Source organism: Marmota monax, unplaced genomic scaffold, assembly GCF_021218885.2.
Source record: "Marmota monax isolate L192 unplaced genomic scaffold, Marmota_monax_Labrador192_F-V1.1 WCK01_AAM20220418_F8-fsc00040, whole genome shotgun sequence".
Classification (NCBI taxonomy): domain Eukaryota; kingdom Metazoa; phylum Chordata; class Mammalia; order Rodentia; family Sciuridae; genus Marmota; species Marmota monax.
The window spans coordinates 10993430-11134598 of record NW_026692782.1 but is presented as its reverse complement, the minus strand read 5'-3'; the positions used below and the strand labels follow the sequence as shown (position 1 = coordinate 11134598).

At 51.8% G+C, this 141169-nt stretch overlaps 1 protein-coding gene across 2 annotated transcripts; it reads left to right on the top strand.

Moving 5' to 3' along the window:
• The first annotated feature begins 32055 nt into the window (after positions 1-32055).
• On the top strand, positions 32056-120659 carry Gfra2 (GDNF family receptor alpha 2). Of its 2 annotated transcripts, XM_046447890.2 has the most exons (9): positions 32056-32825; positions 37811-38125; positions 47337-47420; positions 69093-69447; positions 107611-107720; positions 108398-108538; positions 110430-110602; positions 118442-118495; positions 119353-120659. In XM_046447890.2, the coding sequence occupies exons 1-9, from the start codon at positions 32786-32788 to the stop codon at positions 119473-119475; spliced, it is 1395 nt and encodes a 464-aa protein (XP_046303846.1). In that variant the 5' UTR covers positions 32056-32785; the 3' UTR covers positions 119476-120659. The 2 variants fall into 2 exon arrangements, with proteins under 2 accessions (XP_046303846.1, XP_058436394.1); XM_058580411.1 differs by lacking the exon at positions 32056-32825 and having other exon boundaries at positions 37281-38125.
• Positions 120660-141169: the final 20510 nt, after the last annotated feature.

The window sequence follows — 141169 nt, the reverse complement described above, 5'->3', positions numbered from 1 at the left end:
GATCTCGGTGGCCCTCATTCCATTGCTGCCCCCTCCCCACTTGGCTACTGCCTGCAGGAGCCAGGCTGGTCCTGCCTCTCCTGTGAGGCCCAAGGGCGAGTGGACCAGGGAGGTGACCAGGGGGACACAGGGGTTGGTCCCTCTGGGGACGGGAGGGGTGTAACGTCCTGGCTGGAGTCTTCCCACTCTAGCTGTGCCACACGTCACATTCCCGAGGAGCCCCAAGCCCCTTCCCCTTCCTCAGAATGCTTAGAGCCGAGCAATCACATGCAGCCCCGGCCACAGGGAGAGAGGACTGAGGTGGGGGTCAGATGCCCACACAGCACACGCCTACTGGGAGTTTGTTGGAGGGCGGCTTCTGTCATGCACGTGGCCATTCAGTCCTCACCGATCTGCGAGGAAGGGGTTGTCTGTGTTTTCAGGTGGGAAACTGAGGCCCAGAGACATCGAGAGGCTCAAGCAGCTGGTAAGTGACAGAGTCCATGCCCAGAGTCTTGGCCCAAGCCTCTCCTTCTCCACTGGCTCTCGGGGAGGGTGTGGTCAGGAAGGGTCCCTGGAAGAGGGGTCAGGGAGGGCTTTAGGTGGCTGGAGCGAACTTTAGAAAGGAATGGGGACATTGAGAGGGGCAGGGAGAGGAGGCTGCCACCAGGGCACACTGAGGGACATGGGAAATGCGGAGCTCACAGCAGAGTCTGGTCCTAATTCAGTAGAGGGGACCGCTGCAGGAGAATGACCAGGAGACGCGTACAGTGGGATGACTTCAGCTAGGCTGAAGTCCTGACCCCCAGTGCCTGGGAATGTGACCTTATTTGGAAATGGGGTCTTTGCAGATGGAATGATGAATTTCAAGATGAGCTCCTACTGGATTCAGGGTGGGCCCTGAATCCGTGACTGATACCTTTATATGAAAAAGGAGAGGGAGAACTGAGGTGGGGGAGAAGACAGCCTCGTGGAATGGTGGCAGTGATTGGGTGATGCAGCCCAAGGAATGCTGGGAGCTACCTGAAGCAGGAAGGGTCAAGGAAGGATGGTCTCCTGGAGTCTCTGGAGGGCACTCAGCCCAACCCACATCTTGATGTCAGACCTCCGGCCTCCACAACTGAGGAAGAACACATTCCTGTTGTTCTAAGCCATCGAGTTGGGGATGATTTGTTATGGCAGCCACAGGGAACTCATACATGCAGGAATTCATGTGTTCAGCCCAGGGAAAGTGAGAGCAGGGAGGCCAGGGGGCAGCTGCTATCTCAAGGGAAGCCTGGGCTCCACTCTCTGAAGACCCCAGTGCCTCCTGGGCTTCCACACACACGACTCATGGCAGAACGACTGGCCAGGGAGAATTCATTCTCTTGCTCTTTGCCATTGGCCAGGGAGGATGTGTGAATCCCAGAGTGAGGGTCCCGAGTATCCGTGGGAGCCATTTTTAGGCCAAAGAGAAAGCAGACCCTATTTCATTGTGTGGAGCAGATATATGGGACACACCACCCCTGAAGAACAGACCCTGCTAGAAATATGCTATGGTTTGGATAAGTCCTGAGTGTGTCCCCCAGAGTTTCACTGTTGGAAGTTTGGTCTCCAGTGTGGTGATGTGAAGAGGTAGGACCTAGCAGGAGGACATTGGGAGATCTGCCTTCGGAAGGGAGCGATGAAATTTTCCTTGCGAAACCCCAGTCTTTTGACTTTCTATGTCATGCAATCTCTACATTTTACACATTCTCCCATCACTGTGATGCCATCTGCCATGAAGTTCTCACTAGAGCTGAGCTCAGGCTGACACTGCCATTTGAACCTTCAGAACCGTGAGCTAAATAAACCTCTTTTCTTTACAAAGTACCCAACCTCTGATATTTTGTTATAGTAATAGAAAAGGGACTAACACAAAACATAAACCTGTTCCATTTGGGACTTTGCTGATTTGGTGGATGGTGGCTCCATGACACAATATTAAAGGGAAGGAAGGCTGTTTCAGGATGAAAGCATGGGAAGACAATTTCCTTTCTCCCGGTAGTCATCCTGGGAGACCACTTCCTAAATGTAAAACCTATGCTTTGAATAAAGTAGGGTTTTGCTCCAGCTGAGAGATTTTCAGGCCCTGATAGAATAATCAATCCAGGGCGGCTGTTCTGTAATAATTGGTTGACTTCCTAGTCTCACCGCCTCTCCACTGGCCCCAAATGACAAATGGGACTCATGTCTGCAAGTATCAAGACGAGTGTCCCTGAGGGAAGTCATTTCCAGCTTGAACCTAAAGAGCAGAATTAAACCAGGTAAGTGTGGGTTCTGTTTCAAGAGTTCATGGCGGATTGCGAGATCTTGGTGAACATGGACGACAGGGCGCGAGGCCTGGACGTGTCTGGGAGTTAAGGGAAATTTCCTTAAAACAAGGGTCAGGAGTGCAGAGCTCTAGGGCTGAGTTATTCTCCAAGCCTCCTCCTCTGGAGGCTGGGCGTGCAGGCAGGGGGAGGGGAAGTGGAAACGTATACCAAGGCCGGGAGGAAGGGAGCGGGGAGGCGTTCACTTGACCACAGGCCTCCATGCCCGGAAGGTTCCTCTGTCCTCCCTGCTGGTCCCAGCTCTGTTTGCCGGTGGCTTTTTCCTCAGCCATCCTCTGTTACCACAGCCTCTCCCTGCCGGTCCCTCCCTGCCGGTCCCTCCCTGCAGGTCCCTCCCTGCCAGCCAGTTAGAGGGAGGCAGACAATTGCCAGGGCCTGAGGCCTCTTCTTGCTCCCCGTGAGTTCTTCAAGGAAATACGGCACTGAGAGCAGCCACTGTCGCTCATTTTCTTCTTGGTGGCTCTTTCTCCTTGCTGAGCTCCTTCATCTTCAGCTGGGACACACCCAAAGCTGACTGTGTGTGTGTGTGTGTGTGCGCATATGCACATGTGTGCACAGGTGTGTCCATGCACTCACGAGCCGTGGGCTCCCTTTGCAAGGCCATGGTCCTTCCTCTTGCCACGTGCTCTTACCAAGCTTTCATAGCCGTGAGGCCACAGCAGGGGCTGAGCCCCACCAACACCCTCTCTTGCTCCTTCAGCCCCCTCCCCAAGGCCTATCCTAGGCCTAATCTCTTATTGCTGCTTCTTCAAGAGTTGGTATTACTGGAAGGACCTGGAAGGATCTGGCCCAGCCCTGGAGGAGGGCAGTGAGGCTGAGGACACAGCAGTTCAAGGTCGCAGTCAGTGCTTGGCAGCACTGGGGGCAGGCATATGTTGGTGCCCCTCTGTTAAATACCTGTTCCATACTCTTTGAGCGGCTCCCCAGGGGAGTGTTGGGGGTTATAGCCAAGCCCTGTCTATTCTGGTAGGAGCAGGGACCAAGTTACTAAAGAAGCTGCCTGCAGAGATGTGGGTCAGGACCTTGTTACTTATTTGTTGCATGTTTTGGGGCCCCATTTAGATTTGTGCCCAGGTGACCTTCCCCTTAATGTGGCATGATGGTCCAGGGGCCCAGGTCCTGGCCTCACCTTTCCGGGGTCGTTCCCTTAAGCCCCCGCATCTCACTCAGCACTCTGGCCCACTGTGTGTTGTGAGGGTCCTGCTCTCCAGGAGATGTCACGGTGACTCTGTGCTTACTGCAAGCCTCCTTCCTAGTCTCTGTCTCCTGGTTTTCCTTCTTGTCCGGCTCCGCTCTGCTCAGGCTCTTTGGGGCCCTCTGCCTCTCAGGGGCTCTGGCCCAGCATCGTCTGGCACTTTTCCTCCTCGGTGTATCCCTGAGGCTCATTGCTCCCACCTGTCCATACTCAGAGCCCTGACAGGTGCATGCAGGTCTCAGTCCCCGCTGTACTTCCTGTTCCCAGTGCTGACTCTCTGGGCCTGTCACTGCCAGTCCCCACACCCAGCCTTGAGTGAACAGAACGTGAGGCTACTGGATTTCCACTCAGGTCCTCTGTCCACCCAGGGTGTCTCATTCAAGGCTCATTTCTTTGGCTTAAATGCAAATACCCCTGGGAGTGGTCCCATGCAAAGCCATGATCAGTGGTGGTGTCTGGAAGAACACAGAGGAAATTAGCTAGATTTACCCACCTACAACGTATGCACATTTCACAACACTAGGCTGCATGTATCCCATAAGTGCATACATTTTTAATTTGTCAATTAAAAAATAACAAATAGGCAAAAAAAAGAAGGGCTTTGTAGGTGAAAATGAGAGGCGTTTAAGTTGCTGCTTGAGTTTAGAATTAGGAAAGTGAGGAGTGACTCTTGAGGAATCTGTGGCAAGCGGGTTGGTCCAGGGTAGAGTGCAGCAAAATTTTCTAAAAAGCCAGACAGTGAGTGGACCATCAGCAGTAAAAGATGATCTGTATTGGTCTTTGTGGACCATGTGGTCTCCGTCACAATCATTCAATTCTATCGCTGGACTGCAAAAGCATATACAATGGACTGAGTTGTGTCACCCCAAATTTATACGCTGCAGTCCTGATCCTCAGAATCTCAGAGTGTGCCTCTATGTGGAGACAGGGCCTTTAATGAGTAATTAAGTTTAAATGAGGTCACTATGCTGGACCCTAATCCAATGTGACTTGTGTCCTTACGAGAAGAGAAGATCAGGACAGGAACACACACAGAGGTAAGGCTCCATGAGGACACAGGGAGAAGATGGCCACCTACAAGCCAAGGACAGAGGCCGCAGAAGAAACCAGCTTGGCCAGTGTCTTGATCCTGGACATTCAGCCTCCAGAACCGTGAGAGAATACGTTCTGTTGTTTAAGTTGCCCTGTCTGTGGCATTTTGTTATGGCAGCCCAAAGACATTAAAAAGAAAGAAAGAAAAGAAAGAAAGAAAGAAAGAAAGACAACAAGAAAAAACCAGGTGGCTGAGTTCCAATCAAACTTTACTTATGAACGCTGAAGTTTGAATTTTGCATTGTTTTCACATGTCACACAATATTATTATTTTTTTGACCATTTAAAAATTCAAAAAGCCATCTTTAGCTTGTGGGCGGCCAGAGACACTTGGCCTGTGGGCTGTAGCCTCTGACCTGGCCTGGGACATGGGTGTGGCTGGGGAAGGGGAGAGGGAGGGGGGGGGAAGGAAGGGAAAGAAAGCCTCACAGCTCCTGGGACAGGCGCAAACCCCCCCCCCCCCCCCCCGCAGACTCTAGAAAAGGCTCTGGGTGGGGTGGGGTGGGATGGGGGTGGCCAGGAGGAACCCCAGCTTTGGATGGCAAGGAACCGGTCATACCCTGGCAGTGCAAGCGTCTGAGGGCCTGAGGGGACCAGGGGAGGGCGGGAGAGGGAGGACCCCCGTTCTGCTTTCCTCCTGGTATTTCTCCCAGCGGTGGTGAGTGGAGCCCCAGGGGCAGAGGGGTGGTGGCAGGGGTGGCTGTTGATGCCTTTGGTGACAGGAGATAAATGAATCTATCCCAGAGAGCAGCTCCTTTTCTAGTACTGTAACAGCTCAGCTCTTGACTTCACTGCCTTGGGGTTTTAATTAAATGTCAAATATAATTTAGGGCTGCAGCACTGATGGGTGTGTGAACACCGAGTCCGATGCCTCATCTTCATGGGTCTCCCTGGGACCTACCTAATTTGGGGGTGTTTAGTTGATCGCTCTTTATTTGAAGGCCATATGAGAAAATATTTGGTTTCCCCTCTCTTCTCATCCTTGTTTTTTTTAAAAACACCCCAAAACTTGTGCATATATGTTATATATAAAGACAGATCCAGATTGGGACCTGGATAATCTGGGACCTTAGAAATAGCATACATTTTGGTCTGCAGTCTTTCTTCCCGAGTCAGGCTTAGGGTGGCTAATGGCCACCCTTATGGCCACAGGATGGCTAGTCCAGCTCTGGGCATCATAGTTGCATAGAACCCATGTTCTCTGCTCAGCGTTTTGGGGCGGAGGGCCTTGATCAAGCCGTCCCTGCAGCATCTCCTGCACATTTCTGGGAGTGAGGAGGAGGGAGCGCAGGACAAGTCTCCTGGGTGTCAGAGGGTCAGTCACAGATAATGTTCCACATTGTCATGGCTCACGCTGAAGACAGAGAAGGTCACTTCCTCATGAATCCCAGTTTATGGCTGAGCATGAAACACCCCCAACATTTCTGAATGGCAGTTGATGAAGCCCAGCAGATCATGTGAAAATAATTAGGGTAACTTTGTTTCAATTCAAGCCAACAAGTCTTTCAGGGCAGCTCGATTGGAAGCTACAGATGCTACGGAACAACATTGGGCCCTATTCACCATATGTCATCTGTGTCTTTAATGGGATCTTTCCTTTATATCATGGATACCATTATTTTCCAAACACAAATACGATCATCTTACTCCCTTGTTGAAAGCTCTGCAAACCTCTCCTCTGAACTTTTCACGATGGAGTGGCCTTCTCTATTCTGTTCTCAGCCTGATGCCTACTGTCCCCTCTGCCACATGGAGCCTCTCGCTGTCCAAGGTACAATTTAGGGCATGAACGTCCTTCTGCCTGGATGGACTCTCCCTGGTGGGTTGGTAAGGAATGTGTTGGGCTGCAAGGAGAGGACACTGCAGTCAGCAGAGCTTAAACCCCTAGGGCCTCCCGTACCTCGTGTGATGGGAAGGCAAGCAGCCACCAGGCGTGGCTTGGCTGTTCAGGAATGGGCCAGAATTCCAGATTCTCTGCACCCGATTCCACCCGCTCTGCTGAGCTTAGCTTGTTGGCTTCCTGTTCTTGGGGTCCACCCCTAATGGCCACAGGATGGCTAGTCCAGCTCTGGGCATCATAGCTGCCCTCAAACAGGAGTAAAGGGAGGACAGTAGCAAATCCACCTGCTCGTCTGCTCAGGGAGCAAATGCTGCTCCGGAGCCCTGCCTTCAGCACGTGTCCTCTTACTCCCCTGGGTGGGTCCTGCCCGCTGTCAGGCACAGGAGAGGCGGGGAAACCTGCGTGGCGGTGCGTGGGCATAGGGTTTCATAACTGGCACAGACCAGTCCTGCAGGATCACCTGGCTGAGCACGGGGTAGAAGTGACCTGAATGGTCAGCAGAGAAGAGAGGGGTGATGCGGGTCATGGGAGGCAAGGGACAGTCTCCAGTGTATTTCCTGTCCATCCTAAAACTCCTGCTTGGCCTTCAGCATCTGGCCCAAATTTGGCCACACCTAGGGAGCATTTTGGGGCCTCCTAGGTAGCTGGGCTGACCTCCCCTATGCCCCAGGACACTCTGTTGCTTGTTCAATTGGGACCTCCTTACCTTGGCATGGGAAGGTCAGGGACAGCCCCTGGTGGCCGAGGCTGAGTCAGTAGCTCTCTGTCCTGTTCCCTCAGACCTGACCCTCACTGAAAAATGTGCTCTGGAGCTTCGCTGCCACCTTTTGCATCTCTGTCCCTGAGGGATTTTCTGGAAGTTTCTCTGCCTTCATGAGCCAGTGCAGCAGGCTGGGAGGGCAGAGGATGAATCCCTCAGGATCAGCCTCCCCCAGTGCTGATGGGAGCCGGTTCATAAGCCCCTCAGCTCCCCAACCCTGAGGTGGAGCTCATTTTGCGGTGTGCTTTATCCTACTCCCCAGAGTGGCTCTGTGGATTCAGCATCCTCGGACGATAGCTAGTTTGACAAAGCACACCTCCTGGGCCCTTGCCTGTCTGCCATGCTGGCGTTCCCTGTAGCCCCGTGCACTCTGGCTCTGAGGAACTGCTTCTAGGGACATCCAACCTGGGGCAGGGCCTCCCTGGAGTGGTGGTGCCAGTCTCAGGCTGACCATCATCTCGGAAAGGGGAAAGGTAAGTGAGGGGTTAGAATATGAGCAGGGAGGGGTGGAGCTGGGAACGGCAGGCTTGGGTACCAGAAGTTCCTGCAAAACGGAAAGGTTGCTCTGCCTCATGCTCCTTTGAAAACAGCAGCCGTGGGGTCTTTGCATATCCTGTGGGGGCTGCATGATCACTGTTGGGTCAATGGTGGGCTCTAGAGATCAGACGGTCCTTGCAGGCCACCGGAACTCCTGTGGAAGGACCAGTGGAGAGGCGAGGTTCATGCTCAGAGTCAGGCAGAGATAAGTACAAGGCCGTGCTGTGGTGGAGATGCTTACTTCTCGCCAAACAGCAAGACGAGCCTCTGCGGTTGCCATCCTCCTTGCAGTTAGTGGCCGCTATGTGACCGGGCTGACCACCTTGAAGTGCCATATGTCATCCATGCGTGCACGCAGCAGGGAGTGCAACATGGTGCAAGTAGTGCAGATTTCTGATCCACTGCATGGAGGACAGAAGCCCTGGAGAGTCATCAGACCCACAGCAGACGTAAGAAGTAAACCACTGGGGAGCCAGGGAGAGTTTGATTTCTCTTTTGTTATTGCACAAATAACAAAATTTGATTTTTCTTTTGTTATTGTAGCCTAATCCGCACCACCCGTTCATCAATACTTACATTTAATTTTTTTTTTTGTCGTAGTAAATGGATAGCATACCTTTATTTTATTCATTTATTTTTTGTGGTGCTAAGGATCAAACTCAGTGCCTCACACATGCTAGGCAAGTGCCACTGAGCTATAGCCTCAACCTAATACTTAATTAAAAAAATTTTTTTTTGTAGTTGTCGATGGACAGCATGCCTTTATTTTATTGGTTTCATTTTTATGTGGTGCTAAGGATCGAACCCAGTGCCTCACACATAGTAGGCCAGCACTCTGCCTCTGAGATACAGCCCCAGCCCCAATACTTACTTTTGAACGCTTGCTATTTGGTTCCATGTGCCAGGGACAGAGGTTTGCAGAGAAGCCCAGGCCCTGCCCTTGTCCACTTACTGACTCCTTTCCCCTGCCAAATTGTGGGTGTTCTGACAAGGTGTCTTCAACTCCAGCTTTCTCCCACCGGCCTCTCTTTGGTGGAGACACTAGGCAGTTTATAGGTTCATGGTACTGTTTGAGACAGAGGCACTAATATGCAGTGTTTTCCAACTCAGTTAGGAATATGTTTTATATCCCATCAGTATGCAACACATGGATATGTATATGTGCTGCTTAGAATCAATATTTATCACTGGTGATATATTCCAATATTTTATATTCCATTTTGTTAAAGAATGTTCATCATGACCCACCAAATTGATTTCCGTGACCTTCTCGTGATATACAACCTGAAGTTTGAAAACGACCCACGTGGACAAGAGGGACATTCAGGAATTAGAGAGCAGAAGTAAATATCATGGGCTTTAGATGGTCTAAGGAGGCTTCCAGGAGGAAAAGGCTCTTGAACACCCTCCTGGAGGAGGGGGAGGGGCTGGATCAGTAAAGGAAAGTCATGGAGAGAAGACTATGGGCAAGGCTGTGGAGGACAAGCCTAGAGGTTGAGGGGTACGGTCAGCCTCTCTGTCGGGAGAACAAGTGGGGGATTTGATGGGGAATGTGGAAACAGGCTGGGAACGGCATGGACTCTGACCAATCAGAACATGCACCCTGCTCCCAGGAGCGATGCTACCAGTATCAGGCTGACCATCATCTTGGAAAGGGTAAAGGTAAGTGGAGGGGTTTGAATATGAGCAGGGAGGGGTGGAGCTGGGAGTGGCAGGCTTGGGTACCAGAAGTTTCTGCAAAACGGAAAGATTGCTCTGCCTCATGCTCCTTTGAAAAGAGCAGCTGTGAGATCTTTGCATATCCCGTGGGGGCTGCATAATCACTTCTGGGTCAATGGAGGGCTGCATATAGGACGCCGATGGTCTGGTAAGGTTATAATAGAGCTGAAAACTTGTTATCTAGAGGCACCACTGCTGCCACATCTCTGCTGCACGGTGCGTGACTCTTGTTCTAGTGGTGACGCTGGTGCCAACAAACCTGGGCTGCCAGTCCTATAGGAGGACGGCAATCACGATTAGACACAGTGCATGTATTTGATAATGATAATGAATGACTATATGACTGGCTTGTGTATTTACTACTCTATGTTTTTATGGTTATTCGGAGTGTACGCCTACTTATTAAAAAAAAAACTTTACTGTAAGATAATGTCATGTGACGCCAGCAGCAGCCTCATGGGTCTCCTGTTTATCACATCTTGTGATTGCATCAGTAGAGCGACTGACTCGGGCACGTGGGTTTGTGGGAGCACACTCTACGTTGCTCACACGGGGATGAAATGGCCTAACGACGCACTCGTCAGACGTGTCCCTTTTGGTAAGCCACGCGTCGCTGTAATTCCACCCCCCCAAGACTCTATGCAGCTCATGCCCAGGGTCCTGCAGGCTGAAGCCCGGGAGAGTGGCAGGACTCAGCACAGAGACCCACTGTGCAGGAGGGGTTGGTCAGGCAGACGACAGCCTGCCCAGCCATCTATGCCCAACGCAATCAGACCAGGGTCGAGAGGGGCATCGGTCCAGCTCCACAACCTGCCTGTACCAGGAGTTTCAGAATCAAATAAAGGAGGAATCACAACATCTACCACCCTGGGGATTCAACTGTGAGCATATGCTGAGGAGCAGGAGCAATGGCCCTGGACATGGAGAGTGTTTTATGGGCATAAGCACAGTCTTGGGGGGCTATTGGGAGCACTTTCCTCCCAATTTTCCTGAGAAAGGATTTTGTTGTTGTTTAAATAACACAAATGTAATAGAAATGTCCAAAGTCGTGATTTCAGCAATGAAATTTGTAGAACTTAACTCGGGTTTTCTTAGTTTTACGACAGTATAAAAATAATACATTTTTCATCAAGAGAGAAATAAAAACAATAATAAAAATCTAACATTTATTGTATGCTGATTATATACCAGAAGCTGTACTAGGTACTTTGCATCTCATTTAATTCTCACAATCAGCCCGTGTAGTGCATCCTATTATCATCCTCTTTTGCAAAGAAAAACAATGAGGGAAGTTGGTATAACTCAACTGACAATGACATTCCAATTGTTCTACCACATGGAGAGAGCTACCACTACAGCATATAAGAAAGCAATGCCACTCCTCCTCACAAACACTGCCGTGCTATTCCCAAGTCCACAAAGGCAAGGCATTATGAGACTAGCCCTTCTTCTTCCCCGGTATTATCAGCTTTTCATTACTATAATGAAATACCTGATACAGGATACTTATGAAGAAAAGAGGTTTATGTAGCTTACAATTTTGGATATTCAAAGTTCAAGATCTGAGCTGGGCACTGTGGGATACATTTGTAATCCTAGCTGCCTGGGAGGCTGAGGTGGGAGGATCACTGGAGCCCAGGAGTTTGAGATCAACCTGTGCAGCACAGCAAGGTCACATCTCAAAAAAAAAAAAAAAAGGAAAATAAAAAGTTCAAGATGGACTTCTGGTGAGGATGGTGAGGGTGGTGGGTATGGGCATACCTTAAACTAGGAAGCAGAGGGAAGAAGAGAGGCCAGACTTGCTTCTTCTTCTTCTTTTTTTTTTTTGACATTGGGGTCGGACCCAGGGTCTGGCGCATGCTAGACAAGTTTACTACTAAGCCCAGACTGGCCTTGAACTTGCAATCCTCCTATCTCAGCCTCCCAAACCATGGGATTCTAGGTGTGTAACCCTGTGTATAGAAAGTCTTGCTTCTTTGATAGCCACTCTTTCTTGAGCACTAACAAGAGAATTACCTTAATCTGTTTTTGGGGGGTTCATAGCCCCAATGACCCAAGGGTCTTCCACTAAGCCCCACCTCTTAAAGTTTCTACCACTTCTCAATACTGCCACTCTGGGGACCAAGCCTTTAACACATAGTCCCTTGGGGGACATTCAAGCCATATCCATACCATAGCAACCCTATTGCCACCTTGCGTAGGGCTGAGTCTTTTCTGCTAGTATGGCCATCTTCTTCTCCTTGTGCACATTTCCTGTACCTTGATTTGTTGCTGCCAAAGCCTTTTGTCTTTTCAAGAGCTGAGTAAGAATGTGGGGTATGGAGCTAGTGCTCAGAAGCAAAATAATCCTGTGACTTTCTGTCTTGGTTCATCTTCCATTGCTATAACAGGACACCCAACACTAGGATATTTATAAAAAAAAAAAAAGGCTTATTTTGGCTCGCTGTTCTGAAGGCTGGGAAGTCCAACAGTCTGGTGCCAGTGTGTGCTCAGTTCTGGTGAAGGCCTCCTGTGCTTCATCTCATGGCAGAAAGTGGAAGGGCCAGTGGGACCTGGCTCTGGGACAGTTTGGCTGAACTTGAGCAAGTTACTCCTGTTTTTGGAGTCTCAGTTTCCTCCTGCGTGGAATTGACAGACAGTTCTGGATGGCAGTGAGTCCTCCCAGTTCCAATATTGTCTCTGACCTAGTCCCCAGTCTCATAAGTCCTGGAGGAAATGCTTCCCTGCTGGAGACCAACCCTGTGGGGCTCAACTTAAAATTCCAAGAGCTGGATTTCCAAGATGCCTGCCTTCCCAGGGGTCTCCTATTTGTGGCTAGGGAAGGATGAGCCCTGGGCTGCCTGAGGCCTGGCATGGACAGGAGAGAGGGGCAGGAAGGAAAGAGGGAAGGCCCCTTTCGGGGGAGGGCTGGAGCCAGTCGTCAGCCCAGAGATGATGGGTTGGGAGGAGCCCAGTCATGTGGCTCTCCTCAGCTTAATTACTGTGATTCCGAGAAGACCCATGTCTAAGCCTGGGAGTCCTCTGTGGAAGATGGTGTCTCTGGAGTGTCCGCAGACAGGGACATTAGTAAGCTGGCAGTCAGCGCTCCGTCACTTGCCATGTAGGGAGGGCTGCACTGACAGATGGAGGTGAGCTGGCCGCACAGGTCAGAGCTGGCCAACACCCTGCCCACGTGCCGGGCTCCCCTTGTCCTGCAGACCGAGCATAGTCACAGGGACAGAGCCATGAAGATGTCTGTTACCTCTAGGGAGAGGGTGGAGTGGTGGGGAGAGAGGGGACACCAATTCTGAGAGAGGCAAAAAAGGATGGGAAAGAGCCAGGGACGGTGCCTTTGGCTGTCCTTGTGCTGGGTAGCGCATCCGTGTTAGAGGGGCTTCTGAGGGCCCTCTCTGGGGGTGCCAGGGTATGTGTGTGTGTGAGATTATGATGGTGAGTAAGAGGACAGCTGGCAGGGCCTAGGGAAGCCTGCCCTCCACTTAAGACTCTTGCCCACACATCACTGCTAGCTTGGTACCACCCCGAGTCTGGAAGTGATTACCCAGGAACTTCTGTGTTGATTCTTGGCAAAGTGCCAACACAGATGACTGAAACTGATGATTTGCGAGTTCTTAGAAAAGAAAGGTGATTGCTAGAAGCCAGCATGAGTTCACTTAGAACAAAGCAGATCAACCGACCCCCCTTTTGTCTTTTTGATAACTCTTTGATTGGTAAATCAGTGTAACTGGGCACTTCTGCTCAGCAGGGCTGCTGGGGGTGGTGACCCTTCTCCTGCTATGATTCACCTGCATGTGGGAATCAGGCACCACGGGGCAGCGTGGCTGAGCATCCCTTCCTAAGGTCTCTGTTTTTATTCTAGACTTGCACAGGAGAAGGGGGTCCCGTGAGTCTAGGGACTGGTCCCCATCCTCACGTTCATTCATAACTGCACTGGATGACTGCAGCAGAGGCCACAGGCAGGAAAGGACAGCATGCTCCTTACTGCGGAGAAGGGGAGTCATCACAAGGGCCAGGCCAGTAGGGGTGCCACCCAGTTCTAGGTGTTAGCCACCTAGCCTTAGGGGAAATGTTATAAACTTCTATTTCTTTTTCTTTTTTTGGCCACACCCTTAGCCCTTTTTTGTATTTTATTTAGAGACAAGGTCTTGCTGAGTTGCTGAGGCTGCCTTTGAACTCTCAAACCTCTTGCCTCAAACTCTGAGCTGCTGGGATAACAGGTATATGCCACTGTGCCCAGCAAAAAAAAAAAAATTTTTTTGGTACCGGGGACTGAACCCAGGAGCATGTAAACACTGAACCACATCCCCAGCCCTTTTGTAATATTTTATCTAGAGACAAGGTCTCAACTGAGTGGCTGAGTACCTCACTAAGTTGCTGAGGCTGGCTTCAAACTCGCAATCCTCCTGCCTGAGCCTCTGCAGCTGCTGGGATTACACGCATGTGCCACTGTGCCCGGGTGCTACAAACTTTTGATTAAAGGGCAAGCACTCTGTGGCAAGGCCCATCAGCAAAGCTAGCTTTGAGTTTCTGCTTCCTTTGCAGGTAGTAACCAGCCAGCTCCAGGGAGGGTTGAAGTTTAAATGAGTGAGTACAATCTCTGGATTCTTAGGGATATCTGGGAATTAGATTCTTAGTGAAGTGCGTGGGGACTCAAAGCCACTGTAGCTTGGATACGAGGAAAGGTGACCTCTTTATACTTAGAGGCTGATGAGACCTGGTGATTGGGGTTGGCCAGTCATGAGCAGGCAGTGTAAAATCACTCTTGGCAGCCTTGTGAATAAATGGAAAAATGAAGTCCAGCTGGCAGTGTACCCGGGTGGACTAAGAACCACTGAATTGTTCTCTCTAAAGTGGGGAACTCACCTCCCACCCCTCAGTTGTTACCATTGAGAAGGAACCCCCATAGCGTGCCACAGAACTCTGTCCTAACCCTGTTCAGCAATTTCATCCATGACGTGGATGAAGACACAGAGAGCAGGATTATTAAATTTTAAGATGACAGTTAGAAGGGATAATTGAGGTCCAGAGAGATAGCTGAGGGTTCGAAAACATCCTGACAAGCTGAGATGATGCCTATAACAAACAAGATGAAATTTAACAGGGACCAATATTAAGCCCTATATTTAGGTAATAAAAATGAATTATGTAGGTTCAGGATGGGGGAAACATGACTTGGAAGAATTTCAAATTAAAATGCTGCATCGGGTTGCGTTGAGCCTAGACTGCCTGATGGGGGAAGCAGAGAGCAGACTGCTTTATCTGATGCAGGAGGGCAGTGGGCCAGGCAGGTGGGCAGCAGTGGTCTTGGGGTCTGAACGAGACAGTGAAGAGCTCAGGGGGCCCAAAATGGGCAGATGAGGACTGAGTCATGGCACATGCCAGGTATGTGGGTTGTCTGCATCCATGGGAGGCTGGGCTCCCTGTATCCCGGGTCACTCTGTCCCAGGCTGCTTGCTTTGGTCATTTCTCAGCTGGCATCTGCCTAGTCTGTAAGCTGGTTCTTAAGGGCCAAAGCTCAGTGGGTCAGAGACCAGAAATAACAGCATGATAGAGGTGGGAAACAGATGAGTGACAGTTAGGGGTAAAGGATGGTGAAGAGGTGGTGGGGGCCCTTTGTGGTGATAGAGCCGTTTGGGATCTTGATTTCAGTGGAGGTTACATGAGTCTGTACAGGCGGAAATGGCTGAACTACATACCCATGTGTAACATGGATTTCCTGTTTTCTACTATAGTAGAGTTACATAAATTGTAACTATTCAGGGAATCTGATCAAAGGGTCTATGAGGCGCTCTGGGCTATTTTTATAACTTCCTTTGAATCTGTATATATTTTAAAGTTTAATTAAAAACAAAACAAAGCTAAGGCCTCCTCTGCAATGAGTGTGGTGTGGGGGCAGATCTCTTTTTACTTCTGGGGAACACCAGCTGTTAGGACAGCCTGGGGGAGGGAGAGGGAGAGGATTTGTAGGCAGGAGGGCCCTAGGGTCCCAGGCTTTTGAAGAGCATGTGACAAAAGGTCTAAGACATTGGGAACTATGAAGATTAAGCAAGAGGGTTGGGGTGGTGACTCAGTGGTGGAGCACTTGCCTGGCATATGTGAGGCACTGCGTTCGATTCTTGGCACTGCATATTAAAAAGAAAAAAAAGATTAAGCAAGAGGAAGACAAGAGCTCTTCCCAAGTTGACCTTGAGGACCCCCAGTGGAGGAAGAACAGGGACACACACATTCACCAGCTTGAATCCTGGGAGGTCACCTGATGCAGCCTGGGAAAACCCTCCCAATTTTCTCTAAGAGCTGGTAAAGCAAACTCTTAAGATCTCTTGGTTTGGGAACTTAGCAAGAAGACCCTCCCCCCACTCTAAGCATGACTTCATGCAGCATGCAGATAGGACCAGCCTTGTGCCTCACAGGGAGGCCAGTTCTTGCTTCTTTTCAGAGGGAGGCGTGAGGCTGAAAGCACTGAGGGACACTGCCAGATGGGCCCCTAGGGGGGCCCTGTTGCACTCCAAGGGGGTGGCTGTGCCCGCCTGCCATGCTCTGGCTCAGCCAGTAGTGCTCTTCTCTCTGCAGGCCGTCCCCATTTCCTGGGTTCCCCAGAGACCAGCCATGGGCCTGTTTTCAAAACCAGTGCAATTTGAGACTGGATTTTGTGGACAGCACAGAAGGGTCAAGTACTTTCACAAGGCGATGGGGAGGCGGTTCCTTTCCAGTTGTGTGGACTGGAAGGCAGCCAGTTTTCCAAGTTTCTTTTCTCTCAGGGTTGCAGGAGGTCTTGGCCAGGTCCCCTCAGCCCTGGCTTCAGGACATGTGATTCACTTGTGCCTCAGTACACCTCTCGTCTCATTCCCAGGGGCTCCCTTTCCTGAAGCTCCCTCCTCCTCTTTCAGAGTCCCTGAGAACTCAAGCTGTGCATCTGACATCCTTGCATTAGCCACTGGCTTGGTCAAGTGGCACAGCTTACCTTAGCTGCTGCCTCCAACCTGCTCAGAACAGGTCTCTGAGTGATGGCTCCTTTGACACCTTCATTTCCTCCATCCTAGTTGGGACCTGCCATGTTCCTGCTCTCCTAGGGACCAGTTCTTTTGCACCCTGGGCAGGACAAGCAGCTGGTGCCAAGTGGTTGTAGAGTTTGATATAATCTGGAAGCAAATATGCAGGAAGGGAGCCGAAGGACTTGAAGAGATTGGGGAGTCGTAGGGAGCTCGAGCCTCAATTAGGGAGGAGGGGGTGGACCACGCCCCAGCTGGAGACTTGGCAGGGAGGGAGGGGAGGAGGATTATATGTCGTGGGTCATTTCTCCTCCCCACATACAGCGATGTGGATGTGTCTGGATGTGTCTGGCTTTGGGACACCTGTGTTCATCAGAGTACAGCATAGAAATGAGGCAGTGGTGGTACAGATGTGGGAGGGGTGGGAACCATCACGAATTCTCATTGCATCAATCTGGTGAGAAACTGTGACTTGTTTGTTCTGCAGCCTATTTCTGATCCTACTGGGGGATGATCAGATAGGGTAACAGATGTGGCCCAGTTGTGCCCAGGACTCAGGGGAAGCAGCACCCTGTGCCCTTGTGCAAAGTGAAGCTGCTGGCTGAGGAATGCAGGAGGGCCACATTTGCTGGTCCTTTCTCTCTCCCATCGGTGTCTCTGGACTTCCCTAGAAGACACTGCAAAGCAGCTGTTCACAGGGATGAAAGGCTCAAGAGCCATTTGTGACCAGAAAGCCATGTCAACATCTGGGTAACCAACTGGGAAATGAAGAAGGGGGCATGGTAGGCCCACTCGGGGAGTGCGTGCCTCACTTGAAATCATTGATTAAAATTGTTCAAAATATCATTGTCTGCTGAAGGAGGCACAGCTGCAATGGAAATGGTATTTCTTTTCCTCCTGCTCTCAGAAGGGGTCTTTCCTGGCTCAGTTCCTCAGGGTACCTCCCCCCCCCCCGCCCACTGAATCTGGAAACAAAGAGGAGAGAGTGTGGAGTGGAGGACGCTGAGCACCCTTGCCCCATGCTGGACAGGTGCTGGATCTTTCTCTCTTCCTTTACTCATCTGCCAAATGGGTATAAGGTTCTCCTTATCTACATTGCCCTGAGGGTGAAGTGAGATAGTGTATTCTTACAATTCACACCCGGCTTCATTCCACAGTGTATTTGAGGCAGGTTCTAAAAATAAATAGATAAAAATAAATACTATGTGAAATGATTTTGCAATTGTACTCTAGGAACATTTTTCTTATTGTCACTCATAAAGGTGTGGAAGTATATTTCCAGACGTATCTTCATTTTAATCTTGGCCTTCCGGGCCCTAACTGAACAGCTGACCTGGTAGGGGATGTCTGGACCTGAGGTTGGCCCTTCCCTGGGCCCTGGGGCTGGTTTTGCCTCAGAGGATTTGGGTGGCTCAGTGCGGGTCAGTCCTGACTCTCAGGCTGCTCTGGGTAGAGGCTCTGGATTCTCCATGATAAGTAATGTCCAACTTCTTGGTGACCGTGTCCTCTCTGCCTGGCCCATGCTGAATGAAGAAAACCACCGAGTCTCTCCTACAGGGGCTCCCAAGGAAGGTCCTAGGAGGGTAAGACCTGTATTTGGTTAGCTTGACTTGGAGAGTTAACTAACTCCTTCTTATTTCGATTCTTGGTCCGTAAGCTGGACATCAAGACACCTCCTCTTCCTCCCTCACAGCAATGCTGAGAGGATAAAATGAGACTGTGCTCTGATAGGAAAAATTGCTATGCAAATGCAAGAAATCATCATCTCTATTCAGTGCAGCTCGAAAGTGATTTCAAAAATAACAGAGCCATTAGGATTGGGAAGCAGATATGACCAAGAGGGTTTGCCTTAAATACTCCACAGAGTTTTTCAGGGGTCTATGCAGAACTGGAAGCCCAGGCCACCAAAAGGATCCATTCTCACAGAGGAAATGGAATGCTTGTCAACTCCAGAGCATTTATTGACTATGAAATATGTGCCCAGCACAGAGATCGGCGTTGTAGGGTGAAAGGTTGCTGTGGGTTGAATCACATACCTCAGATTCACAGGATTTAAACTAGGTATGTCAAGATGTGACCCACTATATTTGGAGATAAGGTCTTTAAAGAAGTGATTCAGTTAAAATTAAATGGTTAGGGTGGACCCTAATTCAATGTGACTGGTGTCCTTATAAGAAGAGGAAATTTGGACACACACAGACACCAGGGATACACATGCAGACGAAAGACCGTGTGAGGACACAACGAAGAGGCAGCATCTGCTAGCCAAGGAAAGAGGCCTCAGGAGACACCAATGCAGCTGACACCCTGATCTCAGACTTCCAGACTGTGAGAAAATAAATTTCTGTTGTTTAAGCCATCAGGCTTGTGATATTTTGTTACGGCAGCTTGCGCAAACTCATACAAATTTATATAGAGAGGTAGAGTTATTCCTTAATTCCATTTATAAATACTTATGAGCTAGGCACTATGTTAGTATAGGAGACTCGAGGTAAACGACAAAAATGTAGTTTCTGCTCTCAGGAAGCTTAAAGTCTGATGGGGACAGCTGCCTTTGTGATGGGGAGATGGGACCAACACTCCGAGAAAATAGGGTGGCATCTCATTATGTGTCATACATAATATGAGATAACTTCATATTAAATTGACTAGTGCTGACTTCAATTGGTGGGAGGTCAGAGAAAAATGAAAATAGGAGGAAACGAAAGAGACCGGTTTGAAGAGTGGAATAGATCAGAGGGGATGAAGATCCGGGCTGCAGGGCAGTTTAGGTCCAGCACGAAGAGAGGGCTGCATGGAAGGTGCCCATTCCCTGGGGACCCAGCTGTGCTCCAGGGGACCAGCCTTGACAGGCTTCCCCTCATAGGGAGCTGCCACCCTCTCGCTCTTGCTCTAGAGCCACTGGGGCTTGGCCGGCCCTTCTGCGGTTATTTGCTGCCATTTCTCCAGGCAGATGGGGACTGCTGGCTGTTCATCAAGTTAGCAATTAACAAGTAATTCATTAGGCGCCTAATGAACAAATTATTAACCTGGCAAGCCATGTCCAGCCACCGACTGGAGGGAGAAATGGCTATTAATAAGGTCTTGGAGTGGCAGCTGTGGTTTAGTGGTTAAGGTGTTGGGCAGAGTGACAGGAGATGTGGGCTCTGGACTTGCGGGCCGAGTTGCTTTCCCTCTCCAGGCCTTATTTCACTACTCATGAAGTGGGGGTAATAAAACCCAATTAGTGGGCAAATTAAGTGTCAGAAACCGTCTGCATGAATGTAGGGCATTGGATTATATAAACCCTAAGGCTGCTTGGTCCTAACTTTCACGACTGCTCCTCAAGCCACTGTGTGCTGTGCCGACACTGCCACCATAATGCCCTAATTGGTCAGTACAGTCGACCCTCTGAATCCACAGGTTCTGCGTCTGCAGCGTCACCCAACCCAGAAAAAAAATTATTTGAAAAAACCCATTGTGTCTGTGAATTTGTGCAGACGTTTTTCTTGTCATTATTCCTTAGCAATACAGTGTCACAACTCCTTACACGGCATTTGCATGGCATTAGGCGTTGTAAGTCATCTAGAGCTGACTTCAAGCATGCGGGGAGGGAGCTGTGTAGGTTCTAGGCAAACACGCCATATTCTATAAGGCCCTTGAGCATCCTTGGACTTTTGGTATCCACAGGGGTCCTGGACCCAATTCTTTTCAGATATCGAGGGACAACTGTACGCACTGCGTATCTCAGGTACACCTGGATCCTGTGCAGTGCGGGGAAGATGTGGTAATGTGTCCCCTGCTCTCATGGAACTTATGATTTGGTTGAGGATATCAGATGTTCACGCACAGCAAACTAACTAGAGCGCACAGCAATTTAGAGTAGGGCTGAGAACTATAAAATTTCACGGGAGAAAGAGAAATAAAACGTCTACTGGGATAAAGGGGAGGGGTCTCATAGGAAGGCAGGGACTTACAGCATGACTTCATTGTGTTTTTCTGACTATAAAAATAACACGTGCTCCTTCCCCCAGATCTGCAAGCAGAGGGAATTGGGAAGAAGAAGGGAAAGCTAATCCGTCATCTCATCACCCTCAGATAGCTGCTGTTGGCATTTTCATGTGCATCTGGAGGGGTTTTGACAGGCAGAGAGAGGGCGGAGGCTGTTCCAGGTGGAAGAAAAGCCATAGGTGAAGGGTCTGTGGGGGGAGGGGAGGATGTGTGACGGGTGCTCTGGGGACAGATGCGTGGACTGGGAAGACTGGAGCCAGGCTCCCTGAGCATAATGGATGGAGGCTGGCAGAGAGGGGAAAGGGCTGGGGGGGGGAAGCCGAGGCTAGACTGCAGGAGTGGAAGGGGGTGGAGGGAGGGCTGAGCCCCAGAGTCCAGCCAGCAAGCCAGACCCTCCACTCTTCAGTAACACCCGAGACACAACGGAACGTCCTGCTGTAGATGTCCCACTTAGGAGAGACACTGCAGAAGCCTCCGCAGGAAAAAGGAACGCGAGGCTGTGTCAGAGTTCCCAAAGAGAGCGTGGCAACAGAGGAGGCCAAGAGGGCCCCTTCTAGTTGTTGGCGGGGACCATGTCAGGTGTGTTAGCAAGACCTCAGGTGACCAGGGATCGTGTCCTGTTTTGTCCCTCAACCAGCAGGTGTGACCTCCCTTCAGACCCTTGTCTCATCCCTGGGGAGTGTTGGATCCACAACTATATTTTTGGTCATATAATAGCAGAGGAGTTTTAGCTGACCAAAGCTCTGTTGTGTAGGATCATGAAAGGAGAGAATAGGTATTTCTATGATCTGTGTCTTAGAGATGAGAAGTTGAGGTTCAGGGAGTCGAAGTGACAAAGTAAGGCTGAGAATACAGATCTTGGGACTGTAAATTGTGTGTGTGTGTCTGTGTGTGTGTGTCTGTGTGTATGTGTGTGAGAGAGATGTGTGTGTGTGTGTGTATGTGTGTGTGTGTATGTGTGTGTGTGTGTGTGTGTGTGTGAGAGAGAGAGAGAGAGAGAGAGAGAGAGAGAGAGAGAGAGAGAGAGAAGAGAGAGAGATTGATTGATTAGTGGGCCCATTCCCCCGTGGGAAGCAGTATAGCTTGGTGGTAAAGTGAATGGTTTTTTGGAGATGGGGTAAGTTGTATGTTCAATCTTCTGCTCTACTATTTTACTTATTGAAGAATATGAAAAACCATTGCACCTTTTCTTTATTTTCTTCTTATGTCAAATGGGCTAATAATACCATTTATCTCCCTGGGCTATTGCAAGGTTTAAATGAGATATTATGGGTGGTGTGGGTCTAGTACATAGTCCATGTTCAGTTAATGTTGATTATTATTATTTTTGTGTTAATTCTATGCTCATTGGAGTCTCAGAAATAACTTGAGTCTTGTGGTTTTTCTCAGTTCTCTTCCATGGCCAGTGACTTTGGAGTTAGGAAGAATGTATGTCCAGTCCTGGGCTCCAGAGTGTGCTTGATCTTGAGGGAGCCAGGTGCAGAGTTCCCTAATGGACCCTCTAATTAGTCAAACACCCAAGTTTTTCAGGATGCAGAGTTCTTCTTTGGTCCCTGTGACAGAGAAGTTGAGACTTACCAGACAGTCCATCTGTTTCCCCACATCGGCCAGTCCTGGTGTTTTTAGACAGGACCTTGTGATTGGTTCACACCAATGGGTTGTGGGTGAAGAGGACCCATATCACTTTTGGCCAATCTCTGTCTTCCAGCTTTCTCTCTTTTTGGTTCAACAACTGAGGAGGCCTGTGTTCCAGGTGCAGGAGCTTCAAGATGCTGCTGCACAAGTCAGCCTTGATCCCTGAGTGCCTATATGGATCAGAGGCCCCTGCCAATTACACTGAACATGGTGCATGAAGAAGAAAAATAAGTTTGCAGAATTTATCCTCTGAGACTTTGCAGTTGTTTGTTGCTGCAGCAAGAAACCCAACTTAGCCTAGCTTAACTAACACAACCCATTTTTGTTGGCCAAAGTCTAACATTTTACATGAATACCTTGCATTGCATAGCTTGCCACAGCTTAGCATAGAGTAGGTTCACAATCCTCACCTTTTTTCATCCTTAGAGAATTATGTATATGGAAATGGCCCCTGATAAATGGACTTGGGCCAGTGTTCTTTCTTTATGAAATGACTTCTCTCAAATCCCCATTTCTACATCTACCCATTATATAGTCAGTCCCTCTCCTCCACCACACCCTAATTCAATCACGGTAGCTTACAAACTCCATTGCACTTATTTGCTCGTGTAGTTGTGTCCCCTGTCAAGCTGTAGCACCTCCCTCCTATCTTACTGAAGACAGAGGCAATGTCTCGTAGGTGTTGTGTCTCTATTTCAGAGCCTAGACCATAGTAAGTGTTCAATACACTGATCCTTTAAACAAAGGGAAGGAGGGGAAGGACAGGGAAGAAGGGAAGGAAGGTTTAACTTGAACTCTGAAAGGATGGGACTATGAAGGGGGATCCTGGGGTGGGAACCTCCCAGAACTCCTATCAGCAAGCACAGCATCAGCGTGCTCTCCTGCTCCCCACTCCTGGCTGACCCTGGGGGCTGGGTGGGAGACTTTTCTCCTTCTCTGGGTCTGAGGTGGATGGGATGGAGTATCTGCTGTGGAAGGCGTGGCAAGGGCAGTGAGTGACATCTTGGAAAGAAAAGCCTGCTTTTCTCTCACAGAAGCAGAGATCCCAGACCTGGAGGGGACTTGGGATTCATGGTACCAGCACTTGGAAATGGATTAGATGAACTTGCATGCCCACTCCAAGAGATTGGCTGTGGCTGCCTGGGGCTCATCACTGAGAGGTCCTAGCTGCGATCAATGAGCAATCTGTGCCTTGGGTAAGGGAGGGAGTGGCACGTGAGTGCCAGAGATGAGGCTTCTCAGACCTCATTTGAATCCCTTTCTCCTGGTGCCTGATTTCTCCAGTTAGGAAACCATTACCTTGCATTAAGGCCCATCTCTCTTTAAAACGCGGATGTGTCAGAGAGAAGTAATAAGAAGGTACTGAAGAATTCAATAATTGATTGGGATTGATTACCAAAAAGAGACCATTATCAGTTTTTCTGGTTCTGGAGTACACAGTGCACTGGCAAGTCAAAATAGATTATTATTTCACTCAGGGTCTGTTTGCCAGACCGTTTTCCAAGGCTGCAGCTGACCCAGAGGAGACGGGAGAGCGAGCCATGTGGTGGAAGTCCAGTGGGAAACTTGAGGTAGCCTCCCCCAACCACCAAAGTGTCCCCTGCCATGGGAACTCTGGGGGACCAGGAAGTATGGAGGTGCTGACCTCTGTGATGGGCACCAGATCAGCTCTACTCCTTCCTCTGTTTGTAAACAGCCCTCAGTCCCCGCCTCTGTCCAGTGCTGTGGTCATTCTGTCCGTAGAGAAGGGCGGCTCCTTGTTGGGGTGGGAGGGCCCCATGTTCTCACACTGTGGCCAGTTATCCATGGGCTGTCCCTCCCTCACCCACTTCATCGGGTGGCCTGGGGGTAGAACTGAGCTTGATGCTCCTTTGTTGCCTCTTCAGACTAAAATATTATTGGGGTCACTGGGCCATAGTGGGGTGGGGGTCGGGGATTACACTGCTAACAAGTAAGAACGAGGCAGTTCATTGTGTCAATCAGGAATTCTAAAGAGTCTGACTCCCATTAATGTGCTAAATCTTTATAGAATTAGACTTTAAAGTTAAGAGCATAAGCCAATCTAGTTTGAATTAAAAGAACTTAAATGGCAAAAAAAAAAAAATCCTCTGGTCAGATTTATCAGTTTTTCCTAAGAGGAATAGAATGGGCGAAGGTTAAAACTATTTATTATAAGGGTCAGTAGGACCCCAGGAAGTCCAGGAGCAGGGGATGAGTAATGGGAACTAGGCCAGGGGTCCCGGGCCCACATCCCTCTGCTAATGTCATATTGGGTGAGAGGCATGGCTTGCTTTATTCACTCATCGAACACTTCCTGAGCACTTAGGTAGCAGCCTCCAAGTACATGATGATGATGAAGATGTGGGTTCCATCTTCTAGAGCTTTGGGTTGAGTGAGGGGTATGGGATATGAGGAGTGCTAAGGGGTCTCACCCATGAAGAGGGAATATTCCATGTTCCTATTTACCATGCAGCTGCAAGTCACTAGGGCAGCTATGCCAAGTAGTTTAGTGAGCCCGGGGCACTCATTCCTAAAACAGATGGTGAGGGGTGGTCTCCAGAACTCACCCTGAGCTATGGGCTGCCTAAGAAATCCACAACAGTCATTGGCACAGTGGGGAATCTCAGACACTTCAAAGTGCTGTCATGTTCAGTATCTCATTTGATCACCCTGCTCCGGGGTGAGGTTGGAAGGGTAGAGAATTACTCTCTCGGAGACCTAAGGTCACATGGTTGGCTGGTGGCGGAGCTGGCAGCTAGAACCCAAGTATACTTTCCTGGCTCATTCCGTGGAATGAATTGGATGGAAGATGAATCGCAGGAGTTTGGATGGAGCACAGAGGACAGAGATTCCAATAGTACACATCTCTTTCTCCCTCCCTGCTCTTTCCCTCCCCGCCACCTCTTCTTGCAACTGGGAAATCCTTACTAAGGGCAGATCATGGCACTGTGCTACCCCCAAACAGTACCAAGCTCTTCCCTGGGTTGGTAGCAAGCCCAGAGCAAAGCTGGAACTCAAACCCTAGTCTGGGCCTCTCGCCACAATGCCACACTTGCTGGTCGGGGTGTTGTCTTAGGAGCCAGGCAGCGAGAATATAAAAGGATGGAATCACTTCAGAGCAAATGCTCATTTTCTTGGGGTAGCTGGGAGGACAGCAGAATGAGGAGTGCAGAAACCCCTTCCCTCATAGGGAGAGGAGACTCCCCCATTTTGGAGTAGGGAGCAGCAGGTGCCTTTCCCCCATGGATGCCCACCTGGGGCCTACCATGTGAATACAGTGACTTGGACTGGGAGTGGGAGGGGATAGGAGCAGGCCTCTGTCTGCCCTGCCGAAAGCAGATGGCATCCACACCCGGCCAGCACCTGGGGAGGTTGGCGGATAGCTGTCTGCCCCAGGGTGCATGCAATCTGAGGAAATTCTGGGATACTCACCCCCTGTGACAGATTTTTGGAGTTGTTTGTTATTGTCTCCATGGAAGATTCCTTCCAACCCTAAGAGTCTAGTGCAGATGATGGTCAAAATTCTACCATTAGTGATTCATTCTTTTGGGTTAAACTTTGCCCCTCCCCCGGATTTCCTACTCTGATGAGAGTGACAAGACAGCAGGAAAGCATTAGGACCCAGAGACCGCAGGGTAAGGAGAGAAAGTTCTGAATGATGGGAAAAGAAGATTCCAGAGGAAGAGGTCAGGGTGATGGGGGCAGGCATTGCAGGTAAATGTGCTCATTTGGCCAAACTCCACCTCGGGCCCAGGGAAGGCACATCCGTTTAGAGACACTGGTCCCTTTTTCTGTTCAAAACCCCTCATGAGCAGCCTTCCAGGCCTGGAGATGGACAGTCCATCTCAGACCAGGCACTGATACTCCACCCACCTTCCAGGGCCGGCTAAATAAAGACATGGCCTCAGTGGGGGGCTGCTGGGCCTGAGAGCTCTCCTGGGAGGTGCCAGGCAGCGGAAGCCTTCTCCCTGCAGCTTGGCAGAAGCAGTCCCTGCCCCTCTCCCTTGGTTCTTCTTGACCTTGAGTAATCTGGCAGATGGCCAGTGCCAAGAGCTGGGGAGGGTGTGTGTGCTCAGGAGAGAGGCTGTGGGGTTGTACCAGGCAGCTGGGGGCTGCCAAGCACACACTGGCACCAGGACAAGGCTGGGCGTGGTCAGAACGGTGCCAACCACAGATGGAGCAATGTGGTCAGGCAGTGGGGGAGGCTAGGCCATGAGCTGAGCTAGTGTAGGCTTACAATAGTGTGACAGAAGGGCCATTTAGCAGCTCAACCCTGCTGCTGTGGGGAGGTGTGAAGGGACAGGTGAGGTCTGGGATTGTGGTCCTCTCCAGAAGTCTGGGATGTCTGGTGAAAGAGAGATTCAGAGCCATACCTCTTCCCATGCCCCAAACAACCTTGGGTGCCTCTCCCTGCCCACCACAGTTCCCTGGTGTGGGCACTGCAGCGGGGTGGATGCTTCCTGCCCTCTTCATCTTCCCTTTCCACCTCCAGGAGGGGTGCAGGAAGCTCAATGGCCCAGTGAGGATCCTTTTTGAGTCCTGGCTCTGCCACTTGCTGGTCCTAACACGGCCATGGCCATCTTTGAGCCTGAGTTTGTTCACTTAGAAGGGAAGCTACTGTGGTCACAACTTCCTTCCAGGGATATTGCGAGGACACGAGACGGTGAATGTGAGCTTTGTGCAGCTATGGGGTGCTGTACTCACCTCAGGTGGTATTGATGGCTTTCTGTCCAGCTGCTTCCCATCTGTATCCCTCTCCTCCCCTCTAAGCTGCTTCCTCCTCTTCTAATGGGCTACCCTGGAGCTTGGGGGCTCCCCAGGATGGGTGGGGCTGCAGAGATGTCTCTGGGGCCCTGGGGAGAGGCTTAGTAAAGCCAGATACTCCACCTCCTGCCTGTGCCTCCATCTAAAGGGGATGCTGCAGCACTGAGAACATTGACCAAAATCAATTAGAGAAATCAATGCCCCTGAGTGCCGCGTGCATTTCTTCCCTTCTCACCCTGTCTCACCCCCCACCCCCCACCCCAGCAGCTCTGTTCACTCTTTGGGAATCAGATAGTTAAATCCTTGCTGATCTCCATTCCCACACTAGCTTGCTCTTTCTGAACTGGGCCTCAAGGATTAAAAGTGGCCCTGTGACAAGGAAATGATGGCAAGAGAGCCATTAGAGGGAGACAGGAGCCTGGAAATGGGCTGGGAAAGTCCAGGATGCTGCAGGCCTGGGCTGCAGAGCTGGGCAATGTGAAGCTGGGCCCTGCACACAGGACCCCTTCTGGTCTCCAGACTTGAACTCCAAGGATGAGGCCAGCAAAAGCCAAGAGGACAGAGAAAGAAAGGAATTTTGATTCTCAGGAGGTTTTCACACCGTTGCTAGACAGGGCGGGAAGGCAGGGGTCATCTCAGATGTTCTTAATGGACAGGCCTGGAGAGCTGTCACTTTGCTTATTTACATGTAGTGTGGAACTGACCAACGCGGGAGGTTCGATCTCGACTGCCTGAGTTTGAATCCTAATTTGACTGTTTAGAATGTGACCTTAGGTGAGTTAAATCACTTCTCTTGACTCTGTTTTCTCATGTATAAAATGGGTATATCATACCTAGTTCCCATCTTGTTATAAGAATTAAAGGAGGATCTACATGTATTTTGGCTATTTATTTTTCCCAGTGGCAAAGCCTCAACTGTCAGGGCTGGTCTTTCTATCCTGGCCTGGTCCTTATATGAATGGAAGGTCGTTCTCCTCCCCTCTTCTCCGTGTTCAGTCGTTACCGACACCCTGCTGGTTCATCTTTCAATGCAGTGCCTCTAACAGCCATCTCTTCCTGTCCATACCCATTGCTACCTCCTGTTTGGGGGCCTCATTACCTCAGGCTCGGACTGTTCCCATCAACTCCCAACTGATGTCTGGTCTCCATCCTTCACAAGGCTGCCAGACTCATCTTGGTAAAACCATTTCACTCGTCTGCTCAAAGCACCTTCCTTGGCTCCTGGTGGCCCAAGTCCGAAGCCTGTAGTGCTTGGTTCCCCACTGTGCATCTCAGTTGGACCTTCCAGATGTTCTCCCACTAGGCTTTTCCTACATGTGCCCTTGGCGCCTCCCAACTATGGGATGTTCCTCAAACCTTCCTCCCCACGGTTGTCTTGGTGAGGCAGTACCCTTGCCTGGAATGTCCTCATGCTCTGCTGAATTCCACTCATGCTTCCAGGTGCAGAGTGAACTCACTTCCCACAGCAGCAAGTTTTGGGTTGCTCACTTTCTCTTCGTGGGTGCATGATTTAACTCCATCAGTAGATGCTTCCATGGCAAGGGCACCCTGTCCCTATTCCCTACAGCCTTTGGCGTCATGCTGAGCACAGAGAAGACGTTCAATAAATTTGTGCTAGTTGACTGGTGGTGGGATGCCCTGGATCAGGCTGCTGTCCCATGGCTATGGACACCTCTCCCTTACCAGCTTTGTGGTTCCTGATGGCTTCTGAGGATGGTAAGACACTGTTTTCTTTTCATTCTTGAATTTTATCTCTGGGGCAAGGGAACTCATAGCCTTCTTCTTTCCAATAAAGTAAATACAGTGATGAGATTCTGGTCACTGAGCAGGTGGCTAAACTGTAAGGCCAACACATGTCTGCACATGTGTGGATGTTCAGGGGTGGGCTATACCCTTTTCCCCGAGTGGAGCGGCTGGGCTGGGCTTATACATGCTGAAGGAGGGATGCAGGTAAGGAGGGTGTGTGAGGTATCCTCAGGGCTTATGTTGTCATCTCCTGAGGAACAGTGTCCTTCCCCCATGACTCCTTCTTGTAAGAGCTGCTTCTATCTTCTAGAAACTTCCTTTTTAAAAATTTCTCTTGAACCCTGGCTGTTTTTTTTTTAATCTCTGCTTCTCATTTGCCACTTAGGTTTTATTGACTGTCAAAGGTCCCTCATTCTCCCAGACCCCCTGAAGAAAGGGTGAATGAACGTCTGTGAAGAATTCTACTAGCTGCTTGGTGTTCAGTGTCTCTTCTGATTTCTACAAGGTTGGTGTTCTTTTTAAAAAAATATTTATTTTTTAGTTGTAGTTGGACACAATACCTTTATTCTATTTATTTATTTTTTTATGTGGTGCTGAGGATCAAACCCAGGGCCTCGCACGTGCTAGGCGATCTCTCTACCACTGACCCACAACCCCAGCCCGAGGTTGTTGTTTTTAAAAACCCCATTTTGTAGATGAGATAACTGAGGTTCAGAGAGGTTCAGGAGGTGGCTCTCACACATAGTGGATGCTCAGGAAATAATGGTGTGATACATGGACTATACCATATCTAAAAGCAGCTCAGGTTGAGGACTGGGGTTGGCAGAGGGTGTGAGACCCCTGAGCAGACAGAAGGGAGGAGGGGGTCCAAGGTCAGAGTGCCACAGACAGAGTGGTCTTGAGTTCCTGAAGGGTCCCAGCTGCTACCCTCTGCTACCAGAGTCCCCCTGTGTCTGACCCCATAGGAACTCAGGACGCCACCCCTGGGTGTCCATTGCTGCTGTCTCAGCCCTCTTCACTGGAAGTGGGGAATGGAACCCTCATGTCCTTCAGAGTTTTCCTTCTTATACTTAGCTGGGAGACACATAAACGCATGCACACACATACATACAAACACATACACACATATGTGTAGATGATTTTACTTTCTTTTAAATATATAGTTTTCCCCCATCCAGGGGGAAACAGAGAAGGGTATGCTGAACTGTAATTTTGGAGTCAGGAGGGTGTCTAAGAAATGCCGGTGTGGCATACAAATGGATGTTGGAGGCAGTGACTGGAACTCCAGAAGGCCTCTGAAAGTAAGGGTGGGAGGAAGTACTTTTTAGGTCCTGGCTCCCAGCCTCTGGTCCAAGGCTCCCTGGCTGTGTGACTCCTCCCACTTTTCGTCATTTTACCTGCACTTGTCTGAAGCCAGTTCCTTAAGTTCCCTGATGTTTTGGAAGGAAGCTAGGAGACCTTGTCAGTGCTAAGTCATTTCCTAGAACTTGAGGAGCTCGAGGATCCACGGGGAATCTTTAAGGGGCTCCAGTTCCCGAGGCCCTCTGCCTGTACCCTCCACTACCCGGCTAGAGAGGGGTCTCTAGGAGACACTACTCACTGGCAAGGGAGAGGATGCAATGGTCGAGGGCCACTGCCCCACAATAGGCCAAATGAAAGGGGCATTCGGAAGAGACCAGCACCCTGCGCTCTGAGCGAGGGCTCGAGGAAGCCGCATTCCCGCCTAAATCCACAAGATGGAAGTTGCTCCCTCTAGCTTTCCCACTAGCTAAGGCTGCTGCTTTCGTGAGTGACCCCTCCCTTCGCGCAAAGTCGAGTCTAGCATTATTTTTTTTTTAATATGCCTTAACTGGCACTCCCAAATACACCTTAGATGCAGTCCAGATCCGGTTTTGGGCAGCGCAGAAAGTTTACGAGGCACTACACATACCCCACCCCAGCATCTCGCTTCTGCGCGCACGGAGCTGCTAGCAAGGAATGTGCGCGCGGAAGCCCAGGGACTCGGGGCAGCTCTAACACAGCTGAGGGTGTGTCAGGAGGGAGTGTGAAACTGGGGTGCCCGGTGTGCGTGGGTGTGTGCTCCCGTGCGCGCCGCGGCGTGTGCACCGTGTGTCTGCAGCCCTGCCGCCTCTCCCCGTCTGGTCTTGCCGGAACGTGTCAGCAGCCTCACTTCTTCAACCCTTTCCCAGCCAGACGCTTTCTTTTCGGTGCTTCTGGGCGTTTACTGTAAATTCCGTGACTAAAACACGCCGGTGAGCCCGGTCCACCGACAGATGGATTAATCAGTTGGCCCCTTCCCGGCTGGGGGATGCGGTCCCCACCCGGAGCCTCGGGAGCCGGGAGCTGCCAGCCGTTTCGGGACCAGCTCCCGGGAGTCCGGCGGGCCGCCGAGTGCCGGGGGCGGTGGCTGCGGAACCTGGAGCGGAGCCCCTGCCGGGGTTGGTCTCCGGGCGCTCCCGCTGCGGTGGGATGCGAATCCCCGCCCGATTCTTTCGGCGCCGTTTGGGCAGGTTCTCAGGCCTCGGTGGAGGCGGCCAGGGCGCCCAGGCACCGCAGCCTTTTCCCGGTTCCGGGGGAGGGGGACCAACGGGGAAAGGAACGTCTCAAAGGGCTGCGAAGCTGGGGCGTGCGGGGTACAAGCGCGCCGCGGTGTGCGGGGAAAGTTCTCGAGCTCCGCGTGGAAAGCACACGTGTATGGGCGCGCGGGGCTAGGCTGGGCAGGCACGCTGCACCGGGGCTCCCCGGCTTGGGGCGCTGGCGCCGGAGGGCGTCCTTCGGTTCCTTTGCACCACCTGGTAGACGCTCCGCTTTGGCTGCCCGCATAGAGGGACACATCAGCCCGCGGAGGGAGGAGCCCCCTTCCCGACCCAGACCGCTTGGCCGGGGTTTTTCTGGCGCCCTGCCCCCAGGCCTCCGGGATGGCTCGGCGCCCCGGACCCGCGCCCTCCCACTTCGCTCAGCCTCCACAGGCCTCCGCGACCCGGCGGCCGAGGGTCCGGGGACAGTGGCAGTGGCAGTGGCAGTGGGGGTTGGAAGGCGAGCCCGCCCGCGGCGGGAGGGGGCTCTGCGGGTAGAGGAGGAGGGCTTGGAGCTTCGGTGGGTTTGAGCAGGAGCTGTCGCCCAGGGAGCCGGCCAGTTTCCGGCCGAGGCAGCAGGTCAGTCCGGGGAAGGGCGGGCGGCTGAGCAAAGGGAGACAGCGGCGGAGCTCTCCCCTCGGCCAGCGTTCCTCGGCGCCAACGCCACCGCCGTGTCGCCGCCGCCGCTGCAGAGTGTCGCTGCTCCGCCGCGCTCCCGCGCCCAGCGCCGCCAGCCGCCTGGGAGCCCAAGCGCCGAGCCCCGGGCGGAGGAGAGGGGCGCGGGCGCGAGAGCCGCGGCGAGGGAGCCGCGAAGGGGGAGGGGGCGGGCGGAGGGAGGAGCAGGGAGAGAGGGAGAAGGGAGGGAGAGAGGAGAGCGAGGGAGAGCTGGAGAGAGCGAGAGCAAAGAGCGAGAGCGAGGGAGAGGAGAGGAGAGGGAGGGAAAGGAAAGACACACGCACGCAGAGACACACGGCCACTGGAATTCCATTAGAAAAAAAGTGAGCCAAGAAAGGGGTAGCGGGAGAAGATTTTTTTGAATCTTTTCTTCGTCTTGGTGCGAAAGAAGCGACTCGGCTCTTCTGTCCTCGAAGCTCCGACTGGATCGTTCCTGGGCACTCACACCCGTCGGTGGATTTCTTTCCTATTTGCATTTATTCTGACTCCCTCCCTCGCCGCTTCCTTCCAGCCCTCCACTCGCGAATCGCCTCGCCCCCACCTCTCCAGTCCCCTCTTGGGAAGCGCAGGGGAATTGGACCCGCGGGGACTCGCGCCTTCCCGGATGAGCGGAGGGGAGGGCTGACCTCAGGACCGGGCTGTTGGCTTATAAAGCGGCCAGACTCATTGCTACGTGTGTGTTTGATTTTGGTGGGCAAAGGGGGCGTCAAGAGGCAGCCCACCGCCCGCCTCCCACCCCACCCCCTCCAGCCAGAGGCGAGAATCGCAAGACTCTGGGTCCTCATCGGGCGGACTAGCTGGGATCTCCGCATTGGATTTGGGGCTGATTATTACTGCTTGGCTAGTATTATTGTTATTTTATTTCATTTTTGTTTTTTTTTTTCCACCCAAGGGAGAAAGACCAAAAAAAAAAAAAAAAAAACTGTGGGATTTATTTAACATGATCTTGGCAAACGCCTTCTGCCTCTTCTTCTTTTTAGGTGAGTACCTGCGGGCGGCGAGCCTGGGGGGCAGCGCGGGGCCGCGCGTTCGGGCGCCGGAGAGAAGCCGGGGAGGGGGGCGGGCGAGCGGGGCGCCTCGGGAGACTGGCGGAGAGAGCGCGCCGCGGGGCGAGCCCGGCCCGGGCACCAGCGAACCGGCAGGCTGGGCGGCGTGGACGCGGGCGGAGGGACCCTAGCCACCGCCGACTGCACCGGGGGATTGGGAAGGAGACTTAGAACATCCAAACCATCCCCATCCACACACTCACTTGCATGCCGTGATGGCACTCATTCCCCTCACAATAATGGGTTCAAATTGCAGCAACTTAAGAAAAAAAAATAATTCCAACTCTTGATCTGCAAGAGAGCAGGGAGAGGAGAGGCTGGTGGCTGAGAGGAAGAGACAGAAATGCCAGTTTCACCTTTCCAGATCTGCTCCCGAAGTGGAGGGCCAGGGTTTCTGCTGGAGCTCCCAGTTGGACATCTATGGGGAGCCCTGGCAGTCACTCCCCACCTGCCAATCAAGCTCTTCAAACGCACCCTACCTCCTCAGCTCTGAAACACTTTGCAAGTTTCTCCTTTTCCTTTGCCCAGACCCCAGTCAGAAGGGTGGGCGGGAGCAGAGGATAGTGAGAGCCCTAAGGCCTCCCCTGCTGCACCTCTGGGGCTCAGGGCCCAGTGGCTGGGGAGAGAGGGAGGGAGGGAGGAGGCCAAAGTTTGCTTCTTCAGATGAAGAAGGTAAGGGGTGGGGTGTGGGGGAGGGAAGAAAAGGCATCTGAACAAAGACCACTGTTTATTTTGTAAGCCCCATCCCTCCAGGACAGGAGGACAGACTGCCTGTGATCCCCACCCCAATCCCAGCAGTTTCTTTCCCACATCTCTGCCCCTTTTATGCCATGTGAAATCTCAGCTGCTGGGGTGACTGGTCTAAAGAAGGCCATTTCTGGGGGCAGTGGAGGAAAAGAAGGTGTTTGCAAGGCCAAGTGCTCATCAGGAGTCCTAGGCAGGGCTGTGGTCGGGGATGTGTGCTCCATAGAGAGCCTAGTGTGTGTGTGTGTGTGTGTGTGTGTGTGTGTGAGAGAGAGAGAGAGAGAGAGAGGGAGAGGAGAAGAGAGAGAGTGAGTGTGGACATAGGGGCACATTTCAGCCTCAGTGTGTCGTTCCAGCCACGCTGCCTGCTGTGTGGGAGTGTGAGCCAGGCTGCCTTAGTGGGGTCATGGGTGTGCCCTTTCCCTCCAGCACGAGGGCTCTGGGAAGGCCCAGATCGGAAGGTAGATGCTGGTTACAGAGAGATGTGTGAGGCCCAAGAAGTGCCTTATAAATTGGGATTGGGCTTTGGAGTCAATGGGAGTAATGTTGGCTGGGTCAAGGTAGGAGTTCCCCAGGGGGCCTGGCACTGCCCTGGGGTGTGGCCCTCACTGTCTGCCTCCCTAAGCCTGTGGTGACTTCTCTCTGGGGTGGGGGGGGGCAGAGCAAAGAAGTGGGGAAGGTGCTCGGGCCCATTGCCATCCTGCAGCCCTTCCTGGCAATCCTTTGGAAGTGGACTCTCATTCTGAAGGCACTGTTATAAAACCTGACCTTTTCTCCCATTGCTGGTTTGAAAACCCAGCTTTCTGGGGCTTGGAATGATCAGGGCGAAGAAGAAAAGAAAATTGTATTTTGGTCAAAAAAGCCAGATTGTCTGCTGCTGAGCTGTGCACTCCCAGGCCACAGAGCTCCCAGGTGTGGGCACCTTCTGAGGGCTGGTGGTGGAGGAGAGCAACGCTCTCCGGGCCCAAACCCCTATGTGTGTCCCCAGCTGAGGAAGTGGAAGAGCCAGCTCTCGTCTCCTTCCCAGAAGTGGCATTAGGGATCCTGCTCACAGTGGGTGTGTGTGTGTGTGAAGGTGTGTGTGGTTTATCGGCAGAGGTGCCCAGCAGGTGTCTGCAACCTAGGCACTGAGTGGGAGGGTTCAAGACCAGGAGGGGACAAGGTGGTCACCATCTCCCTGGGTCACAGCCCTTCAGTTTTCTATCCCTTGAGGAGTCCTCTTCCAAAGCTGGGCTGAGGGCTTAGCTGAGTAGCCTCAGGATATTGAGGGGCTCCCAAAAGGATGAGCTGGGGTGGTGGTAAGGACACTTTAGCCCTAGGGTCCTTTTCCTGGCAAGAAGAGTGTAGTTGGGGATTGGTTGGGAACTGTGCTCAGGGCAGAGGGTTTTCAGAAACTTGACTTAGTAGGCAGTTTAGGCTGAGGATGTGGTGAAGGGTGCTCCTGGAGCAAGGGCCCTGGGATCCTTCCCAAGGATCTGTGTGAGGTCTGGGGCAGAGGCCTGTGTTGGAGAGAGAGGCCTTTTTTGCCCAGCCATGCTGACCTCCTGTGCTGGTGTAGAGGGAGACACTGTGATAAGGAGAGTGGTTGGGGAGGGGTGGCCAGAGGCTCACTCCTGAGTGGCATTCAGCACATATCTGGCTCTTTTGGGGGACATTGAATTTAGGAGGTCAGATGTGTGGTCTCTTGATCCCCCCATGTTTCTGGAAGCTGCTCCACATATCTCTTGATGGATCCCACTTTCCCCCATCTAGGGTTTTGAGACATCCCCAGGATACCTCTGCCCTTTCTTCTCCTAAGATTCCTGGCGGAAGGTTCTGGGTGGCCCCAGTTCCCTTCTCTGGCTGGGCTTGGTTGGTTCTGGGGGTCGTGAAGAATAAGGGACAGTTGGTGAAAGGATCAGTCCTTTGCAGAATGTGCCCCTGCCCCATCCCAGGGGCCAGTTGGTAGAGTGGGGAAAGCCCTTGCTTTTGGAATGGGAACCTCCCTAGGATTGTGTAGAGACCATTCATTGTGGCTTGTGGCCCCACATGCAGGACAGGTGGGGTGCGTGTTCTTAGTGTCCCAGTTCCTGAGACTAATATACTGATTTTTAAGCTTGCTGCGGATTCTGAGCTGACTGAAGGCTGAGGATACCCGGATGCCCCATTCTTAGTACCCCTGGGGCGGTGTAGTCAGGTGAAAGATGAACCATCCACTGGAACACTGGGGAAAAGTCAGTGGAGATCCCAGGCCAGGAGGGGGCAGCAGGTGCAGGTGGTGGTGGTGGGGTTGGCTCAGCTGCTCCTAGTGGCCCAGAGGCACCCGGGTCCCGCTCAAGGATGTAGGAATCTGCTGAAGCTGAGAAGGAAAGATGCCACCTCAGCTGGTGTGGAGGACACGTCTCCAGCTGGTGCCTGGGCTGATCCCGCTGCTGTACCTCCCACTCTGCACTGGCTTCTTCTGTTAGGTTCTTGTCTCAGTGTGGCCACAGCTCTTCCGTTTCTGGGGCTGAGGTGTGGTCAGTGTGAGAAGGAAGCATCTTTTGCTCGGGTCCCTAAGGCCTTCTGCAGCCCTGCCTGCCCCTGTTCCTCTCCTCCGCTGTCTCCTTATGGGGTAGGCCTCCTGATCCTGGTCCTCTGGGAGTGATTCCTTTTCTCTCTTGGCTCTGGGGAGTGACAGGCTTGCTGTGCAGAGATCTGCCTCTAGGTGTCGCTGTCCCCCTGCAATAGCTCCCCCCTGATCAGGGCCTCCTAGGGGGAAGGCTGGGAGAGTGGCTGCTTTGGGCAGGGATGGGGGATTCTGTGGTATTCTGAGGTGGGGGGGGCAATGACCCAGGATTTTATTATATTTTGGGGTGGAAAGGAGTGGAGAAGCCTCCAAAATTATTCTTTGGGCCTTGGAAAAAGCAGTGGTGGCTCTGACCATGGTATAGGGCTTTTCTGGGGCAGAGTCTGGAGTTAGGGGCAGCAAGGACAGGGAGGTGGGAAGATGTCCACAAATGGAGGGAACCATTTTGGAAGGTTGGCTTTGAAAGGGACAGGCCAGCCTCTCCCTGCCTGTTACCTCTAAATCTTCTTCCCCAGTTTCCTCCCATATGAGGGCACTGGGGATAGGGACAGAGGGTGGACTGATGGGTGGTGGTTCAGTTTTGTAGAAGCAAGGCTCAATCTGCCAGTCAGGGCCTGAAGGAGGGAAGTTTCATCCTTTTTTCAATTGATTTATTATTTGGTTTTTGAAAGGAAGACAAAAAAAAAAAATAAAAGAAGTGGAGAGGGCTTCAGGGGAATGAGGGGAGGAGAGGAAAGAAAGGTGAGAAAGCCCGGTACTCCAAGAGAGAAGGTGATGAGGCTGCGAGGAGGCAGAGAGTGAGAGAAGCAGAGATGGAGGTGGGAGAGGCAGGTGTGGGGCAGGGGAGCGGAGGGATGGGTTGCTCCTTGGCTCACCTAGCCTGTTCTTTCGGAGGGGTGGGGTGGATATTGATAGTGGCAGGGAGGTTTTCAGACCTCTGTCTGGTTGGAAGTTGGACTGAAAGCTTTGGGGTGCTGGGTCCAAAGGGGGTGCTCTTCCTTGGACAGCCTCCACCACAGGGTTAGTTAGGCTGGTCTATTCTTGCTTCTCACAAAAGTCTAGCAACTCAGAGTGAGGAGACTAGTGTCAGAGGGGCCGTTCCTACCTCTGTGTGTGATCTGGAGTTGGTGTCTCCCTTCTGGGGCCTCAGTTTCCCTAGAGTAAGATGGGGGTGCTGAACCACAGAGTGTGGATAAGGCCCCGGGAGGTTCTGAGAGTCATGACTTTCTGGTACTTTCCAGGCTTAGCACAGTGCTTGGATGGGCCTGTGGCTAGAAGTTTGTAGGGGTCCTGGGTGAAGTTCAGGTGAAATTCCTCTGCACCCCAACAAGCCCACGTGGTGACAGTCTTTCTGGATCTGTGGCGTCTTGGACTGCCTTTGGTCCTGAGCCTGGCTCCCAGGCCCCAGGCCCGTGCTGAGGAAGAACACAGTGCCCACCCTGGAGCCAGGGAGAATGATGGCCTGAAACTCTTGGGTCTGAGGAGGGCTGTTCCTCTGAGTTGGCCTTGGTGTGCTTTGGTGTAGATGGGCCAGCGGTCCCCAGGAGGGCCCAAGTCCAGGCCTGCATGTCGAGTCAGAGATTGTGGTGGCCTTCATTCATGCTTGTCTTCCCTCCCCACCAACCAGACGAGACCCTCCGCTCTTTGGCCAGCCCTTCCTCCCTGCAGGGCCCCGAGCTCCACGGCTGGCGCCCCCCAGTGGACTGTGTCCGGGCCAATGAGCTGTGTGCGGCGGAATCCAACTGCAGCTCCCGCTACCGCACGCTGCGGCAGTGCCTGGCCGGCAGGGACCGCAACACCATGCTGGCCAACCGGGAGTGCCAGGCGGCCCTGGAGGTCTTGCAGGAGAGCCCGCTCTATGACTGCCGCTGCAAGCGCGGCATGAAGAAGGAGCTGCAGTGCCTGCAGATCTACTGGAGCATCCACCTGGGGCTGACCGAAGGTGAGGCCCTGGGCCCCAGGGAGGGCGTGTGGTGGGCCAGGGACTCGGGGGCTTGGTGAAGGACCAGTGGGCCCACCCTATGTCTGCCCACCAGTAGAGCGGAGACCTCAGAGGAAGTAGGCACCCCATGTAGGAGGGCAAGGGTGCCAGCGGAGGAGGAGGTGGAAGAGAATGGGGAGCTGGAGGGACAGAGGAAGGGCAGGATGGGGGACTCAAGCAAGGACAGTGTGCAGTGGCCCCTTTTCAGTGAGAAGTTGAGGTGAGAGGTGCCAAGATGAAGAAGTGACAACCAGGAGAGGGGCACGGTGAGTCACATGTTGCCTGGCCTGCCACTTCCCTGTCACCTCCCCTGCTGCTAGGCCCAGAGCCTTGTTCCCAGGAGGTTGGCCTTCATGGGGCTTCTGGACCTCATGGCCACTTACACACCTTCTCCAGGTCTCCAGGCAGGTGTGGGCAGCAGGCCCTACGTCCCTTGGCAAGACTGCTGGAGGCAGAACCTGAGAGTCCCCCCGTCAGTGACACCCCTTATTTGCTCCATACTTGAATGTGAGGAAGTTGCATGTGTTTTAGGGGGCGGGTTTGACTGGAATTTAATTTGTTAATTCAGCAGTATACGGAACACTGGAGAACACTGGAGAGTTACTGCCTGCTGGGTGTGGGAGTCATGGAGAAAGCTGGTGTGGCCTCCGCCTTCACCGAGCTCATGGTCAGGGGTGGGGGGCTTCTGTGTCGGGAAGTCACAGGGTGCAGAGGTAGCACCTTGGAGGGCATCTCACCCTATTACAAAATCTAAAGGGCCTCCTGGGAGAGGCAGCCTCCAAGCGGAGAATGAAGAGTGCGTCAGGGTTACAAAGGGAAGGTGTAGGAGGAGTGGGGTGGGTGGGTGGAGGGAGCAGCACGGGAAGGATCCAGATGAGAGTCTGCACCCCATGCAGAACTGACGTGATGGGACAAGGTAGAGGGGGGCACGGGGAGGGTGGGGAGAAGGAGGGGCAGGGAGCACGAGATCTGATACATCTGGGGCAGCAGGGGACCCCACAAGGTTTGGAGGAAGACTGCTGGATGACCAGGTCTGTGCTTCTGTGGTTTTGGTGAGGAGAGTCACCAAAGGTTTGATAAGGACTGTTCAGGAGCCATAGGAGACACAGGCCAGGAATAATGTGAGGGAGCGCCACAGCAGCAAGAAAGGGGAGGAGGGAGGCAGAGCTTTTCAGAAGGTAGGATCAACAGGTCTCCGCCACAGATTGCCCTTGAGAGGGGGAGGGAAGAGAGAACTCGAGGGGGCACCTGGTTTCCGGTCTTGGCCAAATGGGTGGGTGATGGGCTCCTCAGAAGCAAAGGACTTGAGTCAGAGGAAGGCGGTGGGGGTGGTGAGTTTATTTGGGGCACGTGTCTCTCTCGTTGGCCATTCCCACACACAGGCAGATCTGGAGTGCAGAGGCAGTGGGGCTGGAGAGAGACTTAGGAGTGGATATCAGCCTCCCGCACTCATTGGAACCCAGGGAGTAGGGGCAACCATGGTGGGAGGAGGGCAGTGGCAGAGTCCTGAGGCCATTGGCCCATTGACTTTCAAAGAAGGGAACTCTTCAAGGGCAATTGAGAAGGCCTCAGGGGAGAAGTCAGAGGACCAGTGGGAAGGCATGCAGGGGTTCATTGTCAGAAGGAAGGACTGTCAACAGTGGCACACACTTTAGGTCAGGTGGGTGCATTGTCTCTGCCACCCTTGGGGTAGGCTTCTTAGGTGGATGCTGCAGGCAGGAGCCTGGTTAGCTCATGGATGGGAACAGGGGTGGACAACATTTTTCAGATTTTTGGTGTATTTATACCTATGTACCTGTGTATGTGTACATACATTTTAAAGATGGGAGAGGGTGGAATTTAAATTTTGGGTAAGACTGTAGTTGTGGAGACAGGAGGGTCTCCCCGAAGGGTGCAGAGGGTCGGCCCAGGGCCAGGAATTAGCCTTAGCTCTAGAAGGAGCTCCCTCTGGGTGCAGGAAGAGAAGGAGGATTCCAGGTGCAGGTGTGGTGGCTGGAAAAAAGGGATCCCTGAGTGGCCTCTAAGAGGGCTCAGGTGTACTCTGAACGCTGGAATAGGAAGTGCATACAGCTATGAATAATATCACTGTCATTAACCACAGAATAATTCCTCATGCATCAGCGGCCACTTCTCCCTAGCAACCTCGATCCCTGGAACTAGAGGAAGCAAAGAGGGACTGCTGACCTATGGCACGTCCCCTGTGTGCACGAGACAAGGAACTGTTTACCCAGAGCCCGACTCTGGAAGGAAGACTCCTGGTTCTGGAACAGTAGAGTGGCTTTGCTTCTTGTTTTCTTGCTGGCAGCCTTCACTTTCAACCTAGAGGACAGTGGGCAGATGGTTGGGTGGATGTGCTGGGGTCGCAGAGTGGACAGAGGAGGGGACGGAAGCACTGCTGTCGGAAGAGCATGGGGACCTCCTGGTGCTTTTAGCACAAATGGCCCTGCTTGTCTCAGTGGCTCTCTTGGACTTCAACGCCTTCACAGGCTTTGGGAGGCCGGTGCTTTTGGAGCCTGGAGAGTGAGGCATTTCTCGTGTCGTGAGAGTGGTGGGCGCGATGCTGGCGCACTGCGCTTTGTGCTGCTGTGGGGTCTTCAGGACCCTTTAGACCTGGGAATGTCTCACTGCAGGTGGCCGTCTCTGGTTCTGGACCTTGAGGTAGTGATTTTGTTCATTTACTCAATGACCGTCTGTCAAGTACCTAGTGTGTGCCTCAGAGGATGGTGGCCCTGCAGGAGCTGTGGCTCCTGTCCTGTGTCCACCCTGACAGATTTTCCTTGGGACCCATCCAGAAAAGCACCTCCAACTTGTCCCCTTCCTCAGAAGCCTGCCTCCTCTCCCCAGGGGGTGCCACCTCCTTTTGGGTCTCGGGCTAGATATCATTCTGGGCGGGGTTGACAGGGGAAGCCAAGAGGCTTTTGAATAAGTCATTCACATGTCCCTCTGAGTGACAGAATCTACCTGAGAGTCAACTGGTCCCAGCTGGGGTAGAGAGGTCTCCCTGGGGAAGAACCTCCTCCCTGCTCCTTAGGAACACTTAGTTGCCTGCTTGCTTGGGCCTGGGCTGAGGGGAGGGCAAGACTCTCCAGAGAGAGGGGAGGTGTGTGTGTAGGTTGTATTTCCTTTTGATTCCAGTGGATTCCAGGCTTCTGGGCCGTGTGGATGGGTGGAGCCCACAGGCCTTTGCTCTGCCTTTTTCCTCTATCTGGGCTGAGCTCGCGGTACCTGGCCAAGGCCCTCAGCCTGTGGGGACAGCTGGCGGTGGCAGTGGAGGAAGGGGAGCAGGTTGTGGCAGGCATGTGGCCTCTGAAGGGATGACCTCAGAGCTCCTGGAGTCTGAACTGCAGAGGACCTGGACATGGCTTGGGCCACCCCTTGATTGGCAGCCACAGTGAGGTGGTCGTGGAACCCAGGTTTGGACCCAGGGTCCCTGGCCCTTCTCCAGGTCTTTTCCCACTGCCCTGGGGGAGATGGCATGGCCTGCTGCCTCTTTCCTCTCTGTCATTACCACCTCCAGTATTTACACAGTGGGGCTGTCCCTGTTGGTGGCGTGGGAGTTTGAAACCAGGTTCTTGCCTTTTCCAAAGGCAATACTGAGATCCAAGGTGTCGGATCCTTTGATCGTGAAGAGCAGAGGGCTCTTCTGTGTGTCTGTTCCCAGGATCTGACATCGGTGGCCCAGGCCTGGGATTTCCCACTGGTGCATTCTGCTGTAGGAACAGGCAACTTAAATGAATGGACTTGAAGAAGATGGCCCTCCAAACTGGGCCTGGGGGAGGCCGTTTCTCTCAGGGATGCCCTTTAGTCAAGGCTGCTGGTTGACCCGTCCCCAGATACAGAGAGTGCACCATCAGTGCTAGTTAAGAGCCCCTGGTCTCAGTAACGCTGTCATTTGGAGGCTGTGTGCATGGTGGTGATGCCCTTGGCTTCTGGAGCCACCTACCTGGGTTTGAAGCCTGGATCTGCTGCTTACCAGCTGCATGGCATTAGCAACCTTGGGCAAGTTGCTGGATGCCTGTGTCCCTTGTTCCTTGTCAGTGCAATAGAGGGGGCAATAGTGGCTAGCTCACAGAGTAGTGAAGAGGAGGGAGTGAGTGAAGGTGTGGAAAGCACATTCTGGGGAGTGGCACGTGGGAGGCACAGTGACTTTAATTATAAAAGGGACTCCTGAGCTCTTCTCTGGTTGGCCTCAGTGCACAACCATGGCTGCCGGCCCCTCCACTGGGAGTTCCCTGGGTGGGGGAGGACATGGAGATCATGCAGGCTGCTGATAGGCTGAAAGCCCAGTGGGCGGGGACTGGACAGGGTCCATGGAGAGCAAGCTGACTGGATAGGGTCAGGCCGTGATTCCAGAGGAAACCCACTGCGCATGCTAGTGTTGTCCAGCATGCGGGGTGCTCCTCTGGGGTGAGCTGCAGGAAGAGGCTGCTTCACCAGAGGTGGGGGGTGCTTCCTCCTTGTGCTGGCCCTGTGCCCTCTCCTGGGAGCCTGGGGACACAGCAGTGGCTCTCTACACGGGGCTAGCTGCACCTCCAGTCCTGGCCTCAGAGTGGCCTCCTCCTATAGGACCATTCCCAGGCCCCTCTTCTGGGTGGGTATGCCTCCCTGTAGGTGGCCCCTGGATGCTGCCCCACCTGGGCTCTCCATGGGCAGGGGGTGCCTGCCTGTGGCACTGGGCCAGGTGGGGGGGCAGTGTGTGAGCTGTGGGCTGCCCCTACCTGCTGCCCCTCACCGCACGCACAGTCTGAATGAGTGTGCATCGATTTCTCCTCCCTGCCCAGGCCTCCCCAGGGTATTTGCTTCCTGTGAGGCACTGGAAGAGGCTGCAGGATTCCCGTGAGGTGGTGGGGTCTCCGGGGCAGCCCGGTGCCATTTATCTTCTGGCATGTCTTCCACTCCTGAGTGCTCTGCACCCTGAAGCCTGAGGAAAGGTCTAAGGGGGTGGCAGCTGGTGGCGGGGAGGGGGAATCAAGCTGACAGGAGCAGGGACTCAGGCCTCCCACCAACAACCTTCAGCCCCTCCAGCCAGATGCTTCTTGCCGCAGTCTGCTGGGCACAATCAGGAGCCACTTGTCAAAAGAAACTAACTTTATTTTTAGAACCACACACGCCAAACAAAACAGCCTCTCAGGAAAAACCCTCAGAGCCTCAACTGCCACCACCGGCTTTCCACAAGCCTCTCTCTCCCACACAAGCTTCTCTCCACCTCCCACAATCCTCCTGCTCTTGAGGCCGATTGGCTGGGTCACATGGGCAGATCCAAAAAAGTCCCCCAATGAGCAGCTCCGTGGTCTGAAAGGGCAGGGAAACAGCCCAATGAGCATCACCGCAGAGGAGCCAATCAGCTAGATGTTGCTGGGGCCGCTGTGAGCCAATCATCAGCCGGCAGCTGGAAGTTTGCTGGGGCCCCTTCGGCTGTGGCTCTCAACATCTCCCCCTCTCTGTTTAAACAACAAGCATGTGGCTTAGGGACCGTGCCTGCCTTAGGTTGTCCAATAGTACATATGGTCCTTAGGTTGGTACCATTGCAATTGGATCTTACCCGTCACTGACTACCGGTCCAGTATACAGCCACACCTGTGGAGAGGTCTTTGTACCAGCGGGGAGGTGAGGTTCTTTGCCTCACCTCTGTTGGCCCCCAAATTTTAGCTGGACGATCATGACAAGCAGAAGGGAGGAAGATACACCAAGCCAATTGACGGCTCCTTTTGGAAAAATTGTACCACCAATGACATCATCAGCAAAAATACCCCAACACTACCACAAGTCGATGCACCAACAGATAGTTCACAATGCATACAGGTGAGCTCACAATGTGTCCAGGCAAGTTCCGCAAGCAGTTCAGTGATGGCTATTGTAGAAGCTGTAGATTGGTTTTATCTTTGACTTCACCAGCACTGGGATAAAGATAGGAATTCTGGCAATAATGGCTAAAGAAAAAATTATGTAACATTACAGAAGGCACTAAAAGAAAACAATTTTCTTAACAATTTACATTGTCTTCACCGGCACTGGGATGAAGATAGGAATTCTGGCAATAATGGCTAAAGAAAAAATTATGTAACATTACAGAAGGCACTAAAAGAAAACAATTTTCTTAACAATTTACATTATCTTTAAGAGAATTATTAAATATAATGAAAAGGAAAGGTGAAAGTAAACACACAGATCTGTTAACCTTCTTTTTTGTTTACATATTAAAACAATCCTCAACAGTTGTTTACCCAATTTAAATTAAACCATATAAATCACGTGAAAAAAAATATTTGGATCCATTTTATCATGAGCGCTCATCATATATGATATATGGACATATGTACATTCAAACATATAACACAAAACACAAGTGTGCACACATAATATAATACATACAACACATAACATTATAGTAAAGGCCTTATAACTTTTTACAGGTGAAATCTCCATTGCGATGTTTAAAAACTCTATAGTCAAAAAATAGAACTGATCAGCAAAACATTAACCTAGGTCTGTATGAGCTCAAAAAACAAAATAGAACTTCATGATATGGCAAAGGGCAATAATAAAATAGATATTGAAAAAAGCATCCTGGTTCTGTTGCAGATGTAAGAATAGCCAAACTGGAGTTTTGGATATCAGTTGTTATGGATTTGAGCCAAATCATCTTCTTTTTGGTCTGTAGAAATCGCTTTAGTTAATCTTTCTGGAATCCAAATCGGCTGCTGTTCTCCCTGTGGAAACACATAAACAGACCCCCGACTCCAGACAATCACTGGGTCAGGACCTTGGTTAATCTCTCTGGAATCCAAATCGGCTGCTGTTCTCCCTGTGGAAACACACAAACAGACCCCCGACTCCAGACAATTACTGGGTCAGGACCTTTCCATTGTCCTGTTAGAATATCCTTCCAAAGTACCTTGGGCTTATGCACATTTTTTGGACACATATGCCTTTCCGCAGCACTAAGTCCTGATGAATCCAAATTTAAAAAGTTTAGAGTAAAAAGGGTTATTTTAAGTTTATCTTTGGGGAATATATACCCCTTCCCAATTCCTTCTTTTTGCTTTAATAAGTACATTTTAATAGTTTGATGAGCTCTTTCAACTATGCCTTGTCCCTGTGGATTGTATGGGATTCCTGTTATATGAGTAATGCCAAATGTTGAGAAAAATTGTTTAAAAGAGGTAGAAGTATAACCAGGGGCATTATCTGTTTTTAACTGTTTTGGAACACCCACAGTGGCAAAATTTTGTAAGCAATGAGCTATAACATCTTTAGTTTTTTCTCCGGCATGAAGGGAGCCCATCAAAAATCCAGAAGAAGTATCAACTGTAACATGCAAATATTTTAATTTTCCAAATTCTGGCAAGTGTGTGACGTCCATCTGCCAAATATGGTTAGGTATCAATCCTCTAGGATTGACTCCAAGATTAACTTGTGGTAAAAAGGTCACACAATTTTGACATTGTTTTATTATTTGTCTAGCTTGTTCCTTAGTTATTTTAAAGCGCTTTTGTAAAGTATTAGCATTGACGTGGAACTTTTTATGAAAATTTATAGCTTCTTCTAGTGTAGAGAAAATATGTATGTCATGTGTAGTTTTATCTGCTAAATCATTGCCCAAACTAAGGGCTCCAGGCAATCCTGTATGTGCCCTGATATGTCCTATAAAGAATGGATCTTTTCTGTCCCAGATTAGACTTTGTATAGTGGAAAGCAAAGAGAAAACAGTAGAAGAAGGGGAAATCCTACCAGCATCTTCAAGAGATACTATAGCATTAACTACATACTGACTATCAGAAAATAAATTAAATACAGAATCTTTAAACATCACAAAAGCTTGTAAAACTGCATTAAGCTCTACCTTTTGAGCTGATTGTTTGGGTACTAAAAGTGTAAAAGTTTGATCAGGGGTAACTACTGCTGCTGTACCATTATTTGACCCATCAGTGAATATATTTGGAGCATTCATGATAGGTGTTTTTCTTGTCATTTTTGGAAAAATTACAGGATGCAATGACCAAAAAGACAATAAAGGATTAGATGGTAAGTGGTTATCAAATGAAACATTAGATTTGCACATGATTATTGCCCAAGTATTTAACTCATTAGCTAACTCATCAATTTGATTCATAGTATATGGAGTAATAATTTTATTGGGAGAAATTCCAAACACTCCCTTTGCTGCTTTTAACGCCAAGGTCACGGGTTCATCCCCCGTACGGGCCACCAAATGCCGCAGTCTGGCTGGGCACAATCAGGAGCCACTTGTCAAAAGAAACTAACTTTATTTTTAGAACCACACACGCCAAACAAAACAGCCTCTCAGGAAAAACCCTCAGAGCCTCAACTGCCACCACCGGCTTTCCACAAGCCTCTCTCTCCCACACAAGCTTCTCTCCACCTCCCACAATCCTCCTGCTCTTGAGGCCGATTGGCTGGGTCACGTGGGCGGAGCCAAAAAAGTCCCCCAATGAGCAGCTCCATGGTCTGAAAGGGCAGGGAAACAGCCCAATGAGCATCACCGCAGAGGAGCCAATCAGCTAGATGTTGCTGGGGCCGCTGTGAGCCAATCATCAGCCGGCAGCTGGAAGTTTGCTGGGGCCCCTTCGGCTGTGGCTCTCAACACTTCTGATGACCTCAGGGGAAGCAAAGAGGAAATTCTGTCCTCCTGAGTGACGTGGACAGATGCACAGTGAGGGCCAAGAGACTGGATTCTAGTTGTAGCTCTGCCATAAGAAGCCGTGTGACCTCAGGCAGTTGATTTTGCCTCTCTGGGCCACCCCAGAACCCTCTCTTGTGAAATGAGGAAGTGGTACTGAACCATTGGCTTCAGATTTTATGATTTGTGCTTGGCCTTCTGTGGATCATTGTCTGACTTCCTTTGTCCTTCTTTCCAGTGCATTTGGAAGTCCTTCAGAGAGGGCTGGCTGTGAGGGGAGATCACAGGAGAGAAGTGCCGGGCAGTGCTGCCTGCTCTGGGGGAGGGTCCACCCTTGGAGAGAAATAATGTGCCCACTGACACGTTGAAGGCTTCATTTCTAACTGGCCTGCACGGCCCTTTTCACTCAGGGAGGGCTGCCTGTCTCCCCAGTTCCACTAGACCTCGTGGTGGAATGTCCTTGGACAGGGTTTAGGCACCGGAAGTGCTGTGGACAGGAGCGCCTGGGTCTGATGCTGTTCTCTCTTCCAGGTGAGGAGTTCTACGAAGCCTCACCCTACGAGCCAGTGACCTCCCGCCTCTCGGACATCTTCAGGCTTGCTTCAATCTTCTCAGGTAAGTGGCCCTTGCTGGGAGGTGGCCCTGGAGCTCTGGGCCTGGATGTAGGAGTCCTGGGCTCCCCTGGCTGTGTTCCTCATCAGCATGTCCCTGACTGTCCCTGAACCTGGATTCCTGGTCTGTAAAGAAGGCTATGTGGCTCACCTCCCTCGCTGGTGGTCTGGAGGGCAGCATTTGAGGATCTTGCCTAGCATGGTGGCTGCCGTGGGCAGGTCTTGAATCTGAATCCTGATGTCACTCTCCTGTTTTGTCACCCGTTGTGCCTTGGTTCCTACATTCCAATTTTCTGCTTTGGAGCTCTTCTCCTTGGTCAAGTTGCTCTACCTCTCTCTGCCTCAGTCTCCTCAGGTGTGAAGTGAGGAGAGTGACAGCACCTACCTGGTTGGACTGTGTTGACGTCTGAGTGAGTGAGGATTGGAAAGTGCTGCAGGGCTTGTGTGAGCATTTAGGAGTTGTTAGGTTGGTACAAGTTAAGCATCCTTAATCCCCAAATCCCAAATCCCAAATCTGAAATGCTCCCAAATCCAAAACTTTTTGAGGACTGACATGATACCACAGTGGAAAATTCCACACTGTCCTCTTGGGCTGGGTCTCAAAGTTCAAGCACACTACAAACAGTGCATACAGTTACTCTCAGGCTGTGTGTATAGATACATATGAAATGTAAGTGAATTTTGTGTTTGGGTCCCATTCCCAAGACATCTCATTACATAGATGCAGATATTCCAGAATCCAAACAAGGATCTGAAAGCCAAAGCTCTCCTGGCGCTACGCATTTCAGATAAGGGAGACTCACCCATATTATTGAGGTTACTGTTCTCTGGTCTGTTCTGGGTTTTCCCTCCCTGAGGCATCTGTGGCCCTGGGCTGTCCCCCACCCCATGCTGCCCTGGGGAGTAAGAGCCCATGTTGGCTCTAGCTTTGCATCCCAGGCCAGGCCCGGAGCCGATGAGCTTCATGGTTCCTTCTTGGCCTCGTGAACACCTGTCATGTTAGAGACCTGGGCCCAGGGCAGCCTGCCCTGCTCAGGCACTGAGGGGGACTTCCGTTTTGGAGCTGCTTTTGGGGGAGGTGCTTCTTCCAAGAGCCATTTGTGCTTGGATGGCCAGCGCAGGGCTTGTTCTCAGGGGTTTCTGAGGGTCTCTGGGAGCTACAGGCCTCAGGTCTCACAGGAGCTTCTGTAGCTGTCTTTGAAGTCTTCTGAGGTTCTTATCTCTCTAAACCAGGGTTCTCAACAGTAGCACAGTCAACACTTTGGCCTGACTTCTGTCCTGTGTGCTGGATGTCTAGCATCTTCCCTGGTCTCTACTCACTCAATACAGTAATATCCTCAAGTTGTGGCAACCAAAAACATCTCCAGACATTGCAAATGTCCTGGGGTGGGGACCAGTCATTGCTCCATACTGTGAGCAGAGGACTGTCCACTGGGATCCTAAGTCCTTCAAATGAAGAACTTTCTAGGATAATGTTTCTCAACCCCCTCCCCACATATGACTTCCCTAAGGAGAAAAGCTGATTCTCCCTAGCTAGAGAAATTAAGTACCAAGAAGCAAAATTTTGTTACAGAAGATTGAGTTTTGGGTGACCACAAACCACTATAATATCTACTTTTTTTTTTTTTTTTGTCTACCCAAGAACAAACCTTGCTCCCTTGAGGTGACAGCCTCTCCCATTGAGAATGCCTGGTCATTGAGAATGATAGAGATGAGGAAGGTATGCATGTCCTTGGTTGGAGAAACCCTGGACCCTTGTGAGAAGTGAGGCACTGGCCTCTATGTTAGTCAGCTCTCCATTACTGTATCGAATACCTGAGATAATCAGCTTATAAAGAGAAAAGGTTTACTTTGCCTGAGAGTTTTCATTCCATGGTTGGTTAGCCCTGTTGTGTTGAGCCTGTGGTGGCATATCATGGCAGGAGTATGTGGCAGAACAAAGCTACTCACTTTGTGACAGAGGTAAAATCGAGGAAGTGCCTGGATTCCCACAGTCTCCTCCCAGGGCATACCCCCAGGGCCCTAAAGACCTAAAGAGGTCCCTCCTAAAAGTTTCCACTGCCTCCCACTAGTGTCAAGCTTGGGACCCAGCCTTCTACACATGGGCCTTTGGTGACATTTGAAATTCAAACTAGAGTAGCCAGAGAGTGGGCCTTGGCAGTGCTGGGACGTGGTAGGGAACGGAATGGAGACCTCAAAGCTGGTCAGTTACATGGAGCGCCCTGCCCTCGACTCCCACCATCATAGCCTCCCAGCGGGGTCCCAGCACAAGCTGCCATCTTGGTCTGCCTGTGGGTACTGTGATAGCTCTGTGCTAAGTCTTGCCCATCCTCCATGACGGACTGATGGAGGTCCTTCTGACTGACATTCTGAGTCTCCTGATTAGCTTTGAATAGGAATCCACCTTGGGTTGGTCCTTTGGGGATTGTTGGCATATATATGCTGTGGTGGGGGTACCCTGGTTACCCCAAAGGCTCCCAGGTTCCCCTTACCTGTTGCTCAGGTGTGGGCAGGTGCCATTGGGTTTACTACTATAAGTAAACAACTTTGGCTCCCGGAGTACAGGAGCTCGAGGTCCTCAACCTCAGCCCCGCCCCTGCGGCTTCCCGACTCAACACTGCAGTGTCTTCCTGGCAAAGAAAGTCTTCCTGGAGTGAGGGTGACGCTCTTGGATAAGGGGGCTGCCAGGACAGACGAGGGATGTGCACTCACGGACTCAGCTTCCTGGCACTTGTTGCCCAGAGATTACGGCCCCACAAGCTCTGGGCCTCTGTGCTCTGGGACCACTCCCCACCACGAGGCCCGGGTTTTGGGTACTGTGATGATCCCTGCTCTCTGCTCTTGTTGATTCTTTGGGACCCATAGCAGCCCTAGAGTTGGGTCTGTGGGTGGCTCTGTGTGGGGAGACTTAGGCACAACTGGGAGGGGAGGCCCTGCCACCAGGAAACTAAGCAGCCCATTGTGGGGAGCACAGAGAAGGGGGATCAGGAGCCAGGAAGCTGGATTGCAGCTCAGTCTCTGCCCCACCTCACCTGGCAGCCTTGGGCACGTCACTTCCTGGCTCTAGACCTCACGTTTCCTTTCCGGTGATGGAGACCTGAGCTTAGAGCAGTGCTTGCCACACTTTGTCCCTTGAGGGCATAAAGAAAATGGCAGAGTGGTTGGGTGTGCAGACCAGCTCAGAGCTCCGGCCCTCACGGCCCCTGTCTGGCTCCCTCTGGGTCGAGAGATCAGTATCTGGACATGTTTATCACCCACAGACGGTGGGTCTTGCCTGGGTGACCTAAGACCTTGTACTGCTGCTTTGGGTGTATGAAGCTGTGGTCCTGTGGGATTGCAGGGGACCCATCAGGAAGCTCCTCCTGCCTGTAGTCAACTGAGTACTGCCCCCTACTGTCTCTGTGTGGAGAGGTTGGGGGAGGCAAGGTGGAGTCTGTGGTCTCCTCTGGGCTCTGTTACCTGCAGCTGGGTACCAGGGATGGAGGCTGTTGTCTCTTTGGGGCCCAATTGCCTATATCTGTTTATCTTCTCCTGTCTTCAATTTGGGGCCATGTTTGGGGGCCTCCTGGAGTATGTCCTTCTTCATCTCTCACCTTCTTTCTCTTTGGGCTTCTTGGAAAGTCCTACTGGGATTCTTTTGGCAAGGAACTGCCAGGATTCCTGCAATGCCCTTTGCTGCCAGACACCCAGGGCTTGCCCCTCCTCTTTGTGTAATGCCCACCTGGCAGGCCCTGGGTTCAGCCATGGGTTAGCTAGTCCTGAGGCCAAGGTCAGGAAGGACAGTCTGGCTGTGTCCTGACTCACAGTGACAGTGATGTTGGAAGCAACCTCATGTCCTGCCCTCAACTTAAACATGGGAAGGGAGCGTTCATGGACAAGAAGTGAGGTTCTTGAGAACATGATCTAGAGTGTTAAATGTGGCACCTGGTACATGGGAACAGGAGCTAGACAGTCCTGGGTGTGAACCCTGGCTTGGCCACTTAGGGGTATGTTAGTCAGCTTTCTGTTGCTGTGGCAAAATATCTGAGATAAACAACTTGTGTGGAGGAAAAGTTCATTTGGCTCCCAGAGGTTTTAGTCCATGATCTCCTGGCCCCTTTGCTTTTGGGCTTGTGGTGGCAGAGTGTCACAGTGGAGTTGTGTGGTAGATCAGACGTGCCCACCCCATGGTGGCTGGGTAGAAAAAAAAGAGGAAAGGGCTGGGGTCCTGATGTCCCCTTCAAGGGCACCTCCAGTGGCCTCACTTCCTTCCACGAGGCTCCTTCTCCTAAAGGTTCCATAACTTCCTAATAGTGCCACAGGCTGGTGACCAAGCCTTCAACATTTGAGCCTTTGGAGGACATTTAAGATCCATACTGTGGTAGGGCGTGTGCTCTTGGGCCTTGCTGTGGCCTTCCTCACCAGGGGTGCCTACGTTGTGTGATGGGCGTGTGCCCCTCCCTAGGGACAGGGCTGGTAGAGGGCGCTCACTGAGAATGGATGCGGCAACGAGCCCGCTGTGTGTTGGAATCTGAACTGGGCTCCACAGCGGTCATGCTCTCAGCCGCATGTGTGCTGTAGAGGTGGGAATTCATCTGGAGGGACTGGAGGGGTCGATGTTGAAGTTGAGTGAACCTCCTGTCCTCAGGCTGACCCTGTGACTGACCCTTTGCATATAGCTGGAGAGGCAGGAGAGGGTGGAACAAGGCAGAGAAAAAATAAGAGATCCTCAGGTAGAGGAGGTCACCCTGGGAGAAGTTCTACAAAGGTGACCTGGAGCCAGCAGGGGGTGTGGACCTCTGAGGGGTGCCGGGCTGGGGGTGTCCAGTGCCTCGGCACTTCTTGTCCATGAACTCTCCCTTCCCATGTTTAAGTTGAGGGCAGGACATGAGGTTGCTTCCAACATCACTGTCACTGTGAGTCAGGACACAGCCAGACTGTCCTTCCTGACCTTGGCCTCAGGACTAGCTAACCCATGGCTGAACCCAGGGCCTGCCAGGTGGGCATTATGCATTATGATCCCAACCTTGCTCAAGGCTCAGGCGTGGAGCACATTGATGGAGTACCTTCTTGTTTTCTTTCTGTAGTTGGAAGGGAACTGAGGGATCAGGTAGGCCCAACCCTTCACCTGATGGTAAACTGAGGCCCAGAGAGATGGGACAGATGTAGGTGAGGTTTAATACCCAATTGCTTGGTGCATACCTTAGGCAAGTGATTCACCTCTGTGCCCCACTTTCCTCTTGCCCAGCACAGGGGTGGCAGAAACACCTGTCTTTGAGGGTTTAGGTGAGGACTAAATGAGATAATGTGGGTAATTGCTTGACCCAGTGCTGGGCATTTTGCAGGAAAGGTATGTTAGCTACTTAAACATTATCATGGAATAATTTCTCCTAAGTCAGTGGGAGATGGTGGCAGGCAGGGCTGGCCTGGAACTTAGCATTTGGGAAATGGCTGCATGCTTCTTGGTGACGTACGCTGACTTCAACTTCAGGTTAGTTCTTGGTGGAGGTGACTGGGTGATTTTTAGAGGACAGTAGGACTCCAAAGTCTGGAGGAATCTCAAGCAGGGATGACCTTGTTGTGACTGGGTGTGGACAGAGGCTAGTGCGAGGCTTGAGCTTGGTGGCCTTTTGTAGATTGAGCTGGAAGATGGGGCAAGGTCTACCTTGACTGGCCAGCAAACCTGAGTTGGGCCATGTTGCTTGGATGGAGTCAAGGGAGTGGTGGCTCCAGTGATCTCTCTTTTGGGAGTTCAAGAGAGGAGGGAGCTAGTCCTTCAGTCCTGCCCCTTGCCAAGGAGACTTGCATATGGTCCTCTAAGAAGTGAGCACCACCCTCTGTCCCATGCCATGGTTTGGTGTCCTCCCTCCTGGTGTTCACTCCTGGGTGTTGTGGCATGTGTGTGACTGTGGTGCGGCTCTGTCTGGGGTGTTCAGTCTTCTCTGTATCTCCTTGGTGTCCCACACTGTCCTTTGAACCTCACACATGTGCACAGAGGGTCCTAGAGCCGCGGATGGGTTGTGGACTTTGAGGCCAGCTAGTCCTTGTCTTGAATCCTGGCCTTGCCGTCCTGACTGTGTGACCTCAGTGTCACTGAATCTCATTCTTCTCCCTGTGAAATGCAGCAGTTCAGCTGCCCAGCAGGGACGGGCAGTGACATAGGGGCAGCTGTGCACATAGTACCGGTGCCTAGGAGCTCCCTAGATGGTGGTAATTGGGGTCACCGTCTGGGGACTGGAGGGAGCGAATGGCTTTGTGGGAGTGTTTGACCTTCGTAGGAAGAAGTAACTGTGAAGTCCAAGCCGCTGTGAGGTGCGTGTGCGCTCTGGGGCGTGGTAGACTCTGCTGAGGTGCAGGAAGTGCTCGTGCGGGAGGCCATTGGGGCTGGGAGGAGTGCTTTGTTTAGTCCCCATGGAGTGTTCTGGGGATGGCACCGGCCATTGCTGTGAAGCATCAGTCCCTTATCCTGATTATCAGGCAGGGGAGACAGACACCCATCGGGATGCCCTGAGGTGGTTTATTGTCCGTGTGGTGTAGACCAGGTGACACCGTAAGAGTGCAGGGCAGGTGGCAGCCAGCAGCGCTGGGGGGGGAGGAGGAAGTGGGAGCTGGGGAGCATGTTCTAGGTGGCATCACCGCTGGGAGGCCTGGCTGAGCTTGGGGTGATGAGGGGACAGTGAATAGTGTCTCTTGTGGCAGGTAGGGGGGTGGCCTCTCGGGGGTTCCTCCTTTGTGGCTCCCTCCCAGGACTTATTCCCGACAGAGCTCAAGATGAGTGCTTGGGTGAGGGGCTTGGGCCCAGGGAGGGACTGGGCTGCCTTGGAGCAGGGAGGGACGTGCCCTTGGACTCAAGAGTCAGTGTCCTGGGAAAGCTACTCAGTGGCCTTCTGGAGCTGGGGAGAGGCTTGGGCCCGGCTTGGCTCCTGGATGCTTAGGGAAGCCCCTTGCTCTCCTTGGCCTGCCCTCGGAGCCCCTGGCCCCACTGAGGCGGGGGCCCTGGCTTTGCCTCTGCATGCCCCCCTCCCCCGACTGTGCCGAGGGCTGGAGAGAGTGGGCTTCAACGTCCAGGAGGCTGGGCTGTGCCCGTCAGAGGCCCTTGTGAGGCAGCCAAGCGGGAAGCAGCAGGAGGAGCTGGAGGAGCAGACAGCCCTTCTCCTGTCCCCCTTCATGGTGGCTCAGGCGATAAACTGCTTATCCTCAGGTTGTTCCCTGAGCCGAATGCAGAAGTGTGTTATTTAAATTTCAAAATCACATTCTTCACCTAACAGCTGTCAGACACTCAGTGTCAACCACCATTGGGCTTTAGCTGCAGCTCGGTCACCTCCTGCACCTCCCCTTTTGGGGAGGACTCCTCCGCTGGCCAGGGGCAGGCAGGCAGGGAGGGGCTATGGGCTGTCTGAGGGGACTAGGGCCAGGTGAAGTCCAAGCCGCTGTGGCCACCCTGATGGTGATGGGGAGGGAGTCAGCTCCCCCCCGCCCCCGGCCCCCGGAGCCGAGGAGCTGAGCAGCTCTTCACCTCCCCTCTTCCATTTCTGTTCTTTCTCTCCCTTAAAAGCAGGACCCTGGGCTCCTGTCAGTGGGTAGCAGGGTCTGCTCACACCCCAGTGTGAGCAGCATTGGTGACTTCATCTTTAGTTGCCTTTGTGGCCAAGGAAGAAATTGTGATGTTGTAGGACCCCTGGAGAACAGGTTTGACCCCAAAGAGAGCCTTTCTCATGGTAGAATTCCAGGTGCAAGGGGTGGGGCGAGATTTTGGGGTGAGGGGATTTCCTGGTTCTCTTCAGTTGCATCGTCCCCCTGTGGCTTCCCCGCTGTGTGTGATGGGGTCCGGCCAGGTGCTGGCCAGCGCTTCCTGGCTGTGCTGGCTGTCTCCCCAGCTCCTGGGCTGGCAGCATTCTGCGCTTCTGAGCATGCTCCCGGCTCGGCTTCTCACTGCTGTCCTGCCGGAAGCACAGGATGGAGGCCCCTGCATCATGCACCGCCTCTGTCCGCACACTCCTCTAACCCCAGGGGCGTGCAGAGAAGGGACCACAGCCGGGAGAGGGCTCAGCGTGAAAGTGTGCATGTGTGTAGAAGGTAGTGTGTAGTAGGCGATGTATGGACGGTGTGTGTGCATAGGTGTGTGCACTAGATGGAGTGTGTGTGGGAGGTGTGTGTGCATAGTGGTATGGGGGGCAGTGTGTGTGTGTGCTATAGGTGTGAGTGTACGTGGAGCCTGTGTGTCAGTGTGCTTGCGGGGTGGTGTGTGTGAGATGGTTTGTGGAAGTGTGATGGTTTGTGTGTGGGATGGTGTGTGTCAGTGTGTGTGTGCATGTGACGTGTGTGTGAGTGACTGTAGGTCTTGGGCAGTGGCCTCTGTCTGCCATTCTTTCCCTTCCCATAAAAGGAAAGGAAGAGAAGAAGGCCTGAGTGGAAAGACAGAGGGAGAAGCCATTTGCCCCCCTGGTTGGAACAGAATCTTCATTGTCACCCCACAGGGAAACAACTGGTCCCCTACCATGTTCGTTCCCCTAGTCCCTCTTCTTGTGTCCTTGGATAGTTCTGGGAGGAGTGGTCCAGACATGGATACTGAGGAGTGTCAGAGGATAGAGGGCCATTGCAGCCTGATTCACAGAAATAGTGAGCACACTTGACTTTGATGTGCAGTGTGGGGCGTCCTTGTCTAGAGGCTGTGTCCGTGAACTCCGGGGGCTTGGTGCCCTCCCTGCAAGAGGACTGAGTGTGAGAACTCATCTCCAGCCACCAAGCATCCTTGGTGGCCATGCCCTATTCCAGGTGCTGAGGACATATGGGTGACCAAAACAAAGGAGTCTGTTGTTTTTATGGGGCCAGTGTTCTATGAGCTGGAGACAGAATAGAACATGAGCCAGTGGACAGATTCCCAAAGAAGATGTGAGATAGTGAGGGACACCAAGCAGAGATGAAACTAGGTGATGGGATGAGGGGACTGGGAATGCAAACTCTGATGCACAAGAGGGTCCAACCTTGGGAAGATCAGGGAAGTGGCTGAGTTTAAACAGCTATGGAAGGACCCCAGGTGGGGACCCGTGCATGGAGGTGGGAGATGAGGGGGCCATGGTGGGATTCAGGGAGCAGCATTGGAGGTGGACGTCGAGGTAGGTGGGGCTGGATCACCGAGCTGCTGCAGGTCAAGGCAGGAGTTTGGATTTTAAGAGTGATCAGAAACCATCGGGAGGTTCGAGACGTTTGGATAGCACCGTGTGATTTATGCCTTTGGAAGATACTCTTGTGCTATGGGAGAATGGATCACAGGGAGAACGAAAACCCCATTGAAGAGGCCATTGCAGGGTCCAGGTGAGGGGTGGTCAGGGAAGAGATGGAGAGAATGTGTGGACTTGGGATATGTTCTGGAAGCAGAGCTGAGAGGATGCTGAGCTGGAATTATGGGTAACTCTGATTTCTGGCTCGAACAACAATGATGCGGCCACTTACTAGGAGGGAGAAGATGAGGGGAGGGACAGATTCGGGGTGGAGCAGGTAGAAATCAAGAGTTTGGTTTAGGCCATGTTCGGGTTGAGATGTCAAATAGACCTCCACCTGGAAATGCCAAGGTCAGGGTTGATATGCAGAGAGTCATTAGCATATAGATGGTATTTTAAGGCTTGGAAGCATGAGGTCACTGAGGGACAGTGTCTAGCCAGAGAGCAGAGGGAGGCTGGGGCTTTCCAAGAAGAAGGCTAAGATGAGGGTGAGAGGGGAACATCTGGGAAGCTGAGACAGGCACGAGTCTCAAGAGAAAGGAAGTGACCGTCCATGCCCGGTGCCAAGTAGGAGAAGCTTGGAGGAGCTACCATCTGACTCGGCACGTGGGGCAGTGGTGGTCTGGGGACCTCGTCCTTGAGGAGGACGGGGTAAAAGGTCAGTCTGGGGAGTTTGCAGGAGAGAACGTGAGGTGAGCAGGTTATAAGAGCAACCAGAGATGCCCTTTCAAGCTTTAATATGAATGAGAGCAGCCAAATAGGGGCTGGGGGTTAGTGGTCTAGGGGGAGTGGTCTTGGTTTCGGTTTTGCTCTGTTTTGTGGTGGGCAGTAATGGCGGCACAATTCTGTGCTATTGGGAATGGTCCGTGAGTCTCTCACGGAGAAATTGAAGGGCATAAGAGGGGAAGGGTGGTGTCAGGAGGGATGCCCTTGAACAGTGGAGGGGGATGGTCCACGTGGTGCACTGGAGTACAAGAGGCAGGGCAGACTTCACCCCCTAATGACAGAGAGAAGGCATGACCCAAGCTTCTTGTATTTGGCCATGCAGCTGCACCTGGCGTGGAGCATCATCTCCTCTTTCTGGACCATATGTGAGATGGTTTGGTTGATGCTGAGTGGGAAGGTGAGGGGATTTCTCTAGGACTTTTCTGTCTACGGCAGCTTGCTGTGGTCTGAATGTTAGTGTTGCCCCCAAATTCGTATTTTGAAATCCTAACTCCTGATGTGAGGGCATTAGAAGATGGAATCTTTGGAAGCTGATCAGGTCATGAGGACAGAGCTCTCATGAATGGGATTAGTGCCCTTAGGAAAGAGGCCCAGAGAGCTTCCTTGCCCTTTCTGACCACAGAGGATGCAGAAAAGAGGGCTGTCCATGAGCCAGAAATTGAGCCCTCACCAGACACAGAATCTGTAGTTCTGGAGGCTGAAAAAGAAGTAAGAAGTAAACTTCTGTTATTTACAAGCCACCCTATCTGTAGTGTTTTTGTTATAGCAGCCCACAGATACTAAGGCAGTATAATTGGGTGGGAGAGACAGTCTAGGGAGACTGAGACAGGAGAAGAATAAATGGTCATTTTAAAGCATTTGAGGCTTGAGGGCAAGGATGTAAGATGAGACCATTCATCCTGTTTGTGTGTGTTTCCGGGTGACAGTCAGCTGCTCAAAGGGTGGTTAGGCTTCCCCAGGGTTGTTGGAGGTCAGGGTGTTTTCCTGGAGGCCAGGAAGTCTGGGCTGGGGGAGGAGGGCGTAAGGACAGGGTATGGGATGGTTGAGGGAGAACAAGTGTTGGGCCAGTGGGTCAGGGTCTGGGGGAGGTTGAGAAATTGCTGGAGTAGGAGTTCCAGAGAGGGATCCGGGCGGTAAGGAGATAGATGGTGGTCTGAGGTTGAGACGTTTGGTATGGATGTTATGAAGGCCAAGAACATGACCACCACAGCCCTGAGGAGCCAGGGCTAGGAGGAGATCACCAGAAGTGGGAGACAGATGAGCAGGAAGGCCATGGTGGGTGGGTGGGAGCAAGGGTAGGGTGAGCCAGGTGTGAGACTGCTCCCCACAGGAATGGTGGGTTGGTAGGGATAGCCCCACAGGGGAGTGGGGCGGTGGACTGGTGGCATGACCTTCTCATCAAGACAGATGGCACGAAGTGGGGAGGAGAAGGGACTCTCTCTTACCTTATGGGCTTGGAGGTCGGCTCTGCAGGAGCTCCCCAGTGGCCCTTTCTGTCATTAGTGTGTTAAATGATTTAGTTGCTAATTTTGCCAAATGCATCGACTTTTACTCAACTCCATTTTGGAATTATTTAAAAAGTTTTTAGAAATTCATACTGAATGGGTTTCACGTCTTTGGAAGGTTTTTGCAGATGTTCTTTGTGACTGTGTTTTAAGATATATTGAGTTTTTTTTTCCTTTTGATTTTTTTTTAAAAAATCTAAGTGTCATGAGTCAATATAGACTTCTTATGAGAAAAGTGTATTTCATAGTCAGTAACAAAATTTTCTCTTCTGATTGTTGTCCCAAATCCTACAATCACTCACCACAGAATGAAAAATGTCAAGGAAAGATTTAGGTTAGTCACATCAATTTGCTATGCCTCAATTTTGGTTTTTACTTGTTACCAAATACAAAATTAAAACTGACACGCCATTGTGGGGACTGGTGTGAGAATGGCAAAGTCCCTAAATCAGTCCCTCCAACCCCAAAACTATATGTCAAAGAAACAGGGGATTCACATGTGGCTGAAAATGTACCTTCAACTGCGAAAGGATGGCACTTAAATTTCTAATTGTGAGAACCACAAAATTAAGACTCATCTGCCTTTTTGAAGAATTGGAGAAAGAATTTTAAACATGGTTAAAAGTTGACGAAATATAAAATAATATTCAAAAGCATCAAAATTGATTTTTTTCATTGATTTTCAGTGAGTTTTCCATTCATCAAATTGATTTTTGGTGGTTTGGCTGGCTTCCAAAAATCCAGCTTCCCTTGGAGAATGCTTGGGGTGACTGCGGTGTTGCCATGGGGCTGTTGAGGTGAGGGGAAGTTCAGAGAAGGGTTGAGATAGAAAGGGCTGGGGTCGCACTGGGATTTCCAGGGCAGGTTTGAGGAGCATAGGGCCCGGGACACACAGAGCAGTCGGGGATAGGAGTTTGGGTCCCTCTGAGTCTCTGGACTTACCTGAGAGGACAGGGAGTTGAGGCAATGGGATTGGTCCTGTCATCTTGGAGAAGCTGAGGCACATACCATTTCTCGCTAGTTGCTCAGGAAATCCGGCCCACCACTCCCACAAGAGCAGAGCCCAGAATTGAGAAGGTGCTGTAGTCCCGTTCAAGCAGGCTTCTGGGATGGAAAAGACAAGGTCAGGAGCCCTCCTCTTGCTCATGAGGGAGAGACTTCGAACTCTTCTTTTAAGGGCATGGTGTGCGGAAGCTGGAGCACAAGGTCTGGCCCTTTCTATGAGCAGGGCAGGAATGGAGAGATGGGAGGAAGGATCTTTCTAACCAGGGGACATTTTTTTTTAACAAGTTTTTATTGCATATGCACCGTGATGTGGAATCTTTGAGAGACATTGTGTTAGTTATCTGTTCATGGCCACAGTGAATGACCTGAGACAGCTAATTTACCAAGATAAAAGGCTTATTTAGTTCACAGTTTTGGAAATTCAGTCAAAGATTAGGAGCCCCATTGGTCACCCATCATGGAGGGAGTAGGTATGGGAGCAAACATCTTGAACCTGAACCAGGAGTGGGTGGACCAGACTCAGACTTTGGTGACTATTCTCTCTTGAGAACTACCTTCCAAGAGCATTACCTCAATGAGCTATGGACCTCGCACAAAGCCCCACCTCCTAAGGTTCCCAGACCTCCCAATAGTTCCACCCTGGGGACCAAGCCTTTAGTATATGGGCCTTCTGGGGACACCCATTACACCCAGGCCAAGGCTGGCGTTTTCATCCACATCGACCTGTCCAATCCTTGTGTAGCCCTGTGTGTAGGCGGGTGGGTGTCATGTCCCAGTTTGCAGATGAGGCTCAAGAAGTTACATACATAACCTGTGGGCTCTTGCTCTGCCAGTCAGTGGCCCAGCCCCTGGTGGTCCTCCATCTCCCAAGCCACTGCTGGGACAGAGTCTGCACTCTTAACCAGTAGCCCCAGCTTCAGGGTGATCTGGGCATTTGCTTGCTTGGTTCTGGGCTCTCCCTTCACTGGACTGTAAGCTCTGGGCAGGCAGGAGCCTGCTGCTTTTGCTCATCTCTCCATCAGCGCCTGACCCATGGGGGGAGCTCAGTAAGTGCTGCTTGTAAAAGTGCAACCGAGGTTGAAGGCCCCTGAGGGTGAGACGTGTCGGGGTGGTACCTGGGTGGTTGCAACCCCACAGGGAAGGCTGGGCCTGGAGGTCTCTTCTGGCCTCTCCCTCTTGCTTCCTGTTCTTCCTGCCTTCCATTCCACCCTGGGGGAGTTGGCTTAGTCTACATTTCATTGCTAATACACCCCCAATTATTTGGCTTCAGTTGACCATCATCCTTCTTCCTTTGGGAAACTCTTTGTCTTCAATTCCATGAAACCAACACCTCTTGATTTTCCTCCAACTCAAGGTCCACTCTTCCTAGTCTCTACTCATCCGCACCCCAGGGATCTGTCTTGGGTTCTTTTCTCTTCTTTATTTTCACCTCAATCTAGGTGACTTTGTTGAGTTAAGTGGCTTTAAGGAGCCTCTCATGTCAGTTACGCCGGTCCGGTATCTCTAGCCCAGGTCATCTCCTAACTTTAGCCTGCAGATTCTTGGCCTTGTCACCATCTCACCTGGACACCTTTGGGCCTGGTGCACTTACCAAATTCAGATCAGAACTGTCCATTTGGTCCTGCCCGTCCTTCGGAGGTTTTCCTGTTTCATGAAATGCTGTCACCATCTATCTGGTGCTTAGTGCCCCAACCCAGGAATCTTCCTTGAGAGTTCTCTCTCCTCCCACTCAGCATCTAGCCAATCTCGTTAGTGTTATCCCTAAGTTACATGCAGAATGGCCTCATTTCTTGCCATCTCTGTGGGGTGACCACCCCACCCAAACCTCCACCTCTGCACCTGCTACTGCAGCAGCCTGTTCCTCATCTTCTCCTTACTCCTCTCCCGACCCCTCCATGGATATTCTGTCTTCTCTATGATGGCAAATGAGCTCCCGTGGTTCCCTCCTTCATGCTCTCCAAGTGCTTATTATTTTAGAGCAAAACCTAAAGCTCTTATCCTGTCCTGCAAGGTGTTGTGGCTGTCCCCTGATGGTGCCTCTGACTTCTTTTCTAACTTTTGCCTTGTTTGGGAAATTCCAGCCATCATAGTTTTTTTTTTTTTTTTTTTTTTGACAGGGAATATGCCAAGCTCATTTCTGTCTCTTATGCACCTGCTCTTCTTTCTGCTGGGAATTTCCTTACATTGGATTTTTTTGTTGTTGTTGTTACTGGGGATCAAAACCAAGGGTGCTTAACCACTGAGCCACATCCCCAGCCCTTTTAAAAATACTTTATTTAGAGACAGATTCTTGCTAAGTTGCTTAGGCCTTGCTAAGATGCTGAGGCTGGCCTTGAACTTGTGATCCTCCTACCTCAGCCTTCTGAGGTGCTGGAATTACAGGTGTGTGCCTCTGTGCCCAGCATATTTGACTTTTTTCATGTGTGTGTGTCACTCCTGCCCATCATTGTATCTCAGTTCAACATCACTTCCTCTCTTTGTGCCCTGAATTTCCTTATCCTATTCATTGCACTTATCAACCTTAAATTATTTCATTTATTTGTGTGTTTCTTACCAGACTCACACAGGAAGAAAAGCCCCTGTAGAGTAGGGATTATGTCTTTCTTGTTCACAGCTAGATTTCTAGGGCCTGGCATATTGTCATAGAAATATTTGGTGACTGACAGCTGCTGGATCAACTGCTAACTGCAGGGCCATGGCTGTTTGTGGTGTGGTCAGGAGCGTGTATGTGTGTGCACAGGAGCAGGTAGATTCCTTTGAGTCTGCCGTGGTTGACGTGTGGTTCCTGCCCACAGGAACCCAATGGGACAGGGGTGCTCTCCCAGGCCCTCCACTCCTCAACATCTCATCCTGGTGTGTAGGCAGGAGAGTCACCAAATGTGAAAGATCATATGGTTCAAAACCCATCAATTTTCATGAGAAGAAATGAGACCCAGACCTTGAGAGGGGTAGGGGTTTCCCTGGAGTCTTGAATAACCAGGAGAATGGATACAGGGTTAGGACCCAGGTTCTCTGACCCCCCACTTGAGTGGCAGAGCCATACAGCCTGGCCGGAGGACTCAGGAAGGGCTCAGGGGCAGACATGGCAGAGCTGCAAATAGGGTCTAGGAGCAAGGGACCAGCTGTCAGTTTCCTGGAAGGGCAAGAAGGGACGGTGAGACATATGGGTCCCCCATTGGCTTGGGAGTATTATAGAACAGTGACCCTCTTGCTTCCATTCCTGCAGGGAGAGGCCCCTTTGTGGTTGGAAAGTTTATTTGGATGAGTTGGGAACAGAGAGATGGGCAGGGGGAATGAAAATCCCACAGAGAACATGCTAGATGACAGCAGAGGGTCACAGGCCACCTTCTGTTGGGGGTGGGTCTGGTAAACTGTGTGCTGGGTGGGTGGGTGGGTGGGTATGTCCACAAATGGGCCATGGGCAGCTCAGCCTCACCTCTAGGTGCTGGTTCTTATGCTTTGGAAGGTGGCTTCCAAATAATGGGGAGCTTGTGAAATTTCGTGCCTGGGTGCCAGCCACAAAGTGCCTGATGCGGCAGGTCCTGCTTAGGGCCAGAGAGTCACAGGTGCACCAGAGTTGGAGCTCCTCTCTCTAGGTGAGCCATTTTCTTTGAGCACACACAGTGGCTGCTGGAGTGTGAGATGCGTGTGGAAAAAACATTTTTAATTTCAAGAGCAGTGACTTTTAATGTGCTAGAAGAATCCAGAGCAAATGGTGATGTTATCATTTGGGATAAATCTAAAATTTAACAAGCGAGTCAGGGAAATTTTTAAAAATTCATTTAAGAATTCAGGGATTTAAAGAAGATCAATTCAATATTCACACAGGTGGTACGGTAAACAGGGCCCAAATTATATTGGTGATACTGGGTAACTGAGGTTTGATCAGCCCAGCTTTATACATGTCCAACAGCTATTTAGAGAATATCAATCTGAAGGATGCTCACAGGTCCCCTGGCCTGGATGCCCCACTGTCTGGGGACAGCCCAGTGCTGCTGATGAGCCATTGGCTCAGAGAAGTACCCCCAGGGAGAAGAGATGGGATGGACTTGGCCAGCCAGGGTGTGGGCAGGGATGCGGGGAGGGGTGCCAGGAGGCTGACTGGGAGCCTCTGTTGTGAAGCCCCTCCTGCTCCTCTGCAAGTGGCTGTGGTCCCCTCGCCTGGCTTTCACAGAGGGATGAGAAAAGAAGGGGATAAAGAAGCTAGGACATGTCCCCGGGGCTGAGGCTGGCAGGATGAATTTGCTGAGGTTTTGGAAAGTGCCAAGGGTCATTAAATCCCTTGTCGCCTCTCTTGGGCAGCTGTTGCCATTTACCACTTTGGCCCATCTCTGCTCTTCTCTGCAGGCCTGGGCGACCCACCAGGGCCAAGTGGCAACATGTGCCGGGGACAGACTGTCCTAGGTCAGCCAGGCCTGGCGTGTATTTCCAGCTCCCAAGTCCCTCAGTTCTCTGCAGTGGGCAGGGGTGGGGAGCGAGAGAGGCCTAAGATTCTGGCATCCTCATCCCTGCCCTGGGCACCTTTTGGCTTCGGGCTGAGCCTGAAGCGCTGGCTGAGGAGCAGCAGGGGTCCTGGAGGGCGAGCTGCCTTGGAATCTCCCACTCCTTTCTGCCCAGTGAGGGCCAGGAGCCTTCGGGTGGGTGGAAAGGCAGTGGGAGGGCTGGGCGGGGGAGGCTGTGCTGGGGATGAGCTCTCCACGGTGTGTGTGTGCACCTGTGCGTGCTGAGCCCTGTCCTGACTGATGGGCTCCTGGTGAAGCTGGATGGGCGTCTTGCTTGGAGAGAAGCTGGCGGAGGTGGGGTCTTTCTCCATAGTGCAGCACGGCCCCATCCTGGGGTTCTCACCTGCAGGATCAGAGGGCCATCTTTCCTGGTAGCTGTTGGTGTTGCCACATTTCTTTCTTTCTTTCTTTTCTTTTTTTTCTAGGAAATTTACCAAGTTCGGGCCCAGGGGTTTACATTTCCCACCCCCCTAGCAAATGCTTTCACTATTCGGGCTCCAAATGGAAGCCACTGAGGCTATAATTACACGGGCATTAGCTCAGGAACATGCTGAGAGGAGTGGGAACAGAGCACCTGGGGAGCCCAGAAGCAGCCACAGGCCTAAATTAGCTGCTGTTCTGCTTGCGGTCGTCGCCTGATCCTCCGCGGAGTCCCTCCTTGTCTTTCCTCCACCTCAGCCCCAGGTCTCGGTGCTCTTCCCTCCCTGCTGCCAGCCGGCATGTGACAGGTGCATGGAGCCGCTGGTCTGGGAGAACCCTGCACAGAGGGCTTGGTGTTGACAGGCGTCCTTGGGTCCTTGCCTGGCCACACGGAATGGTTTGATGGCAGCTCAAATGCCCCAGCGTGGCCCCGAGTCTCTTGCCCGGCTCTCCAGCATTGCCTCTTGTCATTTCCCCCTGGGCTTCCGTTGCCAGGCATAATGAATTGCTTTCTGCTCCTCCCAGCCTCTGCCCCTGGGTCCCCTCTGCCGGGGCCCTTCCTGCTCTCTGACTCTTTCTGAGCAGAAGCATTGCTCTGTCCACCACTCCCCAGCTCCAGGTGGGTGCTCTGTACCCCGACTTCTTCAACTCAGAGCTTAGCATTAGTATTGGCTCCAGCTGCTCCTCTGTCCTCAGCTGGATTTCGTGCAGGGTTTCGTGTGGACTGTCTAGCACATAGTAAGTCCTCAATAAAGATATATGATGTTAGGATTAAGAAAACAATCATTGACTCCTTTTTGGTCTGAATTTCCCTCAACTCTTTTTTGGAGTATTTTTGGTTCTCAGCAAAATTGAGAGCAGGTAAAGAGAGTTCCCATTTGCTTCCTGCCCCTAAATGCACACAGCCTCTCCATGATCCACATCCCCAGTGTGTCTGTTAGAGCTGATGACCCTACGGCCCCACGCCATTACCACCAGCAGCCCATAGCTGACATTGGGTTCACGCTTGGTGGTGTCCGTCCCATGGCTTTGGACAAATGCACAATGACATGTTCCCACCATTACAGTGTTGTTTTATTGCCCTAAAAACATTCTGTGCTGCCGGGCTGAAGCAGGAGGATCGCAGGTTCAAAGCCAGCCTCAGCAACTTAGCAAGGCCCTAAGCAACCCAGCGAGACCTTGTCTCTAAAATATAAAAAAACGGCTGGGGATATGGCCTAGTGGGTAAGCACCCCAGAGTTCAATCCTTGATGCCAAAAAACCTCCTCAAAACAAAAAACAAAAAAGCCTCTGTTCTTCACATGTTCATCATCTTCTTCTTTCCCCTGAGTCCTAATGACCACTTTTTTTTTTTTTCCTGACTCTGGTGTTTTCCCTTTTCCAAAATGTCATATAGTTGGAATCGCATGTTTGGCTTATGGTCTGTGAACCGCCTCCATGTCTTTTCATGGCTCGGTAGCTCATTTCCTTTTATTACTGAATGATATTCTATTGTCTGGTTGCACCACCACTGCCCCCTTTATTTTTCCAACAAGGTAGAGGAACTTTTCCTTTCCTGTCTTTGTAAGGCTGCTGGCCAGCCAGGTGTTGGGGAGAGTGACTCAGTCTCCTTCCATCAGTCATCCCCCAGCCTTCACTCTGAGCCGCTTCTGGCCCCACATTGATACTTGATTACTCATGGTCTTGTAGTGACCCCTGTGGCCTGCTCCGGGTCAGTTTTGCTTCCTTAATGCTATTAGAAACTTCTATTTTTTTGAGGACTTGCTATAAAGTAGACATTGTTCTAAGTACATTTATCCTTTTGCTGATTGAATACTTGATCAGCACCCCTGTGTCGGACACATGGTCTACGAGCACAGCATGCCCACCCAGCTCCTGCCTTCATGGAGCTTGCATTTGATTCAAACAAGCAAATGAGTGAGCATGTACAGTGGCAGGTGGTGCTGAGTGCCACGGGAAGATAGATCCGAGTGGGAGGGAATGCAGCGTGGGGTGGTTTTTACGTGCAGTGTGGTCAAGGAAGACTGCCCGGTGAGGTAACATTTGAGCAGAGACCTGAGACAAATGAGGGAAATTGCTGTGTGGTCACAGGGAGAAGGGAAGAACCTTTCAGATCTGGGAAACAGCAATTGCAAAGGCCCTGAGGCCAGGCCACAGTGGCATGTTCCAGGAAGATCACAGAAGCCAGTGTTGGAACAGAGTGAGCTGGGTGAAGGGAGTAGGAGGCCAGGTTCCATGAAGCAGTGCAGGTGAAGAGATCTCATATGCATTGCTGACAAGGAATTCTAAGTGTTTCAGTACCATGTTAAAAGGTGAAGGGAGATGGGCAAGATTAATACTACGTTTGTCCAACATATCTCCAAAACATATATCCCTCCAATGTGTAATCAAAAGTAAAAAAAAAAGGCTGGGATTATGGCTCAGCGGTAGGGCGCTTAGGCAAGACCCAGGTTCGATTCTCAGCACCACATAAAAATAAAGGCATTGTGTTGTGTCCATCTACAGAAAAGATTCATTCTCTCTCTCTCTCTCTAAAAAAAAAAATAGTGAGGTACTTTTTTTTCCTTATCAATTTTTCACAATTTCGTATTTTGAAATCTTGTGTACACATTCAAAATGTACCAGCTACATTTCAAGTTCAATGCCATCTGTGGCTTGTGCTTGTGGACAGCACAAGTACGGAATCTCGCAGGTCACGCTGAGGTCTGGAATGAGATGGGGAAGCCAGCGGGGGCTCGGAGCCCCAGGAATGATACCTGTCTGCTGTAGGTTCCGGAAGGTTGTCATTCCAGCTGCTGTGATGAGAGAAGGCTGTCCTGGGTGGGGCAGAGGGCAAGAGGGGACCTGCAGGAGGCTTTTGCAGGCACAGAGTGATGGCAGCTTGGACTGTGGTCGCAGTAGTGGTGGGTTAAGGGGAGGACGCTGGACACTTGCAGGCTGGGCCTCTGGGTTTTCTGGTGTGTGTGAATAAGAGTCAAGGACACGTCAAGAGCTTTGTCCCTGGGTACTAGAGAGTGCAGCTGTTCACAGCAGGATGAGGGAGACTGTCAGGGTGAGGGTGGCCTTGGGGGTCTGGGTTTGAGGTGTGGGTGTTGGGCTTTCAGGCAGAGTTGTCGGGAGGAGTTGGAAGGGTGAGCCGGGGGCAACACAGCACTCAGTAGGAATGACCAAGCAGCTGACACCAGGCTGTCTGCCGCAAGTGCTCGGCCTCCTTTGGCCATTGCTGGACCATACATGGGGAGAGGAAAACCCCCAAAACCTCAGTAGGATGGGAGAGGAGGGGATGAGAGGCTGTGCCAATCTGCAGCCCTAAGCCAGCGGTTCTTCCTGGTGAAGGTGGTGATCGGGCTCCCTCTCTGTCTTGCTGCCCGTGTGCTGGGTGACCTGATGGCCCCTTGCCCATCAGGGCTTCAGTTTCCTTGTCTATAAGATAAAGAGGTTGGGATGGAGGATCTGTCCCCTGGCTCTTGGGAGGGCATGTGCTGTCTGAGTCCCACCCTCTCCGTCTGCCTGTCCACAGGCCAGATGGGAGGTGGTCTATAGGTGGCAACTGGTTGGCGGGAAAGGGTCTGGTGGTCCTGAGCCATGAGCCTCCTCAGAACAACTGAGCCTTGTAGGGAGGGGCAGGACCGCAGAGGCAGCATAGCGATTCCTGGAAATACTGCTTTGTGCCAAGACATTTGGGCAGTGGCACCTCATTACACTGAGGTGGAGTCCAGTACACCTGCCCTGTGGCTGGTGGTGCACGAGCTCCTCACATCTGCAGGACTCCCAGCTCAGGGCTTCCTTTTTAGGTGGCAGTAGCAGTCACATTTCCCTGGATAAGAGGGAGCATTTGAATATCTAGGGGCAGTTTCTGTGGTCAGTTGGCGGGGTTGGGAGGCTGCTTGTGCCCTGGCTGCTGAAGACCCTTAACCAGCACTGTGCCCCTCTAAGAGCCAGTGGTGCCCTTTCCCTGAGGCACTGCTCAGGTGTGCTCCCGAGGGCAGTCAGGGTCCCCTTAGTTGTATGACCTTGAGTCACTCACCCTGATTCCTGCGTTGGTGAACATGGTCATGCACACTTCATTGCTTGCCTTTTATGCTCGAGATAGGACTTTGGACTAAGTCATCCTAGTAGCTGCCCGGCACACCCTGTGCCCAGCACTGTCCTGAGTTATTTCTGGATGTGATATTAACGCCTTCAGTTCTTACCACGACCTCAGGAGGTGGGTCCTGTGAAGCGATCGGTTTCACAGAGGAGGAAACTGAGGCAGAGGGGGCATGGGAAGCCATGCTGATCTCGGGGCCTCTGACCTGTGCTGTGCTTTCCCCTCCAGGGACCGGGGCAGACCCGGCGGTCAGCGCCAAGAGCAACCATTGCCTGGATGCTGCCAAGGCCTGCAACCTGAACGACAACTGCAAGAAGCTGCGCTCCTCCTACATCTCCATCTGCAACCGCGAGATCTCACCCACCGAGCGCTGCAACCGCCGCAAGTGCCACAAGGCCCTGCGCCAGTTCTTCGACCGGGTGCCCAGCGAGTACACCTACCGCATGCTCTTCTGCTCCTGCCAAGACCAGGCGTGTGCCGAGCGCCGCCGGCAAACCATCCTGCCCAGCTGCTCCTACGAGGACAAGGAGAAGCCCAACTGCCTGGACCTCCGCAGCCTGTGCCGGACGGACCACCTGTGCCGGTAGGAGCGCTCAGCGCCTCTGGGGCGCTGGCTTGAGGGTGCTGTGTCGCCGCCCGGTTTTTCCCCTTCTCTGCATTCCTTGGGGTCCACTGCCAGGGGCTGAGGTTAAAGCCAATGTGGACACGTGCAGAACACGTTGCCGTGCATTCTTTCCCTTCCCTCACTTCTCTGTTCATCCACAGATCCATTCATCATCCGTCATTCACTCCCCCGTTCACTCATTGGTTCATTCATTCAACATGGGTTTCTGATTTGGTATCAGGGATTGAACTCAGGGGCACTCAACCACTGAGCCCTATTTTGTATTTCATTTAGAGACAGGGTCTCACTGAGTTGCTTAGCACCCAGCTTTTGCTGAGGCTGGCTTTGAACTCTCGATCCTCCTGCCTCAGCCTCCTGAGCTGCGGGGATGACAGGCGTGTGCCACCATGCCCCGCTTCAACCTGGGTTTCTTGTTTGCCTACTCGGAGCTCAGCCTCAGAGGAAGCCAAGATGAACCACCCAGGAGCTAATGATTTAAAATCCTAGAATCCTGGAGTCTTGGAAGGAAGGACCTTCAGAGAATTTAGTTCTACTTCTAAAGGAAGCCCCACCTAAGGTCCCAGCAGAGGAGGGTGCTCTTGTGGACCCAAGAGGCCACTCCTGGTGGACTGCAATCTGAGCTGGGCTAATGCTGGGTGAGAAATGTGTTCTGAAGTCTAATAATGCTGGGTTCAAATTCTGAGGTTCACCACCTCCTAGCTGCGTGACTTTGAGCAAGTTTTAAGGATTTCCTCAGCTTCCATCCCTTTACCTGTGAAACAGGAATAAAAATACCCACATCTGACATGATCATTGGATTACATGTGTCCAAAGCTTAACACAGAGCCTGGCACTCAGTACATGCTTAATAAGTGTGGCTTAATTATTAGGAAGTGCTTTTTGTTTGTTGTTATAGTGACTTGAAATTTGCCTCTTGTCAATTCTTGTGTTTTTCTTGTTTGTTATGAAATGTTTCTCCAGCCCCCGTTGTGGACAAAATGATTCTAAGGCATGGGTATACAGAGGCGAACACAGTGCTCTCCAAGGAGTGGGGAAGCACAAGGAGAGAAGTGGTCCTAGTTCATAGGGATGAGGTTGGGGTCTTCTAGAGGAGGGAGCACAAGAGAGGGGCACTGGCCTTAAATTGAGGCTTGGGAAATGAGATGGAGAAAAGACGTCTAGGGGCGAGTCAGTCAGAAAGGGCTGGAGACAGGGAGTGGCTCGTGGGGACGGGAGGGGTGGGTGCTTGTGGAGTGGGCCATACCCAGGAGGCTGTTGGATTGGCAGGGATTGCGATAGTTGCAGGTGTTTAGAGATTGTTGGCTGTGTTCTGGACACTGTTGTAAAGGCTTCGTGTCTCATTTAATCTTGCAACAAGGCTCTGAGGTCGGCATTGCTATCATCTTTATCTGTCAGGTGAGAAAACAGAGAAAGTGTCTTCCCAAGGTCCCACAGCGCACATTTCAGAGCTGGCATCCCTGTGGTACTACTTTCTTGCCCCTGTGGCATACTGTCCTGGACTCGGGCAGTGACCATGGGGGTGGAGAAAAGTCAAGTGTTTCAGAGGAGAGTGGCAGGTAGACTTGAAAGAACTGGGTGACTGAATGATAGTTCCCTGGAGGCAAGAACCATTTCTGCTTGGTTTACTCTCCACCTCCTCCTGCACCTGGACCCTGGTGCCTGGTGAGAGCCTCCATCCACATTTCTTGAGGGCATCAGTGGGTGGCCTCTGCAGGGTTTTCTGGGTGAATAACTATGGAGTGATGGAGCCTTTCATGGTGTTAGACTCCTAGCATTAGAGGACCCTGTGGACTGTTGACATTCCCACAGCAACATCTGGGGGACTCGTGGGTCTGGAACTCAGTCCTAAGGCTGGAGGAGGGATGGCTGAGGAGTAGGATCTCGGGCAGCTTGTTGGTGATGGGAGCTGCAGCAGGGGGTGGTGTAGGCGGGTTGGTGGAACACTCTAAGGGTCCAAGCTGGACATGCCTGCGGGTTTGGGGATTTTCAGTGCTCAGGTGAGGAATGCAGCTGTTGGTGTGGGCGGCCAGGGCAGAGACTTACTGGAAACACTAGTGCTTGCGTAAGAGAGGGGTAGAGGAGGTGCAGCATGAGCTGGGAGGCCAGGGAGGGTGGAGGACAACCAGAAACCAAAGAGAAGGGGGCTTCAGAGGGAGGGAGTGGCCAAGCCTCTGTGCCTTGAAGAACTGTGCTTGTGTGTGTGTGTGTGTGTGTGTGTGTGTGTGGTGAAAGCCAGGTTGCTGTGGCTGAGGTGTGGCAGAGAGGCAGAAGTGTAGGTATTGCTTCAGAAGGAAGCAGGGCTGGGGCCGGGGCCTGGAGATGGACTGGGGGCAGGCACTGCTGCTTTCCAACGTGCAGGAGCTGGACTGCGTGCCCACTGAAGGGGAAATGCTACTTTGGCTGGGAAACAAGCTCTGTTGGGGTTCCAAGATGGAGCAGGGGTTAGCTACGGGCTCAGGAAAGCCCTGGAGAGATGATGGGCTTTTCTGCTTAATTAAAACGATGCACCTTATATGCAGACTGATGGAGGTGATTTGAAATATACCTGTGCCTACAACCCAGGAGGGTTAGCAGAAATGGAGACCCTCAAAGGCAGGAGCTAGCAAGGGCCTCCACTGGTGGAGTGCTGATCTGAGGCTTTGAGCTTCAGGGTCCCTGGGATGGGCCACATGAGTCCTAGACACGATATAGTGGGTGCACTGATTCTTACATCCGGTCTCTTCCTCTCCTTGGGCTAAATGCGGGAGTAAGCTTGCCAGGCTGTGTCATACACAGCAATGCACAGTGACAGAGCATATGGGAACCAGGCTTGAAGGGGCTGGTAAGGACCAGCGTGACCCCAGCTCAGGATCCCTTGCCAGAGGGCAGGCCAGGGAAGCCCAGGAACAATACTGTTGTTTCAGGAACTCGGCTCGCTGAAGTAGGAAATTCGGGTTGCCTAGATGTGGTGGACTCCTGTCTTGAACCAGGGCATTCCTCCAACCCACGTCTGCCCAACTCCCACCAGGAAGCCAGGAGCTGCAGGGGCCCTGTGACGGGATCCCAAGGTTCAGACACTGGGATGTCTGAACAAGGAGTCTCAGGCAGAAAGCTCCTGCCCTATATGATGTCTCGGCACCTGCTGATTGTCACATTTTGAGGAAAGATGGACGATGGACTGTGCAGTTCCTGTGAGGTCTGTGCCCTGTGTGGGCTGGGGGGAATCTGGAGCAGGGAGAATCTGGTGGCTTGGTCTGCGTCTGTTTAAACAACAAAAAGTTTTTTTTAATATTTATTTTTTAGTTGTAGTTGGACACATACCTTTATTTTATTTATTTATTTTTATGTGGTGCTGAGGATCGAACCCAGGGCCTCCAATGTGCTAGGCGAGTGCTCTACTGCTGTGTCCCAACCCCAGCCCCTAAAAGGGTTTTTTGTTTGTTTTTCCAGAGATGGGGAAGCTGGGAACAGGAGAATCGGGTGATAAATGTCACATCATGGAACCAGAATGGGTGTTTAAACATGGCTATGCGTTGGGAGGGTTGCTGCTGAGGACTCCCAGGAGCGGTGTGTGGACAGGTTCTGGGGGGGCTGAGCCAAACATGCTGGCACTTGTGTAGGCATGTGGATTTCAACAGCAGCACCCCAGGGCTCATGAACAGTGTTGCACCTACACTGTTGTTTCAGGGACTCAGCTCGCTGAAGTAGGAAATTCGGGTTGCCTAGGTCTGGTGGGCTCCTGTCTTGAACCAGGGCATTCCTCCAACCCACCTCTGCCCAACTCCCACCCACTGTGGTGCTCACCCACATGCAGATTGAAAGTTCCCGCCCAGAGGAGGGAGGGGAAGAATGAGGACGGACCCTGCGTTTAGGACGAGTCTGGCAGGGACCTGGGGATGTTGTACCCAGCAAAGTGCCCTCTAGAGGACTTTACTCATGACTCAGAGCTGGGGCTTGAGGTGAGCTGGGAGACATGTTAGGGAGAACCAGAGATGAGATGCAGAGATGACAGGCAGAGGGTGGATGGAGGTGACAGGCAGCAACCTGCCTCTTTTCTTTACTGTGCCTGTGGCCTCCTCAGTGGCCCTGAATGGACCATTTCACTCCTGTGCCCACAGTTTTGTCACTGATCAGACAAGGATGCTTAACCAGGGCATCTCCGAGGACCCTCTGGGGTCTTGCAGTCTGCGGCTTTGATTCTGTCCACGTGGATTTCCAGGCTGCCTGCTTTGATCCTGTCCGCGTGGCTTTCCTGTGCCTGTCCCTGCCACTTGGGGTCATGCTCCTGGAGACATGAGCTTGGCTTAAGAGGAAATTCCAAACCCTCCACAGGGTACGTGGTATGGAAGGGTGGGTTTGAAAGGCCCTTTTTACCAGTGTTTTCCCAGGAGTGGGCCTGGGAGGAGATGCGACATCTTTCCAGCTTTTGCAAGCCTGACCTGTTGACCCTTGCCTCGCTCACCCCAGCAACCATGGAGATGACCAGATGGCACCGGGAGGTTCCAGATGGCTGGAGAGGAGCCTCTGCAGGGTGGGAAGTGGGCTTGGCTCTGCCTTGTGCATGGAAAGGGGTGCTGTTCTCTTCCTTCCTTTGCTGGACTTGGCCTCCTTCACATTTCTGCCCTCCAGGTGGGCTCCGCGGCTAGCAATCTTGGGAAAGCACAATGTTGGGCACTTGGAGCAGGAACTAGAGGCCCCTCCAGTTGTTGGAAAATTTAATGAGCAAAGCTGGCTTGATGGGGTCCAGGAAAGCCTCTTGGGGACTGAGAGTCCTGAAATGAGGCCCTATCTTTAGGCATCTCCCAGAATATTTCCCATGCTGAAGGGCTGCAGTTCTGGTCCTGACATAGCCAGGCCTGCCTGGCGCCTCTGGCCATTCCTTCTGCTTAGGGAGTTGACCCAGTTATGGCCAAGCTTCTCATGGACAAGTCCTGGCCCAGGAGTCTTGGGGCAGCTCTGCCAAAGCCTACCTGGCACCTCATTAAAGGCAGTCCACTGATGTGCTGTGAGGCGCACCTTGTGGCAGCCCTATATGATGTCACCTGTGTGATGTGCTACAGACTCTGCTGTGCTGTCTTATTAAATGTCACTACTGATAAAGTGTTGGAGGTTTTCCTTGATCTGGGTTTGAAGAAACCTTGTTTAAACAAGGATATCTGTTCGCTGGGCCTTGGGGTTATTGGAAGCACTTCTGAATTCTCCCACGTCCTTTGGAGCAGGGTCAGAGGCGCCTTTGGGAAGGGTGCTTGCTGCTCCACCCCCAGTTCCAGCTGGCTTAGCAGTAACATGCCAGGAGCCCCAGCTCTGCCTTGTGCCTTTGCCCAGTTCACACCACACCCTCTGAGCCCTGGGCTGTAGACTTCAGTTAACCAGAGATCTAGGAAGACAGGATAGGCATTTCCTTCAAGACGTTTGGATATGGAACCAGGAAAGCCCTGGAACTTGTTGGAATGAATCTGTGGAGTTTGGCTGGATTCTGTTTGGTTCTCCAGTGGGCCATGATCTGCAATTTTTTTTAAAAAGCACGACCTTTCAATTTCTATTCTCTCAGCTATGCTCTTTGCAAAGATGTTCTTAGAGAGTGGTGTGTGTATGTGTGTGTGAGAGAGAGAGGAGAGAGAAGTGGTGACCGTGAGGAGGATGATTCTTTTGTCCTGTAAACTGTGTCCCTTATAGGCCACATTTGGAAACAGCCCTCTTCAATGTCCTGTTCTTCTTCATCTGCCAGGAGGATATAAATATCTCCTTGCTGGCCCTGTGCCATCTGTGGGGCTGTAACTTAACCTCTGGGTTCTGGGGATGTGTATAAATAGACTCCAGCCTGGAGCTACCCCAGCAGTCCAGGCCCCTTTGTGTAGCGATGCTGTCCTTGTCTGCGAGGATCATTGGGATGCAGAGGGAGTTGGCCCCTCCCTGGGGGCTGTCTTGGGGTGTAGAGAAGTACCTCCAGCCAGATCTCCTCTTGCCTGGCAGGGGATGAACAAGTCTGGGATTTGATTCTTGGCTCCGTGGGACTGTCACTCAGCTTCTTTTTGACTCTGTAGGATTTGTTGGCTCGTGTTTGTAGCAGATCATTTCTAACTGGCTTTAAGTCATTGTTTACATATGGGTGGGTGACTTAGAAGCGTCCAGACATTCATCTCTTTTAAGGGAGAATTCTTGAAGACCTTGCAATTGTACACTGAGTTTTGGGTATATCTTCTAGAGAGAAACTTGTTGCATCCATTAGCTTCTCCAAGGATTCCTTGGTCTCCTAAAGTTGGAGAACCTCAGCTTTCTCTGAAAGATGGACTTGGACGGGATCCCTAGAGAATGATGTCGAATCTGCCTCCTGGCTCTGTAAGCAAAGAGGACTGTGATTGATTAGTGCTGCCTGCCCCAGGCACCCGGAAAGGCAGGATGAATCCTCAGCAGGGGTCCCGTCTGTCATTCCTGGGTCCATTGGGTTGCCTAGAGTGGGAGACTGTGGGTCTCATGATGATTCCTCATTGTGTTAGGGTTGGACAGTTAATGGAGAAGGATCTGGAGGTCCTTGTCCTCCTGGGTGTTAGAGTCTAGTGACAGGACACTGTGTTCATCACCTCTGTGGTGGAAGAAGAGCTACATTAGAGTTAGAGAGCATGTTTGCTTAGCTTCTCTTAAAATCCCACTTCTACTCTGCCACCTCCTAGGTCCACGGTGGTGGCCTTGGAGGGCATTCCTTTCTTGGGGGCAATGAGCCTGAAGCAGATAAGTCTCTGAGAGGCCTTGGTGGCCTCTGCTCAAGGCCAACCTCAGAGCAGAGCTGTTCCCTGGATCTGCCATGCTGACCAAGGGCTGCTCCCCGGGGAGCTCTGCCAGCGCAGGCTCCTCAGCCCTGTTGGAGATGAGAACTGCCTTCCCCGTGCACCCCGCGCTGGCCTCTGTTGCTGCTCTCACCTTACACTCCGGGCCAAGGGCATCCAAATGGCTCTTCCTGGAAGTTCTGTGCATGTTGAGACAAGGCTGGCGTGTGGAATATTACTTTCCTGAAGGCTCTGGGGAAATATGCTCAGAAGGAAGCCCCAACCTAGATACCTACTTTGCAAGAGAGGGCTTGTGCGTCTTGCTGCGCCTTGCCTGCTCTCCAGGCATTGCCCTTGCAGATGAGGCACAGCCCTTCCTAGTGAGATGGGGCTGTGGTTAAGGACCCATCTTGTCCTTAGGGGATGGATAAGAGTGATCCCTTCAGTGAGAGGCCATTTATTCAGAGTGTGGGGATTAGAGCCCACACAGTCTGTTCCCCTAGCAGCCTTCACCTGTGGCTGGCCTGTGTGTTTGCTCACACAGGGCAGACACGCCTTCAGTCACCCATCATGGGGGCCCTACTGTCATGATCTCATCTAATCCCAGTCACCTCCCAAAGGCTCCATCTCCCGATACCGTCACATTGGGGATTAAGATTTCAACATTCTGTCCATAGAACTTGCACTTGCCCTTTATCAAGTCTGCCCCTAAACCTGTCTCCTGGAGACTCTTCACACAGATGCTCGCTAGAGCTTGTTTGTGTAAGGCACGTAATATTTTTCTACCTGATTAGGTTTCTGCTTTTTATTCTTATATACTGGGTCTTTTTATTTATTTAACAGTTTTTTTATTGTGTGGCATTCCTTGCCAGGTACTATGTTAAACATTAGATGAATCTCAGAGACACAGTGGAGCTGGTCCTTACCCCCTCGGAGCTCACAATCTGATGAAGGACATAGATGGTAGACTAATCAGCAGATAAGTTTATCCAGGTTGAGCATCTCTGATCTGAAAGTCTGACATGCGGATGCTCCAAAATCAGAAACTTTTTGAGTACTAACAATAACACAAATGGAAAATTCTACACCTGACCTCATGTAATGAGTCACGGTCAAAATTAAGGTGCACCAGAAGTATTGCATAAAATTATCTCCTAGCCATGGGTTTAAAGTGTATATGAATAACATCAGTGAATTTTGTGTTTAGACTTGGGCCACATCCCCAGGATACCTCATTATGTACATGCAAATATTCCAAAATCGGAAAAAAATCCCAAATTGGAAGCCCTTCTGGTCTCAAGCATTTTAGATAAAGGACACTCGATCTTAATTAAAAGGGCTGAAATGAGCAGGCTATAGAAATCAAGAATAATAGCAGGGCACAGAGGGAGGCATGTATTTGCACAAGAATCAGGAAAAGTTCATCTGAGGAGGTGACATTTGCACTGAGACCTGAAGAAGGAGGAGCCTGTGTGAGCCAGATGGGAGAGGGGACATTTCACCAGAGGGTCCAGCATGGGCATGTGCGGCCAGAGGGAAAGACTTGGCGTTGCTGAAAGGAGGCGAGTGGCTGGAACAGAGGGGGCTCAGGAACAGAGGCACAGGACACGGCAAGGAGGGCCAGATCCCACAGGGCCTGTGTGCCTGGCGAGGGTTTGGACTGCCTCTGAGCATGGTGGAGCTGAGCAGTGATGTTATTAAGCCCAATAGGAAGAGATGGCGTCCTCTACTGTGTGGGGGTGGAGGGCAGAGGCCGGAGCAATGGCACGAGATGAGGGAGATTATTGTTGTCTCACTAGATCAGAGATGACAGCAGCTCAGCCCGGGGTGGTGGTCGTGTGGAGAGAGAGGAATGGATGAACTGGAGAGACTTTGGAGATGGCAGCCATCTACCTTGAAGGTGGGAGTTTGGGGAAGGAGGGACTCGGTGACAAGCTCCTGGCTGAAGCAGTTCCGTAAGCGATGGTGTCATTTTCTGAGGCGGTGAAGACCTGGGTAAGGAGAGAGACCCGGAATCACACATTGGGCAAGTTAATGTTCATGCCTTCGAGACACTCACATCTGGGGCTTGACTGGGGCTCTGTGTTCTGGGGGTCATCGGCATGGTTATGATAATGAAAGCTAGGGGCTGTGACGGTTTTCCTAGGGTGAGCCCGGCAAGAGAGGACTGAGAACAGGCCAGGCATGCCGGAAGTGCCTAGTGTCTGGAATGGGGCGCCCAGGAGTCAGAAGGATGTGTTCTGAAAAGAGGGAGGACACAGCTGTGCCAGCTACTGTTGAGAGGTCCAGGGAATCACTGGGCTGGAGATGTGGAGGGCCCTGGTGGCTCTTCCACAGTAGTTTGGATGAACTGGTGATTCCAGAAACCTGACAAGTGCTAAGGAAAGGCGGATCGGTGGGTTGGTCAGAGTTTGGTGGGGAAGATGACAAAGGAGAGGGAAGATGTTCGTCCATCAGCAGAGGAGTGGCCAAGGACAGCCCAGCACTCGCGTGACTTTGGCAAGTGTGGGGTGGAAGTGGAGGCAGGCAGGTGAGAGGGTGTCCATGACACTGGGGACAATCCCAGGTTCTCCTCCCTGGCGCTCTGTAGCTCCCAGGACCATGGCTTTGGCCAAAGTTAGTCTGTGACCCTGTGATCTCTTAGCTTTGGGATAGCTATATGAGTTTTTGAGTCTATAGTGGCACAGAAAAGGTGCATTCAGTAGAAACTGTACCTTGAATTTTGAATTTGGATTTTTTCCGGGGCTGGGGGATGTGTGGTAGGATCCTGTCTGGTGATGCAGGGCAGTGGCAGCAGAGCTGAAGCTCCCAGTCACCCCGGAACCGCGAGGGTGAACAGCTGATCTCTGCAGTGTCTGTATTCAATAAATTGCGTGAGGTGTTAAGACTTCATTATAAACAGAATTTGTGTTAGATGATTTTGCCAGCGGTAGGTGAATGTGTTTCCAGCACGTTTAAGACAGGCTGGGCTAAGCTCTGCTGTTTGGTAGGTTAGCGGCATTAAACGTGTTTCCAGCTTAAGACATTTTCAATTTATGATGGGTCTCGCGCAGAACTGCATCATAAGTAGAGGAGCCTCTGTGCAGTGATATAGACCCCCGTGCGCCACAGGCTCGCCTCTGACTCAGCTGCTCCGGCTCCCGCCCTGAGTCCTTGGCACGTGAGAAGAGCCTGTGCTCTGGGCCACCGTGCACTGGTGAGCAGCCAGGAGGCACTTAAAGCAGTGCTGAGGGGTGGCAGAGGGGAGTCCCCGGCTCCCGTGATGGGGCCCCTCCATGGTGTTTCAGGGTTGGGTGGGGCTCCCCTGTAGCCAGCCTCAGGGTGCTTGGCCTTCTCCCTCAGCATCCCCGGAGAGAAGGCAGCCCTGCTTGCTTTCTGGGGGAGCAGCATGGGCTGTGGTCCCCTCAAGCCAGCTGCTGGCTTCAGGGTCCTTCCGGGGCCTCTCTCACAAGATTCAGAGGCCCCCTATGGGCAGCACCTCAGGCCCCCACGGGTACCCTCCCTCCTGTAGAAGAGTGGGGACACTGAGTTATGCTCAAAGGAACAGGAAACACTTGCCGCTTGTTGAGAGTGGGAGGGGAATTGTGGGATAGCTGCTTCTACCCTGCCTGGCCAGGGGCCTCCTGAGCTGCCAATTCTCCTCTCCTTTCTTGGGGACTGTATTCTGGGTACCATGCCATGCTCAGGAAGAGAGCAAAGGACAGCCTGGTTTCAGAGGGTAGGTTGATGAGCCTGGGCGCATCCTCTGTTTTCCTCATTAAGATAAGGATGGTAGCATCTTCGTGGACGCTTGGTAGCCCATTCGGGAGGACGTGTGTGGAGCTTTCTTCCTGGACGCTGAGCTCTCCCAGAAGGCTGAGATAAGCCTCCGACGTGCCCTGCGGTGTCCCAGGCTAGCCCTGGCTGTGAGGTGGAGGCTAGCCCTGTGGGTTTGGGTAGGGGAAGGCCTGCTGAAGGCACTGTCTGTGCTGGCTCTGAAGGAGGAGTAGGCCTGGTGACAGGTGTGACCAGGGAGAGGAGGGACATCGGCTCACAAAGCCCTGGTATCTTTTGTCAAGGACTTTGATTTTTCTCCACAGACAGCCGGACGCCATTTTTAGCAAGATGGTGAACCATCCAGCTGCTATTTTAGAGAGACCCCTTTGGCCACTGTGTACACAGGGGTTGGAAGAGAGGAGGCTAGATAGGGAGGCCCTCTGGGAGGCCACATTTGTGATGGACACTGAGATAAGGCCAACACAGAGCACAGTGAAGAGGCCTGATCAGAGGCCGAGAACTGCAGAGGCCAGTTCCTGGGGACTTCGTGCAGGTGGACGGTCAGGGCATATCCAGGACAATGTCAAGGTCTCTGGCCTGGTGGCCAGCTGGTGGCAATTCCATTGTTTGAGAGAAGGAGATGGAAGGCTGGGGATGGGCGAAGATGTTTGGACTTCAAATTTGTTATTTGAAAGCCTTTGGAACAGGCCAGTGGAAATGTCAAAGAGGAGAAGGATTTGTTATCTGGGAGTTCCAGAGACAGGCAGGACTTGGGCTAGAGATGATGGGGTTCAGGCAAAGTGTGGACTCATCTGGGGAGGCTGGGAGAGCCAGGGTCCTGCAGCTGGGGCAGGAAGGAGGGAGAATGTCCTTGGGGCAGAAGCTTTTGGGAAGAAGGGGGTGGAGGAGGAAGCTGGACCGAGCAGTGACTTGTCCCCAAGGGAGGGACTGTCACGCTCAGAGCGGAAGGTGCCAGCTGACGGGGGAGAGTTTCCGCATGTGGGGTGGCACAAGGGAGACCCTGAGCAGAGGAGATCTCCTTGCCAGGCCTCTGCCTGTCAGCGTCCAGTTCCAGCAGGCTCTCGGGTCCCTCAACATGTTGTTTAATAAGAAGACGAAGTGGACAGGCGGGACAGGCCCTAGTTAGGGTTTTACCTAGTCCTGATTAATACACTTGGCCCACGGTATCCACAGGTTCCATATTCATGGGTTTAATCAACCATAGACTGGAAATATTAGAAAGAAAAACCACCATAAAAGACAACATAACCATAAAAACAGTACAAATAAAAATACAGTCCAATAACTATTTACATAGCATGTGCGTTGTTAGGTATTCGAAGTCTCCCAGAGATGACCTGCCCTACGCAGAGGGACTGCGTAGATCATGCACAATATCTGTACCTTTTACAGAAAGAACTTGAGCACCCTTGGAGCTTGGTGTCTGTGGGAGTCCTGGAGCCAGTCCCTGAGGGTACCGAGCGAGGACTGTATTGCCCCTGCTGACAACTAACTCTGTGATCTTTGTGGAAATTAGCACGGGTGGCTGTGGGTGGTGCAAGAGCAGAGGCAGGGACCCCTGGCTGCATGGGATGAGGCTTGCTCAGATCCCCTATGAGCGTGTGAAGCTGGGGCCTCCTGTCTCCAGGCAAGAGGGGGAGTAGACCCCGTGTCCCTTCCTTCTGTCCTCTCTTCTTTTGCCCTCCTTCTTTTCCCTCTTTTTTTCTTTTTTTTCCTAATTCTCAAAATGAATTTTGCTTTACAGTTTTTACTGATTATGAAAGTGGTATGTGCTCATTAGAAGAAATAATTCAGGCAAGACAGAAATGTGTACTCTTTTGGGAAAACATCCCAACCCAGATGCCCTGGAATAACCCCTCGGAGTGCTTTGGAGAATACATACTTTCAGACTTTTTAAAAATCGTGCAGTCACATATTTTAACAAAATGACATCTTGCAGGGCATGCTATTTGGTAAGCTGCCCCTTTTCTCTAAATACACGGTCAGCGATCACCTGTCTAGGCACGTGCAGGCGTGCTGGTTTTAATGGTCATCTGTTCCCTCTGTTGGGCTCTGTCCCTGTGAATGGTCCATGTGGCTTGTCTCTGTGCACCTGTCTGTCCACTCTTTTATCTGAGAAAAGTGTCTCGGTCCCAGCTGCCTGATGATGGGCAACAGCCATATTCTAGGATTTCTGGGGAGAGGGGACACTCAGGTAACCGACCCTCAGACATTTCTTGGGACTTTTCTGGGAGGGTTGGTGGGAGTTTCCCCAGATGAAGGGGAGGACAGAAGCTGGAATGAGTGGCCTTCTTCATAAGGGGAGGGGGGTTTCTGGGTCATTCACAGTTGTGGTTTGGCTGTGCTCTGCTGGGTGGCCATTAAGGAGAGTGGTCTGGTTCCCTGTAACTACTGAAGGTGGTGCTCAGGGTGAGGACTCCACCAGCCAGGGGGTTTAGGAATATGTAAAGACCTCTTTAGCCACCATCCTGAGACTAAAGGAAAGATGATACCTAAAGAAGAAGCTATTTTTAAAAAAATTTTATTTGCTTTAATTAGTTATAATGACAGTAGAATGCATTTATGCACTTTGATAGATCATACATAGATGGGATATAATTTCTCATTTTTCTGAGTGTACATATTGCAGAATCATATTGGTCATGTAGTCACATATATACATACAGTAATAATGTCTGTTTCATTCTACTATCTTTCCTGTTCCCACATCCCCTCCCATCCCTTCCCTCTACCTAATCTAAGGTAACACTATTCTTCTCTAGTGCCCCGCTCCTTATTGTGAAGTAGCATCCACATATTAGAGGAAACATTTGGCCTTTGGTTTTTTGGGATTATCTTATTTCCCTTAGCATGATATTCTCCAACTCATAACCATTTACTGGCAAATGCCATAATTTCATACTTCTTTAAAACTGAGTAATATTCTATTGAGTATATATACCGCATTTTTTTTTATCCATTCATCTGTTGAGGGACACCTAGGCTGGTTCCATAGTTTAGCTATTGTGAATTGAGCGCCTATAAACGTTGATGTAGCTATGTCCTTGTAGTATGCTGATTTTAAGTCCTTTGGGTATAAACCAAGGAATGGGATAGCTGTGTCAAATGTTGGTTCCATTCCCAATTTTCTGAGGAATCTTCATTCTGCTTTCCATAGTGGTTGCACCAATTTGCAGTCCCACCAGCAATGTATGAGTGTGCCTTTTTCACCACATCCTTGACACTCCTGGATAGGCAGAATTAATATTGTCAAAATGGCCATACTATCAAAAGCAGAAGCTTTTAGGAGTCAGGATGTGTGTTGGCATCACTAAAACATAAGCTGGCTGGTGTGTTGAGAGTGGGGTCTGAGGGACACATGGAGGGGGCTGGAGAGTGTTGGCCAGGCTGGGCCTTTGGAGGTCTGGGGTGGTTCACTTTCTCCACTGTTTCCCTCGGGGTTTAGTTTCTTGGGGTGAGGGGGAGGGGTATTTTAAATAAGCAAACAAAGGTCATGGCCTGCTGCTAGCTAATTCTTCCCTGGTTCCTTCAGGGACAATTTGAAATCCCTAAAAACATCTACCAAGTGACAACCTAGGAACTCAGAAGACACGAAGGCTGTGGCAGTTACTCAGTCTTTTTCATGGCGGGATAGAGCTGTGTGCTGGGTGGAAAGGTGGCAGGTGGGGTGCCAAGGAGGGCACTGTTGTGCTTGAGAACATGACTGATAAAGCCCCAAGGAACCATGATCACACCTTAAAATAGAAGTAGAGGAGACCTAACAGATCATCCCAACGAAATTTCCATTTTGTAGGTGAATAAGCTGAAGCCCAGAGAGATAAAGTTATTACCCGAAGTCACACAGCTACAGTGTGACAGGAGCCAGGTGAAGGGTCAGGTTCCCCTTGCTGGGCAGTGCCCTGCTCTGGGAAGCACTTGGAGTGTCAGAGGGTGAACTTGCACAGGGTCAAACACCTGGGCCCCACAGTTAGGAGATATAAGATTTCTGAGCCTCAGTTTTCCTCATTGAAAAAATGGAAGCCCATGCTATCCATCTCATGATTGTAGACAGAGAGAACAGCTGTGAAGGGTAGTTCACAGTTATTGAACTTGCTTATCCCGGTTGTTGGGGACCAGAAGTGTTTCCAATTATGGATTTTTTTGCATGTTGGAATACTTGCATATACTCAATGAGGTATCTTGAGGATGGGACCTGAATCTGAAAGCGAAATTCATTTGTGTTTTATATGTGCTTTATGCACATAGCCTGAAGGTAATCTTACATGTTTTTACAGTGCTGGGGAATCGACCATAGGGCCTTGCTTGTGCCAAACACTCCACCACTGAGCTACCTCCCCAGTCCAATTTTATATAATATTTTACCCAATTTTATGCATAAAACAAAGTTTCATAGGTGGTCTTTTTTGCATATGGTGTCATGTCAGGACTCAAAAAGTTTCAGATTTCAGAGCATTTCTGATTTTGGATTTTTGGGTTAGGGAGGCTCACCTGCACTGGAATGCTGCAAAGTTTAAACCTAGGCTGTCTCTCAACCCACGTGCTGGCCTGCAGACCTGGCTCTGTCCTTGCGGGAGCAAGGGAGGGCAGTGATGGGGCTGCTGGGCAGATCCTCCCAGGAGGGGGCAGGGGCAGAATGGCAGGTAAGACTTGGTGCTTGGACATACACAGAGCCCTGGAGATGGCTGTTGGCTTCTAGCAATGGGCAGAAGGTCTAAGACCAATTGGACCTTGCTCCAGCACAGGCTTGGCAAAGGGGACATCATTTCTGCTTCCTTCTCTTTCCTCCAGCTCTGTCCCAGAGTGCTTGACCGACTGTCCCAAATCCCTTGCCAAAAGCTTACCAGTCCACAGGGTGCTGAAGTCTGGGTGGGGAGGGGTGGGGCAGTGGAGGAGCCCAGGCTATGGGGTACCCAGCCCACAGCCCCTTCCCTTTCTCCGTGTAGGCTCAGGTCTGCATCGCTCTCATCCCCACACCCCTCTCTCCCCTTTGGATCAGCCTCCCAGAGGTCAATGGCCGAAGGGACTGGGAGAAACAGAAATGTGATGACTTTGATTTTTTTTCTTTCTTCTGTTGGAGCCTGGGGAGGGTGGTTGTTTTGCTTCCTGGACCTCAGCAGAGAATTCTCTGCCAGACAATCATCTCGGCGCTTTCATTGCTTTCTGATGCTACTCTAACTGCGCAGGGTCGGCTATTAAATGGTCATCAAACCTCAGCCTCTATCCCATCAATAGTCATAAAGTTGGGGAGATAAAAGCCATCAGTTTTCCATTATAGCTGAAAGCAATACTGTAGATAGCTATTTTCTGAATGCAGCAGATAGATGTATTTTAACTAGAGCAGGGTTTCCAGCACCCCCCAGCTCAGATGCGGGCCCTGCTGGGACCAGGATAACCTGCCTGGTGGTTAAAATGGAGGCGTGGCTGGGGCTTCTTCTCCCTTGGTCCCCTCTCTCCTGGAGAACTGAGTGGACAGACCTTAGACTTGGGGTGCTGAGCGGAGACCTCGGTGGTGGTGCTGTGGCTTCAACTTTCATGCTGATCAGATACTGTGGGTAGATGTGACACATTGTGATCGGCTCATTCTAATGAGAAACCGTCCTCCTCTGCCTGATCCTGGGCTTTGGGAAGGCCAGGGGCAAGGCTCAGGGGAGTGCCTGCTGATCTGTGGGGAGTTTGAGGGTTGAGGGAGGTCAGGGCCTGTGGGCTGGGCCATGTGGACCTCAAACTGCCTCAGAGTCAAGAAGCTGGCACTGGGAGGCAGAAAGTTGGGACGATAACTGTTCCCAGTACACCATGCTTGTAGCTCTTCAACAGCTCATGGTTCCTCAGCCCATTTGGAAATGGATTTTGCAGCCAAACAGCCTGACAGTGAGCAGCCAGCAGGTAAGAATGAACTTTTCAAAGCACTCAAACCTCAGGACTTCCCCGACTCTTGTTCCAGAAGAATCTGGGCTCTGAGACCCACTCCCTGCCTTGGCTCTCACATCTGCAGCCACCTCCCTGAATGGATGACTTGCTTCTGCTCGTCTTGCCTCTGGGGTCTGGGGAAGTGCCCAATCACATTAGAAGATCTCTGCGGTCACCTCTTTGTGGTATCTTGGTCTTTTCCAGAAAGTTGCCTTTTCTGTTTCCTGTGCTCGGGTTCCGCTTGGTTCCAGCCCCAATCAGAGCTATTCTTAGGACGCCTCTCAGTTGTTGAGTGTGTGGATTTTGCTTCACAGTGCTCTGGGGTCAGTTCACATTTCCTGATTGTCTAAATCAGCTACAAGTTCCCCTCCCTGACCTGGCCAGCAGGAATGAGTCCCCATCTGCCTGAGCTGCCTGTGTGGCCTTCAGGACTCTGGGTCCAGCTGGTCGTCAGTTTGTGGTTTAGACCTTCCTTCCAGTCTCACGGTGGGAATCCTCAGGTGGGCCCTTTAGCACTGCTCTGGGTGGCCCCGGTTGCCCCTTAACTGTGAATTCCACTGACCCCAGACTCACGCACAGAGACCCCCTCCTGCCCATAGGCACTCTCTTCAAGGTCAGGGGCTCCCTGAGCTGCAGCTCTCAGCCTCCGTCATTTGGGTCCTGGGGCAAAGGAGCCCAGGTCGCCCAGATCTTGAGCCTTCTCTCCGCTCTGGTGACCACCCCACTCAATAAACCCTGGGCACTCCCAGCTCTTGGTCTGCCTTCTTGAGACTTCTAAAAATGATGCCTCTTCCTAGTTTCAGGGACATTCAGGTCTCCCAGCTTCAAAATCCTGTCTGCCCCTTGTAAAGGGGTACATGGCGGATGGATGAAGGGAAAGCGCATCTCATTGTTTTTCTTTCGTCTCTCTCTGCTGTGCCCTCAGGAAGGCAGGACCAGCTGCCTTCTCCACCACATCTGCTCTCCCAGTGGAGACACCGTGGGCTCCAGGTGTTCACTCACCCCTGAATCTGGCCCAGAGCCTGATATCGTGCAGAGGTGCAGTCAGTATGTGGGGAGTGCCTGGGTGCTCTTTGTTTCCTAAACCAGAGGTTGTGGCAGGTGCCTTAACCTTTTCTTGATGACTCTGACTCAATCCTGACGGCCAGGTAATGTCACAGATGGTGCTTGGGTGCCTTCAGGTCTACTGACTTCTCTGGGTTTGTTCACCCCTACACTAATTAGTCCCAGATACCGTGGCTTTTGAGTGGTTGCAGTTTGCTTGTCTGGTGTTTCTGTCTCCTCTTCTGTGTTTGCTGTCACTTCTTGCTGAAGGTTGTCTGCCCCTGTGAGCTTCTTTTTGTCACCTCTCACCTTTGCTGGTTTTCAGAGGAACGGAAAACCAGACGACAGAGGGTATTTGAATTACAGATGCACCAGGAGGCTGTAAAGTGGAGAGAGAATGAATTTTCCTGGTGTAAAAGACCTGTTTTAGTGCACAGACTCTATACTGCCTATCTGGGTGACTTCCTTGTTCTTGGCAGGCTGCCAGATGAGTGACCTACAAATGTGCTGTTATGGCAGAGCCCTTTTCGATTAAAAAATATATTTTAAGATGACTTTGGATAAGGGACAAGAAAGCATGGGAAGGCCTTTTGGAGTTAGACTTGGCCATTGAGATGGATCAGGATATGGACCTCCAGAGAGTCCTCTTGTTTCTCTGCAGAGTGACCACACCCTCCTTGTCTTCAGTTTCCCTGAATGAGCAGCCCCAAATTAATTTTACTCCATCTTGTTGTCACAGACTGGGTCCAGGGATAGGGAGGAGGATGGTTTTGGTCTCGGTGAGTGGGGTTGTGGCATCAGCATTGAAGGTGACTTAGAGGGTGAGGCTGTCATGCTGGAGTCGTGACTACCTCACCATGTGACGCTGAGACCTCTGGTGATTGTCAGTGATGCCCAACCCAACTGGGAGTCAGGTAGGAATGATGCCCTGTGAGCTTCACCCTGCGGAAGGAGGAAGTGTAAACCAAGTTAGTGTCAACAGGAAGGAAGGGGAAGAGCCCTGGCCCAAATCCCAGTGTTCTGCCTCTTAATCAGGCCCGTCTCACCATGAAAACCTCAGGGAGTGCGTGTCACCTCTGTGTTTGCTTCTTTATCTGACAACAAAGGGATTGGATTTAAATATCCCCATCTCAAGTTTTGTGTTTCACACACTATACTTTGCCTTATTTCTGGAATTTGGGGAGCAGAGTATATGATCTAAGGAGAACTATGGGCTTAGGGCATTAATAATAAAGTTCTCACCATTCGGCAAGGTAGAAGAGCCAAGGGTTTTGCTGCCATTCTGCATGTCTTGTAATTCTAGAAGGTTTTCATGAGCAAATGCAGACCATGTGCATCCATGAGTGCTGTGCATATGTGTATGAGTGAGAAATGCCGAGGGAGGTGCAGGCACGGAGATGGAGACGGAGGGCTGAGCTGTTGGAGAGGGCACCTGGCTTTGCAATGCAAGACACAAACTCTTGCTCACTCTGGAATGCAGATAGGTGCTGAAAAGCAGATCTTGACCAGGTTACCTTTCCCTCCAGACAGCACCTGCTTCATTTCCAGAATGAGAGTCTGGGCTAGCTGGTCTCTTTGTTGTGTTGTAGCACCAAGAACCCAGGAAAATTACTTCATAATGCCCCTTCCTTCTACAAGAGTGCATCTTGAAGCTCCACCTCTTCCTTGGAGTCATTGGGGAGGCTTGGCTATGATAAGAGGTCATCTCTCTAGAGCATCCTGGGCCCTGCTGTGCTAATTCTCTGTCTTGCAGGTCCAACGGCAGGTCCTTAGGCCCACTGCCTCTTCTGTGTAGGCCCAGAAACATGAGGTCACAGAGACGTCTTCTCATAACGTTCATAGGCAGGAAAGCAGATAGGAGGGTCATTCCCTGGTGGCTCCACCCAGAGTCACAAAGTGTGCTGCTGTGGCTGTTGGGGGAAGGGCAGCAGCAGCAAGCTTATGCCTTGAGCTGTGAGTGTGTATTCATGGGAGTGATCTTGGGCGAGCCAGTGTGTGTAGCTAGCAAGAGGGATTTTCCACATGAGCGTGTACGTGTGGTCTGTGGATGTGTCAACATGCCTCCCTAAAGTGACTCTGAACTGTAGGTGCCACTTCTGTAAGGAAATTGCTCTCTCTAATAGTAGCCGTCATGTGTTCTGAGAGCTGTGTCACTAGGTGATTTCATGGTCATGTGAGCACCAGAGAGTGTACTTACCCAAACTAAGACAGCTATGATGTCACTAGGTGATAGAACCTTAGGGGATCACACAGGCGATCCATTGTTGACTGAAACATTGTCATGTAACACGTGACTATAAGGAGAGCTGATTCTCCATGGTTGTTAAAAGAGAAAATCAGAGGGAAATCTGCAGGCAGGAGGGGTAGTGGACTCCTAGACCCCAGTTTCATCTTCTGGGACCCTTTTCCTCTTGGGATTGCTCAAGATGACCATGTCACTCCCCACGGGCCTGAAGGGGAACCCCTGCTCCCTTTTAGCTCCCAGGCTCCAGGGGCAAGGCCTATTCCCTCTAATGCTCCTCAGCATAGCCGAGACCAGCTGAGAGGATTATTATCGCTAGGTAGACTCAGGGGAGACGAGGAGATAGGCGCGGAGAGCATCCTGTGTGTCTGAGAGGACTCTTGTTACAGGTCTTATTTTCTGAGGCTGCCAAGTTCTGTTCTTTGGTCTCAACCTGCCCCATGTGGTGGGCACCATTGTGGAATCTGCCACCTGGCCATAGACTCTGCTTTCCAGACCCCGGACAGCGGGCTGCCAGAGGGAACCTGCCCAGATGTACAGTTCTGAGGTGTCGCTGATTGAGTTCTTGTATGTTAGGAGCCATGTCACTGTGTTAGAATCTCTGACTCCTCCAGGCCTTGGAAGTAGGCATTCTTATGATCTCTGTTCAATAAGGAAACTGAGAACCAGATATATTAAGAGACCCACCCAGGGTCACACACTAATAAGGTGTAGCAGAAACCTGAACAGTGTGGGCTCCCAGGGCGGTGCTTCTCACCCTATCCTGCCTTCTGTTTCCAGATAGTCTCTGTGGACCTTCCACCTCAAGCACCTATGGTATAAATTGCTGGTTCCTGAGTGCTTCAGGAATCCATTTTTTTCTTAGTTTCCTGGGTGATTTTCTGGGGGGAGGGCTAAGATCTGCTGCAGATGGGGACACCCTGTCTAACCAAGGGTTCTGTGCCCAGGAGTCAGCGCTGGAAGGTGGCCTGGGGGTGGGGGATCCCAGGGAACTCATTCCTTCCCATGGTCTGCCAGTATCTCCACGGTCTGTATCTCCTAGAACTAGGCCAATTGTAGATGGGGTATGCCTGGCCTGGAGAGTCGCCCAGACTCACCTACCACCTACCTGCCTGTAAGAACGACCAACTTGTCCTATCATCTAGCCCAGCCTACATTTTTGCTATTAAAATCACCCTGTTTATTCTTGGGGAATTAATTCAAGCATTTTTCCCTGAGTCCAGGCAGTTACTGGAGATGGGCTGTCATTGCAGGAGACCACTGTGGCATGAACAGAACAGATGGGTTGGCACCAGCTGTTTTAGTCAGCTATCTCGCTGCTGTGACTAAAGGACCCGACCAGGAGGATTGTAGAGGAGAAAAAGCTTATTTGAGGGCTCACGGTTTCAGAGGTCTTAGTCCGTAGAAGGCCGGCTCCATTCCTCAGGGCTTGAGGTGAGGCTGAACATTGTGGTAGAAGAGTGTGGCAGAAGGAACCAGCTCCCACAGTGATCAGGGAGCAGATAGAGAGTCCACTGGCCAGATACAAATGTATACCCAAAGCCGTGTCCCCAGTGCCCACCTGCTCCAACCACAGCCTACCATTCAGTTACCACTGTTAGTCCCTATGAGGGATTGGGTAAGACTCACAATCCAGTCATTTCTCCTCTGAATCTTCTTGCACTGTCTCGCAGGTGAGCTTTTGGGAGGACACCTCACATCCAAATCATAATACAAGCCATGGAGACTGAGGAAGGTCCAGAATGGAGGCTGTTATCTGTGGCCAGACAAGCGGTGCTCCCCCCACAATTCTGGCTGACCACTGTTATCTGCCACATGCAGTGTCCTGCGTGGTCTCTGTAACTGTGGGGACTGAGTTCCCTGGCCTGGGGAGGGAGGGTGGCAGTCTGAAAACCTGAGAAATACACATGATTCTTTTCCATCTCCTCCTGTAGGTGGCTGCAGTGGGGTGTGGCGGCATCCAGGTGTGGAGCGAGGGCCCAGGCTGTCCAGCGTCCTGCCTGGCAGAGCACAGGGAAGAGGGGGAGAATGGGCCAATGTGCTTCCCTAGGACCTTGCTGTATGGTACAGGGGTTCAGTGGGAGGACCTGGTTAACCTCTTAACCTCTTCCTTGGGGCAGCTCCTTAGGGAGAGGCAAGTGAGGCTTTTTCTGACCCCCATGTGGAGTGGGGCCCAGCCCAGGGGGGCAGCAGAGACTGGGACCCTGGAGAGCTGAAACCCTGTTCTTGGAAGGGTGACCACCCAGGCTGGATACCCAGAGGGTTCAGCTTGCATCTGATTCAAGTGGAGGTGGGAGAGGTGAAATCTCCTGGAATTAGGAGGACATTGATAAGGGTGGTGGGAAGATGATGTCTCCCCAAGTTCATGTCTATCTGGAATTTCAGAATCTGGCCTTGTTTGAAAATATGATCTTTGTAGAGAATCAGTGAGATCATCTGCATTAGGATGGGCCTCAAATCCAGTGACTGGTGTCCTTATAAGGAAAAGGGAAGATGCAGAGGCACATAGGGAAGAAGGCTGTGTGACATGGACATAGGGATTGGAGTGATGCTGCTGTAAGCTAAGAGATCCTGGCACCGCCGGAAGCTGGAAGAGGCAGGAAGGGCCCTCCCTGGAGCTTTCAAAGGGAGCCTGGCTCTGCCAACATCATGATCTTAGACTTCTAGCTCCAAAACAGGGAGGGAACAAATACCTGTCATTTTTTTAAAAATATTTTTTTAGTTATACATGGACACAATATCTTTGTTTTGTTTATTTATTTTTATTTGGTGCTGAAGATTGAACCCAGGGTCTCACATGTGCGAGGCAAGCGCTCTGCCGCTGAGCCACAACCCCAGCCCCAAATACCTGTCATTTAAACCCACCTAGGTTGTGGTAGTTAGTTAGGAAACTAATACTTCAAGGCAGGGTCTCATGCACTTCTCCAGGGCACAGAAGGGCTGACTTGTTGTCACTGTGCTGCTCCAAGGCCAGCAGGACTTGGCAAATGTGATGGCAATTCGTATGTCTCTGAGAGGCAGATAGGAAGGGCTCAGATGGACAGGGGCGGCTGAAGAATGCTGGGAAGGGCTAAGGAGGGCTTTCAGGGAAAGGGGTGCTGTTGGAGGGGGTGAAGGGCTGCTAGGAAGAGGGGGAGCTGGAGAAAGACCACGGGTTTGAAGCTAGAGATAAAGTGGACTGTCACCCCAATGGTGTCGACTTTCTTCAAGGCACCAAAGCCTATTTACTGCTGGGTGCAGCCTGGAGGTGACTCTTAAGGGGAGAGCTGCTGCATTGGAGGCCAGGCAGCCCTGGCTCTGTGCTTGTGACCATCACTCCCGTCTTGGACTCTGCTGCCAGCAGCCTACCCAGAGGGTGATGTCCAGCGCACATTGTAACAGAGGTCCGAACCCACCCATCCCTCTGAGAGGACTGGCAATCATGGCCTTTTCCATCAACAGGCCTGGGTTCAGGTCCAGCTTCATCCTTCCCAGCTGGGCCACAGTCATTTAGCTCCTCTAAGCCTCTGCTTCCTTCTCCATGAAGTGGGGAATTTTGTTCTACCTGTCTGTCTCAGGGTGCTTTCAAGGATTAAATGCATTAATGCTTTCAGAAGTGCTTAGCAGATACAGAGTAAACACTCAAAATTGTTAGCTATGATTATTTATTATTAGTTTGGTAGGTCTCTTAGTAAATGCAAAGGCAGGGCTAAAAGGAAATAATTATAGAAAACATAAACAGCATAAAAATACTGGTTTGCAGAGTACAGGTTTCAGCCCAAGTGTCTGGGCTGGCTCAGCGTCCTGGTGGCTGTCCCCTGCCTGGCCTGGGTATGGGCTTCTGTGAAGCTCTGGCCCTGGTCCCCTTGCTCTCTTGAAGCCACTCAGCCCCTTGAATCTCCTGTCATTGACCAAAGCAGCCCCTTGCCTTGCAGCTGGAGCTGGTCTGCAGGCCTTACTCCTTGTCTGAGGTCTCGGTTTTGGCAAGAACTCTAGAATCTTCTTGGAGATGAACTGGTATTAGTCTTTAGCTCTTTAACCTCTTCAGACTGACTGGCTGTCCTTAGAGGTTGGATGCTTGGGTGGCAGCCTGTACTCTGCATCTGTTGCTATCCACATCTGCTCATTTTCAGAGCAGGATCAGTCAGGAAGGATGGGTTTCCAGGCCTGGGGCGTGGAGATGAGTGGGAACAAGCACCAGCCTGGAAAGTCCAGTGCCTGGAATTGTGCCTGGGCAGTCCTTCATTGCAGTGGCCATGGAAACTGACCAGGAGGGACCCTCTGAATGTCCACCTGTGTTTGAGTTTGGAGTGAGAGCCAGGAATGGAGGGTAACTTAAGGGAGCTATTGCATTCTCTGCCAACTCTGGATTCCCATGATATGAGATCATTCTTGATTTAATTTGTGTTCCATTCTGTGTACAAGGACTTACCATCATGGTCTTGGGGTCCTTCATTAAAACATCAGTCTTTACCCCTTCAGATCCTTTCTAGACCACCAGCCACCTGATCCCAAATTGCTGTTCTCAGTTTGTCTCCTGCTTTAGAATGGCTCTTTTTTTTTTTTTTAAAAGAACTTCCAATAGTATATTTGTCAGCCCAATAATTGCATACTTCCTGCTGCAGACAAAGGTATCATCTGGGTATTCAAAGAACAACTTTCTTATCAGCTGTACAACTGGTCTACCTTCCTTATTGCTGCAGATTCACATATATCAAAACTCATTGCACTCCATGCACAGCAATGATAGGTGGATCTACTCTTTCTTTCCAGTATCCTCACCTCCAATAATACCCACACTAAGATCTGCCTCCTATTTTGTACCCTGGATGACTACCAGAGAAGTGGGATTAAGGAACTGGAGGTCCCCAACCCCCTCGCCCCTGGAAGTCTGGATGTCCTATGGTATTAAGGCTAACCCACTTTCCAGATACTGGGAAGAAGACGGAGTGAGCAGCCTTGGGGACCTAGCTTCTGCTTCAGAGTTTCCCTTGGGGGACGTAAAGCTTTCCAAGTGGGCTGGGAAGACCCGCCCTTTAAGCCCCCTGGAGAGAGGGGGAGGCTGGTGGTGGGCCCCTCAGGAACTTCCTTCTGTCTAGGATAGTAAGGGGCCCCGGAAAGGTTTTGTTCCTGCACCCCCAGCTTCTGGGCCCTCTCCTGATCCTGCCTCTGGAACCTTCCCATTTGTGCTTTCCCCTTCCTGGCTCCCCTTCCTGCTCTCTGGGGCACCACAGGCTTGGCTGGCCTGCCTCCTCTTCCTGGACCCACCTTCACTGTGTCTCGATTTTAACTCAGATTTTTCCTCCTTCTGGACCTTGTACTTCAATGTCTTGTTTCTCATCCCCTGAAACTCAACCTCGGCAGAACCCTGCAGGGCATGCGTGAGGCGCTCCGGTGGAAGCAGTGAACTTTGCCTGGTGCCCAGCTCTGCTGGCATTGAGACCTACATTCAAATATGTAATGAGCTAAGAGCTTCCTCGCTCCTTCTTGCTTGGTGTTATGTCATGATAAGCTGTCACCATCTTTCTTCTGCTCCATGGGAATATCTACCTGGAAACTTTCCCTTCTTCTTGGTTGAAGCTAGAGGCTTCAGTTCAAATTCTGAGAGACTACATTGTCCTGCTGAAGAGTAGAGGTCACCTCCCTGTAATAGAGGTTTCTGGAAGTTTCTGAAATTGTCCATGCAGTTTGTTTTAATCTATTGGGGCCCAGTGACCACCTACTCTCCTGGCCTGAATTGTCTGCAGCGTCCCCTCTGATTTGCATGTAGCCCACTCCACATGGGGAGGTACTGACAGGAGCTGGTCCACTGCCAGACTGTCACTCCAGGTAACCAGCACTGTCTCGCACTGCCCATGGTGGAGACTCTTGCCTGCCATCTGGGTGTGCAGCCTCCTGATGTCGAGAGACATAGCATTGTTGTTTGTTGAGTTGAAGGGTAGAGACAGAGAGAGACAGGACCCAAGATTCAGGGAAAGGGACTCAGGGAAGAGGACTTTGAACCTGAGGCACAGTGTGTGGCCTCATGTGTGTCTGTCAGGGTGGTGGCACCTTTCTGCGGGTGTGCATGTGGGGAGCTCATGCCTGCAGGTGAGAGGAGGGGCCTGGACACTGCATTCCTCGTGCCTGACGTCATGCTGACAGGTTGAACCCCCCAGTTTATAGATTTTATTTTTTAAGCTCTTTTTGTAAAACACTAACCTCAGCGAAGGAGAAAGAAGGAAGGAAAAGAAAAAAGCTGAGTTCAGCAGTTTGCTGTATTTTTCATCTTGCATCAGCAAGTTGGGACCACAAATAATCTGGTCTTGTATGCTCCAGTGACGCTGCCGCTTAAGACTTTGCCCCCCCCCATCCCCCCAAAGGCAGCACATTCCCCGGAGCTGGCCGTGCTCCCCTTCCTGGGCTCTGGGCTGGTAGGTGTGTGGGCAGCACAGGGCCCCCAGGGGGAGGAGGAGAACAGAACGGAGAAAGTGCCGGCCAGCAAGGGGGTGGGTAATTAACTTCTGGATGGTTTCTGGAATCAGCTAAACATTTCCTTTTAACCAGGTTCCCCAGCCTCATATCCTTTGTTAGTTCAGGAAAAATGTCATTTATAATGGATGTTGCCTTGATAAATTGCTCCTGAGAAGCACAGCGTTCTCATTAGTCTATATAATGAGAAAGACTCCTAGTGGTGGCAGAGCTGCCCCGATATTTGCCTGATAGGAAAAATATTTGTCCACGCAGTTTGTTTCCGAGGCCTGGAACAGGGGGCCGTGGGGAGGGGTCAGGTGGCCCAAGGGCCCTGTACATTCTCAGAGCAGCCCCTGACCACACCTGCTCCTTTCTGCTTCCTGGTGAGTCCAGGCTGCAGTGTGCTCTGCCCACACCTGTCTTCTCACCTTGCTTCAGCTCCTGCACCTGGAGATTGTCTGTCAAGCCAGGCAAAGAGGAGAATTAGGGTGCAATTGAACTGCTATACACTCTTTATTATTTCTAAGAAGAAAAATAGTAAACACAAATATAGAACCTTCTAATTTTCAGAAGTACTTTAGCATGTGTGGTTGCATTTAGTTCCCCAAACAGTCTACTGTCTCTGTGTGTGTCAGAGCCACCTAGGCACTGAGGGGTGCGGTAATGTCTCCAGAGTTCCTGACATGTAAGCAGCAGGAGTTTTGACCCCAATGCTCTGCCCTGTCACTGGCCCCATTAGCCCTCTACTTGTTGGAGAATGGACACTTTAACCAGCCTTTCTCCATAGGGACATAATTGGCTTCTCCGCTCTTGGTCCCCAAGGCACTTCTTCATGTTAAGAGTGGTGCTTAAGGATGTGTGTTAATTCTTTTAGGCCACTGGGGCCTCCTTTAGTGAATGGCTATTACCAGTGATGGCAGAGAGACTTTTCCAAGGTCCTAACAACCAGTCAGTATCAGAGGAAGGCAGAAAGACACACCCACCAGAGGGCATCTTTTTTTTTTTTGGCTGAGCTATCTTGGTGCCCAAGTAAATGCAGCATTGACACAATTTGCTGTGCCTTCGGCTGGAGATCTGCTTTTGATTTATTTTTCAAGTGGAGGTGTTATTAGAGTTCTCAGATTCCCTGTTTCTTGGGGAAAATCCTCCTTGCTTCCAAGGCAGTCCTTATTTACTGATCCATCCATTGATTCATCAGTCCACCCATCTGTCCAACTTGCCATCAATCCACCTATCCATCTAATTAACCAACCTACTTGCCTACCCTTCTTAATTTCTTCCATCTTCTAACCTATCCATTTATCCTTACACCCACCTACCCACTCATCCATCCATTCTTCCCTCCATCCCTCCTCCGTCCAGTGGACTGAGTCCCTGTTGTGTCCAGCACTTCTTTTAGCACTGAAGATTCAAACGTGAGTAAGATAATTTCTGCTCTGAAAGAATTTACAGTTTAGGGGGAGAAACAGATATGAAAAACACCACTGATGATGCGATCATGCAGACTCAGTGATTGGAGTCTGTGAAATGTGTTTGCAGTTGGGGCAAGGCATTCAGGGAAGGTTTTCTGGAAGAGATGGCACGTGAATTGAGTTTAGAGAGTTTGGAAATGGAAGAGGTTTTGAGGAGGTCGTGGTTGGGGGAAGTCATTCTTGGCAATTGGAGCAGCACAGGAGCAATTATGGGTGGGGCTCAAGGTGGCAAATGATGGGCTGTAGAATCCGGGGGAATTCTCCTTCGGAGGACTTAGTCTAGAGATACAGCAGTTCCCTCATGAAAGCATGCCCGGTACAGTCCTGGGCACTCTGTGGCAATCTCAGTTACTCTTCCCAGAATCTATTAGCTACCTTCTATGGATGAGGATGCTCAAAGAAGGGTCAGTTCATTGTCCAAGGTTGTGCCCTTTGTGATTGACCTAGCTGAGGTTTGGACCTAGGTGATTTAGTGTCTGGGATTTTGCTCTTAACCAGTTGGTCTGCAGTTAAGGCAAAACACCCACCTCTGGATATTTCTCTGAAGAGTTATGTGTTAGAACATGTGATTTGTGTAAGAAACGACCTGAGTATTTGTGTCTTTGTAGCAGTATGTTGTAACAGTATGTCCTGGTAACTGTATGTTGTGGACTAATATGGTTTTCATAGATTGCAAAGATGGGGAAACATGTTCTGCGGAGGCTGCTGGGAGGGGAAATGCTACAATAACAAAACTGGAGAAGGGTCTTTGAGCAGGAGGCCCTCAGTCAGGATGGGAAGCTAAGCTGGAATTGTTGCACTACAGACAGAAGAACTAACCAGGTGAGAGAGAGGTGTCAGGGTCTTGGGATGAATGGCTGATCTTAAGAAGACCTTTGGAGAGGTCACCCACTCAGGGTCACCTACTGCTCCCCACCAGAGGGAGACTAAGCTGGAGCATTTTGCTCTGCAGCAGTCAGGAGGGAGAAGAGGGGAAGGAGAGAGGAAGCCTAACCTCACACCAGCAGCAAGAACCATATCAGCATTCAGAGAAAGTTGAAAGAAATCTTTCAGCTGGCTGGCTACCTAGCTCAAGGCTAACCACACTCTTAACACAATAATAAGTCAATCCTCACTGAATAATTAAATAGAGAGCCTTCATAAGTATTGACTTAATGTGACAGCAAGTCTATAGTGACTTGGGGTTTGCTTATGTAAACACAATCTCTTGTTCAGCTTACTTAGCAGTTCAATGAAATAGAACAGTCCTTCAATTAAAATCAAATGATGCATACGTTTAATTCTTTTCTCCTCTTACCCGGTAATAATAGGTTTGGAACGTAGGTGAAGGGATGGGAAAAGTGGAGACAGGGGATCTGTTTGGGGAGGACATGAAGGAGCGTATTCAGTGGTGGACTCTTAGAGAAGGAAGTGGCCTTGGCTCTCATCTCTGGTTTCTGTGGGGAGATCCAGGTGGACTTGGGTGGGTCTATCCAAGCCTCCCTGAACCTCTCCCAGAGCAGGTGTGGGCCCAGCACTGTGGTTCGCTGTCAGGCTTGTGGTTGTGGACTGGTCTGATTGATGGCTTCTGGTCAGCTGGGGTCGAGTGGCTCAAGCCACAGTGCTCTTCCAGGTTGTTATTTCCATGTACACCTTCATGGCTCACCTGGAGGAGTGAGGGGGTGCTGGGTGAACTGCAGTCTGGTGGAGGACATGTGCAGGAGGAAGGTGCACCCAGTGATTTCCTGGGGTGGCTTCAGAAGAGAGATAAGCCTCCCCTGGGCTCTAGGATGCTGGGAGAGGGGTGGGGAGTAGCAGGCCAGAGAAAGTGGGGGCTGGGAACAGCATGGTAGAAGGGAAAACCCACTGGTGTGGGAGCTGGGATTTGAACCTGTTTTTTGGTCTTGTGGTATCCAGTGGGTTAATTAGCCTCTCTAAGCCTCTGTCTCCTCATCTGTAAAGTAGGGTAAGGTACTGACGTTGGAGAATTGTCAGAATACCATGGCGATGTAGGTGAGGGAACTTTGTAGGACCCTGTGCTAATGTGAGAGGTGCTTGTTAGGTTAGTGGTATTATGTGCTTTTGGCTTGAAGGGACAGAGCTCCTGCCTTCCAAGATGTCGTGCTAAGGAGTACTTAGCAGGGCTTCCAATATTAATTCCAACATCACACCTTGGCAGAGCACCCACCGTGTTGGGCACTGTCCAGACACTAGGTCCCTTCCCTTGTTGGATATCTCATTCTGTCCTCATAAGGACCACATGAGGTGGGTACCACTGTTACTTCCATTTTGCAGGTGAGGAAATGGAGGCCTCTCTTAATGACCTACTCAAGGCCACACAGCTAGTGAGTAGCTAAGCCAAGGTTCAAATGTTCAAATGCAGGGGGCATGTCAGCTGTTGGATGTCAGTGACTGGCGTGCTTCTGTGGAGGAGCAGGGAGGGAGGTGGGGGGTTCTTGGAGAACTCGGGTCCTCTGTGTTGGGAGATCAGACATTGCAGCAGAGCCCTGAGGCCTGTGTCATGTCCAGAGGGTTTGGTGGTCAGTTCCCCAGCCTGATGCTCCCAGGAATTGAACTCCCCAGGAGTGAGGAGCCAAATCCCCTGAGACGGGGGCTTTCCTCACTCAGCCTCTGTGTCTCAGAACAGAGTCAGTTGCATTTGATGATGCTTCTAGAACCAGTGACATTTTCTCTAACCAAAGACTTTGAAAAATCGTTGTTTATAACTCAGGATTCCTGAGGCCTTGTTCAATTAAACTTCAAGAAATAATTACAACCTTCAAGCAACTTTATTGAAAGAGAACATAATCAACGGTGTCTTCTGTTAGCATCTTTTGAAATTTCCTCCTGAATCTCCTTGGTTCGTAGCTTAACATTTTTCCTTGTTTGTGACCAGGGGGCATACGCTGTACTGGCTTCTGATTTTTAATCCCTTAACATGACTCCATGTTTAAATTTTCATATATTGACACAATCTACATCCTTGTCATTTTTGATAGCTATGTGACTTTCCCTGGTGTCAACAGCCATCTGGCTGTTCCTCCCCAGGTAAGCTGGAGACAGGCCCAGGCAAGGCTGTCTTCCTGCAGGAATTTGACCGTCGACTGTTTTCTCAGTTGCTCTTCTGGAAGTGCTCCTGCCATCCTGCTCTATGGATTTGATTTTGGGGCCTGTGGCCTTTTCACAGTGTGCTTTTTTTTTTCTTCTTCTTCTGGTCACTTAGAATGTGGACAGAGAAGGTAATACAATATCAGAAAGGGAGACTAAGTAGTAGTCAATATTTTGCTTTTGTTTTAAATGATAGAGGCCCAACTAGCTTAAGAAGAAGAGAAGAATTGATAGGTTTATATAATATAGGAAAGGCAGGGGTATATTCCAGGGACTTAAGTACAAAGAGGTTTCTGTCTGTCTGAGTGTCTTTCTCTCTTTCTCTCCTTGTCTCTTGTTCTGTTTTTCTGTTTCTCAGTGAAGTGAGATGTGTGTATTCTTATTGCAACCACAAGGCCAGAACTATGGTCCCAGCATATCCACACTCACACCTGGGTGTATCATAACCAGAAAAAAAAGAGAATGCTCTTCCTTGCCTGATCCATTAGGTGAAGTTCATTGCTAGAGCATGGTGGCCAGAAGGAAGGAGTTCCATTGTTGGCCCGACCTGGGTCAGGTGTCCACCTGGGCTCAGGACATGGTTTACAGCCATTGTTAGAACTGCCTGACCTGAGGAGGAAGTCGGCCATTGCCAGGGGAACTGTTGTTCTGAGCAGAAAGGATAAATCTCCACTAGGTGGTTACAGAATAAACAGAAAGGACAGAAGCCGGTTGATCCTTGATTTTATGAAAATGAGGGTGGTAGTGTCCAAGAGGTGGCATGGGAGGATCAGGTTGTCCACCATGATCCTTGTGGGTGTCAGAAAGCAGTCCTGTGGGTGAAATCCATGCTCCTCTTTCTCAGTGTCATGTCACATTGAACCCACTTAACCAATCCCTGGACCACCGAGAAGACCTCAGAAAGTCAACCCAGAGGAAGTGTTAGGGAGTGCTGTTGGCCAAATTATATTGTAATAATACGTGCAGGTATGAATATGTAACAAAACAAATCCCGTCATGTACAACTATAATGCACCAATAAATAATGTAGAAAGAAAAAAGAAAACTAGAGACACTAGGGAATACAGGGAGTCACTTTCTGTGTTCCCACAAACTGTTCTTGCAACCTGTCATCAGTTATTTACACTTCCTGGGAACCTTTTTTCTCCTCCATGAAATGTTCAAATGCTCCATGCCTTTGCCCTGGTCAGTGCTGATGGCTGCCAGCTCTTGTTGGGAGGTGTCTGTCACGGTGTGCTAGCTCTAGGGTGTGTAACCACGCCAACTATCCTGAGTTCCACGTCCTGATGGTGAAGTGTGTCTCTTTGGGATTGTTCAGAAAATTAAATGAGATAACAGAATTGGACACACACAGTAGGTCCTCAATAGATGTGAACTCCTTTTTCTCTGCGTTTGCTTCTGCTATAACCAGTAGAGACTCGCTGGTTTCTATGGCAGCCACAAAGTACAACCAGATAAGTGGGAATTTGGGAAGGTGACAAGAACTTCAGGCCCAAAAGCCACGTATTTGCCAGCTTTGGAAAGTTTTGTCATCTCGTGGGAGTAATTCACTCCAGGCTGAACAAATTTGGGAAAGTCTATGTCTAGGAAGGTGTTCATAGTCCAGGCAGGGAGGGGTCCATTGATAACTGGTACCTGTGTTCTTTCTCTTGGCTAAGAGAAGGGAATGTCCACACTAACTGAGTGTCTCTGTGGGGACAGGATCGTGTGTGTGTGTGTGTGTGTTCACATGTACTCTTACATGTAACCACAAATCTCCTGGGACCACAGGTGAAGCATTCCTTTCTTCCATGGGTGGCTCTAATATAGTGGGGGGTGTTTAAAGCTGAGACCATGGGATGGGGTACCCCCCAGCTCAGCTCTGAAACCTTGGCAGATTCCCTCAATCTTTTGCCTGCCTCTGAATCATCTGGAGGCTTGTTAAAGCAGATTGCTGGCCTTGCTTCTAGAATTTCAGGTCTTATACGTCTGATCTGGGGCCTAGAGAACTTACATTCCTAAGAAGTTCCCTTTGATGCTGATGCAGACCTCACTTTGAGAACCATTAGCTTTTACAGGAAGTGCCTCCTCCTCTCTGGGTGGGTTCTACTCGGGTGGTGGCTCTTTGCATGTCCATCCCTGATCTTTCCCCCTTTGCTGGGGGCCACCAGTGCTCATCAAATAGTATTGCCAGAGATACCATAAAAAATAGGATGCCCAGTTAAATCTGAATTCCAGATTTAGAAAACTGTTTAGAATAAGTATGTCCTACTTATACTAAAAAAGTATACTTAGGCTAAAAAAAAAATCATTGTTTATCTGAGATTCAAATTAACTGGATGTTGTGAATTTAATATGGCAACTTTTTCATCAAATTGGGGGTCAAGTGTCTCTCTCCTCCTACTGCTTTCCTGTGATTGAATAGGCTGCTGCTGATGATGGAATAAGCCTGAAGAGGGTTTGTGTTTCTCGGACTGATCCACCTCTGCCGGGCACTGGGGTGGGGGTCTTCTCTCTGCCTTGGCTGTGATGGGCTTAGCTGTGCGCATTAGGATTCTCTTGCTGGATTTCTGCTTTTCTCCCTCCATTTGTTGGTTGATCTCTCCCTCTCATGCATTCTTCATGCCGTCTCTTTTCTGGGGCCTTTAAAAGGCAGAGATCTGCGTGGAGATGGGGCTGGTCCAGGAAAGGTCTGTGCTCGGCGTCAGGAGTGGAGTCCAAGAGACCATTGACCTCCTGGAGTATAGGGGAGAGTGACATCTGGCCTGGAGATGGTGCAGCATGACCAGCTGGCTCATGCGTTATGAAAGGCTCACGTTGACCTTGGACAGTGTTGCCTACAGGGCTGGGCTGCTGTGTTCACGGGGCTCGTTCTGTCATGGTGGGATTTGGAGTGTGTCCTGGGCCGAAGGAAGTTGACACCTCTTGATCTCAGATGCTGGCAGAAGGACCCACTACCGTTGAGTTGACTCTATCCTGCATTGTGAGGTGACAGGAAACTTGAGCCATCAAAGGCCTCCTGGAGCCTTGGACGTGGCCAGCTCCTAAACGCCCCCATTTGTCACCTCTGCTTGCCAAGGTTGACTTGACACTGAGAATGGAGAAATGGACCGACAGACGGCCCAGCCGCTTCGTTTCCCTTTCCTTTGCCTTCCCCTTGCTCTCTGCTGGCCCACGCTCACACCCTCCCCTCCCTTTGCCCTGAGCCTCCTCTCCGAGGCCCTGGCACCAGCCATTGGCCTGCTGTGAAGGAAGTACACTGCAGCCACAGGGGACCTGGGGGAGCTGTCCCCGTAAGTCACCCTTGTACCTGCAGAAGGGGCTTCGTGCACATTGCCTGGTGTCTGGTGTGCCTCCTCCTATGTCCTCAGTGTGGCGTGGAGGAGCGCAGTGGCGTCTGGAGGCCAGGGTTTGCCTGGAGGCTGGCAGGCTGCCTCCGACTCCTGGTGCTGATAGGGAGGGAGGAGCTGTCCCCTCCAGAGGTGCTCCCATGGCCCTGCACAGGACCCAGACACGGTCCAGCACAGGATAAACAGGTATCTTTTTTTCCTTCCATGCAAGACACCAGGACAAACTGCTTTCTGTTCGTGCTTGCCAGCAGCAGGCGCAGTGCTGGGGCTCAGACCTGCATAAAGAAGGGAGACGAGGGCGGTGCCTCCTGACTACCCCAGGTGCATGCTCTTTCCAGGTTCTCTCAGGTGCTGTCTTATTGACGATCCCATCCCTGTGAGCGAGACACGCAGGTGCAGCTCTCCTGCTTGTTAACTGGGGACATTGAGCGTCAGAGATGGGCTACTCAGCCCAAGGTCACACAGCCAAAGGAGGGGGCCAGTCAAGGCCACAATGATGCTCCTCCTTCTCTTAGCAGCTGGGTCAGCCCCTCTGAGCTCACTGGGAGCCCCTGGCTGGCCCACTTGGGCTTTGCGCTCCTGGCCTCATGTTCCTTGGCTGGCTTCCTTCACTCCCTCCTCTCCTCCTGATGCCTGGCCTCTCCATGGCCACTCAGGGAGACATTCTGGTTCCCCAGAGGGCCTTTGCCATGGTCCACCCATTCATGCTTCAGCTCCTTCTCCAGTCTGTGGAGCCAGTGACATTTTGAGAGGCCCCGTGGATGTCAAGGCCAGCCATGAGCCCCAGGGTTCCCAGTGTCAGTGGATTGCACAGCTGACCTTGTCAGAGAGCACAAGGGCCCCCCACCCCCTGCGCACTGCTAGGGGTTGGAGCTGTCTGGGAAGTCGAGCTGGAGCCCTGAGGTCTTCTATGGCTGCCATTGTCCTCAGGAAGGAGGCTGACAGTGACTTCCCACCCCAGCCTTGGACCCCAGCCTGTAGGCACGGTGCCCTGGCCCCATTGCTGGGATCTCCCTCCTGACTTGTGTTGACATGTGTGCTGTCCCTGTCTTTAGTCTGCCAGTCACATGGCAGGTGTCTGTACATATTTGGAGCAAGGATAAATGGCTGCCTACCACCCCAGGGTGGTAGGGACCCTGGAGGGTATGGATGAGGAAAGCTGTAGCGTCTGCCACTCTGGAAATGTGTGCTCCAGTTGCAGAGACCAAGCAAGGCCGTACCATTAAGTCCCTGTGCCATTAAGTTGCCTGAATGTTGTGATTAGAATGCAGAAATGGGAGAAAGTCTCTTGGCTTCCTGGGGAGGGACAGGAGGTGACCTTGGGGAGATGGTAGGTGTATGGTCTGATGGCATTGGAATGGAATCTTGTCTTTTAACTAAGAGATGGTGCTTGGGTACCTCTTTGGCATGAGGAAGATGGTAACTAGAGACTTTGCTTGGGGCATAGCAGTCTCCTTGGTCCACACCCTGTGGGCTTTCTCTTGCTCATATGCAGCCCTGTGATGCAGCCTGATCCTGTCTCCTTGGCTTCTTTGGATTTGGCCAAAGCAAGCAGAGGTAAGAATCTTTGGAAGTGCTGCATTGTTTCCTGGAGGTTGTAACCAAGTAGCAGAATCTGAGTGGCTTAAAACAGCAATGTATTCTCAGGGTTCTGAAGGCCAGAGTCCAAAGTAGTCAAGTAGTCAGTGAGCTGTGTTCTTTCTGAATGCTCAGACAAAGAACCTGCTCCATGCTTAGCCCAAAGAATCTGCTCTCTCTCAGCTTCTGGTGTTGCCAGCCGTCCTTGGCTCATAGGTGCGTCACTCTGGTCTCCCCTCTGTTGTACGGTCTCCGGCACGTCTGTGTCTCTGCTCTTCTTATACATATTTAGGACCTGCTCTAATCCACCATGACCTCTTCTGAACTTGATTACATTTGCACAGACCCTATTTCTGAACAGTTGCATTCAGCTACTGGAGATGAGGACTTCAACATGTTCAACTCCAAACCGACTTGTTTTGGTTTGGTTTGTCTCCAAATCCCATCTACAAGTTAGAGCTTCTGACCCCTCCACCAACCTCTCAGGTCTCTGGAGGTGCAGGGTGTGTGCAGAGGCCCCACCTCCCATCTTTCTCCACTGCCCCCTCTCTGAATTGCTGGCTTGCAGAGTGGGACAGATGCTATCTTGACATGTAAGGCCAAGCCTCATCTTGCAGAGGGTAAGGGCGTGGTTGGGAATGCTGCTTTCCCTGTTTTGGGGGTGGTGGTGAGGAAATAGAGGTGCACTGGTGGATAAGAGGTCTTCCTCTGGAAGACGATGTTACTTTTACAGAGACACAGAGTGCAGGCTCCGGAAGGACTCCTAAGGACTCACCCGTCCTGCACTGGGACCCACCAGAAAGGGCAGCCACTTGCTGTCAGAGTTCTGGGTTTGAGTCCTGGCTCCGCCACTCAGTAATTCTGCAGTCTTGGGCTTATTTAGCTTCTCTGAGGCTCCGCTTTCTCATTTGTCAAATGGAATAATAATAAGTGCTTGTCATACCTCACGGAGTTTCTTTGAGGATTAAATAGGAAAGGACTGATATGAATGTACCTTTTTAAAAATCATGACCTTCTACCAGCTTCAGGGGCCTGATCTCTCCAGAGGGCTTCTTACCTCTCAAAAACATCTTTCGGGCCCCTCCAGGCAGACTGGAATTTGTGTGGAAGCAGGGCGCTCTCAGCCACCTTCCTCTGATACTCCTGGGCCTGCGTGGCAGGGGTCCTCGCGGAGGGCAGGCGCCCTCCTTGGAAGGCTTCTCTCCCCCCTCAGGCTGGCTCTGCCTCTCTTGCCTCCTCCTCCCTCCTCCTGTCCTTTTCTCCATGGGACAAAGTTCCAGTGGAGAACCAGGGCAGCTAAATTTGGGGTGAACCGGGGGATGCCTATGCCAGGGCCTTTGTAGTGTGCCAAAGCATGGCCAAGGAGCAAGGTGACATGCGTTTTAGCCTTTTCTGTAGCTGGCTATTGGAGTCCCCAGGGAATCCTGGCTGGGCACCTGGTTCCTGAGGTCCTGTTCTGAGCTCATCAGGGGGAAAATGCCACTGAACAAGGCCTCATCACTGCCTCTAAGGACTGCTGTGAGATGTGGATGAGTGATGTCTGAGACTACCTGGCCAGGAGCACCCACCTGCCATGGTGGGCAGGGAAATGTGCTCCCTAGCCCAGGCTGATGGTAACCTGTGGCCACTGATGGTAACCACTGGAGCAGAAGGAAGACGTAGCGGGGGTTGCTGTGTGTGTTGGATGTGGGTCCTCTGTTCTGTGCCTCCCCCGAATGCTACCTTTGGGGCTGGGGCTGGGGCTGGGGCTGGGGCTGGGGCTGGACCTGGTCATACAGTGCCCACCTTTACGCAGCTCAGGTCTGAGTGTGGAGCACAGGGCTGTGCTTCAGCAATGATGAAGAAGCATCAGAGACGAATGGGTGATGACGTGTTATGTCCTCAGGGGAAGAAAAGGCTGCTTCTGCTGGTGGGACTGGGGTGGCAGTGAGGGTGACAGTGGGTGGGGGTGGTTGTGACATGTTGCAGAGAAGCCCAGGCAGGAATGTTCTGCCCTAAGACGTCTTTCCCCTTGGTGGGGGCTGGCCCTTTGAGCTTCAGTCAGGTCCTATGAGTGGCTGGGACAGGGGTTATTGGGCCCATTTTGCAGGTGGAAAGATTGACGTGTTGAAGGACTTGGGTAAGATCGTTCAGGTGTGTGGTTGAACAGAAGGCGGGGCCCAAGTCTCTGGCCCTGGCCTGGGCCATCTCTGTGTACCCAGCCTGTGTCCTCTCTGCATTCTTCTGGTGGACGGAGTTATTGAGAGTGCTGCTACCTCGTGGTTCTGAGCTGGCCACTCTGTCACTGGCCTTTCCTTCAGCTGTATTACGTGCCCTGCTCTCTAGGAAATCTGTCCCCAAGTTGCCCCCAGCTTGAGGCCCCAGTCTTGGTTCCCTGCTCTTCCCCCCTCCCTCCTCCTGACTTCTGGCCCTGGGGAGCTACAGGGAGGAGCTGCTGTGACGTGCTGGCCAGAGGAGGCCAGAACGCCAGACTGAACCGTTTTCTCCGTTGGGTCTTCTCCTGACACCAGGTCCCGGCTGGCGGACTTCCACACCAACTGTCGAGCCTCCTACCGGACACTTACCAGCTGCCCTGCCGACAATTACCAGGCGTGTCTGGGATCCTACGCTGGCATGATTGGTAAGTTTTCTTGCATTTCTTGGGCTCATGGTGGCTCCTTGCTGCCCCAGCCTTGTGGGGCAGGGGCTATTACCCAGGTCATGGCTTCTCTGGGACAGATTCAGACAGAACTTTGAGGGGAGCCAGAGGGGAGCCAGCTCTTTATGGAGGAGAGCCCTGGTTCTTTATTATGGGGTGGAGGGCCCCAGGCACCTATATGGCTTTGGAAGCAAGTGTTGAGAGCCACAGCCGAAGAAAAGGTTCTGACATTCTAAGTACTGTCTTCTTGGGTCTCTCTACAGCTCTTACTAGGGAGGCGTTGGCATCCCCATTCTACAGATGAGGAAACTGAGGTTAAAAGTTGGGTGACCGGCGTAGGCTCACCCGGCTGGCAAACGTCGTCACCGGGAACCAACCCAGGAAGTGGGTCTTTGTTTTTCTGGTTCTAGAAAAGAGGCTCTGCTCATTGGTGAGGGAGAAAACAAGGGACCCAGTCTTGGACAGAGCTGCTTGGCTCTTCCCTGCTGTTTTGGTGATTGGGAGCTTGGTGTCCTCTGTGCCTCTGGACCCTGCTAACCCTATGGTCACAGAGTTGGAACTTCAAGGTGGGGTGTATGTGCCCTGCCATACCTGGGGCCTGGGGGCCCAAGGGAAGGCCTGACTGCTCATCTCCCCTTCCCTCCTTTCTCCTTGCCCAGGGTTTGACATGACCCCCAACTACGTGGACTCCAGCCCCACGGGCATTGTGGTGTCCCCCTGGTGTAGCTGTCGAGGCAGCGGGAACATGGAGGAGGAGTGTGAGAAGTTCCTCAGGGACTTCACCGAGAACCCGTGCCTCCGTGAGTCTGGCGTGTCCTTCCCCCCCCCACACACCTCTGGCTCTTCACCTGCCCCTTGTCCCCGGGACCAGGAGCCTGCCTGGGCCTCTGGTATCTCCTCCCTGTGGGGTGGCCAGCGACACACATGGGGCTTCTCTGCCATAGTGCGGCCTGCAGAGACCCCGAGCTCTTGACAACCAGAGCTGCCAGTGGGTCAGCCTCAGTTTTCCACCAGTGACCTTGAACCTGTGTCGGGTCAAAGCTGAAGGTTTCTGTTTTGTTATCCTGACTGCTTCAGGCAGGTTGCTCTGGGACAGACCCCTGTCATCTCGGGCCTCTGTCATTGCCTCCTTTAATGAGTTTTTCCCCATTGGAACTGTGACTTTGAGTCACCTAACTCCTAATCCAGAGGCCACAGAGAGGAGAGCCACCGTCAAGCTCAGTCTACCTTTGATCTTTGCACAGTGACACCTGTTGCTGACCACCACCTGCAGTCTCCTCCCTCTTTCCTTTCTTCCTTCCATGTGTCTGTCCGTCCATCTGTTCTCTTCCTTTCTGTATGGCACCGGAAATTCAGAAGTAGAGATCCCAGTGCCTGTCATTCAGGAGCGTGCAGCCAGATGGAGGTGAACTGAGAGGCCAAGGTGCAGGGTGAACGGTCCTAGGGTAGAGTTTTGAACAGGGTGTTGCAGGAGCCTGGGGTGGGGACATGTGTGATCCAGGAGGAGGGAGGCCCTGAGGGTTCTCAGAGTCTGTCTCCTTTGGTGGATAGTCAGTTGAGGAGCAGAAGGCACCTGCTGTCCACCCTGGCAGGTGCCCCAGGCTCCCCAGAAGACCCCAGTTTGTTAGGGAGCTGCACAGCCTGGCCTGCCGGAAGCATTGGAGGTGACCACAGTAGGTTATGTGGCAGGTGAGAGCATCCTCCTCATGGAGGGTCCTGCAGACTTGAAGACTTGGGGTTTCTTAGCCTGCAGGTGGCATGGTGGTGGTGGGTGGTTGAAGGAGGTAGAGAGAGGATCTACTTGGTTGTGATGTGGAGGTCATGGGGGGTGGGGACATGATTCTGGTGGGTGAGGCAGTACAGACAGGACAGTGACGGCTGAACCAGAGCAGTGGGAGGGGGACAGTGACAAGAGATGGAGTGGAGAGGTCTTTGGGGGTCGGCTCAGCTGGCTGCCAGTGGGCGGGTAGGGAGGCACCACGGGGTCTCTGCCTGGGTTTCTATCTTGGGGGACTCGGGGACATAGAGGTGACACCTTCATGACCGGTGACATGAGGGGGGCGAGGAGTGTTGGCAGTGGTAGGAAGAGATGCCTGGTGTGGGCTTAGACATGAGGCCTTGGAGGTGCGTTTGGGGCAGGGGGGTACCATTTTCCTGGGCGCTTGGCTATGGGCTTGAGTCTTGGGGACGGAGTCCTGCCTAGGAGCTCTGATGGGTCGGTCCCCAGGGAATTAGAGGGGGTTAGCAGTGTGGGTGGGAGGCCGCCCGTGGGAGTGTCAGGTGTGGACAGGGAGGAGGGCTGATCTGGGCCCTTGGAATGCCCGAAGCAGGGCCTGGAGCATCTCAGGTGGCAGCGGAGCCCCGGAGCCTGTGTCTAGGGATCTGCGGTGGGGCCACCTTGGCACGGCTCTCCTCCTGGCTCCCACATGCCCGCTTCCTCCTCCTCCTCTGCTCTGAGCCGTCCTCGCCATCGCGTGCGTTTCCTTCCATTCTGGCTTCTCTGTCTGCCTCCGGCTGTTTTCTTCTCTCAGTGTGACTTCGTAGATCTGAAAGAACCTGAGCTGAGTTGAATCCCTCTGTTACCCTTCATCCCCGGCTTTGGGCTCTTCCAGGGAGGGTAGTGGTCAGGGTGGGGCGAAGCGATGGAAGTGATCCTGATTTCTATGCACCTACCTGACCCCCACCCCTCAGGGAACGCCATTCAGGCCTTCGGCAACGGCACAGATGTGAACGTGTCCCCCAAGAGTCCCTTACTCCCGGCCACCCAGGCCCCAAGGGTGGAGAAGACTCCTTCTTTGCCAGATGATCTCAGTGATAGCACCAGCCTGGGGACCAGCATCATCACCACCTGCACATCTGTCCAGGTGAGGGCGTGGCTCTGCCACTCAGGGACTCAGGAGGGGGCAGGGGGAGCAGCATGGTGTCACCACAGTGTGGGAAACCACTCATCTGGGACCAGTGAGGGAACACTGAAGGTCCTTCCTTTAGGTCAGGGACCCAAGAGGCAGGGAGGAGCTGGGAGGTGGTTTTCACCTGTTCATTCCTAGGCCTTCATCTAGCAAATGCGGGACACCTGCTCATCACAGTGTCACACTAGACACCGTGAGGCACAAGAGAAATGAGGCACAGTTACCATTTATCAGCCTTCTGCTAATCACCAGGTCATGTGCTGGGGGAGTCTCTGCTTTTCTTATTGAATTCTCACACAGTCAGGTATCGGCGTTCTTGTTTCACATGTGGGAAACTGACTAGAGGGGTTCCAAGATCACTTAGCTGAATGGTGTGGAGGATGGCCAAACCCACGTCTGACTCCAAAGCTCATGTGTTCACTTGTCCATCCATCTGTCCATCCATCCATCCATCAATCCATCCACCCAGTCATGTATCCTCTCACCTGTGTGGTTACTTGCTAGGGATACACTGATGAATGAGGTGACAGTCTTATTTTTTGGTCCCATGGCCTTATTGAGGATCAAACAATGAAACAATCATCAGATGTAGACTGCAGGCAGTGTCACAACAAGGGACACATGGCACTCTGGAGGTGCCATCACTCAGCATCTCTGCTGAGCTACCCTCGTACCACTGCACCTTTCACTCCAGGAGGCTCTTTGCTGAAGGGGTCGGTTCTAGACAGGACAGAAACACACACACACACACACACACACACACACAGAACAAAGGATTTAGAAGAGAACCTAGTGCAAAATACTAGGGCGGGCAGAGGAGGGAGGGAATGGTGAGGGTGTGGCTGGTGGGAACAAGGGATGTTTCAGGCAGGAGTTGGCTCTGGTTGGTTAAGAGGTTGGTGGGGAACATTGGCAGCAGCACAGCCCAAATGAAGGTGCAGGAGGAGCGAGACTTGGTGGGAAGGGTGAGGACACCATCTGAATGGGTCGCAGTCTCCTGGGATCAACAGCACCTGGCATTCACAGTGCTGGGATGAAGACTTGAGCTAGCCCCTCCTGGATACCCACCCACCACACCAGGACATGTGTGCTGGTGCCCATCCTGGTCAGAGGCCCAGAAAAGACCACCTCAGACTTTGCCAGCCCTCTCCAACTTCCAGGGAACCCCATATGGATAAAACCACCAGAGAGAGGGCCACAGCCAGAGGGAGAAGTTCTGAGAACAGGACCCAAGGTTGTGTCAAAACTGGACAGAGTGTCAGGGCCTCACCACCCCAGGCTCCTCCACAGTGTCCCTGACACCCACATCTCTGCCCGGCAGCCCTACAACAGGAACGAAAGCTCCTCGTTCCCACATCCACTCTGCCATGGGAAAACCCTTGTGGGGAGCAGATCTGAGAGGGAGTCAGCACAAGGTTGCCAGGGGCTCTGTTCCTGGCCCTGCTCAGCCACCAACAGGTTGCAGGGCCCTGGACAAGTTCTCACCCACTCCAGGCCTCTCGTCCCATAGGTTTGGGAAGGAGATCTTGGAACATACTTCCCATCCAGACACCTGTGTGCATTCCCAGTAGGCTGCCATCTCCGGAAGCTAAGGCTTCCCCAAGGAAAGAGGAGAGCGAGGAGGGCAGAAATAAGGAAAACTCTCTTCTCTCTAGGATGTATGTAGAGCACACAGCCTCCTCCCCACCAGGCCGCAGCTTGCTGGCCACATTCAGGGACCCCTTTATGGTTATGGGTTCCCATGACTCCCAAGGGCCCCAGCAAGGCCACCACAGAGCCATTCAATCAGAGGTGATCCAAGCTAGCAAAGCTGATGGACAGGACCGAGGTGCAGGCTGGGTGCAGCCATACCAGCCTCCCGCTGAGCCAGGTTCAGGGTTGAGGGCTGAGTCACATTGCAACCCCAGCCTGGCATGGTCATAAAAGAGACCGTAGTGAGACAGAATCAGTGGCCTTTCCCCTTCTGTTTCTGAGAAGGAACCTAAGAAGTGATGGTGGGTGGGGCCTCTTGAGGGTCTGCTTCTCTCATTTTCCTTCTGAGATGGCTGTCCCCAGCTGTCCTGCCCAGAGTAACTTAGCCAACAGGCCCAAGGAGGACAGTTCCTGGAGCCAGGCCTGCAGGAGCCACCTGCCAGGCAGCATCCCCGGCTGCCCGGTTGACAGCAGCTAACATTTGGGCATCATTGCTTCGTGCAAAGCACTTCCACATACAGCATCTCTGTTCCCCATGTGAATGGTCCAGCATCACCCCTGGATCCAAACCAAGATCAAGACAAGCCCTCAGATCATAGCCTGCAGAAAACCAGAAGGTAGAAGCAACCAATCAGTGCCTGTGTAGCCAACTGCTAAGGGAAGGCAGGGGGTGGAAGGGGATTCAGAGTAATTGGGCACTGAAGGGTGGGGGCACGGTGCCATGGCTTCATGTCTGTGTCCACAAAGAATCACAATGAGAGTGAGGGCGAGGTCGGCTGTCAGCATCTTCCTAGAGAATGCCCTACTAGGCCCTGGTAAGGCCCAGAGGAACAGAAGGAACACACCAGAGCATGGTCACGTGACAGGCGGCAAAGCCCTGACCAGCCAAACTGCCCATGGCTGTAATATAAAGTTGAGCCTCTGACCCTGCCATGCCTGTACCGTGTGTGTAATGTCCTTGCCTTGCCCTTCACCCCACTGGTTTGTGGAGCAGGGCACCTGGCAGGCAGGCCAGTCTCGGACACTCGTCCAAGGCCTTTGTTTCTGAAGCCTTGGACACTTCCCAAGGAATAGTCCCAGAGATGAGTGAGCAAGACGCTGACCCTGGGCACCTTCTAGCTCCTCTGAGTGACACACTCCTTCCCCTCTCCACTCCTTTGCCCGGTGAGTCCTGGTCACCTGTTCCCTCTCGGGATAGTCATCCCCGATTCTGTCCATGCAAAGTTGCCCTCTACCTTACTTTGGACTCCAGCTTTGCCTCACCAGAAGATGTGTTTCCCTCTCTCCTGTTGCACCAGTGTCCCTGGAGGCCTCGATGGCCTTGCCATCCCCTTTTGTGCCACCTTGAACAAGGAGTGCACAGGATATGGTGTGGAGAAGGGGCTCCACACAGTCTGGAGGAGTCTGTAGTGCATTTGGTTTGCTGGGCTTGCTGCTGTCTCTGGCGGAGGGTCTGGGGCTTTATGCTTCATGCTGAGCTCCACCCACTCGGTGCCTCCAGGTGCCTTCAGGTGGAGGGGTGGGGGAGCAAGATGGTTTGCAGTCCAGGGTGTAAGAAGATTGGTCACGAGGCTGTTCGGTCTTGGGGACCAGAGCAGTGTGGTGGGGCCTGGGGAAGGCTGGTGGTGGGTTGGGGCTCTGCCCGGCTGTGGCCCATTCCACCATCCCTGACATTCCCCTGGGTTGCTTTGGGCCCAGAATGATGGTCCCATCAGATCCGCTGGACTCTCCCCTTTCCAAGGGCTGAGGAGGGCTAGTGACATGAGTCCTCTTTGCTCTGCTGGTCTCTGCCAGCCACTCCCCACTCTTTCCCTTGACACTGCCAGTCATCTTGGGACAACAGAAGCGAGTTTGAGGGGTTGCCCTAGGGGTTGCCTCACTCTGAAGCAGACTTAGCAGCCAGAAGCCAGTTCTCTCCTCCACCCTCTGCTGCCTGCAAAGGCCTCTTACCCAGTACACAGACCTGTGGATGCCAGAGCAGGGGACCGAGTGGCCGTTAGTGCGTGCATTCTAACTGCGTGTCACTCTATCCTGGGCACTGAGGCCAATAAGCTCAATCAGCCAGTTCCATCCTTGTGCCAGGAGGATGCCAGGAGGCCCCGCTCAAGTGATGGTGAGGGTGAAGGCGATTGGCACCAAGAAAATGAATAAAGTGGGGCTCGGGGAGGATGGGGTGGCTTCAGCGGGGAGCAGACATCAAGGGCTGATGGGCAACGGAACCTGCTGCCAGACCTGGGAGAATCGCCTTGACTATGTGTAGGTGGAGCTGGGGTTGGAGTGGGCGAGGGTGTCCCAGGAGGAGGGCCAGCAGGAGCCAGTGCCTGGAGGCAGACGGCAGAGCCCTCTGTGGAAGAGTCACCTAGAGCAGGTGGGGGTTGGCTGGCCAGGGAGAGCCACTGGAGGGTCAGGGTCCCGATTTCAAAAATTGAAAAATATTTGATTTTTGGATTTGAGGGTGGGGACGGGCAGTGGAAGTGGAGGGGGAGGAAGAGGGGACAGTCACTGGGGTTGGGCATGTACAGGAGGGATGGGCTAGGGACAGGCTCACAGGGTATAGATGAGGGCAGAGGCCAAGGTTTGTGGGTGGGGTCAGGGACAGAAGCAGGGGACTCAGGAGAGATCTGGCCAGTGCTGTCACCACTGTCCAGCACTGCTGGACTTAGTAGCACCTGTGCCAGGCCAGTGAGATTCTGGGACTGCCACACCAGGCTTTGGGGGCAGCGTGGGGAAAGAGGTGGGCAGGGCAGAGGAGGAAGACTGCTTCTTTCCAACTTCCTGGCTCAGGACCTTTCTGGGAGAAGCTTCTAGAAGGGTGAAGCTTGCCTTGTGCCATCCTGGTTCATGGCCGTGCCCCTTCCCTAGTGCTAACTGCTCCTGTCACTTCTTTCATGCTTCTGATGCCCCACAGTGCAGCCCACTGGGGCCATCTCTTCCCACACTGTCCCTCTACGGGCCTCTGTGTCACAGGATTGCTGTTAGAATCCCTGTGTGCTGCCATCCCAGCAGCCTGGGCCTGTTGCCTTTGGAACTCCGTCATTCACACACCCTGAGTCTGTCTCAAGGGTATGAGTGGCTCAGCACAGGGTCAGGGACTAGAGTTACCCACGCACAGCGGCACAGGGAGAGCTGGGCACTGGGGCGGGCTTGACAGGGGCCATGGCCCCAGAAGACTGCCCCCAGCCTGGGGGCTTGGGGAAGGATCGCAGCCTTCTCTCTCCTTCCTGGGTATTTAATTGGCCTGGAGGTGACTACGGGGAGGTTTATTTCTCTGTTTGGTGTGAACCCCTCAAGGGCAGGGCTGAGACCTGCTGGTGAGAAGGGCATCCCCAACTGGTGAGGGAGGGAGGGAGGCAGAGGTCTGAGCGTCTGGTGTTGGGGCATTAAACGGCAGACTTTCTTTCTGCACCTCCCCACCCACGTTCCATTTCCAGAAAAGTCAGTTGCTGGTTGGACGCCCCTGCTGTTCCGTCTAGGAGTGGCCGGGGTCTCTGGTTGGCTGTGGGGGAGGTTAACATAGCCTTCATGTCTGCTCTGTTTCCTGGAGTCAGGTGGGGTGGGGACTCCTAAGGCCCTTTGCTTCCCCCACTGTCACCTGCTGCAAAGAGGCTGGAGGAAGCGGGGGTTGGGTGGGGGGAGAAGGCAGGAGGCTGCTCTGTCACCCCTCCTCACTGGCAGGCCCCAGGCTGCTGGCTTGCCTGGGTCTCACCTTATCCCCTGTCCCCTTATTGCGTTGCCCCTGGGCCCTGCCTTGGGGTGAAAGCTGTGCTTGGCTCACTTTTTGCTTTGTGTAGTGAACAGTGAGCCTTGGTTTTGTGGGGAGCCTTGTTGTCCTATATGCCCTTTCTCTGGTTTAGTGAGCCACACGTGCCTCCTGTCTTGTCTGGCTGAGGAAACTGAGGCACAATAGACTTCCCCGGGCGACTGGCAGAACCGGGACTTGGGTGCAGGGCTCTGGCCTCTCGAGCTTTTGCTTCTTATTCTGTTTCCGGGCTGCCTTGGATAAAGGGTTGATCTGTGGGTCCAAGGACTAGGACCCTGCACTGAGGAAATTCTATAAACTAGAGGTCACAGTACTTGGCGAAGCTGTTCAGGGCAGTGAGGGGAAGCCTGCTGGGTACCCTGAGCTTCCTGGGTGTGGTGGTCAGCCCTGGGGGCCTACAGAACTGGACATCCATAGGTTCAGAAGGGCTCTTGCTCTCATTTTTCCTGTGTGGTATTTGTCGATCCCCACTCCCCTCTCCTGTCATTGGGGGACACCTGACGGGGCCTGCTCATTCTGGGGAGCAAGATCCAAGCCTAGGCCGGTGCTCCAGAAGGCGTTACCATTCAGATTTTGTCTCACACACCTGGTTGGGCTTGGGGCTCAGAGGCTTTTCTGGCTTCTCTGTGCAGGTTGACCTTGGCATAGAAACCTGCTGAACTGACATTGTCTCGGTCCACCTTTGACCTTGGGCCTGCCTCAGAGCTGATGTCCGTCATCACAGAATGTTGTACTGGCTTCACCTTAAAGGACATCGTAGGCATTCGACCACCTGGGCATCTGGTCAGCTAAACAAGGCCCCAGCAATAGACTTAAAAAAATAATTTTGCATGTCACTATAGTACATAAGACAAGTAACAGCAGCTTTGATTAGGAGTGGGGCTGTCTGCCTCTGTGATTCCACATGGACCCGGGGACTGGGACACAGGGACAAGCCAGGGTCCCTCAAAGGGGACAGGACAGAACAGCCACCCCTGACACTTACAGAGGAAGCCATATTGGGTATAAGTAGCTGCTGGACCACCTGGGGATGGATATAACCGACTGAGGATTGGTGCAGGGGTTGGGAGGACAGGTGGGACACATGGTAACAGCACAGACTCCAAGCTGGGGCAAGCGGTGTTCTGTCCCTGTAGTGGCCTCCCTGGAGTGGTATAATGCCCCAAGGAGGAGAATCTAGTGGTTGGTCTGGAAGGACCGAAGGGAATATGTCCCATGGAGGGAAGCAGTTGGTACCACCTCTTGGCACCTGGAGACACTTGGTACCTGGTCTTGAATAGGATCCTCTTGGGTTGGGTCTGGTTCCATTCCTGCTGTGCTAATCACCACATTTCTGTATCCACCACTGGCAGTGACTGCTTTTGGCCAGGGTCTCTGGGTGACAGCTGGGGCCTTGTTTAGCTGACCAGATGCATGGGTGGTCGATTGCCTACGATGTCCAAAGAATTATGGATACTTTTGGCCAAGAGTCGTGATTTAGGCATAATTTCTTGGGCTTCCCAGTTGCTCCTGGCAGCCAGAGCTTCCCCACAAGTGCCTTGGGAACTAAGCCATCTGAAGGGCCATATCCCCCAGCTGATTCCCATTGGTCTCTCTCATGATGGTGGTAACAAAGCACTGTTCTTCATGCACGCTCTGTGGTCCTGCTTCCAAGTAGTTATGCCAGGGCAGAGAATCCTGGGATGACCACGACGCCAACCTTCCCTTCTCATTCTTCATCTTGTCTACAGAGTTCCCAGGTGCTGCACATCTGTTTGGGAGTGAAAATGGCCTGGCACATTTGCCAGCTGTCCACCTAACATGTACCAGTGGCAGACATCACTAATCAATCACAGTTTTCTTTCTCTCCTGAGCCCAGATGCGGGCTCATGATCTTTGTCCATAGAGCCTTCCTGGAGTGATGGCAAATTACAGGAGCTGGCTCTCAGATGCCACCTCTGGTCTGATGCATTCATTCATTTATTCATTTATGCATGCATGCGTCTACTAAAACACTAATTGAGTTGTGAGCCAAATCACAGCTCAGTGCAAGGAAAGGAGACCTGGTCCCTGCCTTTGAGGAGCTCTGAGTAGGCAGACAGACATGCAGACAGCTAGTTTTTACAGAATGCTGCAAACTGGATAGCAAGGTTTAGAGCTCAGTTTCCCAGGAGCCTTGAGAAGCCAGGAGTTAATTGATGAGGACTTCAGGGGTGCAGGGGCTCAGTAGTGGTCTTTATTATGCACCTACAGCTTAGCAGTGATAACAGTGATGGCATTGTTATAGCAGGGCCTTATTGGAGTCGAAGCCAGGCCAGAAAAAGCATGGTGCCTTCTCCTAACTAGTGCCTTCTCTCCCACAGGAGCAGGGACTGAAGGCCAATAACTCCAAAGAGTTAAGCATGTGCTTCACAGAGGTGAGTAGGGGCAGGAAGGGGGTGGGTAGGTGCAGGAGACTGGCCCCCAGGGGGCTGTTTTCTAGGTGAGCCTTGAACTTAGAACTCCAGAATCCAGTTGCTGGGCCAGCTGATCTTCTGGCCCCTCTTGGACTGAGTGGGCACTTCCTTTGCTGGCGTGGGTCTGGGGAGTGCAAAGGCTTTAGTCAGGACCTGTGGCCATCTCCTTGGGGGAGGAGCCTTCTAAGCAGAGACTCTCGCATACTTTCCTTTATCTTTAAAGACAAACATATTGAGTACCTGCTCAGCACTGGTCCTGTGATATTTATTAGATACAGAAATGAAAAAGGACATGGTCCCTTCCTTGAAGTACCCCCTCCCCCCATAGGAGTGCATATGCCACCGTGGTAGCTTAGGTGAGAAGATGGCGAAAGATTCTGCAGAAGGAGAGAGCGGCTCAGTCAGAGACGCACAGGGAAGGATCCGTGGAGGAGGAAGTTTCAGAAATGGGGAGAAAGGGGCTTCCCTTTTGTCTCCTCTCCAGAGGCAAGTCCTTGTGGACCTTGGAGCTTCTCCTTGGGGTCTTTATGCCATCTCCCTCCCCACAGGATGTACATATATCCTCCGCCCTGAAGCAGGGAGGTGCAGCCTGTTCTCTGGGGACTTCTGCTCACTTGCCCCGACCTGAGGGCTGGGAGCCCAGAGGGGACAGAGCATCACTTTGTTCCTGCCCTGCCCCTTCGAAGCCTGGCTCTGCCTTCAGAGTGCAAGGGAGGGTGTCTGGTGGCCAGAGAGGGCAGGGCTGGAGGAGGCTGGAGCCCAGGCCGCTGACGGGATTTTTGTTGTTTTCTCTGTCTTCCCTTCTGCCGTGGACTCAGCTCACGACCAACATCATCCCAGGGAGCAACAAGGTGATCAGACCTAACTCAGGCCCCTGCAGAGCCAGGCCGTCGGCTGCCTTGACCACGCTCCTGCTCCTCTTGCTGAAGTGGGCCTTGTAGGCCCTGGGAACGCGTCTCAAGATCTCTACCAACGGCACAGAGGAGAGCTCCCAGACACACACACACCCCTTGCAAAAAAACCCCCCACCTTGTCTCTGAACCTGTCTCCTCCCAGGTTCCTTCTCTGGAGAAGTTTTTCTAAACCAAGCAGACCAGCAGGTGGGGAGCCTGAGAGCTGCCCAAAGGTCCCCTGGCTTCAGGGACACTCGGCCCTGAGGGGCACAAGGCTCTAGAAATGCCCTTCACTGTCTCCTGGTGTTTTTCTCTCTGGACCCTTCTGAAGTAAGAGACCAAGCTGCGACCCCCACTGCCGAAGGGACTTGTGCTGTGCCCAATGCAGGCTGGGGACAGGACAGTGGCAACTGCTCTGGAGCGGCCCACTCTGGGGACCTGCTGGGGGACCAGCGAGGGCATCGGTCAGGGGGGAATGGAGCTGGCCACATGCCTCCAGTTGGGCCCTGTCAGCCCTCCCCTTGGCTTCAAGGATGGAGATGGCCTGTCCTCCCCCACTGCCCTCAGGGTGGGTCTGTGTGTGGCGTGGAGCCCCCGTGGCCGCGCTGGGTCCTCCTGGCTGTAGGGCCTGTGGGGCTGGGGCCTCTCGGCCTGCCTAGGAGTTCCCCTGCAGGGAGGGAGCAAACCCTGGGCACCAGGAAGCCGCTTCCTCCTTGGTGGCAGGAATTTTGAAGTCAAAGAGAAATGATGCTTCGGTGGCTTCTCGGTTTCTTGTGGGTCCATTTGGCGGGCCTTCCCCTTGGGGATCGCTGAAGGGGGCAGAAGAGGCCACAGTTGGACGTGTGTCTGCAACACTCTGGTCTCGAGCTCGCTCCTTCTCTCTCCCGCCCCTCCTCATTCCCACCCTCTTTCCTCATTCCCGAGACCTCGTCAGCTGTGTCCACCAAGGCCCCTTCTCTCCACATGTGTATATACATGTCCATGTACCTATATCCTGTGCTTTCCTTTTTCTTTCCTTTTTTTAAGAAACAAAACTATTGAAATAATACCCCACAGATGAGCGAAAATGTATTATTGTAAAGTTTATTTTTTTTAATAATGTTGTCTATAAAGGAAAAAAAGGAAATCGACCCGGGAGCCCCGCTCCAGTTGGGCTCGCGGGCCGTGGCCGGGACTCCTGATGCGCATCACGCTTAACCAAGGCTCCAATAAAATACTAGGAAGCAAAGTTGCCTCGTGCCTCACTGCTCTGAGCCTTCGCCCCCCTGTGTTCCTGGCCCCTGCCACCTGCTGGGTGTTCCTGGTGGGGCTGGGAAGTTCATGTGTATGTGCATGTGTGTGTCCACCTGGACCCCAACAGGTCTCGCCCGTGTGTCCCAGGGTCAGTGGATGATGATCCACGCATGTGATTTTATACACTTGCAGGTTTGAGGGTCTCAGCTAGGCTACTGCGGGGTCTTGTTCTCTCCTACCTCGCCTTCCAGGTTAGTAGAGTGCTTGTTGCTCCCCGACAGTGAAAGGAGAGGTGGCCGTTGGGAGGGAGTGGTGGCTTGTTGTCACCTTGGGTATGGTTTTGTTTCTGGGCAGCTGGAGCGGCCCTGTTGGCCTTGGGTAGAGTGGAGGGCATCTCTCCCTGGGACCCCTGGGCTGATCCAGGTGTGTCATGGAGAAGGCAGGGACCTGGCCTCCTGGTTTCCATCAGAGAAGGAAGACCACTATCAGTGTTTGGGTCCAAGAGAACAATCCATCCAGCCTTCTATTTGCCACCCAGTCTTCCCGGACCCTGGGCCTGCCGTGTTCTTCCGGAGATTCTCCCTGGGGAGCAGCAGGGTGTACTTGTGTGCACAAATGTCTGTGTGTGCCTGCACAAGGTGGCAGGAGGGAGAGGGGAAGGCTGGCCTGTGCCTTCAGGGCTTCCCGTGATCCCGTCCTGTCACTCCTGGCGCTGGGATGCCATTTTCCAGCCTCCTGACCCTGGGTTCAATCAAACAGCTTTGGTTTCTGGTTGTACATGTGTCAGAAACATCTGCTCACGGTGGTCACGCTGCAGCAGATTGTGTTCCAGCCTCTGCCTGGAGGGAGGACAGTGAGCAGCCATCTCTCTTCCCAGCCTCTGCTGGCCTTACTGCAGGACAGGATGACTGATGTCCATCTGGAGTTTGTGTTCCTTGCAAATAGGAGAGACTGCCTAGTTCAAACAGGGACTTATTGGGAGGTTTGGGAGGAGGTGGTTCACAGAGGGAAGGACCAGGGGACAGCTGAAGGGTTAGAAGGCAGGATCTACAGGGTCAGGGACCAGTGGCCAGCAACTGATGTCCTACTGGCTGGATGGGGCCTTATGCCTTCCCCCCATATTCTTGGGTGGGGGAAAGGGGGGACGTGTCATGACTGATGTTCCTAACAGGAAGTAAGCCCTTAGGCTAGGTAAGGGGGCAGGTACCCCACAAGGAAATTGAGGCACCATCATGACGGAGGAATGGACTCTGGGCAGCTTTACTCTGGCTGACGATATTTCCTCATCCATGCAGCCCATAGCTGACAGTTTATTATTAAGCAATCATTCCTTTGCTTGAGAAGATTGCCAATTTTTGTGTTCCTCTAAAAATATGTAAATAAATCTGGGAAGAGTCTAATGTCCCTATCTTAATGTTAATTGATTTAATGATGAAAATTACCCTTAGTGACATTAGGACATTTGGGCCTAGAAATTGAGACTGGGGTTGGGGAACAGACAAGGGCAGAGAAACAGGAGTGGGACCAGGAGCAAACTGGCAGGGACCACCAGGGATAGATTTTAATTGGTAGTTATTGGGGGCAGAACACAGCCATGTGCAGTGCAGACCCTGTGCACTGAGCTCAGTCAGCAAGGGGTGTAGGCTCGCTTCCTTCGCTGCCATGGCTCATCTGGGGTGTTCATCTGTCTTCAAGGCCATCTTAGCCTGTGCTCTGGCCCCAGAACATTGCCAAGTCAGAAGCCACAAAGGAGTGTTCCTCTCTTTGTCGGGGAAACGTCCAGCATGGGCAGTTATGTCCAGGCAGGAGCATAGACAGCTTCCTGCTGGCCCTTGCCTCTATGGCCCTCCTCTTAATTCATGGGGGCCACTCAGGCCAGACCAGGAAGATCTGCAGTGGGAGGCCTGGGGAGGTCCATGGAGGACTTCAGAGTTCTGAACACGAAGGGAGCAGGGTCGCTGTCCCCTCGGTGACCTGCCAGTGGTTCCCATAACCAAGCCTCTGCTGTGTATTGAGACTAGTCACAGGGGATCATCTTAGTTCCTGGCACCCTGGGCCCTTTCTAATATGCGTGTCCCAGACCTAGGCCAAGTCCTGCTCTTTCCGGCCATTCTGGGAAATAAGCCTGCTTGGGATTCTCAGTCCCTCGCTGGGCTCTGCTATCTCCTCCACCAGACCTTCCTGAGGTCAACCAACTCTGGACCACCAGGATGGTCACCATTCCCAGACTTCTGTCACTGTTCACCTCTTCACTGAGGTACCTACCCGGCAGCCCTGCTTTACGCTCCTCAGGGCTGGGCCTGCTAACTGGCTCCCAGAGTCTGATGGGCCTCCTGCTACGGTTAACCTCATGCCAAAGGGTCTCGTGTGTTTGTGTGTGTGTGTGTGTGTGTGTGTGTCCCTAGTTTCTGGCCACTGACCACCAGAATACCTGTGTGAAACATGGATTCCTTACTCACAGGAGAGCAAAGTTTCAGTGTTGCCTCCTGGTTGGAGAAACCCTTTGCCAGCATTTTCTGATCTGTGAGGTGAGTTTGAATCGGCCAAGGGGCTGGGACATCAGAGGATAAAACTGTCCACGTGCTCCATGTTAATACAAGGGAATGTAAATCAATAGATAGCATAGTGTCCATTCTTTTGAGTCTCCCTGGGAGTAGGTAATCGTCTTTTAAACGTGGATTAATTTTTTTTTTAAGGAAAAGACAAAATCATTTTGGAACCCAAACTGGTAAATTAGGTGTTAACGTTCTTTGTGGTGGGGCTAAATGTCAGGAAGACTGGCGTCTAGTCACATGTGGGAAATTTTGTCACCTTGTTTGACCTTGGTTGGGTCACCTAACAAGTTGCATTAGATGATGACTGAAGTGCTTTTTGACTAAACATGTACTGAAGAGAGGAGAGGGACACTGAGATGGACTGAAGTGGACGCTAAGCCTTCTGCCTGGTTTTCCTGTCCAGGGTGTCCACCACTCTTTGAGGTGTGCCTCCAATATTCTGGACAATGAGAGAGTGGCCAGCCTGATGGGTGTCGGCTTTGAATACTTCAGTTATGATGAGTTTTCTAAAACCCCAGTTGTGCTACTTCCTTATATACATTAAAGCAAATAAGTAAATAGAAAGGGCTTTGAAACCTTCACAAAGATCTGAACAGAATCAGGGCCCTGCAGAGCATCACCTGCTCAGAATGTTCCTTGCCACATCCCACAATTTTGTGTGAAATGGGTTTTTGTGCCAGGGCTTTGATAGTTTTACTGAAAAACAAAAACAAAAAACCCAAACAAAAATAAGGCCAGGTGCAGTGGCACACACCTGCAATCCCAATGGCTCAGGAGGCTGAGGCAGGAGGATTGCAAGTTCAAAGCCAGCTTCAGCAATTTAATGAGGCTCTAAGCAACTCAGCAAGGCCCTGTCTCTAAATAAAATATAATAAGGGCTGGGGATATGGCTCAGTGGTTAAGTGCCCCTGGGTTCAATCCCCAGCACCCAAACAAACAAACCCAAAAACAATTGTTTTAAAATGTGTATATCTTAAGGTTTAACTCGTGCTCCCATCCCTCACCATATGCTACATGCTCTTCTGAAATTGTATGAATATTAATTTATTGGATCCCCACTGGGACTCAGAGGCTGGTGCCATGTCCCCTTCTAAGATGGGTAGACTGCTGCAAAGCGAGGCTCCTATCTTGCCTAAGATATTGCAGAGCATAAGTGGCAGTGTTCAGGCACACATCCAGGTGGGCTGGCTCCAGGGTTTGTGTTGTGATGTCCTGTCACCCTGAATGTGTGTGTGCCCTGCCTGTGCTAGTCTGTGGCTGCCCAGGTGGGTAGGGAGGGTCCTGTTAACCCGGGCTCGTTGGTGCTTCTGCACTCTCTCTCTTCAGCATCTTCCGTACTTTCAAGGTCAAGGGAACAGGCCATCAAGAGGCTGAGTGTACCTTTGGGAGCCTATAGGGCAATGGGGAAGGAGTTCTGCAAAGGACTTTGTGAAATCAAGGATGGTGTGCACTTGGAAGAAGGGCCAAGGAAGGGGAGGGAAGAGGCTGCTCAGAGACAGCCCCCCCCCCCCCGCCAGCTCAAGACGTTTCTGGTGGGGCAGGGGAAGATGGAGAGGGGTATTCTGCTTCAGCACCTGCCCCCTGGTTTTGCTGGGATGGCTAATGACCTTGTTGGGAAATGGCTTTGGCTAGGAGTCAGCCTTTCCAGGAAGGAAGACTGACCAGATGGGGTCCTGCTGGCTTGACCTTGGGCTGCTCTTATCTTGGGGACCTCCTGACTAAAAGGAGAGAGAACAAATTTAGGAATGAGAGAGACCTGATTTGAATTCCATATCTGCCCCCGACCAACTGGAAGGTCATGTCCAGTGCAAACTTCCGTTTTCTCGTCTGTGAAATGACGCTGGTCCTACCTCTTAGGAGTGGTGTGGAAATCCCGTGGGATATCTTACTAAGCGTCTGGCACATAGTGGGCTCCCAGCCACGACACTCCCTCACCCAGTGCGCCCCCTAGCCTGGGCCTCCGTGACTCCTTAGCACCTGATCTGCAGAACAGGATCCTTCTCTTGGATTCATCCTTGAAGCTTCTCCCTTCCTCCCCCTTTCTGTGTCCTAAGAAGCTTTTGTGGATTTGGGGCAGACAAGAGAGTGCGGCTGTCATCAGCCCCCTGGGCTGCTCTCTTGGAAGCATCGCCAAGTGGAGCTGAGAGGGCAGGAAGAGTGGGGAGACAAAAAAGGAAATGTCCTTGTGTTATTTGTAAATCAGAGTTGATTTGATCTGAGAGTCACCAGGGACCGTGGCTACAGAACATCCAAATGTCACGCTCTCTGGAGTACCTATGATTGGCTGTCCCCTCTCCATGCGTGAAGGCAGAGGACGTGCCACTGGAGTAACTGCACCAGCTCAAAACTGAGGACAGGAAGCATCAATTAGTCACAGGAGCTGAACTGAGGGGAATGTCAGCACCTCTGGGAGGGCGACTGGTGTGCCGTTGGCCCTTGGTGGTGCCCAGGCAAGATAGAGCGGGCTTTGCTACTCCGGGCTCTGAGAGACTTCCTGCAGGAAGGGATCCAGAGCCTGCTTTTGGGAGAATTCTGAGTCACCAGGGCTTTTTAAGAGAGCTGTCTTTGGTGTGCTTTTTCCTATAGTAAAAATCTGGGGGTATACTGGTAGGAGTCGGGGACCAGGATCAAATCCTGGCTCTGCTGTCTATTGGGTAGTGACATTAGCTAAGTCACTGAACTTCCCTGAACCTCAGAAAGATTGCTGTATATCAGGGATCAGCAAACTTTTTCTAGGAAGGACTACACAGGAAATACGACGGGTTTTGGTGAGCTGCATTATCTCAGTTGCAACTACCAACTCTGCCACAATGACTAAAAAGCTGTCACAGGCAAAATCTCAATGTCCAGGCCAGGCTGTGTTCTAATAAAACTTTATTTGCAAAAATCACATGCAGGCCAGCTTGGCCCATGGCCTATAGTTTGCCCATGCACTGCTCTTTTGAGTCCAAGCTGTCAATCTCAGGCAGTTGGAACATGGAGTGGTGGCAGCAGGGAAGGGTGCTGACGGATGGGGCTGAAATCAGCCTCCAAGTGGAGGAAGAGAGGGCAGGTTGGCCAGTGTGGAAAGGGCTTCGAACACACAGCCGAGTTGGTGGTGGAGGAAGCTGGGAGGAATGGACTTAGGCTGGAGCTGAGGTGCAAGAAAGGAACCAGGTAGCCAGGTATTGGGGTGCGGGACAGACCCCATGGGGTATGCTGGGATGTGGGGGCTGTGTGTGCCACTGTGAAGCTGTGCTCTGTGCAGCGGCCAGCAGAGTGAAATGGGGTTGCAATCAGCCACACTCAGCTCACCCATCTGTGCCCCTTCTCTGGGCCTCGGCCCTGAGGAGGGGGCCTCATTCCCTAATTGGCACAGACTCTCCTGTGTGAGCCAGTGGAGGACCCAAGGCCAAGGACAAGTGGAGCTGCCACTCAGGCTGGAGGGGAGAAGGGTTGGGTGCAGGGAGGAAGCTGGGCCTGGGCTTATCTGCTTATCTGCTCTGAACTCTATTTTCCTTTGTGAAGGGAGAGGGCCCCGGGCCTCCTCCTCTTCAGGCTCCTTCCACAGCAGGATTCTGAGTCCATGTCACCAGCAGTTTCTCAGCTCACCAGTCCAGTGCAAAATGACTTGCAAGGAGACAAAATTCATCTCTCTTTCAGCAAATACTGCCACCCTGCTTGGTTGCTTCGATTTTTCACCACATGCCTTGTGCAGAGCCCTGGGTGGCTGCCATGGCGCTCGCCCTGGGCAAGGCTGACAACTGCGCACCTCACTCCTTCTAGACGGCATTTCTAGAGAAGCCAACCCTGGGGCCACGTGGAACAACGACCGGTCCCAGCTGTCCTCCCTTCCTAGGAGAGAGCACATTAGACACCACCTTGACCTGGAAACCATCCAGCAGCCAGAGGTCATGGAGAAGTCTCCCGCATGTGGCCCACTCAGGAGAAAGTGATTCCTTCCCTGAACCAGGTCTGCAGGCGGGAGTTTGCACAACCACCGAGGTGAGCGGCCGGGGCGTGAAGCTCCTGCTGCCTTCGGCAAGGACACTTCCTTGCTTGTCCCCAGGCTGCACAGTGACTGCCCCTCCACACAAGAGGTTGACAATTTAGGATAAAAGCCGCTGCTTCCCCCATTTCATTGGAAAATCAGAGTCCGGCCTGCTTGGCCAAATAAATTCTTGTGGGCTGACACCTGCTGGCTCAGGCCATCCGTCACTTCTATCCCCAGTGGAAGATGAAAGGGCTTCTCTAGGGTTCCCAGCAACCTCCAATTACTCTTAATTCTCGTTTTGTCAGAGAGCTGGCTGGATGAGGCCACGGTAACAGGAGTGGTCCTGAAACGCTTCCTCCTGGGGTGGGGACTTAGGGCGTCTCTCACCGAGTGCCTGGTGGCGATGGGGGATGCTGGGCTAGCTTTCTTCCAACAGAGGAGACCTGTCCTTATTGACGATCAAAAGTGGCCCAGGGGTACTGTTGTCCCACCACAGTGATGACTCCCCACCGAACTGCTCGAACAGACCTTCTTGCAACGCGCTGTGCAGCCCCAGGGCAGCCTTGGAGAGGACAGGTCTAGAAAGAACCTGTGGTAGTCCAAGCAGCGTTTGCACATGATAGACACAACTGTTGGGGGACCTGCTGCAGGTGGGAGGTAAGGAATGAACTAGTCCTGAGAGTGTCATTGTTCTTTGGCCATCAGCTGGCAGAACTAGGAAGGTCACACCACGCGGGACCTACCTGCCTCACTGAGTCTGGGCCTAGAAAAGGACTCTATTCAGAAAGCAGGGCTAGCCTCTTCCAGGAGCTTCATGGGAAAAGCATGACCTAGGCCCAGATCCTGGGCATCTCTGTGAGGACTTGGGTATCTAGGACTTCAGAATGTATTTGGTAGTGGCAGGACTTAAGGCTGGGTGCAGGGGGTGGGTGCCACCTTGTCTGTAATCAACATGGTTGATTGACAGGTTGGTTTCTTGCAGCAAGACTCTTTCTGAACAGGAGACTTTCCCAGGGGGCTCCCTCAGTGTCCTGTTGTCCTCTGCAACTCCTCTGACTTCCATCCCTAACCACTGTTGTCAGGCCAGAGCTCCCAAATGCTTAAGCACAAAAGTGTAGGGTCTAGGCCACAGCATGGGACTGTGGGTATGCCAAGTGCATGCAGATTAGGGCACCCCTGGTTCTGTGTCCTGTTAAAAATTCGGCCCAGCATAGACTCTTTGCAGAATTCCCTCTCTCATCTCTGTGCTTCGGAACCTGCTCTGGCGGGCTGGGGTTTTGCCCTTCTATCTGGTGCAGTCACTGTGCCTGGAAAGGGGTTCTGCTTCAGGTCACAGTTGCTCTTCGTGGTGGCTAGCTGGGGGACTGTCCTCCCAAAGTCCCTTCGCTGACTCTCCTCTGATTCCATCTCATCTTTCTCCCTTCTCCCCAGTGTTCAGTCCAGCCACTTGGGAGGGTCCTTTCTGCTTCGCGGAATGGAGGGGAGAACAGAAGCCTCCTGGGGACGTGCGACTGCGTCAGGCAGCCTGGCTCCCCTGTGGGGTTTGCCCAGGGATTGTAGATGCGTTCCAGTAATTAGCCTCTCCAAATTTCACTCTGCATTTTGCACTTCTCCATCAATCTGGGGCAAAAGGCCCCTTACTTGAATTAATTGGGAAGTTCTAAGTGAAATTCCTCCAAAAGTTTATAAAAAAAAATCTTGAGTTACAAAATTTTGCTTAAACAAAGAAATGTAGCATAATCTCTTTGAAGTGAGGCCTGCCCTGATGATGACCTGTGGGGACCTCTGGGCGCTGGCCTTGGTTACCTCTCTGACCTCTTCTCCAGCCCCCCTCCCCTGCCCACTCTGCTCCACCGGTGGCCTCCTTGCTGGGCCCTGAGCGTCCCTGCTGATGCTCACCTCTGGCTGCTCATCTGTCTGGGATGCTCTTCTTCGTTATTAAAACCCACTCCCTCGCTTCATTCAGGACCCCACTCAATGTCAGCTAATTAAAGAGACCTTTCCTGTCAAGGACACCTTTCCTTACCCACTACTTCAGGACTTTCCCTTCCTAACACTTTTCCAAAGCACTCACAACCACAGATGCACACGTGTTCATGTGCAGCATGAGGTGCTTAATGACAGGGCCACCTTCCGAGAACTGCACTGTTGGGCGATTTGGTCCTGGTGTGGACGTCATAGAGCACTGGCACCAACCTAGATGGTCCAGGTGGACCCTCCACATGGCTCCATGCAGGGACCGTGAGCTGTGTGATACTGCTGCTGGTGGCCCTGGGGGCTGCTTTATGCCCACTGTTTATGAAGGCGAGCTCTTTAAAAGGATGAAGAAAAAGTAGAGAAAAGACATCAACCAGTAACATGGGAATTTACTACCTTATCAAGTGTCCGGTACTGTGCGTAGTTGTCATGTTAGACCTTCCTTCGGCTGGCAGTGCAGCAGGTGTGTTCTCGCTTGCATCGATGTGTTGCTCTATCGCATTGTGACAGCTATGATGTCACCAGGAGACAGGACTTTTTCAGCTCTATTGCAATCGTATAAGGCCCGCTGTTGACTGAAACATTGTTATGAGGCAGTTGACCGTGTGTGGATGTATTTATTTGTTTTGGATCTACCTCCACCCACTAGAAAATAAGCTCCAAGAGAGCAGGACAGTCTCCACCCCACCCCGGCTTTATCCTTAGTCCTGAGGGCAGTGCTTGGGGATTTTAACAAGTGATTGTTGATTGACTGTTAGAAAGTAGGGGTGAGTGTCAGTGGGTTTCAGGTGAGTGCTCAGGGAAAATGGGCGAGGGGAGGCACAGGGGGATTCCGAATTAGCACAAAAGAGCAGAAGCACAACAAAGAAGAGTGAGGGCTCAGATGCCTTTGCCTTACTGTTCAAACCTGCCGCTCACCCCAGTCCACACAGGTTACCAACAGCAGGGCTGAGAGAGAATCCTGGGCTCTGGTTTCCAGTCCCTACCACCTCTGTCCTCCCTTGCAATGGTGCCTCCTCTCAGGCGGTTGCACGCAGCCCCTGCACTCTCACATGGAATCACTAATTGGCTTAGCAAGCCCTTCTTGAGGATGGAGCAAAGGGAGAGTTCCACGGGCCAGCGGAGCACCAAGGCTTCAGACCGAGAGGAGTGGAATGAGGGTGCTTGATGACACCCTCCAGGGTGGGAGAGTCTGTGCCGCAGCCCACCTCTCAACCCAGAACTCAGCTCACCTCGGCACCCTGTCCCTCTGGGTGAACAGCTGCTAGTCTTGATTTACCCAGGCTCACCCCTGCCCCCACCCCCGACAGAACAAATCATGATGTCCCAGCTCCAAAACACCACCAAGAAGGGCACCAGCCTCTTCCTGAGGAGGCACTGCGAGTCCCTCGTCCTGTGCTGCGGCCACTTGTTTGCGTACATAAACTGGGAGGTGAACTAGAAAAATATCTACCTAGCACTTTCCCCGGGGCCTGAAAGGGTGAAGTGGTGCCTTGGGAGAGTGGGGAGCAGGGAGCAGGGGTTTTATTTACTAAGATGGAGCTCATGATAATAGAGGGGAACATCCAGTCTTGCTTGTTCAGGTATGTGATTGAGAAAGGCCATCCGCAGAGGGAAGAGGAACTTGTTGGAAATCACCAGGCCGTTAGGACTGAGATCCACAGCTGCCTCCCAAAATGGGGAGGAAATTGATACAATCTCAGGAGGACGATCAAATTGAAAGATTCCAATGTGCCAGGCAAACAAACTCCCCTTCAGGAGGAGTCGACTCCGGTGGGTGGCCTCCTTCTGGTAATGACCTTTCTCCAACGTTGCTGGAGGGGAGCAGGGGGCATCCGTTGGGGGCCAAGGGTCAGGGATGAGAGGAAAGGACATTAGCTGCAGGACACTTCAGGCTCCCTGGCCTCTTGTAAAGATAAAGGGAAAGGGAGGAAGTCTGGGCAGCAAGCCCTGGCTCTCAAATTTCTTCCATTTCCTAACAGGAGACCAAAAATCCTGTATGTGTGTATGTGTGACACTGTGCTGTCCCCTGGGGATGGGGAGTCTAAAAGACCCTGCAAGTGGCCCTGCCTCCTTGAGCATAAAGCCATCTCATTTGGGTGAAGGGCACCACAGGGTCTTTTCTGCTCCCATATTGTAGTGGGGGGGACAGTGGTCGGGTGGCACTGTCAGTGGGTACGTATTTGCACAGAGACAGAAGTTTCTCACTGGCACAGCATAGAGGGTGAGTAGAATTGTTTATTCCTTTGCAATTCTCTGAATCAAACCTTGAGTTTCTTTGGAGAATGCAGACTGACTCTCAGATCACAGGAAAGAGGACTGGACAATGAGCAAGCCCCAAAGATCAGACCTCCTCGGCCTGGCCCTGTTCTGATCCAGTTGTTTGTGGTCCAAGGTGACCATGGAGGCCACTGGGCCTAGCAGAGGGTCGGGGGAAGACCACCCTGTGTGGACAGTGCTGCTCCCTGTCTGCCTGCTTTCCTGTCTCGGGTTCCAGCTGAGAGCCCGCCAGTCCAGGGCCATCTCCGCCAGTGGCCCCATGATGGCATTCTTTCTGTGAGGATTTGCAACCAGTGGAGAATTTCACTAAGTCTCTCACTGGGGCTTTAAAAAAGGTCCATAAAGACTTGCTCATGGACTCAGGACTCAGAGGAAGAGTGGATGGAAAGGTCCTCAGAGGTGGCGTGGCGGGGTGGGGAGGAGGGTCCTTTGTCCTTTCTTGGTTGTCCCTGCTACGTATGCTGGGCATCGCCCCAGAATCAAACACGGATGGGATTTTGATCACCACCTCCCTGCAGCTGGGGTCCAGGCTCCACCCACCGTCTGTGGAGTTCACTGTGTGACCCGCAGAGCTGTACTGCAGGGGCTTTGTCCTGGAGGCTCGGGGCAGGCACAGGGCAGAGGGGGCCTCCCAATCTCCTTCCCACTGACAAGTAGCCATTGGTGGGGGTCCCAGGACCTGCTGCTCCTGCAGGCAAGCCCTTCTGCTGGACCCTGGGGGACAAGGCATGAGGGAGGAAGTGTCTGCTGAGGAGTCAGGAAGGCAGGCTATGGTCCCTGTCCTGGTCTAGGTCACTTGCCTTCTGTTTGCCTCAGGTTCCTCTTCTGTCAAATGAGTGGATTGGACCAGGTGGCCAGGTAAAAAGCTCCAGAGAGTCTCTGATGAGTGGGTGGGTGAGGGGGTGGGTGGCTAACTCATGAAGATGGGCCATCTCCACGTGGACCAGCTCAAATTTTAGGAGCTTTTGTAAGCTCTAGCTTTAAGATCTCGATTTGCCCCTGGTAAAGGGGGTTGTGACATGCGGTTTTAAGAGTAGGGAGTATTGAATGAGCAGGGCCTGGTACATAGCAGGCTCTTACAAAAAAAAAAAAAAAGCTTCCCTTCTGATTTCCTTTTTCTTATTTATTTCCTCATTGCCCACTTCAACTTTCTTCTGGTGCAGTGGCTGAAGCAAGCTTGACCGTTGGAAAGCCGAGTCAGGGGACAGCCTGGGCTCCATCCCAGCGTGGCTTTATTGGGGGTTGCTCTAAGTCACAGCCACTTCACAGGTTTGCATTGTCTTGGGAACTCGTTCTACAAGACACTGTCCATTAAGACAATGTCCCTTAAATATGGATAAATATGACAGACCCTTGTGTGGAGGAAAAGTCATCCTTGATGTTGGAACCCTGTATTTTCCCCTTTGTTCTGTGGCACCAGAAAACAGTTCAGTTTTGTGCTCTGGAGCTATAATGTCTGAAATACTTGGACACCCCTCTTTGTACATATCCTTCCAGGAAGCCTCTGACCCCACTGTGGGAAAGAGGCCCACTTCCTTGCTCTGATGACCTGTGCTCACCTCCAACAGAACACTCTCAGGCCGATTCTCAGGCGGTTTGTCCCATTCCCTTTTTATTGATACAGCGTGTGCACATGAACACACATACTTGCACATGCACAATTTTAAGTACCTTGAGGGGGTGTGGGTCTTGCATCCCAGGGCCTCCAGTGAGGAGCAGTTGTTTCTAATACTTTGGACAGATGCCAGAAATGGTGAATGAATGAACGAATGGTTAAAGAGAGCATGGAGTCCAGGCTTCCCGTACAGGTCTGCTTCCCGTTCTACTCTGTGGGCTGTGTGTGCGAACCTTTAACACAAACATGACTTTAAAGCATTTTGGAATCATGTGGGGGTGGAAGTGGGAGTATATAAAGAAATAAATAAACTTCTGAACATCACAAAACCTTCTTCGAAAACACCAGCCACTGAGTCATGGTGCTCGAGAATGTAGAGGTCTGTCATTTAACAACGGTGGGAACCTGGGCAAATCCTTCACCGCTCAACCTTCAGTGGTTCTTCTGGTAACATGGCGTGATGACATTTCCCTCAGACAGAGGAAGATTGCACAAATGCATGTAAGTTCAAATGGGGATCAGAGTGGCCCCTGGTTGAGTGCTCAGCAAGGCTTTATGATGGTGTCAGAGAGTCCCGGGAGTAGTGGCAGTCGAACGTAAATGTGCGTTCCCTGAGGCCAGTGCCTCCTCCTAGGTACCTTGACCGTCTGCCTTGGCGTTGGGCACATTGGTTCTCGAATCCTGGAATAAACTTCTGGACATCACTGGGGGGAAGGTCCAGGCCTGCAGATTAGCTCAGAGATGGAGGAGGAGCTGTAGAGATCAGATGGTCTGGCTCCCTGTTGTGCAGGAGAAATGGGGGTCTAGCTGGTGCTGTGATGATATTACTGGCCTGGAACATGGGCCCCTGGCCAGACAAGAATGCCCATCCTGCCTGTGTTGCTGCAGGGTGTTGTTACATGGGTGGGGCCTGGCCCAGCAGGTGGCTTCCTGTATTGCCTGGAAGCAGCAATAGAGATCAGGGGCCTAGCCCGGCCAGCAGGGGCTGAAGTGCTGACCTGTGGTGGGCAGGGACGCTCATCCAAGTGCTGTGTCCGAGCTGTGAGCTCATCTCTCCTCACCCTCATAGGGCCATGTGAAGCAGATCAGCCAGTTCTTTTGATGTGGATTCTATGTGAGCAGGTTGAGGCCAGAGAGGGTAAGTGAGGTTAGGTGATGGGAGGCAGCGACAGGACTGGGACCCCAGACAGTGCACTCTGCTCTGTGCCTGGTGGTGGCCATGCTGCCGGGGCCCCTGTGGGGCAGTGGGCACCATCTCTGAAGTTTGCTCTGAACCCCCAGCCCCATGGAAGCTGAGGGGACCTGGTCTTCAGATGAAGCCACCTTTGCCCTTGGCTGGCAGGGCCTGATGGCACTGGGGAAGATGAGGACCAACTTAGGCCTTGACTTGTCTCCAGGGCTGGGGTCAAAGTCAAAGGCTCCACCTGGCAGCACTGCAAAGATGACAGCAGGAACATGGTGGCTGGGGAGGAGGCCTGTGTGCAGAGAGCAGGTGAGGCTTGCCTCTGCAGCTGTCGCCACACTCACGCTGCCACCTCCTGGAGTGGACACTGGACACACATGTGGATGGCATTTAGTGACTTTCCAAATGTGAATCCCAGATTAAAACTAAAGCCATTCAAAGGCTTTAAACTGCAGCCTATTCATTCAGCAGCTCCTACTGAAGCCCTTGCTGATTTACAGAGTAGGTAGTAACTCACTCCACGGGGCTGAGAGCTGGCTCTTTGCCCTTAACTAGGAGGAATCCATCTCCCCCTGCTCCAGCAGAGCCAGTCTCAGGACCCTGGGCCTGAGGGACAAAGGAGGACTTGGAGTCACTCCTGCATCAAGGAGGCAGTGGACACGTGTTGGCAGTGGTTGAAGTGACCTGCCAGCCACCCAGTTCTCTTTGCTGATGGCCTAACCCCCTCCCACTCCTGTGGTCCTCTGAAAATCCCACCTGGCCAGGAGCCTGAGATGCAGGGAAACATATTGATTGACTCAGAACCTTTTATTCAGCTGAGCTTGGTGGTGCACACCTGTGATCCCAGCTACTGGGGAGGCTGAGATAGGTGGAGTGCAAATTTGAGGTCAGTCTTGGCAATTTAGCAAGATCCTGTCTCAAAATAAAAATAAGTAAGTAAGTAAGTAAGTAAGTAAAAAAGCCTGGGGGTGTAGCTCAGTGATACAGCATCCCTAGACTCAACCACCAGTGCTGAAAAGGAAAGAAAAGAAACCTCTTATCCAGAGCCTAGTGTGTGCGGAACCCCTGGAGCTCCCAAGGCAAAACACCCTTTAAAAGTCCTCAATGCAGCCAAGCCGAGGGCCTGGGCTTTCCCCCGCTGGTGTTTGGGAGACTAGCCCATAATCCCTCACACTCCAGTCTTCTCCCACACCTTCCCAGGGAGGGAAGAAGCCTTTGTAGCCCCTCCAGGAAGATCCCCAAGCCCTGGCCTGTCCCCATTTCCCTTGGGTTAGCAGGCTGTTCTCAGAAGATTTTAATTTTAGTCTGGTCTAGGGAGGCGAATCCTTTCCTGATACTTGGGTTAATGTAAGCAGCTTCCCGCCGTCTCCTTCTAGAGAATAGCTGGAGCCTGAGGGGGTGTTCTTCCACTTCTGCTGGGGAGCAGTTGTGCTAATTATTTGCCGCCTCAGTTACATAACCAGAGCTTTGACAGCGCTTTTCCAGTGGGACCTTATGTGAAGTTGGGGTTTGCTGTTCAGCAAGCGTTTCTGATGAATGTTCCCGAAAGTCCATGGTGCAGGGACTGTGCTTCTACCCGACGGGGCTCCTGACTGCAGAGCCTCTGTGATGTGTTCAGACACAGGGAGGGAGGCCCTTGCTTGGAAGCGCTACACATCCGGGAACTCTGAGTCATCTGGAGAGGCAGGCTCGGTCCACCTGGCTCTGGCCAATAATTTATTGGGAAGGGGCAGAGTACACTAGAACTCTCCTTATAGGAAATGCCACTGTCACCTGAGCCCAGCCTGGGACACCTTTGTTTCTCAAGCTAGAAACAAAGTTGACTGAAATCTCTTTAGTGGCCGTGATATTAGCTACATTGGTACTCTTTTTTGGATGGCGGGGGCGGGGGGGTATGGGGGATTGAACTCAGGGGCACTCGACCACTGAGCCACATCCCCAGCTCTATTTAGTATTTTATTTAGAGACAGGGTCTCACCGAGTTGCTCAGCACCTCGTTTTTGCTGAGGCTGGCTTTGAACTTGTGATCCTCCTTTCTTAGGCTCCTGAGCTGCTAGGATTATAGGCCTGCACCATCACACCCAGCCACTGAGTGCTCTTTTGGCATCAGACAGTGAGCTAGGCCTTGAACATGCATTATATTATTAAATCCTATTAACAATCCATCCAGGGGGTTATTGTCCTTCTCTCCATTCTACAAGCATGGAAACAGGCTGAGCAATGATGAATACCTTGTCCAAGTTCACTTAGTTGTGGTGAGTGTGAGCAGGAGTGGCAGAGGAGGGAATTTTGCACCTAGGGCTCCCTGCTTATTGATTCGATTGCTCTATCATTTCCACAAACACCATCGGATGTTTTTGACATGTTCAGCAGCGGAATACAAATGAAGTTCTTTCCCTGAAGAAGCTGAGAGTCTAATGGAGGAGACCTTTGATGCAAAACCAATGTGGTTATAGAGTGAAGGGTTGCACATAGAACAAAGTATTGGGGCACTCCCTCCAAGAAGGCTGTGCATTAGGGTTCCACAGAGAAATAAGCAATAGGATATTTATGTAAAATGAAATTTATTGCAAGGCATTAGGTCATGTGATTATGGAGACTGACTGAGGAGGCATCCCGGGATCTGCCTGCCATCTGCCTGCTGGGGACCCAGGGAAGCCAGTCATGTAAATCCTAGTCCAAGGCCAAAGGCCTGAGAACCAGAAGCACTTGTGGTGTAAGTCCCAGTCCGAGGGCAGGAGACTGACGTCCCATCTCCAGCAGTCAGGTACAGAGAGGGCACTCAACTTCTGCCTTTTCTAGAGTTGGATGATGCCCACCCATTAGACATAAATTTTCCTTACTTGGTCTATGGATTCAGAGTCTAAGCATTCCTGGAAACAAGTTCACAGACACAGAAATCGTGTTTAGCCAGATGTCTGGGCACTCCATAGCTCAGTCAAGTTGAGACATAAAAGTGACCATCACAGTGGCTGAGCATGGGAAGAAAAGGGTCAGGTGGCTTCCTGGTGGTGGTGAGGCATTGCAGCTGTGCCTGGGAGAATAAGCAAGAGAGGCCTGCAGAGGAGGAATGGCATCCTAGGGGAGGGAACAGCGTTTCAAGCATGCAGAAGTGAGAGCCATTGCTGCCTCTGGGCTCCCTGAGTAGCCTGGTGCAGCTGGAATATAGTGGACCCTAAAGCCAGCTAGAGACTCACGTGTCTGCAAGGAAGAGACAGGGTCTGAGTGCAAAGACAAGGGGACATTCATTTCATGGGCCTCAACTTCACACTGAGGCTTACCTCTGCTGTCCACAAATACGTCTCTTTCCAGCCCTTCGAACTGAAAGCCCAGTTTGTTATCAAGCTCCCTGTTGTCCTTGTCATGTGATCCCACCTTTCCCATGCTGTAGTCTGAATGTATATTTTTCCCCCCAAATTCATATGTTGCACCTAATCTCCACGGTAATGTATGAAGAGGTGAGGCCTTCAGCAGGTAATTAGAACATAATAGCTCCATCCTCATGAATGGGATTAATGCCCTGATAAAAGAGGCTCCAGAGGGCTGCGAGGCCATGTAGAAGATGTTATCTATGAGGAGCAGACCCTCACCAGATCCTAGTGTGCTGGCACCTTGATCTTGGACTTCCAAGGCTCCAGAAGTGGAACACTTCTATTGCTTATAAATTACTCACGCTGAGATGCTTTGTTATAGCAGCTGATTTGACTAAGACACTCTGCATCAAACCATCACAAGCTGCTGAACCCAGCTCTGTGCTCTGGGGGCGTCTGAGAATCCTTATTCCTTAGTGACCCTGAGCAATCCTAATCTTAATCTGGATGTCAGGGGATTATGAAATTAGATAATGTGTTTAATGTGTCCTGCTAATCATTCTCAATGCCTTATGTCCTCTCATAAAAGTCTCACATAATAGGAGGAAAGTAGGAACAGCCAGGGTGAACTTTTGTCACAGATGCTATTGTATCAGGGATGGCTAGGTAATGTGTGAATTCAGACTTGACATTCATGTCACTGATCCCCCATGACACATTTGTCCCAGTCTTAGGACCCTGCATCTGGATCTGATTCTCTTTCCACCCTCCCTCCACATGTTTTTGGATGGAGAGATTCAATATCATAAAGAGGTCCATGCCCCATGGGGTTAATTTATGCATTTAATACAATTCTGATACTATTCCCCCCTCTGGAACTGAGAGAAGTATTTTAAAGTTTTTTCCATATTTTTTTTATTGGTGCATGAGTGTACGTATTGGTGGGATTTGTTACATATTTGTATGTGCCACAAGAGAACAATATAATTTGGTCAGTCATTTTAAAGTTTATATTGAAAAAATGAGCAAGCAAGAAATCTTAAAAACTAAAAGAAAAGGGCAATGAGGAGAGTCTAGCTCTGTCATGTAAGTTGAAAACACTGTGTGGTCTCACTTGTTAAGGCAGTGTGGGGAAGAACCACAGAGCCAATATAGGCCCAGGATATATGTAAGAAGTTGGTCAAGGATACAGATGGCAACTCAAATCAGTGTGGTGAACATGAATTTTTAACGAAGGGTATTGGAACAATAACCATTTTTGGAAAAATATAAATCTGACTTCATGCTTCATACCATGCATTGAGACAATCTCCAAATGGAGCAAAGATTTAAATGTTAAAAACAAAAAACATTCTAATGAAAGCATGGCGGTCACCTTGGGTGGCTTTTCTAACTATAATTCAAAGTCTAGATGCCATGAAAGAAAAGATTGATGAATTTGACTATCTAAAAATTAAAAAGATTTTCTGCATGTCCAAAATGCCATACTGCAGAGTCAAAAGGCAAATGACAAGGGAAAAGTATTTGCAATTCATATCGTGAAGAGCTAATCCTTCCAATATGAAAAGACCTCAAAATCAAGAAGATCCATAACCTAATAGCAAAATGGGCAAAGGACAGGAACATTGAATTCACAGAAAAGAAATGCAAATGGTTCTTTACCATGTGAATAGATGTGCAATCCATTCATAATGGGAGAAATGCAAATTGGAACCACACAGAAATCAAATCAAAGCCATTTCCTACCTCTCCCATTAGGCAAAAATCCAAAACTCTGACACAATTCAGTGCTGGCAAAGTTGTGGGGAAGCACATGGTTTCCATCATCGTTGGCAGAGTGGAAAATGGAAGAACTTTAGGAAGGAAGCCTGGCAGTGTCTACCAACATCATGGATATGTCTACCCTTCTCCTCAAGCAGTAATGCTGGGAACCTCTGCTCCAGAAACACCTGTACAAAAAGAAGCCAAATGTGGAGAGAGCCATTCCTTGGAGCAAGGTTTTTAATAGGAGAAGGCTGGAAGTGACCCAGTGCCTGTCAACGGGGAACTGGATGAATGAATGTATTCTGGAACATTTTACTAGTGGAAAACTATACAGGGCTAAGAAAGGAAGAGGAAAATCCCCACGTGTGGATATGCAGAGGTCTCCATGTTATTTTGTTAAGGAAGCAAGGTAAATGGTATCATATCTTTTATGATAGAAGGGGAAGAAGTAGGAATGGGTAAAAGCTTTCGTACTTGTATTTGCATGAAGAAACATTGGAAAGATAAACAAGAAATGGATCAAGGGTTATCTGTGGTGAAGGGACCTAGAAGTATAGGCTCTTTTCTTAAGGGTATTGCAAGAAGCCACCCAAATAATGACATAGGAGAGGTGCAGATGTTGGGGAAATTAGCCTGGTCTCTGAGAGTGTTATCTACAACTCAGGAAGGTATTTGTGGGAGAGTTGGCCCCAAGCACTGGCCCCTTAAATTGCTAGGGGCTGATCATTCTGCCAGGAGGACCCAGGAGGGGTCCTGGCTGAGAGCTTTCCAACCAGGCTCTCTGTTGACCCACAGCCAAGGCGGGGAGGGTGCGGGAGAGCCGTGCTTGACCCCGGGCCAGCCATCTGCTCAGGGTGGTGCAGGCCCTCTGAAGCTTGGCCCTTTTCTCTTCCCCTCTCCTGACTCAATTTTCCAGATTATTTTTGTTTGTTTTTCAGTATTGGGGGAAAAATGTCTCTTTCTTTCCTGCTTCTCCTTGAAGGTCCCCAAGGACTAATGAAAGGCCCTTCTTGGAAAAACTTGGGGGTTTGGATGGATTCTCAGCAACTGGGAACTGCGAGGCGGATCCATTTTGCAAAGCCCCAGCCTGTGGTAGGTATCTGGTGGGTGGTGTTGGCCAGGGCAGTTCCATGTTTCCCCTCCATTCTGCTTGGCCTGGATCTGCCTGTGACACCCCCCGCCCCCACCAGCCCCCGCTGCTTGGCTGCTCCTGTGGCCCCAAAGTCTTGCAGGGGAGGAGAAGGAGCCCTGAGACCTGGGGCGGCCCCTTCTTCTCTGAGGGCCTCAGTTCCCCCCCCCCCAGTACAGTGAGGGCTGCTCTAGGCCATCCCTGGAGGGGCTTCCAGCTGGACTTTCATTCCTGCCTGGTCCTCACTGCCCCTGGACCTCTCTCCAGCAAGCCCCAGAGTGAGGCTGCCTCTCTCAGCCCTTGTGAAGAGGGTACAGTGACTTTTGCAGGACCTCCTCCCAAGGCTGTGCCAGACAGTTTAATCTGCATCACCAAGTACAGAATTCAGGGTGTGGGGCCACACAGGGAGCCCCCACAGACAAAGCTGGCTGTCCCAGGCCCAGGCAGAATGCAGCAAGCTGGAGGCCTGGCCGTCCCACCCTCCATTGTGTGGCTTTGTCCCTCTGCACCCAGGGGGAATATGCAATGCATCCAACCTCCACCCCATCTGGAAGCAGATGTTTTACCCCCTCTATTATTTCTGTTGGTTTTCAGGAGTTCGGGCCCACTTCCTGCCACCCTGCCCTGTCTTGGCTCTTCTCAGGGGTTCCCGAGCCAAAGCAAGCAGGGGAGTGGGGGTCAGAGATCCAGGCTGACATGGTGGGTGTTCAGACCTCCAGAGA

Coding starts and splice junctions, on each gene's coding strand:
- Gfra2 (XM_058580411.1), top strand. CDS start 37,750: ATGTCGAGTCAGAGATTGTGGTGGCCTTCATTCATGCTTGTCTTCCCT. Junction 108,539..110,429: donor CACCGAGAACCCGTGCCTCC/GTGAGTCTGGCG, acceptor CCCACCCCTCAG/GGAACGCCATTCAGGCCTTC. Junction 118,496..119,352: donor TAAGCATGTGCTTCACAGAG/GTGAGTAGGGGC, acceptor CCGTGGACTCAG/CTCACGACCAACATCATCCC.